The sequence below is a fragment of the Scyliorhinus torazame genome, chromosome 6 (assembly GCF_047496885.1).
Source record: "Scyliorhinus torazame isolate Kashiwa2021f chromosome 6, sScyTor2.1, whole genome shotgun sequence".
Lineage (NCBI taxonomy): Eukaryota > Metazoa > Chordata > Chondrichthyes > Carcharhiniformes > Scyliorhinidae > Scyliorhinus > Scyliorhinus torazame.
Genome location: NC_092712.1, coordinates 129,051,176 through 129,195,354, shown reverse-complemented (window position 1 = coordinate 129,195,354; position 144,179 = coordinate 129,051,176). Strand labels below are relative to the sequence as shown.

The window sequence follows — 144,179 nt, the reverse complement described above, 5'->3', positions numbered from 1 at the left end:
AACTGCCTTATCACAAGTAACACTCTCCAAAAATATAATTTAACAGTCCAATATATAATTATCTGTAGCAACGACCTATACATATTATACAGTATATATTAACAACCCTGAGAGTCCTTCTGGTTCCTCCTCCCCACCCCCCCCCCTCCCCCCTCCCCCCACCCCCGATCCTGGGCTGCTGCTGCTGCCTTCTTTTTTCCATTCCATCTATCTTTCTGCGCGGTATTCAACGAACGGTTGCCACCGCCTGGTGAACCCTTGAGCCGACCCCCTTAGAACGAACTTAATCCGCTCTAGCTTTATAAACCCTGCCATGTCATTTATCCAGGTCTCCACCCCCGGGGGCTTGGCTTCTTTCCACATTAACAATATCCTGCGCCGGGCTACTAGGGACGCAAAGGCCAAAACATCGGCCTCTCTCGCCTCCTGCACTCCCGGCTCTTGTGCAACCCCAAATATAGCCAACCCCCAGCTTGGTTCGACCCGGACCCCCACTACTTTTGAAAGCACCTTTGTCACCCCCATCCAAAACCCCTGTAGTGCCGGGCATGACCAAAACATATGGGTATGATTCGCTGGGCTTCTCGAGCACCTCGCACACCTCTCCTCCACCCCAAAAAATTTACTGAGCCGTGCTCCAGTCATATGCACCCTGTGTAATACCTTAAACTGAATCAGGCTTAGCCTGGCACACGAGGACGACGAGTTTACCCTGCTTAGGGCATCTGCCCACAGCCCCTCCTCGATCTCCTTCCCCAGCTCTTCTTCCCATTTCCCTTTTAGTTCATCTACCATAGTCTCCCCTTCGTCCCTCATTTCCCTATATATATCTGACACCTTACCATCCCCCACCCATGTCTTTGAGATCACTCTGTCCTGCACCTCTTGTGTCGGGAGCTGCGGGAATTCCCTCACCTGTTGCCTCGCAAAAGCCCTCAGTTGCATATACCTGAATGCATTCCCTTGGGGCAACCCATATTTCTCGGTCAGCGCTCCCAGACTCGCGAACTTCCCATCCACAAACAGATCTTTCAGTTGCGTTATTCCTGCTCTTTGCCAGATTCCATATCCCCCATCCATTCCCCCCGGGGCAAACCTATGGTTGTTTCTTATCGGGGACCCCCCCAAGGCTCCAGTCTTTCCCCTATGCCGTCTCCACTGTCCCCAAATCTTCAGTGTAGCCACCACCACCGGGCTTGTGGTGTAGTTCCTCGGTGAGAACGGCAATGGGGCTGTCACCATAGCCTGTAGGCTAGTCCCCCTACAGGACGCCCTCTCTAATCTCTTCCACGCCGCTCCCTCCTCCTCTCCCATCCACTTACTCACCATTGAAATATTAGCGGCCCAATAATACTCACTTAGGCTCGGTAGTGCCAGCCCCCCCCCTATCCCTGCTACGCTGTAAGAATCCCTTCCTCACTCTCATGGTCTTCCCGGCCCACACAAAACCCATGATGCTCTTTTCAATCCTTTTTAAAAAAGCCTTCGTGATCACTACCGGGAGGCACTGAAACACAAAGAGGAATCTCGGGAGGACCACCATCTTAACCGCCTGCACCCTCCCTGCCAGTGACAGGGATACCATATCCCATCTCTTGAAATCCTCCTCCATTTGTTCCACCAACCGCGTTAAATTTAACCTATGCAATGTGCCCCAATTCTTGGCTATCTGGATCCCCAGGTAACGAAAGTCCCTTGTTACCTTCCTCAACGGTAGGTCCTCTATTTCTCTACTCTGCTCCCCTGGATGCACCACAAACAACTCACTTTTCCCCATGTTCAATTTATACCCTGAAAAATCCCCAAACTCCCCAAGTATCCGCATTATTTCTGGCATCCCCTCCGCCGGGTCTGCCACGTATAGTAGCAAATCGTCCGCATACAAAGATACCCGGTGTTCTTCTCCTCCCCTAAGTATTCCCCTCCACTTCTTGGAACCCCTCAACGCTATCTCCAGGGGCTCAATCGCCAGTGCAAACAATAATGGGGACAGAGGGCATCCCTGCCTTGTCCCTCTATGGAGCCGAAGATATGCAGATCCCCGTCCATTCGTGACCACGCTCGCCATCGGGGCCCTATACAACAGCTGCACCCATCTAACATACCCCTCTCCAAAACCAAATCTCCTCAACACCTCCCACAAATAATCCCACTCCACTCTATCAAATGCTTTCTTGGCATCCATCGCCACTACTATCTCCGTTTCCCCCTCTGGTGGGGCCATCATCATTACCCCTAAGAGCCCCCGTATATTCGTGTTCAGCTGTCTCCCCTTCACAAACCCAGTTTGGTCCTCGTGGACCACCCCCGGGACACATTCCTCTATTCTCATTGCCATTACCTTGGCCAGGATCTTGGCATCTACATTTAGGAGGGAAATAGGTCTATAGGACCCGCATTGTAGCGGGTCCTTTTCCTTCTTTAAGAGAAGCAATATCGTTGCTTCAGACATAGTCGGTGGCAGTTGTCCCCTTTCCTTTGCCTCATTAAAGGTCCTCGTCAATACCGGGGCGAGCAAGTCCACATATTTTCTATAGAATTCGACTGGGAATCCATCCGGTCCCGGGGCCTTTCCCGCCTGCATGCTCCTAATTCCTTTCACCACTTCTTCTACCTCGATCTGTGCTCCCAGTCCCACCCTTTCCTGCTCTTCCACCTTGGGAAATTCCAGCCGATCCAAGAAGCCCATCATTCTCTCCCTCCCATCCGGGGGTTGAGCTTCATATAATTTTTTAATAAATGTCTTGAACACTCCATTCACTCTCTCCGCTCCCCGCTCCATCTCTCCTTCCTCATCCCTCACTCCCCCTATTTCCCTCGCTGCTCCCCTTTTCCTCAATTGGTGTGCCAGCAACCTGCTCGCCTTCTCCCCATATTCGTACTGTACACCCTGTGCCTTCCTCCATTGTGCCTCTGCAGTGCCCGTAGTCAGCAAGTCAAATTCTACATGTAGCCTTTGCCTTTCCCTGTACAGTCCCTCCTCCGGTGCTTCCGCATATTGTCTGTCCACCCTCAAAAGTTCTTGCAGCAACCGCTCCCATTCCTTACTCTCCTGCTTCCCTTTATGTGCCCTTATTGATATCAGCTCCCCTCTAACCACCGCCTTCAACGCCTCCCAGACCACTCCCACCTGAACCTCCCCATTATCATTGAGTTCCAAGTACTTTTCAATGCACCCCCTCACCCTTAGACACACCCCCTCATCTGCCATTAGTCCCATGTCCATTCTCCAGGGTGGGCGCCCTCCTGTTTCCTCCCCTATCTCCAAGTCTACCCAGTGTGGAGCGTGATCCGAAATGGCTATAGCCGTATACTCCGTTCCCCTCACCTTCGGGATCAACGCCCTTCCCAGCACAAAAAAGTCTATTCGCGAGTAGACTTTATGGACATAGGAGAAAAACGAGAACTCCTTACTCCTAGGTCTGCTAAATCTCCACGGGTCTACACCTCCCATAAAATCTTTAAGTACCTTGGCTGCTGCCGGCCTCCTTCCAGTCCTGGACTTCGACCTATCTAGCCCTGGTTCCAACACCGTATTAAAATCTCCCCCCATTATCAGCTTTCCCATCTCTAGGTCTGGAATGCGTCCTAGCATCCGCCTCATAAAATTGGCATCATCCCAGTTCGGGGCATATACGTTTACCAAAACCACCGTCTCCCCCTGTAGTTTGCCACTCACCATCACGTATCTGCCCCCGTTATCCGCCACTATAGTCTTTGCCTCGAACATTATCCGCTTCCCCACTAATATAGCCACCCCCCTGTTTTTCGCATCTAGCCCCGAATGGAACACCTGCCCCACCCATCCTTTGCGTAGCCTAACCTGGTCTATCAGTTTCAGGTGCGTTTCCTGTAACATAACTACACCTGCCTTAAGTTTCTTAAGGTGTGCGAGTACACGTGCCCTCTTTATCGGCCCGTTCAGCCCTCTCACGTTCCACGTGATCAGCCGGGTTGGGGGGCTTCCTACCCCCCCCCCTTGTCGATTAGCCATCCCCTTTTTCCAGCTCCTCACCCAGTTCCCACGCAGCTGTATCTCCCCCAGGCGGTGCCCCCCCGCCCATCCCCTCCCATACCAGCTCCCCCCTCTCCCCAGCAGCAGCAACCCAGTAATTCCCCCCTCCCACCCCCCCCCCCCTAGATCGCCCACTAGCGTAATTACTCCCCCCATGTTGCTCCCAGAAGTCAGCAAACTCTGGCCGACCTCGGCTTCCCCCCGTGACCTCGGCTCGCACCGTGCGATGCCCCCTCCTTCCTGCTTCTCTATTCCCGCCATGATTATCATAGCGCGGGAACCAAGCCCGCGCTGCTCCCTTGGCCCCGCCCCCAATGGCCAACGCCCCATCTCCTCCACCTCCCCTCCTCCCCCCATCACCACCTGTGGAAGAGAGAAAAGTTACCACATCGCAGGATTAGTACATAAAACTCCTCTTTCGCCCCTTTTTAACCCGCCTCTTCGCCCCCCACATTCGCCCCACCACTTTGTTCAATCGTTCTTTTTAATAACCCGCTCATTCCAGTTTTTCTTCCACAATAAAAGTCCACGCTTCATCCGCCGTCTCAAAGTAGTGGTGCCTCCCTCGAGATGTGACCCACAGTCTTGCCGGTTGCAGCATTCCAAATTTTATCTTCTTTTTATGAAGCACCGCCTTGGCCCGATTAAAGCTCGCCCTCCTTCTCGCCACCTCCGCACTCCAGTCTTGATAAACGCGGATCACCGCGTTCTCCCATTTACTGCTCCGAGTTTTCTTTGCCCATCTAAGGACCATTTCTCTATCCTTAAAACGGAGGAATCTCACCACTATGGCTCTGGGAATTTCTCCTGCTCTCGGTCCTTGCGCCATCACTCGGTATGCTCCCTCCACCTCCAACGGACCCGCCGGGGCCTCCGCTCCCATTAACGAGTGCAGCATCGTGCTCACATATGCCCCGACGTCCGCTCCCTCCGCACCTTCAGGAAGACCAAGAATCCTCAGGTTGTTCCTCCTTGCGTTGTTCTCCAGTGCCTCCAACCTTTCCACACATCGTTTCTGATGTGCCTCATGCGTCTCCGTCTTCACCACCAGGCCCTGTATGTCGTCCTCATTCTCGGCTGCCTTTGCCTTCACGACCCGAAGCTCCCGCTCCTCGGTCTTTTGTTCCTCCTTTAGCCCTTCGATCGCCTGTAGTATCGGGGCCAACAGCTCTTTCTTCATTTCCTTTTTGAGCTCTTCCACACAGCATTTCAAGAACTCTTGTTGTTCAGGGCCCCATGTTAAACTGCCACCTTCCGACGCCATCTTGGTTTTTGCTTGCCTTCCTTGCCGCTGTTCTAAAGGATCCACTGCAATCCGGCCACTTTCTCCTCCTTTTTTCATCCGTATCCAGGGGGGATTCCCTTCTGGTTTACCGCACAGTGTTTTTAGCCGTCAAAATTGCCGTTGGGGCTCCTATCAAGAGCCCAAAAGTCCGTTTCACCGGGAGCTGCCGAAACGTGCGACTCAGCTGGTCATCGCCGCACCCGGAAGTCGGTAGTCGCCTTTTCGAGCGTGGCGGAGATTCTGTGACTCACCCGGGCGTGGAGTAGGCGCAGCTTGCGTTGCCCCAGGATGGGAGTCACTGATGAGTCCAGGTAGGCCTCAAAGCATCGGAGCCGGTATTTAAAAATGTCTTTTGCCTCCGGTGTCCGTGCTTCCAGATTGAGCTTCTCTGGTTTTAGGCCTGCGTCCATCCTGATGTAGTTTAGCTTATTAAATTGTTGTACCCTCAATAACGACGCTTAGAGAGTAAAACGGTAAAGATGGCTTTAATAAGCTAAGACCAACAGACCACAATCAGTAAGAATGAACAACAACACCTCCTCCACAATAGTCCTCAACACCAGCGCCCCGCAAGGCTGCATACTTAGCCCCCTACTCTACTCCCTGTACACACACGACTGCGTGGCAAAACTTGGTTCCAACTCCATCTACAAGTTTGCTGACGATACGACCATAGTGGGCCGGATCTCGAATGACGATGAGTCCGAATACAGGAGGGAGATAGAGAACCTAGTGGAGTGGTGTAGCGACAACAATCTCTCCCTCAATGCCAGCAAAACTAAAGAGCTGGTCATTGACTTCAAGAAGCAAAGTACTGTACACACCCGTGTCAGCATCAACAGGGCCGAGGTGGAGATGGTTAGCAGTTTCAAATTCCTAGGCGTGCACATCTCCAAAAATCTGTCCTGGTCCACCCACGTCGACGCTACCACCAAGACAGCACAACCGCGCCTATACTTCCTCAGGAAACTAAGGAAATTCGGCATGTCCACATTGACTCTTACCAACTTTTACAGATGCACCATAGAAAGCATCCAATCAGGCTGCATCACAGCTTGGTATGGCAACTGCTCGGCCCAGGACCGCAAGAAACTTCAGAGAGTCGTGAACACCGCCCAGTCCATCACACAAAGCTGCCTCCCATCCATTGACTCCATCTACACCTCCCGCTGCCTGGGGAAAGCGGGCAGCATAATCAAAGATCCCTCCCACCCGGCTTACTCACTCTTCCAACTTCTTCCATCGGGCAGGAGATACAGAAGTCTGAGAACACGCACGAACAGACTCAAAAACAACTTCTTCCCCACTGTCACCAGACTCCTAAATGACCCTCTTATGGACTGATTTCATTAACACTACACCCTGTATGCTTCATCCGATGCCAGTGCTTATGTAGTTACATTGTATATGTTGTGTTGCCCTATTATGTATTTTCTTTTATTCCCTTTTCTTCTCATGTACTTAATGATCTGTTGAGCTGCTCGCAGAAAAATACTTTTCACTGTACCTCGGTACACGTGACAATAAACAAATCCAATCCAATCCAATCCAACTAGCCTGGTGCCGAGACAGGTGCTTACAGGGTGCCGCCCACAAGGCAACCCCTTATATACGGCTCCCAGGTGGGCGGAGTCAGAGGCGGAGTCCCCCAGGGTTCCAAGCCTGGTCTTAAAGGGGACATCACCTTACATGATGATAAAGGTACAGTAATATAGTAACAGTTCATCACAGACCCTGGAGCTGTGAAGCAACTGTGCTAACCACTGTGCTACCATGCTGCCCACAGCACTGATGGCAGTGCTCCAACTACGAGTTATTGACTGGGGTACTTGTGGAAAGATATTCCAGTCAGCAGTCACTTGGTTTTGGGTGGGAGATGCAGGCCTGGAAAAAAAGAGCGCAAAGTACTGCTGGAAACTAACTCTGTGCAGGAGGAGTATCTGCAGGAAATAAATTTAAAGATAATTGATTTTGTTCTTTTAAACTCTTCGGTTGTAGGTGCAGGTGCTGACCAACCTGCTGGTCATCTGCTTCAGAAACGAGAGCGGCTGCTGGAGGCTGCATCAGTGGTGGTGACTGTAAGAGTGACCCAGGGAGGCAGAAAGTCCACGGCACCGGTCTCTACATCAGCCTCATGTGGCCACACACTATACTGCAGCCAGAATTCACCCAGGGAGAAAATTGGAAACAAGGTCAGGCGATCCTCAGGGATCATTTCTGCAGACCTCTTGATGACCCATTTCACATCATCCCGTGACCCACCGGCAGGTCACGACCCCCACTTTGAAAAACACTGTCCTACCCTATCATCCAAACAGATCCCTAATCCTTTCATCCGCCACCCGCTTCCAAATCCTGTATGTTGCTTCTATCCCTGAGGGTGCAAATCTATGATTTTTGCAGATTGGCAACAGTACTGACATGCCCTCCATCTAAAATTTTGCCTTGAATGATTCCAGATTTTAAGAGATGCCGTCACTACTGGGTGTGTTGTGAATTTGGCTGGGGAAGACGGGAGTGGGGCAGACCAATGCCCTTGAACACGACCCTACACAGGAGGCCTCTTCCATTTGCCCTCACCCCAACCACTCCTCCTCCCACCACCATCACACCTTCTCAATGTTCGCCACCCAATAGTAGAACATTAAATTTAGTAACACCGGCCCTCTCGAACACCATCCCGTCTGCAGAAAGGCTCTCCGAATTCGGGGTGTCTTATCCGCCCGCACAAAGGCTGAGATTAACTTGACCACCCTAACGAGAAAAAAAAAGATTTGGGGAGGAAGATCGGGAGGGACTGGAACATAATAGGAATCTCGGCATGATGTTCATTTTGGTCACCTGCACTCTCCCCGCCAAGGAAAGCAGGAGGGCATCCCACCTCATCAAGTCCTCTTTCACCCTCTCCACCAGACTGGCCAAGTTCAATTTGTTCAGCAGGGCCAATCATGAGCCACCCGAATCCCTAGCTATCTAAATATGATATCACATACTCACATCCAAGCTACACTTTCCATTCTGTGTAGCTCCTCGGTGAACTCCAATTTTGAATTCCACTCCAATTTATAGCTTTAGTCATTTCTTATCTTCTTGATTACTGATGCTAACAAATTAGGTTGCTGAAGAAAGAAAGAAAATCTTACATATTTATTTAAAATTCCCTGAAAATCCTGTACACAGACGGTAATGAAATGAGCACCAATATATTTCGGAGTAACAAGCAACATAATTCATCTTGAAAGTCTTACAGCAAATTAAAAATGGACAACTTTCAATTAAGCAGGCTGTTAAAATTTCTGCAACCAAGATAGGAAGCCCATTGAATTGAATGTTTAGAAGGAGCTGAATTAAGTAATATCATCAACAAAACATGTTAAACAGCAGGGAGCACCATCAGTACTATTATAAATCTTATATTCATGATTATACCAGAAGCCAAATTCAGATTAAAAATTAAGCAAGGAAGGTTGCTAAGTATTGCATTGCTATTACAATTTTTAAAAACCATGGGGCGTCATTCTCCGACCCCCCAGAGGGTCGGAGAACTGGCCGTGAATCCCGCCCCCGCCCCCGCCGAAGTCTCCGAAGGGAGAAAAGTCGGCGGGGCGTTAATGGCGCCGCTGCCGCGGAGAATGTCACGGGTCTGCGCAAGGCAGCTGATTTTCGGCGAGCCGATATTCTCCCTTCCGGATGGGCCGAAGTCCCGTCGACGTGATGACCGTTCACGTCGACGTGAATCAAACCTCCTTTTCATTGGCGTGACCCGGTGCTCCAGGCTCACGCCGACCAGCGTGGAGGTGAGTGACGGCCTGGGTGGTTGGCTCTGGGCAGGCAATGGCGTGGCCGCAGTCTGAATGCGTGAGGAGAGGTGTGTCTCGGGGTGTGTGTGTGTGTGTGTGCGGCGGGGGGGGGGGGGGGGGTGGTTAGAGTAGGCTGGGCTCCGGGGGAGTGCCGGGAGGGGGTCCGTGCCGGGGTGGAGGTTGGGGGGGGGTCCGTGCCGGGGTGGAGGTTGGGGGTTGGGGGGGGGTCCATGCTGGGGTGGAGGTTGGTGGGGGGGTCCGTGCTGGGGTGGAAGTTGGGGGTTGGGGGGGGGGTCCGTGCTGGGGTGGGGGTTGGGGGGGGGGGTCCGTGCTGGGGTGGAGGTTGGGGGGGGTCCGTGCAGTGCCGGGGTGGAGGTTGGGGGTTGGGGGGGGGTCCATGCTGGGGTGGAGGTTGGGGGGGGGGTCCGTGCTGGGGTGGAGGTTGGGGGGGTTGTCCGTGCCGTGCCGGGGTGGAGGTTGGGGGGGGTCCGTGCCGTGCCGGGGTGGAGGTTGGGGGGGGGGTCCGTGCAGTGCCGGGGTGGAGGTTGGGGGGGGTCCATGCTGGGGTGGAGGTTGGGGGGGGTCCGTGCTGGGGTGGAGGTTGGGGGGGATCCGTGCCGTGCCGGGGTGGAGGTTGGGGGGGGTCCGTGCCGTGCCGGGGTGGAGGTTGGGGGGGGGGTCCGTGCTGGGGTGGAGGTTGGGGGGGGTCCGTGCCGTGCCGGGGTGGAGGTTGGGGGGGGGTCCGTGCCGTGCCGGAATGGAGGTTGGGGGGGCGTCCGTGCTGGGGTGGAGATTGGGGGGGGTCCGTGCCGGGGTGGAGGTTGGGGGGGGTCCGTGCTGGGGTGGAGGTTGGGGGGGGTCCGTGCTGGGGTGGAGGTTGGGGGTGGTCCGTGCCGAGGAGGGGGATGGGAGGGCAAGTGAGTTGGTCCTCCTGGCCAGGTGCCAGCCTCCAACAGTTGGACCCATGCGGTCCATGCCACCTGGCTGGATGGAGGAGGGGATATGGGCAATGATGACATGTCGTCGTTCCCCTCCCCCCCACCAGGCCGTCATGTTTTCAGATCATCCAGCGATGTTGGCCGCCGTGGTGGCAGCCGCTCATGTCTATGTTGCCCTGGATGAGGAGGAGGCGGAGGAGGAGGAGGAGGAGGAGCGTGCCAGAGAGGCGGCGCAGGCTGCCGCAGAGGTGCAGGTGGCAGCCGCCCAGGCTGGAGGGACACCTGACCGACAGGACGAGGAGGGGGAGGAGGACGTCGCGGCCCCACGGCAACGGAGGCACCCGAGGGCGCCCCGTGTGTACCGGCCCCGGCAGTCATACCAGGGCCTCACGGACCGGGAATGCAGGAGGAGACTCCGGATGAGCCGGGAAACCGTGGCACACATCTGCCACCTGCTGGCACACCTGTCACCGCGTGGCACTGGCGGGGAACACCCTCTCCCCGTGTCCGTCAAGGTTACGGTGGCCCTGAACTTTTATGCAACGGGGTCATTCCAGGCACCGAGTGGGGACCTGTCCGGCATATCGCAGACATCGGTGCACCGGTGCATCCGGGCAGTGACAGATGCCCTATATGCCATGGCGCACCGCTACATCCGCTTCCCCGTGGACCGGGCCAGCCAAGATGCCCGGGCCATGGGCTTCTCTGCCGTTGCCGGGTTCCCCATGGTCCAGGGCGCGATCGATGGGATGCACGTCGCTGTGTGGCCACCTGCAGATAACAGGGCCGTGTTCACTAATAGGAAGGGGACCTATTCGATGAACGTACAGGTGGTCTGCGACCACCGCATGATGATCCTGCACGTCTGCGCCCGTCACCCAGGCAGTGTACACGACTCATTCGTGTTGTCGCGGTCATCCATCCCCGGCATGTACAAGGGACGCCATCCCCGGCTGAGGGGCTGGTTGCTGGGCGACAGGGGCTACCCATTGCGATCGTGGCTGATGACGCCTATACGGAGGCCACGCAATGAGGCGGAGAACCGCTACAATGATGCCCATGTAGCGACAAGGGGAGTGATCGAGAGGTGCTTTGGTGTGCTGAAGATGCGTTTCAGGTGCCTGGACCTCTCTGGGGGCGCCCTCCAGTATCGGTCAGATAGGGTCGGCCGCATCATTGTGGTGTGCTGCGTCCTGCACAACATAGCCCAGCAGAGGGGCGATGTGCCGCAGGCAGAGGAGGGTGGAGTGGAGGAGCAGCAGGAAGAGGCCCAGTCCTCCCCAGATGAGGGGGATGGGGGCAATGGTCAAGGCAGACGGGGTAGACACAGGCGGGTGGCTGTCCACCGTTACCGGCTGGCTCAGCGGGCACGGGACAGATTGATAGACGCCCGCTTCACTGACTAAATGGGCGTGGGAAGCGGGTAGTATGGCCACAGACCGCACACCATGGCGACAGCCAACCACCCACACCCCCCACCCATCCACCCACCCAGCACCCTCACCCCCCTCCCCAACCCCACCCACCCCACCCGCATGCACACCACCCCCCCGCCCCCCCCATTGCCGATCCACCTGCGGCACAACGGGCCGGGCTCACACAGTTGCGGGTGGACGCGTGTCTATCGCAGGCCATGGAGGATGATGACAACCCGCCCTGCGATGAGCTCCTGGCTCTACATCGTTGGACTATGTCTGACCCATGGCCACAGTACCACCATCCACCCGGACCATCCCTGCATGCGGCTGTGACACTGCAGTGCACGGTCCCGTCCTCTGCCCGGGGGATGTTGATGGCGGCCCAGGGGGAAGGGGGCAGACTCACCTGGGGCTGAGGTAAGACCACCCCTCACACACACACTTGCGCTCAACGTACATGATACCCCCGCACACAAAGGCAGCTTCGGTAGGTGTAACATTGACTTTAATAACCAAAGGAGTTCATGCACGTGCCCTAGCCCCTAAAACTCATCTGTGCCCTGCACCCGTGCCAACTTACTCAGTGTCTAATTGTTTGGCCTTACTGGCCCTTTGACTACGTCTACGTGGTTCCCCAGACGGTACAGCAGAACTGGAGGTGGACTCCTGTGATTCCTGCCCTCTGACACTGGATCCCTTTGGCGGCCGTTTCCTGGGGCGTCCTGGCCTAGATGGGCCAGGCTGCGGCCCGGGCGACTGGGATGGCGAGCTGCCAGCCTGTCCTGCCCGTTGCCCACCCGATGCACCTGGGACGGAAGGGGGGGAGTCCGAGGTGTCGCGGTGTACCGGGACCTCCCCTACAGAGGGAGCCGGGACGGACCACACCACCTCCTCCTCCCTCGGGGTGCCCGATGGCCCCCAGGCCTCTACATGGGTGGGGGATGCGAACGGACTGGCCATCCGACGCGCCCCCGACATCTGGCGCTGCCAGTCCTGGAGGCCCGTGCTGGTATCGACAGGGGTTTGCAGCCATGGAGCCCAGGGGGTTGGCAAACCCTGTCTGTGACAGTGCGACGCCGGCTCGCACATGGCCACTGGCGCCGATGCCCTCAGCGATGGCCTGCAGAGACTGGGCCATGGCCTGCTGAGACTGGGCCATGGCCTGCAGAGACTGGGCTATGGCGTTGAGTGCCTCTGCCATCTGGCGCTGGCACTGGCTCATGGCCTCCTGTGAGAGGGCAGCCATGTCCTGGGCCACAGACGCCGCCTGCACGGAAGGCTCCAGGCCTCGCAAACCGTTCCCCATGTCTGACACCGTCGTACCCATTGCCTCCACCGCGGACGCCACCCGTGCGGTGTCAGCCTGGGTGGCACGCATGACCGGCACCACTCCCAGCTCCTGGACGCGGGTGGACTCCTCCACCTGCGACCGCAGCCGCCGCAAGCCGCCCGTCACCCTCTTCGCTCGTCTCCGGGTCGGTGGTTGCATCGGATCTATGTGTGGGTGTGGTCACTGCAGGAACCCGGGATCCATCTGGGCGGCAGATGTTCGCTTGGGCTGGGCTGCCCTCCGACCGCCCGGTCCCTCTGCTGCTCCTACCTCCACCTGCTGTACCGGGACGGCTGTGTTGTGCGCACCAGTGAGTGTACCAGGCGCCTCATCACTAAAGTGCCCAACCGTGGTGAGTGTTTCTGCGATGGTGGAGGGTGTTGGTAACAGCAGTGGCGTTGTGTCGTGCTCTTCGTCCCACTCTGAGTCCATGGTACTTTGGGGTGGGGGTTCGTCTCCACCCATCCACTCTGAGTCACTGTCCGGTATTTCGTCTTCCTGGGTAGTGCTGTCCCGGGTAGGGGTGTCCTGGGTAGTGGTGTCCTGGGTAGTGGTGTCCTGGGTAGTGGTGTACTGGGGGATATGGGGGAGGGGGGATATGGGGGGTATGGGGGAGGGGGGGATATGGGGATATGGGGGATATGGGGGATATGGGGGGATATGGGGGATATGGGGGAGGGGGGATATGGGGGGGGATATGGGGGAGGGGGGATATGGGGGAGGGGGGATATGGGGGAGGGGGGATATGGGGGAAGGGGGGATATAGGGAGGGGGGGATATGGGGGAGGGGGGAATATGGGGGATATGGGGGAGGGGGGATATGGGGGAGGGGGGGATATGGGGGATATGGGGAGGCTCACCCTGCCTGCTCTGACGAGGTCGTTCACCTTCTTGTGGCACTGGGTGCCTGTCCGTGGTGTCAGGGCCACAGCGGTGACGGCCTCTGCCACTTCCCTCCACAGACGCCGGCTGTGGCGTGGGGCAACTCTGCGGCCGTGCCCGGGATACAGGGCGTCCCTCCTCTGCTCCACCGCGTCCAGGAGCGCCTCCACATCGCGTGACTCGAACCTCGGGGCTGAGCGACGGCCAGCCATCCAGTCGGGTGTTGCGGTCGGGTGTTCCGGTCGGGTGGGGGGGAGCAGCGCGGCCTTATGAGCCGTCACGCCATGCAGCGCGTATGACGCTGCACGGCGTGAACCACTGCGCAAGCGCGGATCCCGTTACGTCGCTGCTAGCCCATTTCGGGCCGGAGACTATCGACCCATTTTTCCGACGTGACGCAAGTCAGATTTGCGCCGTTTTTTGTGCCGATCGGCGGAAAGGGAGAATTTCGCCCCATTTATTGAACACAGTAACCTTCAGGTTTGCTTCTCAGAATAATTTAAACTTTGTCTCCCATTGTCAGAATCAAGGTCAGGTTCTAATATCCAGCAGCTGCAGAATGGACACTCTCTCACTTCTTTATTCCGGCCAGTTTTCCTTCACCGGCCACTCTGGGAAAGGAACAAAGTAGTTGTAAATTTTGGGCAGATATGCAGCGTGGACCCCTGCTTATGTGAGATTCCCAATATCATTAATCAAGTGCAAAGATACAGCTTGCCCCGTGGGCTTAGCAATTACAGGCCGTGGTAAGACCCAGAGCCTAGAGGTGTGTAGGTGGTGGGGGTAGCCATGAGGGAAGGGAATGCCAACAGTGGACTAAGGTTTGTTTTGTGGGCCCAGCAGGAGCATTAATGCTTCTTCCGACTTCACACAAACAAAAAGACTGAACAAACATTTGAGGCAATTTTTGCACTGCCTCCATTGAGTCTCCTTAAAGATTACTGGAGATGCTTTTCAAGACCCAGAATTACCAGGCAGAGTTTGAATGTTGCAAACTCCAACTAGTGAATACAAAATTACAAACTCAGTTTGAAATCTGGCAAGGTTTCAACTCGGCATTGAAACAAGGCTGCTAGAGCCATTTTTATTTAAAGCCCCATAACAATCGTGCAGTGGCTGAAATGCATCACTGAATTGATTATTGCTGTGCCAGTTTCCGGTCCATAAAATGAGCACATTATTTTTTTTTTTTATAAATGTTTTTTATTGGGGTTTTGAACAGAGTATATTTATCGTTATGTACACAGAATAAAATATATATTTATACATAAAAGAGAAGGGAACACGCACAAAAAACAAAACAAAACAAAAAAGAAATTGGAATAAAATAACTGGTAGGGTATTATGCGCTAGCTCAACAACAGCAACTCTACAATTGGCAGTATTATTTTTAACACATAAGTAGGCATCTGTTTGTAGGGGGGGAAAACTGGGGAGGTACATATACATTTGGGTGCCAGAGAAACAATTACAGAACAATTACGGAGGGCAATACGCGAATGGATCTGGTGTTGGCGTTGCTTCTCCCGGACGGTTTTTGCTGCCATTGTCGTCTCGCGTTCACCTCCGCTTCAGCCGTTCGTCCCGTCTTTCGCCCGTATTTTCCTTGTTCTCTGCTCCTGTAGATGCTACGTTTGTTATCGTTTAATGCGCCCTCCTTCCGGCTGACATTCCCTTGCCTCCCCCCCACCTCTCTGGTTCCCTTCTATTGTTCCCTGTCTCTTCCCTCTTCCCCCCTCCCCCCTTCTGCCCCCTTCCCCCCCTCCCCTTCTCCTGTGGTTCGCCTTTCTTTTCTCTTAGGTTTAGCTGTTACACCCCCACCCCCCGGTCTATCCCTCCCTCCCCCGCCTTGGCTACTTTCTCCTGATTCTTGGCTACCTGGCTATTCTTCCGCTTGTTCGTTGGCCACAAACAGGTCCCGGAACAATTGTGTGAATGGCTCCCACATTCTGTGGAAGCCGTTGTCTGACCCTCGGATGGCGAATTTGATTTTCTCCATTTGGAGAGATTCCGAGAGGTCGGACAGCCAGTCTGCAGCTTTGGGTGGTGCTGCTGACCACCAGCCGAACAGGATTCCACGGCGGGCGATCAGGGAGACAAAGGCAAGGGCGTCCGCCCTCCTCCCCAGGAATAGATTTGGCTGGTCTGATACCCCGAAGATATCCACTTTCAGGCCTGGCTCCACCCTCATCCCCACCACTTTGGACATTGCCTCGAAGAAGGCTGTCCAGTACCCCGCAAGCCTTGGGCAAGACCAGAACATGTGGGCGTGTGTGGCCGGGCCTCCTTGGCACCGTTCACATCAAATGAGCACATTATTGATAAATGTAGGTGTCTACTATCCTATCAATCCACAGGGGGAGGGGAATCAGTGGGTGGTAGGATGCTAGGCGCCATGGGCGGGGGCTGCCAGGCTAGTTGGGCGGGCTAGTTCACGGAAACAAAATGGGGGGTGATCTGAAGATCGATGTGGGGGAGGGGGGTGGGGGGGAGGGCGGGGGGGGGGGTGTTGGGAGGGGGAGTGGGAGTGGAGGTGTTGGGCGGGGGGGATTAGACTGCTGATGGCACGGGGACTTTCAAAGTGGAGGAGGAGGAGGGTTGATGATGGTAGTGGCCTGAGGGCGGGCCAGGGGAGGTGCGAGACAAGGGCCGCAGACTGGTCTAGGAGAGATTATGGCAGGGTGCCCCCTCCAACCAGGCTTGTTGCATGGAATGTTCGGGGACTGAATGGGCCAGTCAAAAGGACATGTGAGTTCAAGCACTTGAGGCAACTGAAGGCGGACGTGGCCATGTTGCAGGAGACACATCTGAAGGTGGGGGATCAGATTCGATTATGAAGGGTTGGACAGGTGTTCCATTCGGGATTAGACTTTAAAACGAGGGAGGTGGCGATCTTGGTTAATAAGCGGGTGGCATTCGAGGTGGGGAGTATAGAAGAGGTCCCGGAGCTATTATGTTATGATTGGTGGGAAGTTGGAGGGGACGGCTGTGGTATTGGTAACTATATATTCCCTGAACTGGGACGATGTTGTTAAACGGGTACTGGGGAAGATCCCAGACCTAGATTCACATCGACTGATTATGGGGGGAGATTTCAATACGGTCCTGGAACCAAGGTTGGACCGGTCGAGTTCCAGGTCTGGGAAGGTATCAGCTATGGCAAAGGAGCTCCAGGGATTCATGGAGTGCATGGGGGGGATCCATGGAGATTTGGGAGGCCGACGAGTAAGGAGTTTTCATTCTACTCCCATGTGCATAAGGTGTATTCCCAGATAGACTTCTTTGTGATGGACAAAACGCTGCTGGCTGAGGTTGTAAATGTTGAATATTCAGCAATAGTGGTGCCAGAGCATGCCCCGCACTGGGTGGACTTTCAAGTTAGCAAGGGAAAGGCCCAGCACCCACAATGGAGGTTAGATGTGAGGCGGGTGAGGGAGGCCATTTGGGGATCAATGGCATCGGTGAGGTTTCGGCAGGGGTGGTTTGGGAGGCACTGAAGGGGATTATTAGGGAGGAATTCATCTCAATTCGGGCTGTAAGGAGAAGGCTGAGCGGGCAGAGTTGGACAGACTGGTAGGCGAAATTTTTCAGGTGGACAGGAGGTATGCGGAGTCTCCGGATGACGGGCTTTTGAAGGAGCATCAGAGACTGCAGCTGGAATTTGGGCTCCTGTCCACAGGTAAGGTGGAGAGACAACTGAGGAGGGTGAAGGGGGCGGTGTATTAATATGGGGAAAAAGTCAGCAGGATGCTGGCGCACCAGCTGAGGAACAGGAGGCGGTGAGAGAGAGATTGGAAAAGGTGATTCTGGAACTGGCGGGGGTGAATTATGTGTTTCGGGCGTTTTATAGTAAATTGTATAGATCGGAACCCCCAGCCGGGGAGGAGGGTATGAAGCGATTTCTGGGGGGGGCTGGAGTTCCCGAGGATAGACGAGGAGTTGGTGGAGGATTTGGGAGCCCCAATTGGGCTTGGGGAGGTTGTAGACGAGTTAGGGGGGATAAAATCGGGTAAAGCCCCAGGACCAATCGGATATCCAGTTGAGTTTTATAAAAGGTTTTCCGGGCTGTTGGGGCCGCTCGTGGTAAAGGCTTTTAATGAGTCAAAGAGCTGGGAGTGCTTACCCCAACGTTATCACAGGCATCGATTTCCCTTCTTTTGAAGCGGGATAAGGATCCGGAGAGCTATGGCTTGTATAGGCCAATCTCCCTGTTAAGTGTAGATGCGAAAAAATTGCTGGCAAAGATCTTGGCCACACGCATAGACGATTGTGTTCCGGGGGTAATAGGGGAGGACAAGACAGGATTTGTTAAGGGATGACACCTGACGTCCAACATTAGGCGGCTCCTAAATGTAATAATGATACCTGCGGAACGGCGCAAGGTCGAGGTGGTGGTGGCCATGGATGCAGAAAAGACCTTTGATCGAGTGGAGTAGAAGTACTTGTGGGATGTGCTGGGAATGTTTGGGTTTGGGCAGGGATTTGTGGATTGGGTCCGGGTGCTATATCTGGCACCGGTGGCGAATGTAAGGACAAACCGGGTTCGATCAGAATATTTTAGTCTGTGCCGGGGGACGAGACAGGGATGTCCACTCTCCCCATTACCGTTGGCCCTGGCCATACAGCCTTTGGCAATGGTGCTGAGAGCATCAAACATTTCGCGGGGGATAGTGAGGGGGGGTGGAACATAGGGTCTCGCTCTATGTGGATGATTTGCTCCTTTAAAAAACAGACCCATTGGTGGGAATTGCAGGAATTATGGGGATATTGGAGGAATTTGGTCGGTTGTCAGGTTACAAACTGAATATGGGCAAGAGTGAGGGTTCTGTGATCCAGGCAAGGGGGCAGGAGAGGAGACTGAGGGAGATGCCGTTCAAAGTGGTGGGAGGGAGTTTTAGGTGCCTGGCGATTCAAGTGGCAAGGGACTGGGGTCAGCTTCATAAACTATATTTGGGCAGGATGATTGAGCAAATGAAAGGGGTCTTCCATGGGTGGGACGTGCTCCCGCTGTCACTGGCGGGGTGTGTACAGACTGTGAAAATGACAGTCCTCCCGAGATTGCTGTTTGTGTTTCAGTGTCTTCCAACCTTCATCCCCAAGGCATTTTTTAGGAAGGTGAATGCAGCGATCTTGGGTTTTATACGGGCCGGGAAAGCCCCGAGGGTGAAGAAGGTCCTTCTTGAACGGGGGCACGGGGAGGGGGGCTTATCCTTTCCGAACTTTATTAATTACTACTGGGCGGCTAATATGTTGATGATTAGGAAACGGGTAGTGGGGGAGGGATCGGTGTGGGAGCAAGTGGAGGCGGCATCTTGCAAGGGCACGGGTCTGAAGGCTTTGTTAATGGCACTTCTGCCGTTCTCGCCGGCTTGGTACCCAACGAGCCCAGTGGTAGTGGCAGCCCTAAGAGTGTGGGGGCAATGGATCTGTGATAACCACTGGTTCGCTCCAGGGGGGGGGCGAGGGGGGGGGGGGGGGGGCGGCTGGAGGGGGGCTTCAGGAGGAGGCAGCGGGCAGGGACTGAGAGATTTGGGGACCTCTTCATTGAGGAGGGCTTCCCAAGCCTGCAAGAGCTCGAGGAGTAGTTTGAGTTAGTGGGTGGGAATGGGTTCTGTTACCTGCAGGTACTGGATATTGTCCGAAGGCAGTCCACTAAGGGGACTACAGGATAACGTGTTGTCTAAAACAGGGGTTGGGGCGGGGAGGGTCTCGGAAATATACAAGGAACTGATGGAGTGGGAAGGGGTCCCAATCGGGGAGGTGAAGAGGAAGTGGGAGGAAGAGTTGGGAGGGGAATTAGAAAGGTGTGGGCGGTGTGGGGGACATCCTGCGAATCATGTACATATGTTTTGGGCGTGCCCAAGGCTGTGGGGATTCTGGCAGGGATTTTCAGATGTCATGTCAGAGGTCCTGGAAGGGAGGGTAACTCCGAGCCCAGAGATGGCAATATTTGGGGTATCGGAAGATCCGGGAGCCCGGGGGGGGGGGGCGGGGGGGGGGGAAGAGGCCAACGTTTTGGGCTTTGTCTCCCTGGTGGCCCGGAGATGGATTTTGCTGGAATGGAGGGACTCAGAGCCTCCAAAGTCAGGGGTTTGAGTCAGTGACATGGCAGGGTTTCTTAAGCTAGGGAACATTAAGTTCGCCTTAAGGTTCGTTACAGGAGTTCGCTCTGAGGTGGCAGCCCTTCATCGACTTCTTCAAGGTAAATTGACTGTCAGAGGGTGGGGGGGAAGAGGCATGGAAGTGACGATTAAGGGCAGGGAATCTAATGTATGGGTAGTTAGGGTTAGAGCGGGGGACTCGGGTGTGTTATTGTGGGGTTTTTGCGTGTGTTGGATCTCTGTTGTATAAAATGTTAAAATGTTAAAATTATAAATGCCTCAATAAAATATTTTCTAAAAAAAATGTATACTCAATAATTTGCGTCTCTACCTGAGGCACATAATTTAAGAGTAGTTATGCTGGAACGAGTTAGACCATAGAGTACTGTGTACAGTTCTTGTCACTGCATGATATGACGGATGTGATCACAATAGAGAGGGTACAGATGGGATTTACGAGGATGTTGCCAAGAAAGAAGAATTTTAGCAATGAGGAAAGATTGAATAAGCTGGGGTTGTTTTCTCTGGAATAGAGGAGGCCGAGGGAAGATTCAATTCAGATGTTTTATGGGTCATAAACTGAAGAAGTTTACATTTTGTTGCAAACAAATGCACATTTCCTTCCAGCTACAGAGAATCCATAAATAAAGCCACAGTCTCTTAACCCAAGTCCCACACTAAACCTACTTGTGACAATAATAAAGATTATTATAGAATGCCTCGCCGGGGCTGCGCTTAGTTCAATTTCCTGCACTGATGCTCTGCTCTTCAGTGCAGGAAGAGATCGTGGCACCAATGTTAGATATCATGGCCCTCTAATGTGACCACGAGACCCCTCCAACTCACCTTTAAGGGGGTCATTGAGCCCCCCCACACACCACCTAATAAGGGGAGTGCACCTCCAAGTCCAATCCCTGGTGCTGGCAAAATGCCACTCGGGCACCTTGGCACTGCCAACCTGACACCCTGACAGTGCCCCTGCAAGTGCCACTTGGGAACCCTGGCAGTGCCAGGGTATCACCTCAGAAGCAACCCCCAGATATGTAAATGCACTGTGTGGTAACAAGTACTAGATTTTTTAAGATCTTAATGTCTAAAATGTTGTGGATCAATTTGGGGGAGTGTTAGGTCTGAAGGTAGTTAAGATTGTTTGGAACTGTTTAAAATAGTGATACTTTATAAAGGCATGTATTAGTTAAGTGTACTTCTGGTTTACTTCATTGTTTTTTTTCAATTCTTAATAAACATTTACTTTATTAAAATAATCACAAAGAGCTGTGGACACCATTTTCTGAATTTCAAATCTCTCCTCATACTACACATTGCAAAATACAGTTGAGGGTAGTTATTTCAAGTTTCACTTCTGAGATTTGAACAACTTGGCATTTACCATCAGCCGTGCCCTTAACACTAGATTTAAATCCCAGTCACAGATGAATGGAGCACGTGTTTATTTTTTAAATTAATGATCCTTATCATTATTTATTGCATATGTAATTACCTCATCACGAGAGTCCCCAAAAACATAAAAACATCCTCAATACTTTGTGCACGCTCATGCATGAACATAGAACATAGAACAATACAGCGCAGTACAGGCCCTTCGGCCCACGATGTTGCACCGAAACAAAAGCCATCTAACCTACACTATGCCATTATCATCCATATGTTTATCCAATAAACTTTTAAATGCCCTCAATGTTGGCGAGTTCACTACTGTAGCAGGTAGGGCATTCCACGGCCTCACTACTCTTTGCGTAAAGAACCTACCTCTGACCTCTGTCCAAATCTATTACCCCTCAGTTTAAAGTTATGTCCCCTCGTGCCAGCCATATCCATCCGCGGGAGAAGGCTCTCACTGTCCACCCTATCCAACCCCCTGATCATTTTGTATGCCTCTATTAAGTCTCCTCTTAACCTTCTTCTCTCCAACGAAAACAACCTCAAGTCCATCAGCCTTTCCTCATAAGATTTTCCCTCCATACCAGGCAACATCCTGGTAAATCTCCTCTGCACCCGCTCCAAAGCCTCCACGTCCTTCCTATAATGCGGTGACCAGAACTGTACGCAATACTCCAAATGCGGAGTATTTGTGGACTTGTGTCCTTCCCTGACAGCCTATGTTCCCAACTTATGCACTTCAATTTTTGTCTGACAACATCGTATTTACCCTTCCCCCAATTGTAAACCTTGCCCTGTTGCACGTACCTATCCCTCTCCATTACTAAAGTGAAAGTCACAGAATTGTGGTCACTATCTCCAAAATGCTCCCCCACTAACAAATCTATCACTTGCCCTGGTTCATTACCCAGTACTAAATCCAATATTGCCCCTCCTCTGGTCGGACAATCTACATACTGTGTTAGAAAAGCTTCCTGGACACACTGCACAAACACCACCCCATCCAAACTATTTGATCTAAAGAGTTTCCACTCAATATTTGGGAAGTTAAAGTCGCCCATGACTACTACCCTATGACTTCTGCACCTTTCCAAAATCTGTTTCCCAATCTGTTCCTCCACATCTCTGCTACTATTGGGGGGCCTATAGAAAACTCCTAACAAGGTGACTGCTCCTTTCCTATTTCTGACTTCAACCCATACTACCTCAATAGGGTGATACTCCTCGAACTGCCTTTCTGCAGCTGTTATACTATCTCTAATTAATAATGCCACGCCCCCACCTCTTTTACCACCCTCCCTAATCTTATTGAAACATCTATAACCAGGGACCTCCAACAACCATTTCTGCCCCTCTTCTATCCAAGTTTCCATGATGGCCACCACATCGTAGTCCCAAGTACCGATCCATGCCTTAAGTTCACCCACTGAGACTCCAGATCCACAGCAATGTGATCGACTCTTAACTGCCTGCTGAAATGCCCTGGCAAGCCACTCAGTTCAAGGGCAATTAGGGATTGGCAACAAATGCTGGCCTTGGCAGTGGTGCCCACACCCCATGAAATATGTTTTTTAAATCTCAGGCAATAGAACTGGAGACATTAATGGAGCAGCGTTGAAAAGGTTAATGAGAGCAGCAGAAGAAATGCTCCAGCTATTACGACAGATGAGGAAATCCATTTGTTTAGCATTGCTGTGCTTTGTTTTATACTGGTGTCTGTCGTGTTGGGTGTTCCGATACACAAACGAACCAACACGGTTGTAGATGGTACAACTCTGTTTTATTATTCTGTACAATAATAACTATTAACTTCTGGCCGTGGTTCGTACTTCACCAGCTAACCTGTAGACCCAGCCCTATCACTATCTTAGAGAGGCACTCAGCACATGGTCTATGTCTGAGTGGCACGCTGTGTGCTCTGTGCTCTGGGCTATCTCCTGGTAGAATGAGCGGGAACTGTGGTGTTCCCTGTTTTATAGTGCGTGTGCTCTCACTGGTGATTGGCTGCGATGTTGTGTGTGTGTTGGTTGGTCCAACTACCTGTCCATCAGTGTGTGTGTGTGATTGCACCATGATATGTTAATATGGATATCATGACAGTGTCAAGGCTGTTTTAATACTGGTGTCAATTCTGTTTTATTTCACAAACGTGATAATATGATCCATAAACCACAATGTCTTAAAGTGACTAATTGATGCTTAATTACTTCTTTGCAGTTGTATGTAAGGGAATGATTCAAAGTTTTTGAGTGGGTGAATGAATAAGGAAGTGGTTAGAAGATAAGAAGTATGCTGACTTTGGAAAATAAGTCAGTATGTGTTTGCAATGGATCATTACACTAAAGGATGAGACAGGCAGGTTTGGAAGTTAGAAGATTGCTATAGTTACCAGACCTATGTAGAGAAGAGCTAGATGATCAGAGAACAATTGATTGTAGGAAGAATATGCAGTGCAATTTGGCAACTTGTACATTACTGTTAGCTATAAACAAAGCCGGAGAGCTCTGTAAACATAGCTGATTGATCACAATGCCATTGAATTCCATGTTAAGTTTGAAAGTGACATATTCCAATCACAATCAAGCATTGTAAACTTAAACAAATCCAATTACATTGGTATTAGGGAATACCAATGGGAAACAGTGCCAGATTCGCCGGGTTCAGGATTGACACTCAGGAGGCTGACAAGCTGCAGCTGCATATACACACTTCACTCCCACACACACCATCCCAGCCAACAAGATGGCAGCAAGACGCATGACTCTGAGATTCACCGACCCAAAACTGGAGACCCTGCTGGATGCCGTGGAGGAGAGGCGGGTGACCCTGTACCCTGGAGTGGAAGGAGGCTGCCGGCTGCCACCATTCGCCAGGCCTAGATGCAGGTGACAGAGGTGGTCAGTGCTGTGGGCAACACTGTCCAGACCGGCCAGCAGTGCCAGAAAAAACTGCACAACCTCCTCAGGGAGGCCAGGTTGAGTAGGCAGCACTGTGCCCCTAACACCAAACCCCATCCTACACACCCTTGGCTCCAGCCCCCCGCCAGCTGGAGGGCAGCAGAATCCCAACCCTGTACCACATGCCAGCACCCATACCAGCCGCCATGGCCGGATGCCCTGGCCACCGAGGCTACCAACTACCCACCCCCTGGGCTGCATGCATTGGACTGTCTATCACTGTGCAATTTCTGTTTCCCCTCCCCCCAGGAGAAGGCCGCCACAACCGTCGGGAGCGGGAGAAGACTGGAGGGGGACCACCAGACCTGCGGCACCTCACCGGAGCAGAGCAGAGGGCCATGGATGTGGTCGGCGGGCACAAAGAAAAGGTAGTCGTCAGGGTGGAGGTTGGCATCGGGCGAGGAAGTGAGACAACGCTGAGTTGCGATTCCCCCCACCACCACCCCCACCACCACACCGCATCCCCACTGGCCTGCGATCATGCATCTTGTCTTGTGTCCTGCAGGAGCTGCTGGTGATGGGGCAGGCCCTTCTGGTGCCCCCGCCCCCAGCTACAGCCAGAATCCCGTGTGTTGACCAGCACAAGAACAAGACCGACACGGACGGGAGCCCTCGAGCTGCATCTGAGATACCCCGGAGCTCGAATCTGGGGATGACACTGACTTCCCGTCACAGCTGTCTCCAACATCCTCCACCATCCCAGAGAGACTAACCTCGGTTGGGCACTTTAGTGAAGAGGCTCCTGGTACACTATTTGGTGCACACCACATACATGAACCGTACAGCAGGTGTAGGTAGCAACTCCCAAAGGAGCAGACATTCGGAGGGCAGGCTGATCCCAGGGACTAGCTGCCGTCCAGATGGGTTTTGGAATGGATGGTTCCATCAATTGTGGAGATGCAGACGCAGAGCCAGGGACTGCATCAGGGATTGTCGATGAGCATCCAGCACCTGCAGGTGTAGTTGGAGGAATCCAACCGCGTGCGGGAGCAGGAGGTGGTGCCGACCATGCGTGTCACCCAGGCCAAAACCATACGGGTGCCGTCCACAGTGGAGGCCCTGGGCGCGAGGGTTTTGGCCATGGATCAGGATGTCCAAGGCTTGGGGCAATCGTGCAGGTTGTGGCCGAGGCCCAGGGCAGGGCTGCCCTCTCACAGGCAGCCATCTGCCAGAGCCACCTGGACATTGAGCATGTCCCACTCACAGTAGGCCATGGCTGAGAGCATCGGCAGCATTGCCCAGGAGCTGGCCGACATGGAACAGATGCAGAGGGCGGTGGCCCAGTCCCAGAGAGGGAGATAGCGCAAGTCACTAGCTGATGTGGCACAGCCCAGAAGGTGGTGGCACAGTCAAAGCGTGATGTGGCGTAGTCCCAGACCGAGGTGGTCCACTCTCTGTGCGCCATGGCTGCGAGCATGCAGACACTGGTCGAGGCCAGAGCAGGTCTCCAGGACCGGCAGCGCCTGGTAGTGGGGGACCTCAGGGGTTAGCTCCGCTCACACCCCTATCACATGGAGTAGCCCAGGGGCCACCGGGCACCCGAGGGAGGAGGAGGTGATGGGGCCCGTGCCGGTGACTCCCACAGGTGAGGTGCCGGAACATCGCAGCACCACAGATTCTCCCCCTCCTCTCCCTTCCGCATCTCATGGGCAGCAGGCAGAACAGGGCGGCACCATGCCACCTGGGACACCTGAGCAGCATCCGGGCCCAGTTATCACAGGAGACGGCCACCAAAGTGGACCCAGGTCACAGAGCGGCAATCGCAGCAAGCCGCCTCCACTCCTGATGCACCATCTGAGGATCCACTTAGGAGTAGCGTAGAGCCCGTAAGGCCAGAAAAGTAGACACTGGTTAATTTGGCACGGGTGCAGGGCCTAGCACAGGGCTAAATCGCTGGCTTTGAAAGCAGACCAAGGCAGGCCAGCAGCACGGTTCAATTCCCTGAACAGGCGCCGGAAAGTGGCGACTAGGGGCTTTTCACAGTAACTTCATTTGAAGCCTACTTGTGACAAGAAGAGATTTTCATTTCATTTTCATTTTCATTTCATGGTATAGCGTGAGGGGCGAGAGCACAAACCTGTACATATTTGTTCACATTAAACTCACCTGTGCACAATGTTACATCTGCCTCGGTGCTCTGTCAGAAGTGTGTGAGGAATGGGCTGGTCTGGGCTTGGCCTAGGGACCGCAGTTCAGCCAGCGCTCACCACTCTGGTGTCCCTCCCCCAACACCCCCACCCTCACAGTCCCCACCTCCGCCACCCCAGGGGTTCGATGGGACCGTATGATGGAATGGCCAGGTCGCATACTGGGATCACCCAAGTGGACGGTGGTAACTGATACTATGGGCAGGGGTCAGACATTGTCAAATGAGGTGGAACACCAGACCTCATCGCAGAGCGGGTTCTCATCGAAGAGGCCAGGAACTATCAAGCTTGCCAGGATGAAGGCGTTATTCACACTACCCAGGTATTGGCACAGATGTGCACCATGTGCATCTGATGGTCACACATCAGCTGCACGTTTATCGAATGGAACCCCTTTCGGTTTGTGATGATCAGCCTGTCAACAGCAGGTCGATCACCCCCTGGACTCGGGGCAGCTGAGCTTGTCAATGCAGGAAGTGAGGTAAGTGATGCCTCACCCCACTATAGAAGTCCAAAATGGGATTCCACTGGTCGGGGAATCTAAAACATGAGGGCACAGTCTCAGGATAAGGAGATAATCATTTAGGGCTGAGGTGAGAAGTTACTTCACTCAAAGGGCTGTGAATCTTTGGAATGCTCTAGTGGCTTGTGAGTGCGCCATCATTCAATATATTTAAGGCTTGGATAGATAGCTTTTTGGTCTCACAGGGAGGCATAGGGAGTGGGCAGGAAAATAAAGTTGAAGAACGCCTATGATCGTATGTAATGGTGGAGCAGACTCCTTCTCCTATTTCTAGTGTTCTTGAAATAAAGAGCTGAACGATAACTTTGAAAGTGGGTTGATTGGGATCAGTCAAAAGTTCAAATTCAAAAAATCTGAAACAGGATCGCAAGCTTTCTTGTATCTGTCCATTTCTGATCTTAAAAGACCCAAAACAAAGGGTGGATGATCAATTCCTTTGCCAGAAGTGGGATGGTCATTTATATATTATAATGAAGCTGTGTGCCTATATTTTGATAGGCATTCTATTTCAAACTCATATCAGCCAGGTTTCACAGACCCTGGGATGCCTGGCAAATGGAAGGAGGCAAGAGGGGCTGATTCCATGGGGTCAATGCCTTTACCGCACTGCTTGTGGGCCAAGAGGAGTAGGAGTGTTTCCTCCAAGCTCAACAAGCCACGGCATAATTTGCAATTGATCTATCCCGCTCCCCAACATTGGAACCCTCTGTGAATTGTTGGGCTGGACATTGTTTTGGTTTCTCGAAGAATCAAGGGATGTCGGGAGTCGGAGGGAAAGTGGTGCTGAAGTCTTTGATCACCGTGATCCTAATTGTGGTAAGTTGACAACAAATGGTAGAAGAATCATTAGGGGGCGATTCTCCCAAATGAAGCCCAAGTGTTCACGCCGTCGTGAACGCCATTGCGTTTCACGATGGCGCAAACCGGGCCCGGGTACGATCTATTCTGTCCCCCACAGGGGGCCAGCACGGCGTTGGAGCGGTTCACGCCACGCCAGCCTCCTTTCCCGGCGCCAAATGGGCGCCGCGCCAACCAGCGCATGCGCGGGGGATTTCTTTAGCGTGCCGGCCCCGACTCAACATGGCGTCGGTGTTCAGGGGCCGGCCGCGCAGGGAAGTAGGCCCGGGGACGGAGAGGCTGGCCCGCCGATTGGTGGGCCCTGATCGCGGGCCGACCCCATCGGAGGCCCCCCCCGGTGAAGGAGCCCCCCCCCTCACAGGTCACCCCCCGACCGTTCGCGCAGAGTCCCCGCAGGCAGCGACCAGGGGTGAACGGCGCCGGCGGGACTCTGTCGTATCCGCGCGGCTTCTCGGCCCATCTGGGCCGGAGAATCGGCGGCCCCACCGATTCCAGCGGCCCGTGGCCGGCACCACGGCAAACGTGCCGGCGCAAATGGCACCGATTCTCCGCACCTCGGAGAATCGCGCGCCGGCGTCGTGGCGCGGTTGCGGCGATTCTCCGGCCCGGCGCGGGGCTCGGAGAATCACCCCCTTAATCTTTTTTATTATTGTCACAATTAGGCTTACATTAACACTGCAATGTAGTTTCTGTGAAATTCCCCTAGTCACCACACTCCAGCGCCTGTTTGGGTACACTGAGGACAAATTCAGAATGTCCAAATTACCTAACAAGCACATCTTTCGGGATTTGTGTGAGGAAACCGGAGCACCCGGAGGAAACCAATGCAGACATGGGGAGAACGTGCAGGCTCCACAAAGATAGTTACCCAAGCTGAGAATCGAACCTGTGACACTGGTGCTGTGAAGCAACAGTGCTACCCACTGTGCTACCGTGAAGCGTGTTGTGAAAGTTATTCTTTAATATATAAAAATAATAAAGTTTACCATACAGTATGGACTCAAAAATGGGAGCAGCTATCTAAACATCAAAATAACAGTAACCAAATAGAATTAGAACTAATGGCAGTTAAATACGCATTTACACAGGTAATAACAACAACTAATGACATCACAGCACTTACTGGTGACTCAGCAATGTGTTTAAATAAGAAGATGCCGAATAATAACAATCTATAACAATATTGAATGGTAAGAAGTCTTGAGTGGTAGAATGGTCTACTGCTGCTTCTATTTCTCATGTTCTTATGACCACCATCACACTCCATCGCAGATCCAACCCTCCCATGATCGGAATGGTCTACATCGATCAGAACAACCTGCCCTCCATGATTGGAACAGCACCCCCCTCCCTCCCGCACTAGAACTCTCTGCTCTCAAATCAGCTCAGCTGTGGGTTGTGCTGTAGGAGTGTCCCGTGTGCACTGTCAGATCTCCACACTGTCAATCAGACTCCCTGGAAACTTTGCAGAAAATCTTCAAATGTGTTCTACAGTCAAAAAATCTACAGTACATTCAGGAATCCTAAAAACAACACCCCCTCCATGGAATATATCTCTGTGCTAAAATCCCAGCCAAGGTCACTTGCTGAGGATACGTTGCAGCAACTCAGCAGGTAAATTTGACAACACCCTTACCCTATTGAGTGGACACTAAAGGAAATGCCAAACAGGAACTACAGAAACTACTCAACATCTGGATTGGGATTTACAGTGAATTCTCCACTGAAGGAAAAGGTTGGCCCACTGCATTTACAGCATAATACTCAGTATCTGGTCAGTTCAGATTGCCTCGTAGCAGTATAGTGTGATAACGTCCTCCTGCTATGGTGCCTGTTACACGCTTTGCTGGTTTGTAGTGGAATGTATATAGCTGGTGAAATCTGTCATAAAATTTAATTGATTTTTAAAATACATATATGGAGTCTGAAAGTCTGAACCTAAATTATATTTAAAGGCATTGTGCGTGACTATCTAACAACACAGAACAAATGTTTCTTTTCCAGATCTGATGGGTGTACAGCAAGTTGGAGCATTGATATAGTACCTAGATAGGAAATTGGTTTGTACTCACAATTTCCCTGCTTGAGTCCCTGATCTCATCTCGCCTAATGGAAAGAAATATCTAATGGATTCTGAATACTATGATCGAGGACACAAAAAAACGTTAACGTTTCAGATTGATTATCTTTCATCAGAACTGGGAAAAGTTGGGTTTTAGCAAGTGAAATTAAATGTCAATAGGGTTGGTGGTGCAGAGTCAAAGGGAGTGGTAATGGATTCAAGCAGAAATAAAATGTGTTCAGAGGAGGGGTGAATTTTTTTTAATTGATTTATCGGACGTGAGTGTCACTGGTTCAGCCAGCATTTATTGCCCATCCCTAGTTGCCCTTCAGAAGGTGGTGGTGAGTTGCCTTCTTGAACCGCTGCAGTCCCTGAGGTGTAGGTACACGCACTGTGCTGTTAGGGAGAGAGTGACAGGATATTGCCGCAGCGATGGTGACATATTTCTAAGTAAGGGCGGTGAGTAACTTGGAGGAGAACCTCCAGGTGGTGGGGTTCCCAGGTATCTGCTGCTCTTGTCCTTCTAGATAATAGCGGTCATGGATTTGGAAGGTGTTGTAACAGGAACCTTGGTGAGTTACTGCAGTGCATCTTGCAGATGGTACACATGGCTGCCACTGTCAGAATGATGAGCAGCTGCTGTCCAAAAGCAAAATATAGAATAAAACTGAAACCTGCAAAGAAAAAGAAACGATATGGGGGCAGCTATTATGGTCTGAAAGTGTTGAAGTCAGTGGTAAGTCTGGCAGCCGGAAAAAATGGCTGATGAAAAGGTGAGTTGCTGTTCCTCAAGCTTGTGTTGGGCTTCATTGGAAAATTGCCGGAAGCATGAAACCCTTTGCCATTTAATCTCTTCTGTTTTCCATCTTGTCATAGGCCTTCACTTTTGTTCTTTATCCACTCCCTTTCACTCATTTAAAACCTATAAAGTTTCTTAATTTTTCCAGTTCTGATGAAAGGCCATCGACCTGAAACATCCACAGATGCTGCCAGACCGGCGGAGTTTTTCCAGCATACATTATCTTTTACATTAGACAACTGTATCTGCATTAGGTTAACAGCCTTTCACAGATTACTAGCTGCATAAGATATTTTTTAACTCAAGTATATGTATAGTCTACAGTAAAGACTTACTATATGCATCCAACGAAATGTAATGGACTTTCATAGCTTGATTCATTCATCTATGTCAAATATTTTGTGTGATTTGTTAGACAGATTTGCATCTTTGCCTTGAAGTGTGAAAATTGGCATATTTTAAGATGCATTCTACAATAGTGATTGTGGTGAATGAATTACTGCTACCATTCACCATTGTATGACATTACATTACATTGTATTATGTTGATGCCCTTGTGGGCTCCGCCTATGGCCCCGCCCCCTCCTCCTCGCCCACCGTCATCGAGGAACAGAAACTGAGTCTCCTCCACGCCCGGGTGAGCCACAGAATCTCCGTGCAGATCGAGGAAGTGACCACGTAAGCAGACGCGGTCGCGATCCTGAAAAGGCAGTACGTGATGCCGGTGAACGAAGTGTTCACGCAGCATCTCCTCACCACTCGTCGTCAACGCCCCGGGGAATCGCTGGAGGAATACCTATGCGACCTGAAGGTACTCTGCTGCCCTGCTATTTCTGCGGCCAGAACCAGCAACTCAGGCAGCGTTGCCCGGCTCGGAACGCGACCTGAGCGATTGCGGCAAGAAAGGACACTTTGGCAAAGTCTGCCTGGCCAGATCCAAATCTTCTAAATCACAGGTCCGACTTTCAAACTCACAGGCCCGCAGACCCCGAAGCTTGGCGGCGAGCCTGCCGGTACTGCCCCCTTCGGACGTGTATCAGCCTCATGCTGTCCGTAGGGGCAGCCATTTTTAACCCTACCCAACACGTGCGACTCATGGGGGCCGCCATCTTGGCCGCCATCTTCAACGGCGCCCGACACGTGTGGCCGACAGGGGCCACCATTTTGGCCGCTGTCTCCAATGCCGTCCAATAGGTGCGACCGACGGGGGCCCCCAACCACGCCGGCTACCCGCAGCTTGCCGCTATCACCCTCAACCAGTCACGGCCCAGGAACTCGATGGTGACCGTCCGGGTCAATGGGCACGAAACGCCCTGCCTGTTTGGCTCCGTGAGCACGGAGAGCTTTGTACATCCAGACACGGTAAGGCACTGTTCTCTCCAAATTTCCCCCGCTTTCCAAACAATCTCCCTCGCTTCCGGATCACATTCGGTGCAGATCCGAGGGTACTGTGTCGCGAACCTCGTGATACAGGGCGCCGAGTACGCCAGTTTTAAACTATATGTCCTCCCCGATCTCTGCGCTCCTCTCCTGCTGGGACTGGACTTCCAGTGCAACCTCAGGAGCCTGACCCTGAAGTTCAGCGGGCCCCTACCCCCTCTCACCGTATGTAGCCTCGCGACTCTTAAGGTCGCTCTTCGCTCGCTCTTCGCGAACCTCGCCACCGACTGTAAACCCGTCATCAGGAGCAGGCGGTACAGTATCCAGGACAGGACTTTTATCAAGTCCGCGGTCCAGCGGCTCTTGAGGGAGGGGGTCATCGAGGCTAGAAATAGCCCCTGGAGAGCTCAAGTGGTGGTCGTAAGGACCGGGGAAAAGGACCGGATGGTTGTAGACTACAGCCAAACAATAAACCGGTACACGCACCTCGATGCGTACCCCCTTCCCCGGTTAGTGGACATGGTGAATAAGATTGCACACTACCAGGTGTTCTCCACGGTAGATCTGAAGTCCGCATACAACCAGCTCCCAATCAGCCCGGAAGATCGCCACTACACAGCCTTTGATGCAGACGGCCGCCTCTACCACTTCCTCCGGGTCCCCTTCGGCATCACCAACGGGGTCTCGGTCTTCCGAAGAATGATGGACCGAATGGTGGACCAGTATGGGCTGCGAGCCACATTTCCGTACTTGGACAACGTCACCATCTGCGGCCATGATCAGCAGGACCACGACGCCAACCTGCAGAAGTTTCTCCAAACCACCCAAGCCCTCAATCTCACCTATAACAAGGAGAAATGCGTTTTCCGCACAACCCAACTGGCCATCCTCGGCTATGTCGTGGAAAACGGAGTCCTAGAGCCCGACCCCGACCACATGTGCCCCCTCCTGCAACTCCCCCTCCCCCACTGCCCGAAAGCCCTGAAAAGATGCCACGGGTTCTTTTCCTGTTACGCCCAGTGGCTCCCCAACTATGCGGACAAAGCCCGCCCACTTATCAAAGCCACCATTTTCCCCCTGACGACTGAGGCCGCCAGGCCTTCAGCCGCATCAGGGCAGATATTACCAAAGCCGCGATGCAAGCGGTGGACGAGTCCATCCCCTTCAAGGTGGAGAGTGACGCGTCAGAGGTCGCCCTCACCGCTACCCTTAACCAAGCAGGCAGGCCCGTAGCCTTTTTTTGCCGTACCCTCAACGCCTCCGAGATTCGACACTCCTCATCGAGAAAAAAGCTCAAGCCATTGTGGAAGCTGTGCGGCATTGGAGGCACTACCTGGCTGGTAGGAGATTCACCCTCGTCACCAACCAACGGTCGGTAGCCTTCATGTTCAACAATACACAGCGGGGCAAGATCAAGAATGATAAAATCTTGAGGTGGAAGGTCGAACACTCCATCTATAACGATGATATTGTATATCGTCCTGGGACTCAACGAGCCCCCAGATGCCCTGTCCCGCGGCACATGCGCCAGCGCGCAAGATGACCGACTCCAGGTATTCCACAATGACCTCTGTCACCCGGGGGTCACCCGGCTTCTCCACTTCATCAAGGCCCGCAACCTGCCCGACTCCACCGAGGAGGTCAGGGCCATGACCAGGGACTGCCAAATCTGCGCGGAGCGCAAGCCGCAATTCTATCGGCCAGACATACGTCCACAGTGACCGGGGCTCCTCGTTTATGAGCGATGAACTGCGTCACCTGGTGAAGGCAGCCCGGCTCTTTGAGCGCCTCAGCATCGATTTCAAAGGGCCCCTCCCCTCCACTGACCACAACGCGCATTTTCTTAACGTCGTTGATGAGTACTCCCGTTTCCCCTTTGCCATCCCATGCCCTGACATGACCGCGGCCACCGTCATTAAGGCCCTGCATAGTATCTTCACCCTGTTCGGTTTCCCCACTTACGTCCACAGTGACCGGGGCTCCTCGTTTATGAGCGATGAACTGCGTCAGTACCTGCTTCAGTTCCCCTGCGACCATCACCTACCCCCCCCCCACCGTACACCGAACACCGCCCCCGCCCCTACATGGCCTACATCACCCCCTCCCCCCATCGCCGATCTACAGGGATGAAGCTCCAGAAGACATGCTCCCGGAGTCAACACCCGTGCCCGCACGACGAGTTCAACACCCGTGCCCGCAGCGACGAGTTCAACACCCGTGCCCATAGCGACGAGTTCAACACCCGTGCCCGCAGCGAAACCAGGGCTCAGGCGATCGCAGCGAACAATCAAGGCACTGGACAGACTCAACCTGTGAGCCCACTTCACCCCCGCTGGACTTCAATTTTTAACAGGGGGTGAATGTGGTGAATGTATTACTGCTACCATTCACCATTGTATTACATTACATTACGTTGTATTATGTTGATGCCCTTGTGGGTTACACCTGTGACCCACCATTGCATTACATTACATTACATTGTATTATGTTGGTGCCCTTGTGGGCTCCGCCTATAGCTCCGCCCCTTGGGGGAGGTATATGAATCTGCAGCCTGTAGGCGGCACTCAGTACAAAGCAGTCGCAGGCAGGCACAGTTCTGGCTGATTAAAACCACTGTTCACTTCAACTCTCCGTCTCGTGTGAATTGATGGTCGCAAAAGCGATAGAAGAAGCAAGCAGTGACTTTTACCTCACTTGGAGGGAACCAGATAGTGATGGTGTTCTCATTACTCGCTGCTCTTGTCCTTCTCAGTGGTAAAGGTCCGAGGTTAGGGAGGTGGTGTCAAAGATACCCCGGTGAGTTGCTGCAATGTACCATGTTTATCAAGCATACTGCAGCACGGTGTGCCAGTAGTTGGAGTGCCAATCAAGTAGTTACTCTGACCTGGGTGGTGCTGATCTTTTTGAGTTTTGTTGGAGGTGCACCACAGAGGCAAGCAGTGAGTACTCCATCACTCTCCTGGGGGGATGAGGGGCAAATGCACTTATTGTAGAAAAGCTAGCATCTGTCCGTCTCTTGTAAGCAAGATGTTGATATGGCTGGACCAGCTGATCTTGTGGTGACTGTCAACCCCTAAGATGGTGATGGTGAGGAAATCAGCTATTGAAGAAATAAATGAGGTTGCATTTAAACAGCAATTTCAGATTTTATGACCTTCTTTCTTTGTGCCAAGTATGAATCCAGTCACTGAATGGTTTTCCTTGTGATCCCCATTAACCTCAATTTTACTTCAGTATTTTGTGCTATGCTTAGTCAAATACTGCCTTGGTGTCAGGGTAGCTTTTCTTATCTCTCCTGTATTTTAAAAGTAAAACTATGCTACTTTAAAGTGCTGTGACTATTGTTATATAAGCAAATGTGGAAGCAGTTCTGCACAGCAATGAGATGACTGATCAATGAATCTGTTTTCAATGGCATTAGCTGAGGGAAGAAGGGTTGCCAAGATCGTGGATAGTGAATAGCACCATCGCATGTTTAGATCTATAAATGTGAAATCTCATCTCTGTATATCAATAGTAAGATATCAGTTTGACAAATGGCTGTGCATTAGTTCATCCTCGTAACATATTTTTCAGCTTTTCCAATAGCAGTCATTTATTTTGCATACATTTTTTAAATAGTCTGCCAGATGGCTTTGTTCCTTGTAAAAGTGAAGACTCTGAGAACACATTTTATAACAGTCTAGCTTACGAAGCACAATGGACTTCTGGATAAATAAGAAGCCTTTTGGCTTCTTGACAAACAAAGGGCTCGTGATGATATTAGCGCTAACTCAATAAGGGAGACAGGTCAAGTTCAAATTCCTCATACAATTATTGTGATATCATGCACACTTTTGGAATTATGTTTTTTACATTAAATTTGTACTGCCTATTCTTTTAAATGATTGTTGTATGCAGCTAGTGCTCTTCTTGCTGTTCTTTTGATAGTATCCTTACATCATGGCTAGCACTACTTGAAAGTAGCCTGCACCTTTTAAGGATGTGATGCATTGTGGATTTCAGAAGCAGGGGGAGTTTTTTCCAAAAGTCAAACTTGTTTGTGATACATTTGAAGAATGGTTGAACATTCAGGAGAGAGACCACCAAACTTTCAGGCAATGCATTGGAGCTCTTGGGGGAAGAGGGGAAAGGAGGAGAGATATCTTACATCTGCAAGGGTGCAAGGTGCCACTTGGATAAATGCTCAGGAAGCAGTGGGAACAAGTGGTGGAAGAGGTCATTACCAGAAATACTGCTCAAAGATCAAGGATGCAGTGCAGGAAGAAGTTTAACCATCTGACATGAATTATCAAAGTGAGTGAGTTTATTTTAAATGCTACATCCTACCTACTATAAGTCTCATCCACTGCTTAATTCATTGCCCTCCTATCGTCCATCTACTAACAATTTCTATCAAACAGTAGTCAATGGGCAGCACGGTAGCACAGTGGTTAGCACTGTTGCTTCATAGTGCCAGGGTCCCAAGTTCGATTCCCGGCTTCGGTCACTGGCTGTGCGGAGTCTGCACGTTCTCCCTGTGTCTGGGTGGGTCTCCTCCAGGTGCTCCGGTTTCCTCCCACAAGCCCCGAAAGACGTGCAATTAAGTAATTTAGACATTCTGAATTCTCCCTCAGTGTACCCGAACAGGTACCAGAATGTGCCGACTAGGGGATTTTCACAGTAACTTCATTGCAGTGTTAATGTAAGCTTACTTGTGACAATAATAACGATTATTATTATTATCATAAAACTCATATGCTTTATCTCAGCTTCACATGCAAGCCCCACACTCACAGTTTATACACATTGAACTGAATTTAATTGTGGCAGTGGGGGCCCCGATAGTTGCCTGGAAAGCTTGGGACAACCCCGCTGCAGCCCTTTCCCAGAGCTCCAACCCAATTAAATAGCTATTAGGCAATTAACTGTCTGGCACCAGGGTTCCATCCTTTTCAGCCGAATCAGAGGGCCAGCAGTTCTTCAGTTCCAGCAGTGCCACCCAGAGTGGTGGCTACTGACGGTACTGCAGCCAGCCAAGATAAGCAAACATGCAGGAGGTCCAGATCTTAGGTAAGTGTGCTGGGCTTACTGGGGCTAGTCAAACAGGCCCCAGTGGGGTGGGATGATTGGGATGGGCAAGGGATGACTTTCTAAGATTTCGGCCCTTCCTAAAGGTGCAGTCCTCCATAAGACACAAGGTGCATGATCAAGAGGGTTTCCCTCCCTGAGCCCACAATCAGGGTATCAGATTTAGGGTGGCCTCCCCATGTGGCATAGGACCCCACTGCCACTAGTAGCTGCAGTGCCAGGATGGGGCCCTTAAATGCCCATTAGGGCCTCTGGGTGGCATCTGGGCTGGATAGTTGTCCTTGACCTTCCCCATCCTGGACCAAATCGCAGGGAGTTGGAAAGAAGATGCGCTCTCCACACAATCCTCCCCCAACCTCCGCAGCTGGTATATTCTCACCTCCCAGCCTGCTCCCAGGGGTCAGATTAAGTTCTGCCTATTAGCTATTTATGAACCAAGACAGTCATATCACTCAAGCATATTGCATGACAGTTTCTGACACGCTTTCTTCTGTCTGCCAAGAGAAAGTGACATATAACAGGAAGCAGCAGGCAGAACTGAAGGAGGACAAGTGTTTCTCTATGTTTTAACCAACTTAGTTTCTCCTCTTCCCTAGCTACAATCCAACCCTTGTCTATTTTTCATTTCAGATACCCAAGAACTGGAAGCTTTCCAGTTAGTGGAGGAAGAAGACAGTGAAGATAAAGATGCGTCACTTGATCTTGCACTTACAGCTAGCAGCTCAGACACTGACTCTGCATATATTTTAGAAGTTGGATAGAGGAGGGATCTGAACATGCTGAGACATGCTGAGGCGCTCACGAATGGCCTTACTTCCACTCCTATGTCTTATGGTCTTATCGAGGAATTAAGGGCTATGGAGAGAGAGCGGGTAAATGGAGTTGAAATCAGCCATGATTGAATGGTGGAGTTGACTCGATGGGCCGAATGGCCTTACTGCCACTCCTATGTCTTATGGTCTTATGGTCTAAAATGTCCAGGAAATAGGTTGGAAGCATCTGCCGTTTCCTTATAGATTTTCAAAATTTACTCCAACAGAAACTGGTAAAAAACAATGATTTTCAAGACAGATCTTGATTATGCAGAACCACTTGAAGTAGAAGCGATTGTGTTTCTTGGATGCTGGTGCTATGTAATCTGAAAGGAAAATAAAAAGAAAGACTTGCATTTAAAAAGCACGTTTCACGACCTCAGGACATTGCAAATTGTTTTACGGCAAATGAAATGTTTTTGACGTGTAGTCAGTTTTGTAACGTTGGGAAGAGGAGGTTGTTTAGGGCATATCATGGTCCCACAAACCAGCAATGTTGTCATGACCAGATAATGTATGGAGAGGTCCAATATTCAATGTACAACCTATCCATGTGACCTATGCTGCTGGCAGCAACTTCTTTGTTTGCTGCTCCAGTTCTGCTGCCACTCATAGTGTGGGTAACAGTTTCTCAAGATAGGTTATTCACACTGCTCCTGGCAGCATAGCCACATTATATTATATAACAGACTTGCTGCCAAAGATAGTACTGCTGCTAGTGTTGACACTGTAGGGTAAAGTTCTCTATAAATGATTTGCCACCTTCAAATAGGCATTAAATGAGGCACTGGATAACTCAAAATGTCACTGCAGACATACAGGCCGAGATATACATTTGAGAACTTGCTACATTTTTTTTATTTTTCATTCGTTCATGGGAAGAGGGCTTCGCCGGCTGGGCCAGCATTTATTGTCCGTCCCTAAATGCCCTTAATAATAATAATAATAATAATAACCTTTTATTGTCACAAGTATGAAGTTACTGTGAAAAGCCCCTAGTCGCCGCATTCCGGTGCCTGTTCACATAAGCTGGGAATTGAACCCGCGCTGCTGGCCTTGTTCAGCATCACAAACCAGCTGTCTAGCCCATTGAACTAAACCAGCCTGTATTGAGTGGGCAGTTAAGAGTCAGCCATATTGCTGTGCATCTGCAGTAACATGTAGGCCAGACCAGGTAGGGGCGGCAGATTTCCTTCCCAAAAGGACATTAGTGAACCAGATGGGTTTTTATGACAATCAACAATAGTTTCATGCTCATCATTTGACTTTTAATTCCAGAATTTAAAAAAATGTTTTTATTGGCATTTTCAATTTTACATAGTGAAACTTTTGTGTCCTATATTTACAATTTATACAGTTTCTTATGATTATATATCTTTCTTGAAATGTCTTCTCCCCCCCTTCCCCCTCCCTACGCCCTCCCCATTCCCTCCTTGGTATTCCCCTCTTCCGCTCTGGGTGTTCTCTTGCTGAGCTCCTGTTCTCCACTTTTTTCCCTCCTCTGTGTTTTTTGTTACAGGCCTTGTGCTGCTCCCTGTGGTTCCCCTGAGTTTCTTCCTCATTTCCTCCCTCCTTCCCCTTTTGTACCTCCTAGCGTTGAGTGTTCTTGTCCGCCATCCCCCGTCTCTCCCTCTTTCCCGAGCCACTGTTGGCCTCGAACAAGTCTTGGAACAGGCCAACAAATTTCTCACACGCTTTGTGGAAGCCTTCTTCCGACCCTCAGACAGTGTACTAAATCTCCAGGTGCAGAAATTCCGCCAGGTCTGCCAGCCAGTCTGCAGCTGTGGGTGGTGCTGCTGATTGCCAGCTGAGCAGGAATCTCCGGCACGCAATTAGGGAAGTGGAAGCAAGGGAATCAGCTCCCTTCCCATGTGTAGTTCTGTCTGGTCCGATACCGCAAAGATTGCCACTCTCAGGCACGGCTCCACCCTCACCTCCACAACCTTCGAAGAAGGCTGTCCAAAACCCAACAAGTCTGGGGCAAGCCCAGAACATGTGGGCATGGTTGGCCGGGCCTCTCTGGCATCATACACATTTATCTTCCACCTCCGGGAAGAACCTGTTCATTCGGGTCCTGGTTAGTTGTGCTCTGTGCATCACTTTAAACTGCATGAGGCTGAGCCTTGCGCAGGAGGAGGTGGAGTTGCGTCTGCTCAGTGCTTCGCTCCAGAGTCCTGGGCCACTTCCGTCCCCAGTTCGACCCCCATTTTCATCTGGCTTCATCCAGTGGTAGGCTTGCCCCTCCAGCAACTGTCCATAGAGGTTCCCGCAGTTCCCCCTTTCCTTACTGTCCGTGTTTATCAGGTCCGCAAATAGTGTGTTTCTCGAGGCCCTGGGGTACCCTACCGTGGGGCAGCACGGTAGCATTGTGGATAGCACAATTGCTTCACAGCTCCAGGGTCCCAGGTTCGATTCCGGCTTGGGTCACTGTCTGTGCGGAGTCTGCACAACCTCCCCGTGTTTGCGTGGGTTTCCTCCGGGTGTTCCGGTTTCCTCCCACAGTCCAAAGATGTGCAGGTTAGGTGGATTGGCCATGATAAATTGCCCTTAGTGTCCAAAATTGCCCTTAGTGTTGGGTGGGGTTACTGGGTTATGGGAATATGGTGGAGGTGTTGACCTTGGGTAGGGTGCTCTTTCCAAGAGCCGGTGCAGACTCGATGGGCCGAATGGCCTCCTTCTGCACTGTAAATTCTATGATGTCTATGATGCCTCCTTGCGGAGAATGTGCTTTGCCTAAAGGTGGGTGCCTAGTTCTGTCCTGTCGTTAGATCCAGGTCTTCCGTCAGCTCACTAAGTGTCGCTAGTCTGTCCCCCATTTTCATGTCCCTAACTGTTAGCATCCCCCTGTCATGTCTTCATTTAAAAAAATAAATTTAGAGTAGTCAATTATTTTTCTTTTCCAATAAAGGGACAATTTAGTGAGGCAAATCCACCTAACTAGCACATCTTTGGGTTGTGGGGGTGAAACCCATGCAGACATGGGGAGAATGTGCAAACTCCACACAGCCAATGACCCAGGGCCGGGATTCAAACCCGGGTCCTCAGCGCCGTAGTCCCAGCACCACATGCCGCCCCCTGTCTCCGTTTTTAAAAGTGATGTTAAGCATGGCTGGTGGGAATTTGTGGTTTCCGCAGATGGGGACCATGGGAGCCATCTTGGTCAGACCAAAATGGTGCCTCATTTGTTCCATGGGGGAGATTCTCCGACCCCGTGCCGGGTCGGAGAATCGCCGGGGGCTGGTGTGAATCCCGCCCCCGCCAGTTGCCGAATTCTCCGGCACCGGATATTCGGCGGGGGCGGGAATCGCGCCGTGCCGGTTGGCGGCCCCCCCCCCCCGGCGATTCTCCGGCCCGGATGGGCCGAAGTCCCGCTGCTGGAATGCCTGTCCCGCCGGCGTGGATTAAACCACCTCTCTTACCGGCGGGACAAGGCGTCGCGGGCGGGCTCCGGGGTCCTGGGGGGGGCGTGGGGCGATCTGGCCCCGGGGGGCGCCCCATGATGGCCTGGCCCGCGATCGGGGCCCACCGATCCGTGGGCGGGCCTGTGCCGTGGGGGCACTCTTTTCCTTCCGCCTTCGCCACGGTCTCCACCATGGCGGAGGCGGAAGAGACCCCCTCCACTGCGCATACGCGGGGATGCCGTGAGCAGCCGCTGACGCTCCCGCGCATGCGCCACACGGCAAAGTCAGTTTTGCGCCAGCTGGCGGGGAACCAAAGGCCTTTCCCGCCAGCTGGCGGGGCGGAAATCAGTCCGGCGCGGGCCTAGCCCCTCAAGGTTAGGGCTCGGCCGCTCAAGATGCGGAGGATTCCGCACCTTTGGGGCGGCGCGATGCCGGACTAATTTGCGCCGTTTTTGGCACCGGTCGGCGGACATCGCGGATTGCGGAGAATTCCGCCCCATGTCTTTAGTGTGACTACCACCACTGGGCACAATGTGTATTTAATAATAATCTTTAGTGACACAAGCAGGCGAACACTGCAATGAAGTTACTGTGAAACGTCCCTAATCGCCACATTCCGGCGCCTGTTCGGGTACACAGAGGGAGAATTCAGAATGTCCAATTCACCCAACAGCACGTCTTTCGTGACTTGTGGGAGGAAACCGGAGCACCTGGAGGAAACCCACACAGACACAGGGAGAACGTGCAGACAGTGACTCAAGCCGGGACTCGAACCTGGGACCCTGGAGCTGTGAAGTAACTATGCTAACCACTGTGCTACCGTGCCGTCTCTATTTTGTGTATTTTGTCGGGCGGGGGGTGGGGGGGGGGGGGGGGGGGAGCACTGCCCCGTGGCAAGGCCCAGAGAGTTATTCCCTTGCAGCAAGACTCCTCCATCCTCACCCGTATCCATCTCCTCACTCTCTCCACTGTAGTATTGTAGTTTCGGCAGTGCCAGACTGCCCATAACTTTCCTCCTTTGCAGTGTTGATTTGGGGATTCTTGGATTTGAACCCGGGTCCCCAGAACATTACCCTAGGTTTCTGGTTTACTAGTCCAGTGACAATACCACTACGCCACTGCCTCCCCTGTTTTTGCATAATTGAAAAAGGAATTTGTGCCTGCCTCAGAACTTACACCGGTATTTCCTGGGTTAATTCAATTGTAGTAGCCAGTGATTGGCACAAAAGCAGCATAAAATGGGAGCAGCCTGCTGGAATGCAATGGGAAGTTGTAAATCTGCCTTTAGCAAGCGTATTCTGGCTGAAGACTGCAGCAACCAACTGGGGAACAGCAGGTCAGTAAGGAACAGTACTTGGCTTAGAGACTTGGCTGGATGTCTCATGTTTTTGAGCAACTTTACAAGAATATCTTGTGCAATGCAGCAAAGACAGGCAAAGAAAGAGTCAAAGGCATGACACAGATACAGGGAAGAGATTGAATCCAATCTGCAAATTCTCCTTGATCAACTCAAAGAAAGTAAAAGCAGAGTGCTGGGTGACTTTGGCAGCACATTCTTCTCCCTCTAAAAGTGAAAACCGCACAAATGCAGATTGATTAAGGGGACGCTAGTTCAAAATCTCACAGTAAGGCTAACTATCTCCCCATACCAATTCTTTGCATGTACAACTGTAAAGCCCTTCCTCCATAGTAACAGGCTGATATTTTGCATAGTTCTCTTTTGGCACTTGGCACACACACCTCAACTGTTGGGTTTTGCCAAATGTATTTGTTATAGGAGAAAAAGGCACACAATACTTAAACGAGGCATGTCATTGGAGACAAGGCGAAGCCCACAGAGCTCATTCTGGTGGACATGGTGATTTCAGGTGAATATTCCTGAGCATCAAAAGTGTCACCAGAGAATCATATAGCCACAAGTTTCCATACCTTTCCTGGTCCCTTTAAGGAGGGAAGGTTTACCCATAAGGGGATCAGAGGTTATGGGGAGAAGGCAGGAGAATGGGGATGAGAAAAATATCAGCCATGATTGAATGGTGGAGCAGACTCAATGGGCTGAGTGGCCTAATTCTGCTTGAATGTCTTATAGTCTCATGGTCTTATTCTGAACTTGCACTTCATTATCTCATTCCTATAAATCCACCATGATAATGGAGGGCAAAGAATGAGAAATGTGAATAGGAGGATGACACGGACCAGGTGACGGGGAGTATCTATGCCAATGCTCTTCCCTTTATTCCTCTGTTCAATGTTCTTGATGTCACTCACTGGATGACTGCCTCTTCACTTCCACAGACTAGCCCAGATGCTTCCACCAGGAAGATAGATTGTGTTTGTGAGGATGAAGCACTGGGTTGTTCACAGAGCACAAATCTGTTGAAGGGGAGGAGATGGATTTATAACCTTCCCAATGGAGTGGAAGGAAACAGCCAATGACTTTGGAGCTGGAGGATCTACAACACATAGGTGTTCTTTAAAAAAGGAACATTGCAACTATATACAGTCTCTGAATTTCAGTATCTGAGGATGTGCACAAACTGGCAGTTGCAACTCTAGAGTCCACAACTTTCATTTGTGGCACCAATGCGGAAATTCTTTCTTCTAGGCATTAATGTAGCAGAGACTGCATATCTGGTGGCCACTAGGGAGAGAGTAGAAAATGCTCTGCACACCAGATCATATTCCATACCATGGCAGTCATGATGCATATTGTTGTTTGTCAGTGCACTAAAGATCTGATAAATGTTATTAAATCTGCCATCCACTGATCAGATACATACAGTTCAAGGGAAATGGTAATGGCTGGAGTTAACCTGCCTGATACTGCTGTACAGTATACAACAGTAGCACATATCATGTCTGCAGACTTCCTCCTCATAGCATCAATGCCAGGCTGCCCCAGGAACAAGCTCCAGAAATGGAGTTAACAATGACTCTCCATCAAGAACCACTCCCTGGAGAGAAGGCCATCTCAGTCCTGTGATGATATGCATGAGCAGTCATGTATAGAGTGATAGAGAAGGCTTCCAACCAGCAGCTGGCAGTAGAGAACAGCCACGTGATACTGTTACCTCAGAGAGTTTGACGATAGTCTTTGAAGTGGATAGTCACAATTTGTAGTAGCTCTTAGGTTATTTATAATAGTTAGTAGTTTTTGATAGTATTCTTATGGTTATCTAACCCACACTATTGTTGAACAATAAAACTTTAACTAGTGAAGAGCTAGACATTCTTTAGTGCATTTATTCCGACCGGCCAAGCACCAGAATGTAACAAGTGCCACCAACCTTTTGTAGAACATGGACATCCAATGCCACTCATGCCACATGGTACCAGGATTGAAGATCTAACAGAATACCAGGATTGATTTTAAAGATCTAAAAGACAAGGTAACCTGAGAAGAAAACAGAAAAAGAATAACCAAGTAGAGTGTCACAATGTCCACGCATGTATATAATGAATGGCAGACAGGCAGTGATTGACACACAGGATGACCAGTAAGCACACAACACAGTGCAGCCAATCACTAGACAGGCCACTACCACTATAAAGCCAGAGGGCACTAGGTTTCCCGCTCTCTCTGGACCCATCCACTGAGACAGTCAGAGTCCACGGGCTAGCCAGTGCAAACACCATGCGGTAGCTAGTAAGTCTGGTCAGGCTAGTACAAGGAGCGCGATTCTCCACTCCCACGCCGGTTGGGAGAATCGCCTGGGCCGCCGAAAATTCCGGGGACGCCGGTCCGACGCCCTCCCGCGATTCTCCCGAGCGGCGGGAACGGGCCAGTCGAGTTTCGCGGGCCGCAGAATCACCGGTAATACCCAAAATGGCAATTCTCCGGCACCCCCGCGATTCTGAGGCCCGGATGGGCCGAGCGGCCAGGCCAAAACGGCGGGTTCCGCCCAGCGCCGTCCACACCTGGTCGCTACAGTCGTGGGCGGTGCGCGAACACTGGGGGGGCGGCCTGTAGGGGGGATCCATCACCGGGCTTCACCTTGAATGTGGGGTGGCCCGCGATCGGTGCCCACCGATCGTCGGGCCGTCCTCTCTGAAGGACCTCCTTCCTTCCACGGCCCCGCAAGATCCGTCCCCCATCTTCTTGCATAGCGGATTTGGACAGGACGGCAACCACGCATGCGCGGATGACGTCCGTTATGTGGCGCCGGCCACGTCATCTATTCGGCGCCACTTTTACGCTGGCGACAAGCCTGGCGCGGGTAGATGACGCGGCCCCGATACTGGCCCATTGTCAGGGCCTGAATCGGTCGGGACCGGGGCCGTTCCGCGCCGTCGTGAACCTCGACGGCATTCACGACGGTGCGGCCACTTCAGCGTGGGAGTGGAGGATCGCGCCCTTGGTCTCCAGTCAGTTCAGTATAGTATAGACCCACAGTTGAATATGTATATTAGTTCTATCGTTCAATAAAACCATGTTGGATCTTCTACAGTGTTAGAGGTCTGTTTCTAGCATCACTGCATCAAGTGCAGTCCACACCGAATCAACCTGCCTAACACATCATAGAGTACTGACAAATGTTACTCAACGGCAAGGCATCAAAGTCCATGATGGGAGTCACTGGTAATGCAGATGCAAATTGGCACACTTTTAAACACTCTACGTAGCAGCTCTAGGTCTGCAGGCACAGCCTGATGAAAGGAGAATAGCATTGCTGCTCACTGTAGCAGGTCCACAAACGATAGAAATATTTAACACTTTTGCATTCGATAATGAAGCGGATTTTTAAAAATTCTGATGAAGTTGTGAAAAAATTTGATCGCTACTGCACCAAAGAAAAATGAGACATTTGAACAATATGTTTTTGCACGCGTACAAAGCAGGCTGGTGAATCGTTTGACGGACTTGAGGTTTATGGAGCAGACGTCTAATTTTACAACTCTACAAACGTTGATAATCCACAATCAAATCATGTTCAGAATTAGCAATGACAAGGTTCAGGAGAGATTGTTGACTGTCTCGCTCTAATATGCAGATTTGCCAAAACGTGATCCCACCCACAATGGGCAGGATTTACATTGTAATGTCTCGCGAAATTGCGTTTTATCTCAAGAGGCATTGCAGCCTTTAGTACAGCTGGATTGGAACTCCCTCACTAACAGCACGACAGATGTACCTACACTACAGGACTACAGTGGTATAAGAAGGCAGCTCATCACCATCTTCTCAAGGACAATTAGAGATGGACAATAAGTGCTGGCCCACTCAGTGATGCCCACATCCTGTAAATGAAAAAGAATGAAAAAGTACTTTCAGCAATTACATTAGTCCTTGGTGAGACCACACCTGTACCCGTGTAACGGGAATTCACTAAAGTATCAAGGATCTATCTCCCATGAGGAGTCATATTGGATTTGAAATGTTAACTCTCTGTTTCTCTCTCCATATTTGCCACCAGGCCTGTTGAGTTTTCCAATACTTTGGGCGCGATTCAACCAAACGTTTTCTAAGTGTGGTAGTGAGTGCTATAAAACGTTAATTGGTCCATTTAATGAGGCTTCACGGGCTTCTTGCCGCAAATCATGGTTCCACCGGCTGATTCGTCAGGACTGAGCTTGCCAGCCTCCTGCTACCAAGGGAGAGTAGCACCTAAACCGGTCCTGCACAGCCAACCCTACGCAGCTCGCAGCCGTGCCTTCGGGAAGACCAGCCCCACGATTCAGCGATGCCGACCTGGGCAGACTACTGCAAGTGGTAGAGGCCAGATAGGACGCCCTGTTCTCCGTTTTGAAGGGGGCTTGCATGGCCCCGGAGTACTCCACGCAGCTCCGGCAGCCGATACAGGGCCCTGCACTTCCGGCCGCGGGTCCGTGCTTGCATGTGGCAGCCGCCTCAGCGGCGGTACCGCGGAACATGGCAGACCCACACAGCAAGCCGGCTCCAACAACATAACCCCCTCCCCAGATCGCGCGCATCTGCCGATTGGTGGCCCCTGATTGCGAGCCTGGCCGTCCTGGAGGCCCCCCCCCCCCCAGTGACGGTTCCCCCCGCCCCCCACCAGGGAGACCGTGGACTGGATCCGCAGCCACCACTCCGAGCTCCGGCCAGGTGGTAGAATGAGTGAACCACACCGCGGCAACTCGGCCAGATGCCAGCTGAGAATCGCCGCCGGGGCCTCGTTCAATTGCCCCAACCAGAGCCGCGTCGATTGCGTGCCTGCAGGACCTGCAGCCAACAGTGCTGGACCATCCGGGTTGTTCCCCCCCCCCCCCCCCCCCTGCAAACCCCCCGCATCCCAGGAGAATATGTCGGAGGAGAACTCCGAGGATGCCACCTCGCGGCACAGCAGTTGTCCCCACCCTCCACCAGCGCAGACACACACCTCGGTGGGCGTCAGTAGTGGTCAGGCTTCTGGGGCCCATTCTGCTGAGTGCAGGAACGCCCAGGTGAGACAGGAGTCGGAGGTCTGCTGGATCCCAGGGCTCAGCTACATCCCAGTCAAATGCTGAGCTGTGGAACAGGTTTACACGGAGCTGCTGCAGACGATAGGGTATGGCCATCAAATTCAGAAGGGCATTTCAGCAACACTCCAGCTGGTCCATAGCGGATTAAAGGGGCCCCAGAGGCTACGGGTGCAGGAAATGGCGGCGGCAATGCATGGCACCGAGGCCAACACTGCAAGGATGGCGACCGCATTGGAGAGCCTGGTGCACGACCTCGGCAGCATGAGTGGAGGTGTCCAATGCATGGCTCAGTCAGTGATGGCCATGGCTGAGGGCCTTGGCAGTATGACCCAGAGGTGGGTGTCAATCCAGAGCCATCCTTCAGAGTAGCGATGGCGGCCACCAGCTTCACCAGGTTCCACCTCCCCCCGCCCCCCCGACAATGGCTTGTCTCACAATCAGCACCCGGTACAGTGCAGCACGGTGTGGCATGTGCCGCTGGCAATAGCGCCGGGCCCTCCGGTCGCAGAGCCCCCAGAGAACGCCCGCCAGGAGCACTGAAGGCCATGGGATGCGGTAATCAACAGGTCTGCCTCCACCTCTGATGCGCATCCTGGGGACAAAGCTGGACACAGCAGTAGAGGGCAGAAGGCTCAGCACATCGAGGTTCACTGGGAGGAGGAGAGGTTAGGGGGTAAGGGGGTGCGGAGCAAAGGGTGGGGGGAGGATCTGGGATGGGTGGAGAGAGTGAGGCGGCTCCTTCAGGAGAGTGCTCAAATGTTGATTAATTTCAAGGATAGATCAATAGGCTTTTGGATATTCAGTGAATTAAGGGATATGGGATGGGGGAACTGAGGTAGAAAATCAGCCATAATCACATGATGGCATGATGGTGGAGCTGGCCCAAAGGGCTGAATGGCCTGCTCCTGCAGCTATTTCTGACATTCTTATGCTCTTATTTACACACTGGAAGAAGAATTAGTGAATTGACCCTAGAGATTTTACTTCAATTAATTTACATCGATGAGAAAATGTATCAAAAAAAAGGTAGGCTGCTGGAGCTTTTCACCATGCACGCAACTGGCTAAATGCAAAAATGCAAAATTTCAAACATCACAAAGAACGCTGCAGGAGAAAATTGAGCTGAGTGATTGATAAGTCGACTCTGGTACGTTGGAAGTGTTGCAATGGAGAAAGCAATGCTCCCAGGTAATTTTAGAAAAGGCACAAGGTTTGAATATTCTCCTTTTGTTAGCAGATAAAAGTTCCGAGCATATGAATTATTGTTGCTTCTAGCAAATGTAATTGACCCACATTATGTGTTTGACTGATTATCATAAATTGATTGTTCGTGTAGCTATTAGTGCACTCAGGAATGTTCAGCAAGTGCTGCCCAATCACGGAACCACATTTAAGAGTCGGCGTTTTGTTTTGGCTTTTGCAAGCATGGGCTGGTTGAGTAAGGTTATACCCTGCTTTTACAATCAACCAAAGGAACATGGGCCGGGATTCACCGAGCCCGCGCCAGCTTGGAGAATCGCCGGTGATGTGGGAAATTCCCACTACGTTGCTCCGATGCCGGGACGTAATTCTCCGGCGACCGCACGGTCGACATGGCGCCGGTCAGGGGCCGCTGAAAGAGGCCCCCGTGGTGTTTTTCCGCAGTCGACCGGCCGAATTCCCGCCGAGTCCCACTGCCGTGGTTCCAACCTGGTACCACCCAGCGGGAATTCGGACCCGCGGCTGTGGTGGCAGCCCTGGTGGGGGAGGCGGGGGTTCACACTCCTGTGGGGCCTCCACAGCGTCCACGTCCGCGATCGGGGGCAACCGATCAGCGAGCGCCCGCGCTCTACCTCCTTCCGCATGGGCCCGCTGTAGGGCTGCGGCATGTTGCGCAGCACCGGCGTGGAGATGGCCACCACACGGCGCAGAGATGGCCACCACGCACATGCGCCGGCACATAGGCGGGCACCACGCACATGCGCGGCGCGGTGATGGCCATGCAGGGCTGCGTATCGGCGCCGAAGCAGTGCGCAGCACTCTGTCGCCATGCTGATCCCCTGAGATCTGCTGAATCACGGCGCCCGTTGATGCCGGCGTGCACCACTCCGGTGTTTACACGGCGTCCACACTTGGCCGGGATTTCGGAGAATCCCAGCCATGATGTTTGATTCAATCAGCCAATCGTTGAGACCCTATGTGATCCATTAGTTATTCGTAAAAGGCCTGCACTTGGAAAACCCCAATGAAGATACATATTGTTAGATGTTTCATTATTCCATAATTGGGCAGCACATGCTGAACAATCTTGAGTGTGCTGACAATTACACTAACAACCAAGTAAAGTAATAAGCCAAGCTCATAATGTAGCTCATTTACACTTGCTAGAACGAATATATATTCATATGCAGGGATCTATTTTCTGCAAGCAAAAACAATGGACCGGATTTACCGACCACCCCGTCGTGTGTTTTTTGGTGGCTGAGACAGCACGCCAGCGGGATCTACTGACCCCGCCGTTGTCAAAGGGATTTCCCAGTGACTGCACCCATCATCGCTGGGAAACCCACGCTCCAGCGTGGGACCGGAATTTCCCGTTGGCATGAACAGCTGGTAAATCCCATCCAATATGTTCATGCCTTGCAAATTTTTGGAATTACCTGGGCGCTTGGGAAACCTATAATTCCCTGTTGCTTTCTCTATGACTCAGCCAATCAGAGTCAACTTGTCAACCAATTGGTTCCCTTTTCTCTTGTGGTATAAATTGTTGGGATCATTTGAAATTTGGTTTGTTTGTTCTCATGAATGCAAGACAAAAAGCTTCAGTAACATGTTTTAAATTTGTTCATGGGATCTGGGCTTTGCTGGCTGGGTCAGCAGTTACTGCCCATCCCTGAGGACATTTTAAGAGTCAACCACATTAGCTGTCGGTCTGGAGTCACATGTAGGCCAGACCAGGTAAGGACGATTTCCATCTCTAAATTACATGAGTGAACCAGATAGGTTTTTACAACAATCGACAATGGTTTTATGGTCATCTTTTAGACTTTTAATTCCATATTTTTTAATAGAGTTCAAATTTCACCATCTGCCATGGCGGGATTCTAACCTGGGTCCCCAGAGCATTACTCTGGGCCTCTGGATTACTAATCCAGTGACAATACCACTGTGCCACTGCCTCAACTTGTTAGTCCAAGCCTAGTAAAATACAGTATAGTTAGTTAATAGTTATCTGTGTAAATTCTATAAAATATGTTACTGAGTTGTTTAAAAAATAATGTTCGGTCTAACTAATGCCAAAACTGATTTTGTTTGGTAGAAGACCAATCACAGCATGTGATGCTTTTTGTTGTAATGCATGTGAGAAAACACGATCAAGAACAAAGACCAACTTACATTTATATAGCATCTTTAACATTCAAAGACTTTTAAGACACTTCATGGAGGCATAATCAGACAAAAATGAATTCTGAGCCAAAGAATGAAGGATGACCAAATGTTTGGTCAAACAAGTGATCATAAGATCATTAGAAATATGAGCATAGTAAGTCATTCAGCCCATTGAGCCGGTTCTGCCTTTCAGTAATCATAAGTGCACTCAGAAGTGTTCAACAAGTGCTGCCCAATCACAGTATCAGATCTAAGAGATCTAAGAGTTTTGCAAGCCTGCGATGGTTGAGTATGGTCTAAAGAGTACAACCAAAAGAACACAATGTTTGATTAGATCAACCAATCGCTGGTCTGAATTCTGCCTTATGTCCACTTTCCTGTCTGTCCCCCATAACCCTCAACCCCTTAGTAGATCAAAAATCTGACTAACTCAGCAGTACATTTCAAGGAGGTTCAAAGGAAGATAGAGAAATTGGGCGGATTTAGGTAGGGATGATGGCATGGCTACCAGTGCTAGTGCAAAGGCAGGGGTGGAGGAGTCTTGGATGTGGACTTTCAGGTTAGGTTATAGGGCTGGACAATGCAGCAGAAATAGAAAAGGGCTAGGCCATGAACGATTTAGATATGCAGGTCCCGGCATACGTGACAATATCCAAAGAGTTTTGCCTTCAAAAGATGGCAAGAACAAAAGGCAGACCTCGTCATTTGTTGCAAAACATTGGCAACCAGCATGCAGCCAATAGAATCATCAAATGGTTACAACACAGAATGAGGACATTTGGCCCATCGTGTTTGTGTTGGCTCTCTGAAAGAGCAACTCAACTCCCCCACCTTCTTCCTATAGCCCTGAAAAGTTTTTCTCTTTAGATTATTGTCCAATTCCCCTTTTAAAGCCATGTCTGAATCTGCCTCCACCAAATTCTCAGGCAGATCATTCCAGATCCCAACCACTAGCTATGTATAAAAGGTTTTACATCATATTGCCTTTGGTTCTTTTGCCAATCACCTTAGCATAATGGCCTCAGGTTCTCAATCCTTCTGTCAACAGGAATAGGTTCTCCTCATCTACTCCTTCCAGAGCACTCAAGATTTTGAATATATTTATCAAATCTCCTCTCAACCTTCTCTTCTCAAGGGACAATAGTCCCAACTTCTCTAATTTATCCATATAACTGAAGCTCATTTCATTTCATTTCATCATCCCTAGAAACTCGAATGCCTTCTGCACCCTCTCCAAAGCATTCATACCCTTCCTAAACTGTAATGTCCAGCATTGGACACACGGCTTCAATTGAGGGTGAGCTGGCAATTTATAAAGATTAATCATGACTTACTTGCTTTCATACTCTTCTGGGGAAAATTTTGTGGAGGTAATGGGGGTTCCGATTCCTCTACTCAACTGCACCGATGCGGAGGATGCTGCCAGTACTCCACCCCCGAGGCCTCAGATCGAGGATGGGTCCAGGCAGAAGTGAATGTTGGCGGGAAGGGACTTGCAGGGATAGTGGTTCAGGGAGCTCGTCAGCAATGGCAGAAGCGCTGGGCATCACGATGGCTCAGTGGTTAGCCCTGCTGCCCCATGGCACCGATGTCCCATGTTCGATCCCGGCCCTGGGTCACTGTCCGTGTGGAGTTTGCACATTCTCCTTTGCGTGGGTTTCACCCCTACAGCCCAAAGATGTGCAGGGTAGGTGGATTGGGCCACACTAAATTACCGTTTTAAAAAAAATCAATGGCAGAAGCCTCCTTCAGCAGCCCATGCGACGGGCCGCCCCCTTTGAACAAGGAACCCCCATTGTGAGCCCACAAGCTAACACATCAGGGTGTGCTTGTCAACTGCCCACATGGCAAGAGTAACCCCCCCCCCAACACCCCCCCACAGTCACTTCCCTCCCGACTTCCCACCACCACCCACCCACCCAATCACTGGGTTAAAATCAGTGGTGACAGCATGAAGCAGCACGTTAGCACAAGTGGAAAGCACTGTGGCTTCACAGCGCCAGGGTCCCAGGTTCGATTCTCTGCTGGGTCATTGTCTGTGCGGAGTCTGCACGTTCTCCCCGTGTCCGTGTGGGTTTCCTCCTGGTGCTCCGGTTTCCTCCCACAGTCCAAAGACGTGCAGGTTAGGTGGATTGGCCATGATAAATTGCCCTGAGTGACCAAAAAGGTTAGGAGGGGTTATTGGGTTATGGGGATAGGGTGGAAGTGAGGGCTTAAGTGGGTTGGTGCAGACTCAATGGGCCGAATGGCCTCCTTCTGCACTGTATGTTCTATGTTCTAAATGGGCATTAAGCCCCTCAATTTGTGGTGGGTAGACAGCCTTCCTGCCACTTTTACCATCAAAGGTTGTGAGCTGCAGCACCAAACCTACCTCCAATTCCTTCCAGATGTGTTGTAATACTGTTCTTTTTGGACAGTATCCTGAAACAGAACAAGCACTACCATTCTCATAAGCGTCTACCTTTCAATTCAACAAACAGGGGTCAGCTACGGTAATTTAGTGTCCTTTCACATGCTTTCACCTCTGCACGTTACGTTTCCTGACACTTTATTTTATCTGTCACTACTCACAACTTTCCCCTTTTAAGATTGAAAACGCAGTCACAAAGTTGAAGGGCGGGATTTTCCATTGGCTGATGCTGGAATCGGGAAATGCGATTGTGCGGAGAATCGGTCCTGACTCTGAAATTGTGGCGGATGCGGGTTTCACGCCAAATCGCAATTCTCCGTTGCCTTGCCAGTGGTGTCAATGCGTTCCACTCCCCACATACAATATCGCTCTTTGGCATATCATTAGCGGGCCTGACCTGGTGTTCTCTGCGGCCTCTGTGATTCTCCGCCTCCACTTGGGAGGAATTCCCTACGGCGAGGTTCACTTGTGCTTTTAAAAATCATCATCAGGCTCTGTGACTGATGAGGGAGAGAGAGATGAGGGACAGGCTTAATCGTGGGCTGCCGATCCTGACACTTTCCAGGCTGGCTGGGGTGAGTGGGGGAGGGGGCCATGCCAGGTTCTGGGGAGCTGGAACGACCGTAGGGCTGACAAGACTCTCCACGAGACAGGGGCACAGACCATCATTGCCGCTGCCCACAAGGCAGCCATCTTGCTGCACACCCCACTGACCAACCACCTTGGCCCCTCGATCTGCAGCATTCAGCCAACCGTATGGGTGCCACACCCCACCATACCATCCTCCACACCATCACCCCTGCACCCCACCACTTGCTCCCGGTGCCCATCAAGGTGACGGTTGCCCTGAATGTTTACGTCACGGGGTCCTGCAGGGGGGTTCTGGAAGGTGCCGCGGAACATAACGCTGGCAAGGACAGCACTAGCTGACAGTATCCCTGGCAGCAGGGTTGGCTGCCAGAGCCAGAGGCCCCTGCAGTGCCATGCACCGATGGAGCCAGGGGTGTGGAGATGGGCGGGGGCGGGGGGGGGAGTTCTGGGTCCGCTGCGCCAACCGGGCCTCCATGTAACCCAGTGGACCTGGTTAGGCATGGGGGTATGCACCATGCTAACATGTCGGCCTTTCGCCCCCTGCAGACAACAGATATTGGAATTCAGCCAGCAATGGGGGCCTTCCTCCTAGTCACAATAGTCCTGGGGGATGCATTGCAGCTGTACGAACTGGAGCTGCTCGAGGAGGAGGAAGCTGCAGCAGTGGAGCTTGCCCCAGAGGAACAGGAGGCAGCCGCTGAGGATGGAGAGCCGGCTGTCCAACAGACCGAGGAGGAGGAGGAGGTGCAAAGGAGGTGCCGTATGAGACCTTGTGTATACCAACAGCACCTGTCATTCGAGGACCTGCTGGACCGGGCATGCTGTTGAAGACTCCGACTGAGCAGGGGGAGACTGCAACATATTTGTCAGATCATGGTGCACCTGGCACTGCGGGGTTATGAGGTAGAGCACCCGCTCCCTGTGGCCGTCAAGGTGACGGTCGCCCTGAACATTTATACCACTTCCAGGCGCTGAGTGGGGTCCTTTCCGGGATCTCACAGATCTCAGTGCACAGGGGCATCCGCGCTGTCATGGAGAACCTATACACCTAGTCGGCACAATACATCCATTTCAATGTGGACCGAGCCCACCAGGATGCCCAGGCAACAGTGTTCACCGCCATCGCCGAGATGCCCCGGGTCCAAGGGATGATTGATGGGGCGCATTCGCCCTACGGGAACTTGCAGATGACAGGCAAGTCATCTGTTACAAATAGAAAGGGGTTCCACTCGATGAATGTCAGCTGATATGTGCCCACGAGATGCACAACTGTGCCCGATACCTAGGCAGTGAGCATGTCGCCTTCATCCTGACATACTTGCCAATTCCCAGCCTCTTCGGGGCACTCCCCAGGGTGTGGGTGTGAGGATGAGGGTGGTGATGGGGGGGGGGGGGGGGGGGGGGCTGACATATGTGTCATGTGGAACCGCAACTCTGTGTGACCTCACTTCCTTTCCAACACTGATTTCCACCACGGTGACTGCCCATTCCTCCAGCCCGCAAGTCATGTCCAGGACCCGCTGCTCTGCTGTAGTGAGGGGCCTCAGGTCCGGGGGGCCCCCCTCCAGTCTTCTTCCGCTCCCAGCGGTTATGGACGGTCTTCTCCTTGGGTGGGGAAACAGAAAACAACAGTGTTAGGTAGCCTGATGCATGCAGCCAAGGGGTTAGGTAGCTGTTGGCTTCAGTGGCCAGGGCACCCAGCAGCCATTATGGGAGATGGCATGTGGTGCACGGTGTGGATTCAGCCGCCCTCCAGGTGGGGGGGATGGTTACAGGTGTGTAGTATGGGAGTTAGTGCCAGGGGCACAGTGCTGCCTACTCACCCTGGCCGCCCTGAGGAGGCAGTGTAGTTTCGTACGGCACTGCTGCCCGGTCTGGAGAGTGCTGCTCATGGCGCTACCAACCACTGCCACCTGCGCTCAGGCATGGCGAACAGCAGTGGCTGGCAGCCTCCTTCCCAGGCCGGGATACACCTCTCCTCCACGGCATCCAACAGGGTCTTGAGCTCGGCATCCGTGACACAGAGTGCCGCTCTCCTCACTGCCATCTTGGTGCCTGGGATTGTGTGTGTGGGGAGTGAAGTGTGTATATCCGGTTGCAGCTTGTCAGCCTCCTGACTGTCAATCGCGAATCCCGTACTGTTCCCATAGGAATTGATTGTGTTCACATTGTGCACGGCCACTCAAAGGTCGTTGAATTGGTCCAGGTGCGGTGCCCGTTTTGCTGTCATAGAACGCCACGAACACTGCCCCGGAGTCAACACTTAGTTTCAGGAATGGAGAATTCCACCAGAAATGTCTTTTGAGCCTTACGAAAAACTGTAAAACAATTGTTCTCCGATTATGTCTGTTCCGTTTAAATCCACATATCTTTAAATTTCACTTCAACTGCAAATGTCCAATTCCACCACTCAGTTTATTTTATTTAGCGAATGCAAAATTCCTAAACCACGCAGTTTATTCCGGTCCTGCTGTATTGAGTGTGGGTAGGCCTCCGCTGAGTCTGTGGATTGGACATTCTTCCATGATGCAGTGCATAGTTTCCTCTCTCACACAGACACATGTGGGCTGATACTAATGCCCCATCTGTGAAGGTTTACCAAGCAGGGGCCATGGCCGGTCCTGACCTGTTAAGGGTGGATCACTCTTTCCTTGGAATGTTGAATCCAGGCAGCTGTTGGTTTGAGTTTGAGATCAGGTACTAATTTGTCCTGTCCAATGATTCCGTTTCATTTATCCAGGTGGAATTGCATTGAAGTCCTGTGTAGGAAGGTTTTTCCAGATCGGCCATCTGGTTGGGAGTCGTACCTTGGATGGGCTGAATAGATCAATATTAAGTGGCAGGTTGGGGGCATTGCAAACTTTTTCTATTATTTTGTGGGTTGTTGCAAGTTAGCATGTATGTGGAGGAGAGGTGATTCCCAGGACAGGGAGTGTAATGCTCCAGTAATGATATGCATTGTAGCATTCAGCTGGGTGTTAATTTTGTATGTGTATTTGTGTGTTGTGTGTGTGTGTGTGTTGTGTGTGTGCGTGTGTGCGATGACCTTGACCAAACAGGGGTGCAGTACTCTGCTACTGATGAGAGTGCAAATGCTGAGGTTCAGAGGATGGTGGTAGCAACACCCCAAGTTGAGCCGGCTAGTTTGGCAATCAAGTTGCTTCTGGACTTACCTTGGTTGCAGTTGTTTTTAGATGTTCCGAGAAGGTCAGTATCCTATCTGAGGTCACTTCTAGGTATGTTGGAGTTGGGTGGTGCTTTAACTTGTAGCCGTTCATTTGGATGTTAAGCACTTGATTGACTTTTGCATTGTAAAGATGGAACAAGCTGGACACTGTTTTTGCAGTGCTTGGCTTGAATCACCGTGTGTTGCACTGTAGTTCAAGTCTTGACAAGTTCTCGTTTAGGATCGGGTCTAAAATGGCTTTAGTAATTTGAGGAAGCAGGCAAAAGTTGAACATTAATTTATTTTAACTATGTATAAAGTTTTGCTTAAAGCAGCATCTCGCTCCCAGTACAATCCTTTCTGGGAGGACAAATCTGTCTAGGCCTTGATTTGGGCCAGCTTTTTTATCAGTTTATAACGACCCCCAAGTGGGTGGCCTCCACCTCCTACCTGAGGATCTCGCACTCCACTTGGTACTGCCAAGTTGGGGGCTTGGGCTGCGAGGAGGATGTCGTCGGCATATATGAATTTTCGGGAGGCAGTTTTATAAGATTATTTGTGTACAGGTTGAACAGGAGCCAGTAATGAGTTATGGGGAAATCCATTGGTTTGTCTTTTCCACAAGCATTTTGCCCGTGCAAGGTGAACTCTAAGCCTTCGATTGTTCAACAGTGTTCTGATGCTTTTAGTCACCGACAAGGGGGGGGGGGGGGGAAATGGGGGGCGGGGGGGGCAGAGTCCAGGACAGCTTCAAGGGGAGGCCAGTGTGCGAAATGGTGTTGAAGGCAGCTGAGAGGCCAAGGAACACAGCACAAGTTTTCAAGTTTTGCCTGGGAAAGCTAATGATCCTACCAGCAGACTAAATTTCAAAGGAAGTTTCATGAGACGTTTCCACACATGGAATCCTAGACAAAGTCCCAAAGCCGAAAGGAACAATGAAAAATTGCCCCAATATTATATTGTAACAGGGCCTGCTCTCCGAATCTTCCAACTCAATAGTGAAGGCCTTTCAGCAGCCAAGCCAAGCCTCACCACTAAGTTACCTGAATGGTAATACAGTCCTGAATAATTACTATAATATGTTGAGCATGGAAAATTATGTGCAATCAGCTCACCATACTTCAGTTGATCTTTGCATTCATGTTTAACCATCTGTGATTAATTGCGTTTGCCAAAAAATCTTGGCTCTTCTCTGAAACGTGTTCTTTTACATTTTATTCTCAATGGGACAAGGGCACATTATGCTCATAATTATTATAGACATAATATATTAGGTTTGCATGTATATTAAGTTATGTAAATAAAATGTACTACTCCTTTGCTTAATAGACCAATAAGATTGTTTTAGAAACCTTGGGAAATATTTACTGCGTCAAAAATGATTAATTAAATGAATTAATAGTTCAATTCTGGGTTCTTTATCATCTTCAGTTGCAGCATCACATACTGTCAACTCTGCTTAAATTATTCAAAAGTTTAATTACATTCAGTCTTGTACACTACTGGGAGTATGCAACTAAAATTGTCAGAGGATTTCAAACCACATTTGTTGAAATTTGTTAAATCAATAGTACAGTTGGCAGAGTCAAAGATTGTTGAAGCAATCATGTCAATCAAATCAGGTGTCTTCCTTTGAAACAGACAAAGACATTTGGTAATCTAATTTTGTTTTATTAGAGACCGTCAAAGCCTAGTTAAAACTTATACCTAAGTGTGTGATGTCTCTCCTGCAGTGGTCTGCAGCAGAAGCTGTTAACTTTGAGCAACCAACAATGACACAGCAGTATTTCTCCATGTTACAATGTCCTGATGCAGGCAGTCTTGCTCTCTAAGTTTAAAGCCTGGGTAGTGGATTTCAAATCCAGCTTGATTAACTGGAATATTGCCTTCAATCTATGTCTCTTGGACATCAGCAAGTCTGAAAGTGATGCTTTCTAGGGCAATAAAATGAAGTCTTCATTCCTGATTAAGGTGAAAATTATTTGGACAACTCCACTGAAAAGTGCACAGATATCAGAGTCCAGGCAGGAAGGATTAATTCTTTGCTACTCTGCAAAGAGTGACTTTTAGTCTGATCAGAATCCCTCTCAAAGCTTCCCTCTGTACCTACAGGAGTTACAAACATATTTTGAGGATATTGTTTAAAATTTCTCTTCAATTTGATGTTGTACTAGTTTTAGATGGTATACTTTTGAGAATGGGAAAACAGGCAGTACCAAGTTATACTGATGCAGAACCCTCATTACTTAATTATATAATATTTTAAAAAGCAGTAGGGTATAAGAGTAAACAGTGACAATAACACAGAAAAAGATTACGATTTATGTTATGTATTATTTTTATGGTGGTATTCTTATACAGTAAGTCCCTATGAAAGTTATGGAAAATAATAAGATTATCTGACAATCATATGATCTTCTAGATGGCAAGATTTTTTTGGTTTGTAAATATTAATAAAGCACTGGCTTACAAGTTGTGAATTAGCAATCCTGAGTGAAGAGAAGGAGGGTCAGTCTTCCCGTGTCTTGGAAAATTATGGTAGAGAGATGTATTGAAATAGAATCAATAAAACAAAACAAATTATATTTCTATAATGCCTTTAACGTATTAAAACATCCCAACACACCTCATACAAGCATTATATACGGAGCTACCTAACAAATATTAGGTCAAATGACCAAAAATATGGTTAAGAGGTAGGTTGTCTGGAGTGTCTTAAAGGAAGCGGATGAGATAGGGTGGTGAAGAGATGTAGGGAGGGTGTTCCAGAGATTAGGGCCAAGGCAACTGAAAGGACAGCTATCATGGTGGAGTAATCAAAATTGAGTATGGCCTAGAGGTCTTAATTAGAGGACTGAAGTTACCTCAGAGGGTTGTGGAACTGAAGGAGATAGAGAGGGTGGAAGACATGAAGGAATTTGAAAATAAGATGAGGAATATAAAATTAAGAGATTGCTTGACTGGGAGTCAATGTCGTTCAGCGAGCACAGTGGTGATAAATGAATGGGACTTGGTGCAAGTTCAGACGCAGTCAGCAATTTTGGATGACCTCAGGTTTATGGAGTGTAAAACGTTGGGGACCAGCCAGGAGTGTGTTGGATCATTAAAAAAGGCTTGAATGAAGCTTTCAGCAGCAGATAAGCTGAGACAAAGACAAAGTCAAGCAATGTTATGTAGGTGGAAATAAGACAGTCTTAGTAATGGCATGAATATGAGGTCAGGATCTCATCTTGGATACATAGAAAGAAAGAATAATGTGTCCTCTATGTATCTGGAAAAGCTATAACATTGATTATGCATTGATCACTTATTTGAATAAGTAACATTTCACACTGCAATATTTATTTTGACTATCTTCAGAATGTTTAGTTCCTTAATGTGTATGTTTTTCTTTATTTGTCAGTTTATTAACTGAGAAGTCTTGATTTGTCTGCATTTATAAGCAAGCCAATTTTAGATCTGAAATCACACCATATTGTTCTCTGAGTGTCTTATATTAATTTCAAGATTAATTCAAGTTTTGATGTTGCACCTACTTGGAAATTTGGGAAGCAATAGTAAGACATGTAGAAGACATGGAGTAAGTGATTCTGTTATTTAGACCGTTAGCTGCACTTCAACTCAAAGAAAAAGCAAATACAGTCAGGTGCATAATTCAATACCCTCCCCACCTCTTTTCTTACCGTAATGCTTGTAAAGTAATCACAGTATAATAAGGAAAGCAACCTCTAACCATGACCAGAGGAACATAGCAACAGGAGCCTCTTGAGCCTGTTCCACCATTCAATTAGATCACGACTGACAGTGTTACTGTAGTTAATCTGATAATCAACAACAACATTTTATCAATCTGATTATGTATGTAGATAACATTCAAAGCATTGACAATCACAACATGCATAAGCACATAAGCAATATACTGCAGATGCTGGAAATCTGAAATAATAGCAGAAAATACTAGAAAAGCTCAGCAGGTTTGGCATGGCTATGCAGAGAAAACGCTAACATTACAGATTGATAATGATCTTTCATCAGGACTCATCATCAGTCATAAGGACATTTTGTCTTTAAACAGTGACTTGCAAAAATTATGGTTGGTATTAAGCTCATGGAAAGAAATCTGTAACATATTAGTTTCAGTTAGTTACTTGCATCAGCATCTCTGTGACGTCATCCCACCCCCAGTCTAAACTGGTCTGTTTGCAAGCTTGGTCTCATATTTGACCCTGAAATGTGCTTCTATTAACATAGTCATTTCATCAGCATACCATCATCTATTTCCACCTCTGTCTTGACTTCTCCCCTGTCTCATCTCCCTTGCTGCTGAAACCTCATTTATGCCTCCGTTACCTCTCGCTTTGATTATTCTAACACTGCTGGCTGGTCTTGCACATTCTACCCTCTGTAAAGTTGAGATCAGCCTAATCTCTGCTGCCCATATTTTAACTCTTGCCAAGTCCTGTTCACCTATAGCCTCTGTGCTCGCTGACCTACACTGGCTCCCAGTCAAGCAAGATCTTGATTTTTAAATTCTCATAATTTATTTCAAATCTCTCCATGGCCTCGCCACTCCCTAACTTTATAAAGTCCTCCAACTCCACAATCTTCCAAGATATCTGTCCTCATCTAAATCTGGCACCTCGAGTAGCTTCGATCCACCACTGGTATCTGTGTCTTCAGTTGACAAGGTAGCTGTAGAATTCCCCCTACACCACTACCATCTCACCAGCTTGCTTTCTTCCTCTCTTGTTAATTACCTCTTTTTGGTCATCTAGAATTGCTTATATGGCTCATATATTATTTTAAAAATATATTGTTCCTGACTAGCACTTGGGATGTATTATAAGGTTAAAAGCACTGTATGAACATAAGTTATTATTGTCGTAGACAAAAATGTTAATGTTGCTCAGGAAAATAAGATCAATGTTTCCTCAGAGTGAATTTCATGATGCAGTAGAGCACAAAACACTTAACCACCTCATATCCATTTATTCTAGCTGAGGAATTAGAATTTAGATGACTAAAATTATACCATTACATACCAGAGTCTCCCTCAAAGCATGTTATTATATAGAGTTCAACTTTCCTATCAACAAGACATTTTCTCAGTTCATGTGCTATCTAAGTGGCTTTACTCAAACAGTCAGTCACATTGAAAATCTATTTAGTGGTATAAGTCGAAAGACCCAAGAACAGGCCAGACCAATGCCAGAAGCAGGTTAACCTATGTTCATTCATATTATTACAGTGAACTAATGTATGAATGTACAATCAAACATTTGAACTGATTTTAGGGACTGAATCAAAATGAATTTACTCATTCTGATTTTATAATACTATAGGGTTCTTGGTTTAATGTGTCATGTGAGAGTACCTTTATGAAATGGGTGTTTCAGAAAGGTACCTTTAAGAAATGTTTGGCTGCTCATGTTACTGCAGTGATGTCAGAATGTGGGTGGAGCTGAGCTCTGGTTCTTCTTTTAGTTTCACTTTGAGAAAACTTGGGTGTGTCTGTCCTTTTGGTTTTCTTTTTCAGTGTGTTGCAGCTGAAGTCAGACAAAGCAGCTGTACTGCTGATCTCTGCCATGAAGGACTATCTCTTGATCATTTGGTGAATTCAGAATCATAAATGATTTCAGTATTGAATGGAAACTCTGATGTGCTTCTGTTTAAAGGTTTGTTAAGTCGTCTGGGTGTTAAAAGGACAGCATACAGATTACTTAGTGTTTTATTCTTTGGGGAGTGTATTTGATTAATGGTTGCTAAGATGTTCACTGTTTGTTTTAGAAAGGTTAACTTGAGTTCATAGAATAAACATTGTTTTGCTTTTAAAAATACTTTCCAATTTCTGCTGCACCATACCTGCAGAGTGGGCCATGTGCTCCCCATACCACAATCTATTCAAAGTTGTGGGTCAGGTGAACTCCATGATACACTTTGGGGTTCTCTAAACCCTGGCCCATAACAAATTGGGGCTCAACCGGGATAAAAGTCTACCTATTGGATTGGCTTAGTGAACTTAAAGACAGTGAGGGGTGAGCATATTGTGGTTGCTTTTCAGGTGTGGTATTTTAGTTTAAGTGGGGAGTGTGTTGTGGACAATGGCTCCTTCAGAGGCTCAGAGGTTTTTGGGGGTGGAGATGGTCACACGTAGTACCTTATGGACAGAGACTAAAAGCAGACTGTTAGATTTGGCAAAAACATTGCAGTTAACATTACCTGACAAAATGCGAAAAGATGAGGTAATTATGGCGGTGGTTAACTATTTAAAGTTGCCTGAGATACAATTTGACTCATTGGAAATGGCAAAAATTCAGTTAGAAATTAAACAAATGGAACATGAGAAAGAATTAAAGCAGCTTGAATACGAAAGAGAGGAAAAAGAAGAAAAAAGAGAGTTTGAACTTCAGAAAATGGCTATGAAACATAACAGTCAGTTAAAATTGGCAGACATAAAGGGAAACGTTCAGTTGGATAATAGTGATGAGGATAATGAGAAAGAGCGTCTTAGCTGAAGGCTTGGTGGGAATCTATTTAAATATATCCAAGCATTGCCAAGGTTTGACGAGAAGGAAGTGGAAGCCTTTTTCATTTCAAAGAACAAAGAAAATTACAGCGCAGGAACAGGCCCTTTATCTAAACCTGTCTTCTATTTTCCAAGGATCTGCTTTCCTCTGTTCCCCGCCCATTCATATATCTGTCTAGATGCATCTTAAATGATGCTATCATGCCCGCCTCTACGCCCTCCGCTGGCAAGGCGTTCCAGGCACCCACCACCCTCTGCGTAAAAACATTTCCACGCACATCTCCCTTAAACTTTCCCCCTCTCACCTTGAAATCATGACCCCTTGTAATTGACACCCCCACTCTTGGAAAAAGCTTGTTGTTATCCACCCTGTCCATACCTCTCATAATTTTGTAGACCTCAATCAGGTCCCCCCTCAACCTCCGTCTTTCCAACGAAAACAATCCTAATCTACTCAACCTTTTTTCATAGCTAGCACCCTCCATACCAGGCAACATCCTAGTGAACCTCCTCAGCACCCTCTCTAAAGCATCCACATCCTTCTGGTAATGTGGCCAACAGAACTGCACGCAGTATTCCAAATGTGGCCTAACCCAAGTCCTATACAACTGTAACATGACCTGCCAACTCTTGTACTCAATACCCCGTCCGATGAAGGCAAGCATGCTGTACGCCTTCTTGACCACTCTATCGACCTGCGTTGCCACCTTCAGGGTAAAATGGACCTGAACTCCCAGATCTCTCTGCACATCAATTTTCCCCAGGACTCTTCAATTGACCATATAGTCCGCTCTTGAATTAGATCTTCCAAAATGCATCACCTCGCATTTGCCTGGATTGAACTCCATCTGCCATTTCTCTGCCCAATTCTCCAATCTATCTATATTTTGCTGTATTCTCTGACAGTCCTCCTCGCTATCTGCAACTCCACCAATCTTAGTATCATCTGCAAACTTGCTAATCAGACCACCAGATCTTCGTCCAGATCATTTATGTATATCACAAACAACAGTGGTCCGAGCATGGATCCCTGTGGAACACCACTATTCACCTTTCTCCATTTTGAGACACTCCCTTCCACCACTACTCTCTGTCTCCTGTTGCCCAGCCAGTTCTTTATCCATCTAGCTAGTACACCCTGAACCCCATACGACTTCACTTTTTCCATCAACCTGCCATGGGAAACTTTATCAAACGCCTTACTGAAGTCCATGTATATGACATCTACAACCCTTCCCTCATCAATTAACTTTGTCACTTCCTCAAAGAATTCTATTAGGTTTGTAAGACATGACCTTCCCTGCACAAAACCATGCTGCCTATCACTGATAAGTCTATTTTTCCAAATGTGAATAGATCCTATCCCTCAGTATCTTCTCCAACAGTTTGCCTACCACTGACGTCAAGCTCACAGGTCTATAATTCCCTGGATTATCCCTGCTACCCTTCTTAAACAAAGGGACAACATTAGCAATTCTCCAGTCCTCCGGGACCTCACCCGTGCTCAAGGATGCTGCAAAGATATCTGTTAAGATCCCAGCTATTTTGTCCCTCGCTTCCCTCAGTAACCTGGGATAGATCCCATTCGGACCTGGGGACTTGTCCACCTTAATGCCTTTTAGAATACCCAAATCTTCCCCCTTCCGACTTGACCTAGAGTATTTAAACATCCATCCCTAGCCTCAACATCCGTCATGTCCCTCTCCTTGGTGAATACCGATGCAAAGTACTCATTAAGAATCTCACCCATTTCCTTTGACTCCACGCATAAATTCCCTCTTTTGTCTTTGAGTGGGCCAATCCTTTCTCTAGTTACCCTCTTGCTCCTTAGATACGAATAAAAGGTTTTGGGATTTTCCTTAACCCTGTTAGCCAAAGATATTTCATGACCCCTTTTAGCCCTCTTTATTGCGCGTTTGAGATTTGTCCTACTTTCCCGATATTCCTCCAAAGCTTCAGCAGTTTTAAGTCGCCTAGATCTTATGTATGCTTCCTTTTTCATCTTAGCTAGTCTCACAATTCCACCCGTCATCCATGGTTCCCTAATCTTGCCATTTCTATCCCTCATTTTCACAGGGTTATATCTGTCCTGCACTTTAATCAACCTTTCCTTAAAAGACTCCCACATTTCAAATGTGGATTTACCCTTAAACAGCTGCTCCCAATCCACATTCCCTAGCTCCTGCCGAATTTTGTTATACTTGGCCTTTCCCCAATTTAGCACTCTTCCTTTAGGACCACTCTCGTCTTTGTCCATGAGTATTCTAAAACTTACGGAATTGTGATCGCTATTCCCAAAGTAATCACCGACTGAAACTTCAACCACCTGGCCGGGATCATTCCCCAATACCAGGTCCAGTATGGCCCATTCCCGAGTTGGACTATTTACATACTGCTCTAAAAAACACCCCTTACAAATTCTACTCCATCTACGCCTCCAACACTACATGAGTCCCATTCAATGTTGGGGAAGTTAAAATCTCCCATCACGACCACCCTATTGCTCCTACATTTTTCTATAATCTGTCTACATATTTGTACCTCTACTTCACGCTCGCTTTTGGGAGGCCTGTAGTAAAGTCCCAACAATGTTACTGCACCCTTCCTATTTCTTAGCTCTACCCATATTGCCTCAGTGCTCGAATCCTCCATCGTACCCTCCTTAATCACAGCTGTGATATCATCTCTGACCAGTAATGCAACACCTCTACCCCATTTACCTCCCTCTCTATCCCTCCTGAAGCATCTATACCCTGGGATATTTAGTTGCCAGTTTGCCCTTCCCTCAACCAAGTCTCAGTAATACCAATAACATCATATTCCCAGGTACTAATCCAAGCCCTAAATTCATCTGCCTTACCTGCTACACTTCTCGCATTGAAACAAATACACCTCAGACCACCTGTTCTTTTGCGTTCATCATCTCTTCCCTGTCTACTCTTCCCCTTAGTCACACTGAGTTTATTATCTAGTACCTTACTGGCTTTAGTTGCCGCCTCTTTACTGACCTCTAACTTCCTAATCTGGTTCCCATCCGATGCCACATTATTTTAAAACCTCCCCTCAAGTGTTAGCAAAAACATCCCCTAGGACATTGGTTCCAGTCCTGCCCAGGTGTAGACTATCCAATTTGTAATGGTCCCACCGCCCCCAGAACCGGTTCCAATGTCCCAAAAATCTGAACCCCTCCCTCCTGCACTATCTCTCAAGCACGGTAGCATTGTGGATAGCACACTTGCTTCACAGCTCCAGGGACCCAGGTTCGATTCCGGCTTGGGTCACTGTCTGTGCGGAGTCTGCACATCCTCCCCGTGTGTGCGTGGGTTTCCTCTGGGTGCTCCGGTTTCCTCCCACAGTCCAAAGATGTACAGGTTAGGTGGATTGGCCATGATAAATTGCCCTTAGTGTTGGGTGGGGTTACTGGGTTATGGGGATAGGGTGGAGGTGTTGACCTTGGGTAGAGTGCTCTTTCCAAGAGTCGGTGCAGACTCGATGGGCCGAATGGCCTCCTTCTGCACTGTAAATTCTATGATAATCTATGATCTAAGCCACGTATTCATTCTGAATTTCTACTCTGACTGTCTCGTGGCACTGGTAGCAATCCTAAGATTATTACCTTTGAGGTCCTACTTTTTAACTTATCTCCTAACTCCCTAGATTCTGATTGTAGGACCTCATCCCGTTTTTTACCTATATCGTTGGCGCCTATATGCACCACAATAACTGGCTGTTCACCCTCCCCTTCAGCATGTCCTGCAGCCGATCTGAGACATCCCTGACCTGTGCACCCGGGAAGAAACATACCATTCGGGAGTCTCGTTTTCGACCACAGAAACACCTGTCTACTCCCCTTACAATTGAATCCCCTATGACTATAGCCCTGCCAGTCCTTTTCCCGCCCTTCTGTGCAGCAGAGCCAGCCAAGGTGCCATGAGCCTGGCTACTATTGCCTTCCCCTGGTGAGTCATCTCCCCCAACAGTATCCAAAACAGTATACCTGTTTTGGAGGGAGATGACCACAGGGGACATCTGCACTGCCTTCCTGCTCTTTCTCTGCCTTTTGGTCACCCATTCCCTGTCTTCCTTACCAATCCTAATCTGCGGTGTGACCAACTCACTGAACATGCTATCCACGACCTCCTCAGCATCGCGGATGCTCCAAAGTGAGTCCATCCGCAGCTCCAGAGCCGTCATGCGGTCTAACAGGAACTGCAACTGGACACACTTCCCACACATGAAGTTGTCTGGGGCATCGGCCGCATCCCTGAACTCCCACATTGAGCAAGAGGAGCAGAACACGCGTCTGGGATCTCCTGCCATTTCTACACTCCCAACATTAAGTTTAAAAAAAAAAATTACTCCCCTTCTCAGCAAGCACTCACTCAGCAACCACTGCACCCCACACGATAACACCTCAGGGAAAAGAGAAACTACTTACCAGTCACAGCCAATCACTTACCTGCAGGCTGTGACGTCACGGTTCAACTTCTTTCTACTTCTACCTGCCCTCGAGTCTCTCTCTTGATCTTTACTCAGCTGGGATCCTTACAGTGATTGTCTTTTTTTTGGGGTTATAGGAGGAGGTAGGGAGGGAAACACTGAAGAAATGTTTTGGGGTTTAACTGTCACTTGACAACAGCTCCTCCACAAACCACCTTTTGGATGCAGTGATCGCAATGCACGGATGCAAATTTTCCCTGCAACAGCCAATCAGCAGCTCTGCTCTACTGCCCTCTGCTGGATGCTTGCCTTGACATGAACACCTAGGGTGTCTTGCTCAGGTACACTTTCTGGATTCAGTGACCGCAATGCACGGATGCAAATTTTCTCCGCAACAGCCAATCAGCAGCTCCACTCTACGGCCCTCTGCTGAATGGTTGCCTTGACTTGAACACCTAGGGTGTCTTGCTCAGGTACACTTTCTGGATGCAGTGACCACAATGCACCGATGCAAATTTTCCCCACAACACCAATCAGCAGCTCCGCTCTACTGCCCTTTGCTCATTTGAGAAGGTAGCTAAACAAATGAAATGGCCATAGGACATGTGGGCATTACTGATTCAAACAAAGCTGATAGGTAGGGCTAGTGAAGTGTTTGCATCACTATCGGAGGAGGTATCTGAGACATATGAGGTGAAAAAATCCATCTTGGGTGCATATGAACTAGTGCCTGAGGCCTACAGACAGAGGTTTGGAAATTTAAGGAAAGAATTTGGTCAAACATATATGGAGTTTGAAAGGCTCAAACAGAATACTTTTGCTAGGTGGATAAGGGCTTTGAAAATAGACCAAACGAATGAAGCTGTCAGAGAAATTTTACTTTTGGAGGAGTTTAAAAATTCAATTCCTGATGTAGTGAGAACTCAATTGGAAGAACAGAGGGTTAAAACTGCGAGGTTAGCAGCAGAAATGGCAGATGATTATGAATTAGTTCATCAATCAAAGCTTGGTTTCCGACATCAGTTTCAGCCTGTGAGGGATAGAAACTGGGGATATGAGAAATACCCTAGTGGTTAAGGTAAAGGTGATCTGATGGGAGATAATAAGGAGAGTGTACCTCAGATTTTTTTTTAAATCCAGGAGGATGGAAAAGAAATGAAAAGATTCAAACTAGGCCATGTAAAGTCACAGTGTTAGTGGTTGAAAAAAAGCACTGGGAAGGCTGATGTGGTAAAACAGGATAAGACAGTGGGATTTGTTAAAGTGGTAAAGGAAAGCCCAAGTGAAGCGAAGGAGGTGCAAAAGATTGTACAGACTGTTCAAGAGGTGATTGATAAGAAGGTGTCAGATCTCTTTAAAGAATTTACTTGCATGGGTAAAGTTTACTCATGTGTATCAGGAGGAGCAGGTAAATAAGTCACAATTTTAAGAGATACGGGAGATAGTCAATCTTTAATGGTAAGAGATGAGAAGTTATGTAGTTTGGGAAGAATGTTGGCAAAAAAGGTGGTAATATGTGGAATTCAGGGTGAGAGGAGTAGTGTTCCATTATATAAGGTAAGGTTGGAAAGTCCAGTGAAGAGTCGTGAAGTGGTGGTAGGAGTAATAGAGAAACTATCTTGTCCAAGAATACAGTTTATCTTGGATAATGATATAGCTGGATCGCAGGTGGGAGTGATGCCTACTGTGGTTGATAAGCCAGTGGAAAATCAGACAACTGAAGTGTTGAAGGACGAATATCCTGGGATTTTTCCGGATTGTGTAGTAAATCAAAGAGTGAAGATGAAGTTGAAGTGCAATTATCAGAAACAATTTTTGATCAGATGATTGAAAAAGAACAAGAACAGGTGGAGGACGAGGCGGATATTTTTAGTTCAGGAAAATGGCGGAGTTACAACAAAAAGATATAGAAATAAAACGGATGTATCAGAAAGCATACACGGAAGAGGAATCGGCGTGTATACCAGAGTGTTATTACCGTAAAAGTGATGTCTTGATGAGAAAATGGAAACCTTTACATATGCAGGCGGATGAAAAGTGGGCAGAAGTTCATCAAGTAGGATTGCCGGTAGGGTATAGAAAGGAGGTGTTGCGGGTTGCACATGAGGTACCAGTGGGAGGTCATTTGGGGATAGGTAAAACTCAAGCTAAAACCCAGAAATATTTTTATTGGCCTGGACTACATAAAGATGTAGTCAAATTTTGTCAATCATGTCACACATGTCAAGTGATAGGGAAACCTCAAGCAGTGATAAAACCAGCGCCCTTAATACCCATTCCAGCATTTGTGGAACCTTTTACAAGGGTCCTAATTGATTGCGTAGGACCGCTTCCTAAAACAAAAAGTAGGAATCAATATCTTTTGACTATAATGGATGCGTCTACTAGGTTTCAGAGGCCAGTCCAGTACATAGTATTACAGCTAAAAAGATTGGGGAGGAATTACTGAAAATCTTTACAAGATATGGACTACCCACAGAAATACAATCGGATCAAGGATCAGATTTTACCTCGCGGTTATTCAAATAAATTATGGATAGTTTAGGAATTAAACAATTTAAATCAACTGCGTACCATCCAGAATCGCAGGGAGCGTTAGAAAGGTGGCATCAGACATTAAAGAAAATGTTGAGGGCTTGTTGTCACGATTATCCAGAGGATTGGGATAAAGGAATTCCATTCGTACTGTTTGCAATTAGGGATGCTCCTAATGAGTCAACCAAATGTAGTCCTTTTGAACTAATTTTTGGTCATGTGGTAAGAGGACCACTTAAATTGATTAAGGAAAAATTGGTGAGTGAGAAATCGGAAATTACATTATTTGAATACGTGTCAAATTTTAGGGAACAATTAAATAGAGCAGGTGAATTGGCTAGGCAACATTTAAAAGTTGCACAAAATGTGATGAAACAGGTAGCGGACAAGAAATCCAAAGTTCGTAGTTTTGCCAGTGGAGATAAAGTTTTAGTATTGTTACCAGTGGTAGGTGAACCTTTAAAAGCTAGGTTTTATGGACCTTATCAGATTGGAAGGAAATTAAGTGAGGTGAATTATGTGGTAAAAACACCAGATAGAAGGAAGACTCACCAAGTGTGTCATGTGAATATGCTTAAAAGATACTTTGAAAAGGAAGGAAAGAAAAAGGAGGAGGTTTTAATGATTCTAACCCAAAGTGACGAACCAAATCCAGATGACTGTGAATTTGACATACCTCAAATTAAATTGGAAAATGAGGATGTTCTTAAAAATTGGGACAAATTGTTGAGTTTCCTTCCAGAGGAAAAACGGACTGACCTGAAAGAGTTATTGATATCACATGGGCAAGTTTGTGGAGATAAATTGGGAAGTATTAAAATGGCTATACATGATGTAGATGGGAAATGCTGTTCCAATCAAACAACATCCATATAGACTTAATTTTTTAAGATAAAGATAGATAGTTTTTTGAAGAATAAAGGGATTAAGGGTTGTGGTGTTCGGGCCGGAAAGTGGAGCTGAGTCCACAAAAGATCAGCCATGATCTCATTGAATGGCGGAGCAGGCTCGAGGGGCCAGATGGCCTACTCCTGCTCCTAGTTCTTATGTTCTTATGTAATCCTTTAAAATTGGCACAGGTTAACAAAGAGATTGAGAGTATGCTTAAAAATGGCATAATTGAAGTGGGTTGCAGCCAATGGAGCTCACCCATAGTGATGGTACCGAAACCAGACGGTACCCAAAGGTTGTGTGTGGACTATAGAAAGGTTAATGCAGTTACAAGAATGGACTCTTATCCTATCCCACGTTTGGAGGATTGCATTGAGAAAGTGGGACAATCAGTTTTTATTTCCAAACTGGATTTACTTAAAAGTTACTAGCAGGTACCTTTATCCGAAAGGGCGAAGGAGATTTCAGCTTGTGTGACTCCAGATGGTATATACCAATTCAAAGTTATACCATTTGGCATGAAAAACGCCTCAGCCACATTTCAATGGTTAACTTACACAGTCATTTCAGGATTACCCAATTGTGCGGTATACATCGACGATCTGGTAATTTTCAGCCAGACATGGAAAGACCATTTAAAACATCTGATGGAGTTATTCGATCGACTTCAGGATGCGGTTTGGTGATAAACCTAGCCAAAAGTGAATTTGGAAAAGCCCAAGTCACTTTCCTTGGCCATACAATCGGACAGGGTCGAATGGTCACACGGGATGTGAAACCAACAGTTATTGAGGACTTTCCGATACCCTCAAGACAAAGGGAAATAATGCGATTTGTTGGCATGAGTGGATTTGATCGAACATTTGTGCAAAGGTTTTGTAGCGTGATTGCTCCCCTGATGGACTTGCTGGAGAAACGTCGAAGATTTCAATGGACAGCGGAGTTTCAACAGGCATTTGCCGGCCTGAAAGCTGTGATAACCAATGCTCCTGTGTTGGAGAATTGTAAGGGACTCTGTGATCAGATTGAACTAAAGTATCTGACTTTAAAGAGAAATGCCGAGGCGTAGAGAAATGGACGGATCGTGCAGAGACATTCTCGTTCAAAGAACCTGTCAATCGAGATGGATTTCAGTTGGAGGAAGAAGAACGGGGGAAAAAATGGACTATATTATTATACCTGTTTGCGTGGGTTTTTTTAAAAACGAAAAAGTATATTTACTGTGTGCATTTCTTAAAGAATGGAGAAAAGGTGAAAAATGAAACAATCTTGAAGTTGATGGGGTTTTTTTTCTTGAGGGGAGGTGTCATGTGAGAGTACCTTAAAGAAATGGGCGCTTAAGAAAGGCACTTTTAAGAACTGTTTGGCTGCTCATGTTACCGCAGTGATGTCAGAGTGTGGGTGGAGCTGAGCTCTGGTACTGCTTTTTAGTTTCACTTTGAGAAAAGCTTGGGTGTGTCTGTCTTTTTGGTTTTGTTTTTCAGTGTGTTGCAGCTGAAGTCAGACAAAGCAGCTGTACTGCTGTCCTCTGCCATGAAGGACTATCTCTTGATCATTTGGTGAATTCAGAATCATAAATGATTTCAGTATTGAATGTAAACTCTGATGTGCTTATATTTAAAGGTTTGTTAAGTCTTCTGGGTTTTAAAAGGATAGCATACAGATTACTTAGTGTTGTATTCTTTGGGGGGTGTATTTGATTTACTGGTTGCTAAGATGGTCACTGTTTGTTTTAGGAAGGTTAACTTGAATTCATAGAATAAACATTTTGCTTTAAAAAATACTTTTCCATTTCTGCTGTACCACACCTGTAGAGTGGGCCGTGTGCTCCCCATACCACAATCTATTAAAATTGTGGGTCAGGTGAACTCCATGATACACATTGGGGTTCTCTAAACCCTGGCCCATAACAAATGACAATCTAATAACATTACGATAACACCAGCAACTCTGCTGTTGATTCTGCTGCAGTCTAGCTGGTTAATTATTCAGCAAAAAAATCTAAGCAATAGCATTTCCTTAAATTATTTGGTAGCCCTAAAGACTGAACAGTTAAGTGGACAGCTGGTGTGAGATTGAGCAATGCATACCTCTATCATCTATAAGGTTAAGGGCAATGGATGAACAGGAAGGTCACCACCTACAAGTTTCCTCCAAGCCACACACCATCCTAACTTAGGAATATATTGTTGTTCTTTTACTGTCACAGGGTCAAAACCTTGGGCGGGTTCTCAGAGCTCCACTCCAAAATCGCGATCGGCACGGGGGCGGAGAATGTGCGTTGATGACAAAATCCGGCACGACGCCGCTCCTGCGATTCTCCAGTCCCTGGAGAATCACCCCGAATCGCACGCACGCGGACTATGTGGCGCGGGTAGGGGGCCATTGACAGAGGCCCCCACGCTGATTCTGCGAGGACAACTGGCTGAGTTCCTGCCTGCGTGGTTCTAACCACGTTTTGCCTGTCGGGAATGGCCGGCGGCGGCTCGGACTCAGTCCGCAGCAAACCTGGGGGATGGGATCCTTCACCGGGCGGGGGCTCACAGATGGGCAGGCAAGCGATTGGGCGGCACTGATCTGCAGGCACGCAAGATCTTGGGGGGGAGGCCTACATTCCTGGTGCCACTCCATGGGCTGAGCCTGCCATGTCGCACGGGGCAGCCGCTGCAGGCCGCCGCCTTGCACATGCGTGGACTCCCGACCGGAAGTGCAGGGGTCAGCCAGAGCTGCGAGAAACACTCTGGGGCCCTGCTAGCCCCCTTTAAGTTGGAAAATCACTCTGGACTTTCTTAAGGAAAGGAAAGTCCAGAGTGAAACGCCCGCGCTTTGACACTGGCGTGGGGACATAGCCCCATTATTGGAGAATTCCTCCCTTGTAACTCCCTTTCTAACAGCACCTAGCCAACGACACCCACAGCCTGTGAAAGGATAAACAGAAAAAATACATAAAATGGCAGTTTATTGCCTAGTATTGAGGTATAATACGATGATACTTCAGTTAACCTCGGTGCTAATGAGGTGGGGAAAATGTATCCAAGAATCTAGAAGCATAGCTGAATGTCTGCACATGTGGACCATATTTAAGTGCGGTTTCTGGTTCGGTTGTGATGGGTCCCACAGCCTATCATTTATAAGCGAAGTCGCAGAGTTGTGGCTGCCCTTGAAACATTGCCCTACTATAAATTACCCTTTTCAAAAGAGGAAGGAGAAGGAAGAAAATCAGAAAGAAAGTTAAAGGAGGAAAAAAACACAAAAAAGACTGCATTTAGATAAAATAAGATGTATTAAAAGTAAAATATTTAATTTATTACTCTAGCTAGAATTGAGAGTAATGCATTCAAAGTAAGAAAAGCACCATCTGTTCAGCTGAGTAGTGGCCCAGCGGTCTAACAATCTGTTTCTAAACGGCTTGATGATTCTCTATCTGGGGCTGGTTTAGCACACTGGGCTAAATCACTGGCTTTTAAAGATGACCAAGGCAGGCCAGCAACACGGTTCAATTCCTGTACCAGCTGTCCTGAACAGGTGCAGGAATGTGGCGACTAGGGGCTTTATCACAGTAACTTCATTGAAGCCTACTTGTGACAATAAGTGATTTTCATTTCATTTCTAAAGCTGCACAACCCCCTTTGCTTATTCGTCTGTATCACAACAATAAAGATACAAAAGTAATTTGTGGATATCCTTCCTGAATATCTCATACCTCGATTAGTTTTCTAAAACGGAACGATCTGTCATTGTGAAGTGATCTATAGGGTGCTTGATGTGAGATGAAATAGAAATGAAAGGCAGCAGTCGATACGGTTCCTGCGCGAGAAAGTGGACTGTGGTGTTTTGTTAGCATGAAAAAGAGCTGATTTTAATAGAAACCTGTTTTGAAGAGGCCAGCATATTAAAAAAATATATAGAAACAAATATATAGTTTTTAATAAAATCAAGAATGTGGCAAAATAATATATGTCGTTTTATGCAGGTTGTCTTAATGATCAAAAAAGCGTTGTCGACAAAATGCTGTGGTATATGTTGAGAAAATTAAACCCAATAGTCACTTAGTAGCTGTGGGAAACCATGCTGACTTGTGTATGCTGCATTGTATTTCGAAACGGAATCAACGCGCTGTATTCTTTTGATATAAAATAGCTCACCGACCCATGTGAGGGATGAAATAATTTGCCGCGGGCCAGCTCGCGTTTTGATTAAATAATTTTTTGAGGAAATAAGTGAACTTGTTTGGGGGGGGGGGGGGGGGGGTTACTGATTCAAAGGATAGGATTTATTGGCTTGCAAATTAATTGACCGGAGGTGAGTGTTTGCAACCTGGCTGTGTAGGAGGGGGGGAGTCTGACACTTAGCCAGGGTTTATGAATGGTGTGACAGGAACACATGAAAAAAGAGAGAGGGAGTGGCTGCTGATTTTGTATTGAATAGTGAGAGCAGACGGTGCACCGCTGCAGGAGCGCCTCCCCCCCCCCCCCCCCCAGCGGCAGTGAGTGTCCCAGGCGGCTGGGCGCCCGGCGCTGCCTGTCCTCGGGGGAGAGGGAGTGGGCGCGTGCCGAATCCGCTCGCGAGCCGAATCCGCTCGCGAGCCGCTGCCGGCCCTTTGTCCCTCACGGGGCCCCCGTAGCCCCGGGGTGTGATGGGAGAGACCATGTCGAAGCGGTTGAAATCGGAGCTGGAGATGGAGGAGCGCTCCTTCTGTAACCCGTACCCGGACAGCAGGGGCAACGGGGCCACCGCCGCCGCCAGCAGCAGCAGCACCGCCAGCAGCAGCACCGCCGGCGCCGAGCAGGAGGAGGCGACCGACTGCTTCGATCCGCAGGGCAAGGTAATTAATTGAGGCACAATCACAAACGACGGGGCAGCGGGAGGCTTCCTCGGCCCGGGTGAGCGGGAGGAGCTGTGACTGGAGACCAACCGACAGGAAAAAAGAGATGCATCGCCACTGACGCTCAGGAGCCCGCACCGTCTGGGGTTGGGAGTGTGGCCGATGTTCCCCCACCCCACTACCAGGGAGGGACAGGGGGCTCCTGTCTGTATTTCTTTTAAATCGGCCGCTGAAACTGGCGACTGACAATAATACAGGAAATACGATGTCACTGCAGCCAAAAAACATTTTAACCGGGAGGCACCCCGGGTGCGAATCATCCAATACTCTGGGGTTTTCTGGTGGTCTTATTGAACCCTTCCAGGGCTGCAATAGGATGTCTAACAACATTGAAAATATGTACACGGTTAAAGTCACAGTATTGAAACAGCTCTTCTCAAAGTCACACATGAAATCTTATGATTTGTGACAGGTAGACCATCGCTCCTGCTGGTGCATCTGTCTGCAGCCTTTGACACTTAGCCATGCCATCCTCCTCCAACACCTCTCCAATGTCATCATGAGCTGGGTGGGATTGCTCTTTACTATCTAATCGTAACCAGCATATTACTTCCAATGGCTTCTCTTCCTGCTCCTTCCTGCACCACTACCGCCGGTGTCTGCCAAGGATCTAGCCTTGGGCCCCTTCCTATTTCTCATCTACCTGCTGTGACATCCGAAAGCACAACATCACTGAGATCATAACACCTACACTGTTATGATCTCAGACCAATATCTTAAGTATTTACTAAAAGAATGGGGCCACAATGTTCATGGTTTAAATCAAAAATAATTTTATTACACAAAAATCAAAGGAATATAAATATTAGTAACCACACACACTAAAAATTTTAATAATACTATGTACTCTAAAGTACTTTCCTTCTTATAGAGTCAGAATTTTACAGCACAGGCCCTTGGCATCTGTGCTGAACATACAGTGCAGAAGGAGGCCATTTGGCCCATTGAGTCTGCACCGATCCACTTAAGCACTCACTTCCACCCTATCCCCCTAAGCCAATAACCCTTCCTAACTCTGTTTTGGACACTAAGGGCAATTTATCATGGCCAATCCACCTAATCTGCACGTCTTTGGACTAATCCCATTTTTTCCATGCTATTCTACACATTTGACTTGCACCCCCCCCCCCGTAACTCAAGTCATGTGCTCATCAGAAATTGGGAGATTAACCGCTTGGTCTGAGTACCATTTCAAAGTTCAACAGAATAAAATTCCTACAGTGCAGGAGGAGGCCAATTGGCCCATCGAGTCTGTACTGACCCTCTGAAAGAGCACCCCACCTAGGCCGACCTAACCTGTGCATCCTTTGACACGAATCGGCAATATAGCATAGGAAATCCGCCTAACCTGCACATCTTTGGGCCTTGGGAGAGAACCCACACAGACATTGGGAGAAAGTGCAGATAGTCACCCAAGGCCAGGATTGAACCCAGGTCTCTGATGCTGTGAGGCAGCAGTGCTAACCACTGTGCCACCGTGCTGCCTTCATAATGAGGATTGTGATTTCTTGGGCCTGTTGCTCACTTCCAGTAAAATTTTCCCTCTAGATCTCCTGCAACTGTCCCCAGGGAGTTGCCCGCATCGTGAGTGTAGTAACCTCTGGTCAGAACTATTTTGGTTCTAATATTCTTCAGCTTTGGAGTCTTGCATCTAAATCTCTCTCTCATGCTCCTCAACCTGGCTATCCCGAAAGTTCAACTCTCAAGAAGTAAAGTGCTTCAGTTACCAAGGTTTAAAAAAAAAAACATATGTAGCCAGCGTAAACACAATTTCCTCTGAACTCTGCTGGAAAGAGATGCATTCAGCTTGCCCAAACCTAACTAAATTCAAACAGCTTGCAAAACAAATCCACACTCAGGAACCTACACAACCCCATAATTAACTTTACCTTCTAGGCAATTTGATCACATGACCATTTAATGGAAGACAGTTACTTTAATAGAAATTCCATTTCCGTGACAATCTAATTCTTTAGAGACCATCACCTCAACCTAAAATAATAGGTTTTTCCCCAAAGCACATGGACCATTACAACTGATGACACGTGCCTCTGTCTTAACCATCACCCCTCTTGTCTCACTATTGCTAAATTCAGACTGCTTATCCAGCGTACAGTACTGGATGAGCAGACATTTGGGGAAAATGAAGCCATTATCTTTGCTCCTCTGTTCCTTGGGCACCAAATCCATCCTTCTCCCTGGCATCTGTCTGAAACTAAACAAGAAAGCTCACAACCATGGTGTTATATTTGATCCTGTAATTAGCTTGTGAACACATTTGTACCAAAACAGCCTATTTCCAACTCCAAAAATCTCCATAAACCCTCATTCATGCCGTTGTTATATCTAGACTTGACTAATCCAACACACTCCTGGCTAGCTTTAAACATTGTACCCTCCTGTAAAGTTGAGATCGTCCAAGTTTTACTGCCCATATCCTTACTTATCAAGTCACATTCATCTATTACCTCTGTCCATGCTGACCTGCATTGTCTCCTAGCGCACCTTTGATGGTCATGCCTTCAGCTACCCAGGCCCTAAGCCTTGGTCTTTCTTCCCTAAAAATTTCCATCTCCCTACCTCTCTTCTTTTAAGGAAATCCTTTAAAGACATACCTCTTGACCAACTTATGGTTTTCTGCCCTAATGTTGACTTGTGTCAACACAAGTTTTATAATGTTCAAGTGTCTTGGGACATTTAATTACACAAAATACACTATGAATGTTGTTAAAGGAAGCATCTTGTATACTTAAAAAAAATAAATCATGTTTATTTAATTTAGCAGAAGGGGAGAGAAAAGAAGGGGCTAAATTGGCTCAGAACAAGAATATTTACAGATGAGGAAGGTAATTTGGTACATCTAAATTCATCAATCCAGAACAACTGTAGACACACTTCCCATCATATTTAAACAATTTTGGGATCTTTCGCCATGGCCTTTGAAAGGTCTTTGGATGTGGTGCTGCTGGCATGGCCAGAATTTATTGCCGATCCCTAATTGCCTTTTGAGAAGGTGGTGGTGAGCTGCTTTCGTGAACCGCTGCAGTCCATGTGGTGTAGGTACACTCACCGCATTGTTAGGAAGGGCATTCCAGAATAAATATTGGTCGATCCTTTCATGAACCTCCTTTATGAGTATATAAGTCACGTTTTGGTGGCTTGAACCTCTATCTCTTCCACCTGTTATCTCTTCCTCTTTTAAATTTAAAGTAATGTTTTGGATTAATCTTTGCCATGCAATTTTTTATTTTGCAAAGCTTTATAAGATCACATCTCTATTGCTTTCTGTCCCAGGCTGAAAAGCCCAAGGATCTTAAGTCTTTCCTGATAAATCAGACATGTGAAACTAGTAAAATCTAAGGTATTGATTATAATTACGAAGCAATGGTGAATTGAAAATTGACCCTTGAGATGCCCAACCTATTCGGTTGTCTATGCTGAGATTAACCCATTATAATTTTCAACCTTTCGGACAGTTCTTTGTCCATGTCCAAGTTTTGTCCTGAATCTCAAAGCATTGTAATTTTATTAAATACCCTTTTGGATGTTAGAGCAATTTTCTATTATTTTAGCTGAGGTTAGTGTGGATACAAAACCCATGTTTTGCTAAACGCAGAGATTTTGATGCATTGTTTTGTGTGAATAGTAAATGTGTTAAACTGTTGCTAACATCAGTTATGTGACAGGCAGAACCTCAGTTTATTTATCCATTTTAATGATTTATGTATCTGGGTCTCCCAGTTTCTTTGGCTTACTACTGATTCTAGCTTTCGACCATTTTAAAAGTATCCTGTTCTATTCTTCTTCGGCCCAAGTGGGTAACCTCAGATTTGCCCATGTTGAAATCCACTTGCCACAATTGTGCTTATTCATTTAATCTATCATATCTCTTGATAATGTTACATTTCAATGGACACTGCCTATCTTTGTGTCCAATGCTGCTTGCTCCGAGCTACGCATTGTCCCTACTCTCCATCTACTGCAGCTTAGACAGTTTTCTAACTGGGTAAATAATTTGCCTTCAGTTCCCTGGGCTTCAATTTTTGCTCGCAATTCAATCATGAGGAACTTAATCATAGACATTCGTCGGTTCACTTTAGTCACCTCTTCAAAAAAACTCACACTGATTTGTCAGACATTATCTACTCGTTGCAAATCCATACTGACAATCTCTAAACAGCTGAAAATTTAAGGTGTTACGCTGCCCTATTATTAATTGTAGACTCTGGGAATTTCCAGCCAACAGGCGTTAGACTAACTAGTCTGATTTTCTGATTTGTCCCTCTTGCCTTTTGTTATTAAATAGTGGTGAGATGTCTAAAGTTCCAATCTAAAAGAATGATCACCCAATCAAAAAAAACTTGATGATTACATTTAGGGCATCTACAATGTTCTCACCCACTTGCTTCAAAGTCTACGATGGAAATCTAGTCCTGGGGATTTGTCATTCTCTGGTATCTTTATTGTTTTCATTACTATCACTTGCATTAATTTGGGCAAGACCTTGGAATTATTTAGGGACCAACTGTAAACTACAATGGTGAAACTTCAGAATTCATGAACAAGATTCCTAATTATCTTGTGAATATTTGGGAAACCAAGAAAAGGCCCCTTAAAGCAGCTAGCTACAAACCAATCTCTCTCCTGTCGGTCCCATCCAAAATCCTTGAACGCCTCATCCTTCAGCTTGTATCCCCAAACGTAGAAGAGGTTCTTGGCATTGACCAAGCAGGTTTCTGTAAGGACCACAGCACAGGGGAGCAGGTACTGGCCCTTACCACCTACATCGAATACGGCTTTCAGAAAAACTTGTAGACCGTGCTGTGTTCCTTGACCTCACAGCCACTTCCGGCACAGTTTGCCATACTGGCCTCCGGAAGCTGTCACGCCGCCCCCTCCCCTCCGGCTTTGGCATAAACTGAGGAGCATCAGCACTTGCCACACAGCGAATTACTATTCACTCTCCTCTGCCTTGTATATTGACTCGCTTACAGTGCCAGCACAGGCTTATCACCCTGGGATGATGTTACACAGATGCTGGGAGGATGGAACAGGGTAGTTGGGGCGGGGGGGTAGGGATGGATGAGGGGGTGAGCTGATGGACAAAGCCCCATCCTATGAGATGCGGTTGAGGATGAGGGCCTCCCTAGTCTTCTGGGCAGGCTGGACCCTTACCGCTGCCTGTTCTCCATTATCCGGCTCCTGCAAGTTCCTTCCCGGGCTCGTCCACCATTCACACTGTATATACTGTGCATTTTAATTCTTGGTGTTGTTATACTGATGAGACAAAAGCAGTTCAGATGAAAGGTCGTAAACCTGAAACAGTAACTCTAATTCTCTCGCCACAGATGTTGCCTGCCCTGAGTATTTCCAGCATTTTCTGTTTTTTAATTTGAGATAAAAAGCAGAGTGTGCTTAAGTTTTTTGTCATTGACTGCTTTACTTCCTTGGTTACTGATTAATGATAGATGTAAATTTAGACATGTGCAATACATTTTCCTGGTTTGTGTGAAGTAGGTATGGCAATTTCTACTAACATTAGCCCTTATGGTTAAAATGGTGCTGCACAACCACAATTGTGGCTAGTTAGAAATTTTGACTAGGCAGTACTAGATACTTCCTGAGGCTAGCAAAAAAACTTTGTGGAGATTGTAGTAATGAGTGGTAGCAAAATAAAAATTCCTTGCCCATTTTCTTCTGCTCAGCTGCCTGTCTGTCCTCATCATAATTCTCCTGAAGGAGGAAAAAATGGAAACATTCACTAAAGCCCCAGATAGTATATTAAATCTGACTTTCACGAATCCTCCTTGGCTCAAATAAATAACTTGTGTATGATGATTTGTTGGAATAAAGATGATCAAAAACTGCACTGAAAGCAGTTGCAATTTCAACCAGTTTTATATACATCACTGCTTTTTAACCTGATTTGACTTGCCACTTTTAATTTCTAACTCTGATGAATCATAGAACATAACTGAAAAGATGTGTTATCATCTTTAAATTATCTACAAATAAACAGCTATATGCTAGAAATGTCTTTCAAGAAATTTGCTCTTTCATCCAGGAGGTGCGATCGCAGGGAATTGGGGGTATGGTATTAGACTGGGTTGAGGATTGGCTGACTGACAGAAAGCAGAGTGTTGGGATAAATGGGTCCTTTTTCGCTGGCGAATTATAACTAGTGAGGTGGGTCCAACTATTTACAATCTATATAAATGATCTGCAAGCAGGGACAGAGTGTAACGTAACAGAATTTGCAGATGATACTAAAATAGGTGGGAAAGCAGGCAGTGAAGAGAACATAAAGATTTTACACACAGATATAGATAAGCTAGGAGATCGGGGTAAAATATGACGGATGGAGTTTAATGTCGATAAGTGTGATGTCATTTATTTTGGCCATAAAATAGCAAGGCAAATTATTATCTGAATGGAAAGCAGATTCGAAATATGTCTGGGCAGCGGGATTTGGGTGTCTTTGTTCACGAATCGCAGAAAGTCATATGCAGGTACAGCATGCAATTAAAAAGGCAAATGAATGTTTGCGTTTATTGCAAAAGAGCTGGAATATAAAAGTAGAGAAGTGTGGTTGCAATTGTTTAGTGTGTTGGTGAGACCACATCTGGAATAGTGTATCCAGTTTTGGTCTCCTTATTTGAGGAAGGATGTGATGGCATTGGAGGTAGTTCAGAGGAGATCACCAGATTGATTCCAGGGATGAAAGGGTTGACATATGAGGAGATTTCAAACAGTTTTGGCTTGTACTCGCTGGAGTTTAGAAGGATGAGAGGATCTGACCGATACTAAACGGGATTGATAAAGTAAACATAGACCAAATGTTCCCCCTTGTAGGGCAATCTAGAACGAGAGACCACAGATATAGGTTGAGAGGCGGTAGATTTAGAACTGAGATGAGGAGGAACTAGTTCTCGCAGAGGGTGGTGAATTTGTGGAACTTGTTGCCCTATTGTGCGGTGGAACCGGAGTAATTAAATGGACCTTTCCTTGGACCTTGAGTTTTACATTCCTCGGGTTCCTGAGTGAAGAGGCTTGATCAAGTGGAGACTCCAAGTATGATGGGCTGTGTGGTCTACCCCTATTTCTTACGTAATCTAATCTCTCAATTGGGGATTGAACCCACAACCATCTGTTGCACAGCCAAGTGTGATTACTGCACTTAACCTGAGACTTTTGGCCTACTGCAGAACCTTTTCCAATAATATCTTATCTTGAAGTGGGGGACCAAATATTGCAGTGTTCCAGATGAGTAATCTTGTGTACAATTTTAAATTGCCGCCTTCAATCTATTTATTATTTTCTTTGCAACCTAGTGTTTGTGCCCAGTCCACCATTTTGACATATCTTTACATTGGGTATATATATCCATTGTACTGGTTACCTTTTTTCTTTGGAATGTGGAAGGGAAATTTACAATTTACGACCACTATCATCTCGAAGGACAAGAGCGGCAGATACCTGGGAACCCCACCACCTGGAGGTCTCCTCCAAGTAACTCACCACCTTGACTTGGAAATATATTGCTGTTCTTTCACTGTTGCTGGGGCATAGTCTTGGAACCCCCTCCCTAACAGCACAGTGGGCATACCTACACCCCAAGGACTGCAGTGGCTCAAGAAGGCAACTCACCACCACATTCTGAAGGGCAACTACGGATGGGCAATAAATGCTGGCCTAACCAGTGACGCCCACGTATCATAAATGAATTTTAAAAATATTAAAAGTTGCCATTGTATTAAATCAACTGCAATTGTAATATTAAAGAAATGCATGAAAATTCAAGATAAAAATTTCTTTGCAGATCAATCCGTCATTCATAAAGCGGATTAAACATAAAATCAAGGACCTCCTAATACAGATGGAAGAGGGTCTGAAGACTGCAGATCCTCATGACTGTTGTGCTTATACAGGTTGGACGGGTAAGAACATTGCATTATCTTTATAGTAACTTTATGTTTTATGGGTTCAAATAAATTCACAAACTTACTGCACATGGGAAATATTAGGATTGCTAATCCTTGCTTCTGTGACCAAGAATCAATTTTGCCATTCACAATTGTCTCTGGTAGTTTCTAACCATTAATGTTAATCGGACTGGCCTGAAGTTACCAGTTTCATCCGTCTCCCATTTCTAAAAAAAAAGGGTTGTAACAATTGCAACCTTAGTGCTATGGTACCACTCCCATATTCATGGGGTATTGAAACATTGTGGTCCCAGCTGTGTCTTCTTCCCAGTTTTCCTCAAGAATTGAAGATGCATCCCATCAGGACCAGGTGTGCTTGTTAATTTTGAGTGCAAAACAATAATGGGCGTTGTGCAGGGCCTGTTTTAGTACCCTAACTGGGCACTACCATCCCGTGGGGTTCCTGGACTCCTTATTCGGCGTTTCCCCTGAATATTGCAATTTCCACGACTCTGAAGATCTAAATGAGCCTCAGCTAGTAGTTTTCTTTGCGTGGTGTATCACGGAGCCCACATGCTAACCATTGACATAATGCTTGTCGCCACTATTAGATCCAAGGTAATCAGTCGCGCATAAACGGTAATTTAGAAAAGCACAAAGAGGTTTATTACTAGTTACAGTCAAACACCACCACCACTCCCCAGAGGGTCTCCTTCCCTGACCTGCACTTGGGTCAGGGTTTTTCTACTAGAGGGGCTACTCCTGTTGAGGGGAAGCCCCGCCCCCATTACCAGGGATGTTCGTCTTCTCTGGAGGGCATGTGAAACCTGATGGTTCCTATCCCGTGACCTCCACTGAGGTTATAGCATCTCCAATTGGCCCCGTCATCATTTTAACTGTTTCCACTTTTTATCTATTCATAAAAGATTTTTAAATTCCCCTTATATTACCAGTTATCTTTTCCTCATATAAGCTCTTTGCCATCCTTGTTTCCTTTTTCAATTCTCTCTACACTCAGTCTGGACTTTTGTCACAAACCTTTTCTGTAAATCTGATTTATTTAAATCTCTGCCATCCAAGAAATTGTAACTTTCCTCTTTACGGTAATAGGCCTGTAAAATCTCTGCCTTGAAAACTTTCTACATTACAGACCATCTCTCTTGAGTAACCACTGCAGTCAACAGGCTCACATGAAGGCAAACATTGAAGTTTGGTTCAGCATGTTTAGTCCTCAAGGACTGCAGCACTTCAAGAAGGCAACTCAACACCACCTTCTGAAGGAGAGCTAGGGCAATAAATGCTGGCCTAAGCAGTGACGTCCACACCCAAAAATGAATTAAAAAAAAAAATTCCTTCATCCTTGGTGAATTATTGCCAAACCTTGGGTCATCTCTTAAATCATGTAACATTGTCTGCCTTGGGGGATATTTCATTTTTCAATGTCCTACTTGACTCATAATTTACTACACTTCCTATATTAGTTATCTCTGTAAATTCTTTATTTCCATAATATTACAAATGTATATAAGGAAGCGAGGAGCAGAAGTAGGCAATTCAGCCTTCAAGCCTGCTCCGAAATTCAATCAGATCATAGTTGATCTCTGCGAGAAGTAGTTCCTCCTCATCTCTACCTCCTCTCAACCTATATCTGTGGCCTCTCGTTCTAGATTGCCCTACAAGGGGGAACATTTGGTCTATGTTTACTTATCAGTCCCGTTCAGTATCGATCAGATCCTCTCTCATCCTTCTAAACTCCAGCGAGTATAAGCCCAAACTGTTTAATTTCTCCTCGTACTTCAACCCTTTCATCCCTGGAATCAATTCTGGTGATCTCTGAACTAACTCCAATGCCATCACATCCTTCCTCAAATAAGGAGACCAAAACTGGATACACTACCCCAGATGTGGTCTCACCAACACACTATACAACTGCAACAACACTTCTCTACTTTTATGTTCCAGTCCTTTTGCAATAAACGCAAACATTCCATTTGCCTTTTTAATTGCATGCTGTACCTGCATACCGATGGCCCCAGGTGTACAGGTGCCGCTGGTCTTTTGAACAAATGACGACCTCAACAAGGAGATGGTGCGGCACCTGTGCCATATCCTCATGGACTTGGCACCACGTGAAGGAGGAGGACACCCGGTCCCAGTGCAGCCAGGGTCACTGCAGCCCTGAACATTTACAAATAGGGATCATTCCAGGGCTTGAGTAGGGACCCGTCTGGCATCTCGCAGGCCACAACCCACGGGTGCATCCGACACATCACACATGCACTATATGCTCGGGTGGAAGACTATATTGTGTTTGACATGGACCAAGCCCAGCAAGATGCCCGGGCAGCAGGCTTCTCTGCCATTGCCGGGATGTCCCAGGTCCAGGGGGTCATAGATGCCACGGATGTTGCCTTGCGCTCACTGGGCCTTTTGGGGGTGCCCTATATCAACCGAAAGCAGTACCACTCCCTCAACATGAAGATAATGCACGTGTGTGCATGCATCCTGGGGAGCGTCTGTAACTGCTACATCTTGGAGCAGTCGGTCATCCCTGCCCTCTTTGAGGAGCACCCCAGGATAGGCGGCTGGCCCTTGGGGGATAAGGGGTACCCGCTGAGCCCCTGGCTCATCACGCCAGTACGGAGGCCGGAGACCGAAGCGGAGACCCGGTACAACGAGGCCCATGCGGCCACCCGTGCTATCATTGAGTAGTGCATCGGACTCTTCCGGAGGTGCCCTTCAGTACACTGCCCGGAGGGTTGCCCGCTTTGTTGTGGTCTGCTGTATCCTCCACAACCTCGCACAGCAGCGGAATGACGTCCTGGAGGTTGGTGACGAGGAACATGTGGCCACATCCGAGCGGGATGGGGATGAGGAGGAGGTGCTGGAGGACGAGGCCGGGGCCCAACCTGAGGCCCAGCCAGAGGCAGTAGGACAGGCGGCTGCGTTGAGGGTCCGGCAAGCCTGGGTGGCCAGGGATGCCCCCGTACTGGCCCAATTCACCTAGGACGTGGCCTAGTCCATCTTCTCATCCTTGCCCACCCACCCTCCCAGGGTATGTCACATCACTCCAGGGTGCTGGGACTGTGTCGGCACTGTCAACAGGTCACTGTCAAGGGCAGGGGGGGTGTGATAACCCGCAGAAAGCTGGGTGCTGGTTCTCCTCGATCTATGCCATAGTCTAATCCCTGCCTGTCTCCTGGGTGCTTGCTCACCCCCATCACCTGCACGCGGTGATGCTTTGCAGAAGAAAGTGCCGAACACTTCCTACTGGTTGTGCACAAAGGTGTTTATTGTTCAATATATGACTCCACTCTCACGATGGTGCAACCTCTACCTACCCTGGCCCCCCCCTCCCCCGGTGCCCTGAGTGATCCTCAATGTGCTTGGTCCTCCTAGCTCTATCACTGCGTTTAGGTCTTCCCAGCTTGCACGTCTGAGGTGGAGGCAATCAGCTGCTTATCCCGTCCCATGGCCTTCGATGCCCCTGGCAGCCGCCCTCTGGGGCTGGAGGGCCCCGGCACAATCTGTCGATGGCACATCTGCCCTGTCCCGTGTGCTGACCTGAGATGCGGCCTTGTCAGAGGGGTGGAACTCGGGAGAGCTGGTGGCCACCATTGTCGCCCCATGGGACGGGCCTGGGTTGACACTCCACGCCCCCGCCTCCCGGTTGGTGCCCATGGAGCCCTGAGGGCCGGCTTGGGATGGAGGGGCAGCTGGTGCGAGCCCTGGCTGTCCCTCCAACATCTGACTCTGCCAGCCCTGGCGGCTCCCCGACTATTGTGTCGACGCCCTTGCCGGTGCTCCTCAGTGACTGGGACACATCCCTCCGTTACCGGGCCACGCTCTGCAGTGCCTCGCAATGTTCATCTGCGACTGGGACAAGCTCCATAGCCCATCGGCCATTCCCATCTGAGAATGGGCGATGTCCAGCAGAACCTCATCAAGATCGACCCGGTACTGGGTGACATCACACCCAGCGACGCAGATATACTGCCGAGACCCTCAGCCATGGCCATCACTGTCTGCGCGACACCTTCACTAATGATGCCAATGGCATGCACCTGACTCTCCACTGCAGTTGCCACCCTAGCAGTGTTGGCTCGGTGCCACTCATTGCTGGTGCCATCTCCTGCGTCCTCAGTCTCTGGGGCTCCTCCTAGCTGCTATGGATCTGCTGGAGTGACGCTGACATCTCCCTCTGAATGTCCCGGCCGCTCCCTAAAGTATCCCTCAGTTCTGGGTAAACCTGTTCCAGAGGCTCAGCTTCAGGCTGGGACCCGCTGGGATCCAGCAGACCTCCGACTGCTGTCTTGCCTGGGGGGATCCTGCCTCCACCAGCTGTACGTCATCAACAATGTGTTGCTCACCAGTTTGTGCCCCAGAAGTCTGACCACCAACATGTCCCACCGAGATGTGTGTATCTGCGCTGGCGGAGGGTGAGGATGACAGAGGTGCCGCGACTATAGCAGTTGCGTCCTCGGAGTTCTCCTCTGAGGTGTTCTCCTCTGGGTCAGGAGAGGATAATGCCTGGGATGGTCCGATGCCATTGGCTGGAGGACCTGTGGGAGTATGGACATGTGGTCAGTGGAAGGTATGGGTCTGGCAGCAAGGCATCAAGTCCTCACGTTTGACAGGTCCTCTGGGTGGAGATGGTTCTTCATATCTGTGGCCTTCGCGTGGGTGAATGCCCTGTCCTCGGCCACCCCGGTCAACTCCAGGGCCCACTCCTCGAAGGAGGTGAGGATTCCCGAGTCCGGCACCCCACAGCCAGTCTGGGCCCTCTCCCGCCGATCTTGTTTGTTGCTGGGCATGGTTGGATTCCATGGCTCCATACCCCCTCCTTGCTTTGTCATGACTACCCTCTCCTGTTCTTTGGCTTATTGGCTGTTGGCCACAAAATAGGTCTTGGAACAACCGAGTGAATGACTCCCACATTTTATGGAAACCGTCCTTCGATCCTCGGATGGTGAGTTTAATTTTCTCCGTTTGGAGAAATTCCGCTAGGCCGGACAGCCAGTCTGCAGCTTTGGGTGGTGCTGCTGACCACCAGCCGAGCAGGATTCGCGAGCGAGCGATTGGGGAGGCAAATACACGGGCATCGGCCCTTCTCCCCATGAATGGATCTGGCTGTTCAGAGACTCCAAAAACTGCCACTCTCGGGCATTGCTCCATCCTCATCACCACCACCTTGGACATTGCCTCAAAGAAGGCTGCCCCAAACCCAGCAAGTCTGGGCCAAGACCAGAACATGTGAGTGTGGTTGGCCAGGCCTCCTTGGCACTGTTCGCATTGTCCTCCACCTCCGGAAAAACCTGCTCATTCGGATTCTGGTAAGTGGACTCTGTGTATCAATTTTAGCTGCATTAGTTTTAGCCTTGCACATGTGGAGGTGGAGTTGACCCTGTGCAGTGCTTCACTCCAGAGTCCCCATCCTATTTCAAACCCCAAGTCGTCCTCTCACTTTTCACTCGTCTCATCCAGTTGGGTGTTAGCCCCCCTTAGTAGTCACCCATACATGTCACCACCATCCCTTGGATGTCCACATCCAGTGGGTCCTCTAGCAGTGATTGTTATGGTGATCGTGGATACGTCCTTGCTTCGCTTTGTTGGAAGTTTTTGATCTGCAAGTACCTTAGTTCATTTCCCTCTCCTCCTACCCCTGAACATTTATCAGTTACAGCAAAGGCAAATGAGCCTATTTAGCTGGATATTCTAGATTTTAAATGTTTATATGATGCATAGAAATGAAACCGAAAACCCTAGAAGAGAGCAATAGGCCTACTTGCATTCATTAAAATTAAAATAAGCTTTTGTCTGGGTGTAAAAATGAAATAATTAGGTTTCTTCTATATTAGCTCCAGACCTGGAGATTAAAAAGTCTGTTGCTAATTTTGAAAGACATTGCCAATAGATTGATGTGTCTATTTGAGACATTTTACATGGTTTCGTATTTGATATAGTAAGAAGTCTCACAACATCAGGTCAGTTTATTTGAAATCACAAGCTTTCAGAGTGCTGCTTCATCAGGTTCAGCACTGGCATCTCCACATAGTAGTTGGGAAATCAGTGTGTTATTTTTAAATTGAAGATTTTGAATTGACTACAAAAGGTAACATACTTTTTTTTTTAACAAAGATAACACTTTTTTTTTGTCTAGGGATTGCCCTTCTTTACCTGCAGTGTTTCCGTGTAACACAGGAGATAGCACATCTCCAGCGATCTTTGTATTACGTGAAGAGAACTCTACGTAATCTGAATGGTCGAAGAGTCACATTTCTGTGTGGTGATGCAGGACCCTTGGCTGTTGGTGCTGTTGTACACCACAAGTTGAAGAATGAAATTGAATCACAGGAGTGTGTCACAAAGTAAGGATATAGATATTAATCTTTGGCAAGTTCACCATTTAACTTAATTCAAAAATAGTAGTCCAGTTATCTGAAATTTAAAAAAGTTTGCCATTTCAGTAGGTTAATGTAATTCATTCTTCAATGTAATTTTCAGTTGCGATTTAAAATGCACTTGGAGACAATGGCACACTAGATAGTTTAGCACTATTGAGTAACAGTATTTATCACGGAGGATGTAAACATGAATATTCTATTTTGTTAAAGATACTTTAAAGTTGGCTGAACAGTAGTTTGAACTTTTTCTTTTAAATGACACGTCGTACTTTTTAACTAATCCTGATTGAAGTTTTAAATCCACATTGGTGGTGGCAGCCTTCCATCTTGTGATATGATGGCTTGGGTTGTGGTGCTCAACTCTATATTAAACATTGCCTGGTGTGACTCAAGTCTCTGCCACGTTTTCTGCAGAGGAAAACAGTGGACTGAGAAGATGCACAATTTGCTGACCTCTCTTTTCTCTGGGACCTCTTCTGCCAGCTGAGCTTTTCCCTTCTAAACAGTCAGCTTCTGGAAGGGAGCCAATGGCCTAGTGGTCTTGTCGTTGGTCTACCAATCCAGATACCCTGGGTAATGTTCTAGGTACCAGGGTTCAAATCCCACCACGGAATTGTTGAGATTTGAACTCAATAAAAACCTGGAATTAAAAGTCTAATGATGATCATGAAACCATTATTGTTGTAAAAATCCCACCTGCTTCACTAATGTGATGCACTCCCTAATTAACAGTGCCATTCTCCCTCCTCTTTTACCTCCCTCCCTATTCTTCTTAAAACAGCTAAACCCCGGAACATCTAACAACCATTCCTGACCCTGTGAAATCCATGTCTCTGTAATGGCCACAACATCGTAGTTCCAAGTACTGATCCATGGCTCTAAGTTCATCTCCCTTATTCCTGACACTCCTTGCATTGAAACAGACACATTTTAACCCATCACACTGAGTGCAACTTTGCCCTATCAACTGTCTATCCTTCCTCACAGGATCCTCCCTGCTGCATACTAATTCTGCCTGTTCAAAGGCTACCTCTGGTTCCCATCCCCCTGCCAAACTAGATTAAACCCTCCAGCCCAGGATATTGGTGCCCCTCCAGTTTAGGTGCAACCCATCCTTCACGTACAGGTCCCACCTTCCCCAGAAGGTATCCCAATGATCTACATATCTGAAGCCTTCCCTCCTGCATCAGCCCTGTAGCCACGTGTTCAGGTGCACTCGCTCTCTGTTCCTTGCGTCACTTGCACGTGGCACCGGTAGCAATCCTGAGATTACAATTCTGCTCATCCTGCTCTTTAGTTTCCAACCTAATTCCCTAAAATCACTTTTTAGACCCTCATCCCTTTTCTTAGTTATGTCGTTAGTGCCTATGTGCACCACGACTTCTGGTTGCTTCCCCTCCCCCTTAAGAATCCTGTAGACCCGATCCGAGACATCCCTAACCCTGGCACCCGGGAATCAACATATCTTCCGAGAGTCTCGTTCGCAACCACAGAATCTCCTATCCGTTCCCTTAACCATTGAGTCTCCTATCACTATCGCATTTCTATTCTCCTCCCTTCCCTTCTGAGCCAGGCTTAGTGCCAGAGACCTGGCCGCTATGGCCTTCCCCTGGTACGTCCCCCTCGTCCCCCAACAGCATCCAAAACAGTATACTTGTTTTGAAGGGGAACGGCCACTGGGGATCCCTGCACTATCTGCTCGTTCCCTTTCCTTCCCCTGAATGTGACCCAGCTACTCTTGTCCTGAACCTTGGGTGTGGCTACCTCCTTGTAACCTCTCTCTATCACACCCAAACCAGCCAGCGATGCCCTCATCTGTTGAACAGATTTTTTAAAAAGTGACAACTGTCACGACTGTCTCCTAATTGTTAGTGTCAACCATCTTGTATCTCGCTTGAATACCTCTGAGAAGAGGTATAGATGCTCAGGACGTTGGGGGCATGTCACCATATAGAAGGCCTTTGGGTATACAGCCATCATCCATCAATTGAATGTGGCCAAACTAGCACAAATGTTAGCTTAGTAATGGTGTATACTGATGCAGATGCTGAGGATATATCTGAGACAGCAAGTGGAAACCGTTAATGTTGCAAAAGCTGTGACAATTGAGTGCATGCCAAGAGCAGCTGATATTACTTGGGAGAAAGTTAGAACATGCACAAGAACCAGTTTTCATCTCTGTGGGAGGAAACTGTGGAAGGAAAAAGGAGTCTAACTTCTGTTGTATGGAGTTCTGTGATTAAAGCTGTGTTGAAGACAGACTGGCTCCAGCTTCTTTCTTCCTTTGCCAGATAGATGATCACTGAACTAACAAACTCTTAATTAGCATATGTTGTCCAAGTCTCACCACTGTTGAAGAGTGCACTGAGGAAGCAGGCTAGATCGAGTCAGTTTGGTGTTCTGAGTCGGGTTTGCTGCTATTCCACATTCTCTCTCTCACTGAGCTTGGACATAACAGCTGAAGTTTTGCAATGCATGTGTTGATTTCAGCATCAAGTGACCGATTACTGTTGATTGTGAAGCTTAGATATGTGAAGCTATCAACAACCTCCAGATGGATGACAGTATTGCACCAGCCTTGACCATGAAATTTGTCTTCCTGATGTTGATGGTCAAACCAAACTCTTCACAGGTGTGCGAGTGTCTGTTCATTTTCCACTGAACATGTGTCTGTGGCATCATCATCATGGAGTAATTCTCTGCTGAGGACCCGGTGCACCTTTGTCTTGGATCTCATGTGAACTAGGATGAATAGCTTTCCATCAGTTCTGTATGTTGACACCCTCTGTAGATGACCTGAAGGCATATAACAGCAGGAAAGAGAGGAAAATGCCGAAGAGAACCCGTACCAGGACACAACCCTGTTTGACTCCACTGTGGATCTCAAAGGGTTCTGATGTTGCCCTGCCATAACTGTCTTACCCATCATGTCGTCATAGGAGATCACATTGAGCATATTTGCCAAGTAGCCAATTTCCTCCAGCAGCTTAAATAGACCGTCTCTGCTCATATGGCCAAAGGCCTTTGATGAAGGCATTATATAGTGTCTCCTTTGTTCATGGCATTTCTCTTACAGTTGCTGGATGGACTAAGAAAATCATTCATGTTGTAGATCTTTCATTTCTGAAACAGACTTGGATTTGAGGTAGATGTGTTCAGCCAGGACCTGGAGCTTGATGAGGGTAACATCATGGGGAAATACTTTACCAGTGATGTTCAGCAGGGTGATACCTCGATAGTTGTTTCAGTCATTGTTGTTACCTTTGTTCTTGTACAAGGTCACAATCATTGCATCATATTGGGGCACTGCCCCCTCCTTCCAGTAAAGATTAAGAAGTTTGTGCAGATGATGTAGGAATGCTAGTTCCCCATGCTTGATGAGTTCAGGCGATATAACATTAGTATCCAAAATTTTGCCCATCGCAAGCGAGAGCTTTACTGAGCTCCTCCATTATGGCGTGATATCCAGCTCTGCCATGACGGGCAAGATTTCTATAGTGTCAATTTTCTTTGGTCACTGTGTTTTCCCTGGAGCACAACTCAAGGTAGTGTTTCACCCATTTATCCAAATCTTTATTACAGTTGCTGATGGTTACCCCTGCCTTTGTTTTCGATGGAGCCGTATGCTTTGTTGGGTCTGTTGCATTTTTGGTCCCTTCATTCATGTCCCTAGCATTTCCTATGTTGAAGAACATCTGGATATTCTGGGAAAGTTGTAACCAGCCGTCATTGGCGCACAGCCTGATGGTCTATTAAACTTTACTTCAAGGAACTCTTAGTGCATTCAGAGTCTTCACGATACGATCTCGTAATTAACGAGAGTGGACCATTTGACCTCATGGCCCATGCCCATTCTTGCGTTGAAATCCCTCGATAGTCAAAGATGTTCTGATTTAGGAATTCTGCTGAGAGTCTGGGTACTCTTAAATTATGTAAAATTACCATTGGTGTAGGGTATTTTTCTGTCAAGGCTGATTTTATTTTATCACAACCCTTCAGGCACTTATTCAAATGCATGTGATTACTCTTTCTTGATCATTATTTTCCTTGCACTATTAGATTGTTACAACTGCAGAGAAATGTTGTTTGTTTGGATTCTGATATCCCAGATGAGCTACTATATGGCCGAGCTGGATATTTATATGCTTTACTATATGTGAATACAGAGATTGGGCAAGATACTGTTCCTTTTTCTGTTATACAGGAGGTAAGAAAACTACTTTTTTGTTTTAAGGGTTTCATTTTTAAATTCATTAACTGCAACTTTGTTTTTGCACATGTTTATATTTCTTACACATTTCAGTTTTTCTCCGTTCATAATGTTCAGAGTTCAAGCGTCACTTAGGCACTTGAGCATAAACTTAAGCTGATATTTAAGTAATAGACTAAGGTAGTGCTGCATTGTTGGAAAGGCATATATTTTAGATGAGATGCAATCCTGTTTGCTTGTTAAGTTGCATGCTGAAGATCTTGCAGCACGATTTGAAGAGAAGCAGAGTTCCTCCAGGATTCTGGCCAGCATGTTTCCTCATGCATGCCTCCAAGACTACAGTGACTGCTTGAATTGCTCTTTGTGAGATCTTAATAATGCGATGTTGGCTATCGTGTTTTCTTTTGTAACAGTAACTACAAAGCTATTCCACTCCCTGGGATTCTTATAAAGGTGTTGCAGTAAATTACTTTCCTGTTAAAATACATTTTAATGGAAGAAAATTGTTGTCGACACCCGATGCTCTGCTTCCTTGCGGACAGACCAGAATGAAGGCATGTGACACCCATTTGTAGTTGGGCAGTAGTGCCATCATGTTTATATTAAAGCTGTTTGATACTGGACTTCTGGGACAATGCTTCAATGTTAGTACAACATTGTCACTTGGTATTAATGTGCTGCTAGAAAGTCACTTTTTGTGAAAGAAAAGATCCTAAATATGAACCTTTTTTGTACTGATTCACTCCTGTGCTCTGCAAATAATTCATTGATGAGGACAATGATCTCAACCTTGCATGTTTTTCAGTCCTTAATTTATTGTAAGATACTTGTGCACGAGAAAGACCATTTGCTCATAATAATTGTCTTGTGGTATCTGTTTTCCAAATTTTTCTTTTCCATTTTCTTAACTAACTTAAAATTTATTAAGATTACTTTCAAGCCTCTCCTCCTTTCTAGACTCTTCAGCCTTTCTTCATAAATTGATCCTTTGATCTGTTATTGTGACTTCTTTGTGCACTTAAATATCCATTTCTGAATCTTAGCAGCTGGTATTGAATACAGTACTCCCAAGGTGTGACCTTATCAGAGCATTGTAGCCTGTTTTGTCTGTGTAACTTCAAGGTTATATTGAAGTTATTAATTGCTATCCTGCATTGTTTCTACATGTTTAATATCAAGTTTACAAAGTCTCTATCTCACTTCATGGATTATGTCTCAAAATTTAAATATACTACATCTGTCTACGTTAAATTTCATCTCCCATTCTACATATTTTGTTTAACTCATTCTGAAATTTCTGAGCTGCTATCTCCTTCATTTCTTACTGCTCCTCTGGTTTGAAGCTATCTGAAAATTGTTCATAAATACCATGAGTTTCTGAATCTAAGTCATTGATGTAAATTAAGTGGTTTCTTGTATGTAATAAACATTGTGATCGATATAATTACAGTTTCCTAGGCGTTTGGCAACCATTGGTTTATAGGAATAGATGACTGAAGCATATGATGCTTGTATTTTTTATTTTTTAAATTCAAATTAATGTTTTAGTTGATAGGGTGCATTACAAATGGTTTATTATGACAATAGTGTTCAATACTCATTTTTGCACTAGTTTAGACTTTTTAACCACAAGTTCTTTTTCTATTTTCCACCTTCCGTTCCCCTTTACCCCCCCCAACCTACTTTTGGCATCAGGTGGTTAATGCCATAATCCAATCTGGCAAAAATCTTTCCAAGGAAGAACGCAAAGCTGAACGCTGTCCTCTTCTCTACCAATGGCACAAAAAACAATATGTTGGAGCAGCCCATGGTTTAGCAGGAATCTACTATATGCTAATGCAGGTTGGTTTCAAGAAAACCTTGGATTGACTTCATTTACCCCCAAAAACCTAAGTGGATGAACTCTAATACCTTGTAGCATTTATGCCTTATTTATCTTCATAGAATTCAATAATCCAATGGACAAGTGCACAATAATAATTGATTGAGAGTGCAAATGAGGTATTGTTGAGAGAAATTGAAAAAAGTACATAACATTGTGGCCAGCTGCCTGAATGCATGGAAAGTCAAAGCAGCCCTATCTTCATGATGCAGCAAATAGAACATAGAAAAATATAGCACAGAACAGGCCCTTCGGCCCACGATGTTGTGCCGAACCTTTGTCCCAGATTAATCATAGATTATCATAGAATTTACAGTGCAGAAGGAAGCCACTCGGCCCATCGAGTAGGCACCGGCTCCTGGAAAGAGCACCCCACCCAAGGTCAACACCTCCAACCTGTCCCCATAACCCAGTAATCCCATCCAACACTAAGGGCAATTTTGGACACCAAGGGCAATCTACCATGGCCAATCCACCCAACCTGCACATCTTTGGACCGTGGGAGGAAACCAGAGCACCCGGAGGAAACCCACGCACACACTGGGAGGACGTGCAGACTCCGCTCAGACAGCGACCCAAGCCGGAATTGAACCCGGGTCCCCGGAGCCGTGAAGCAATTGTGCCGCCCTCAAGGACAAATTAATCTACACTATATCATTCTACCGTGATCCATGTACCTATCCAATAGCTGCTTGAAGGTCCCTAATGTTTCCGATCCAACTACTTCCATAGGCAGTGCATTCCATGCCCCCACTACTGTCTGGGTAAAGAACCTACCTCTTACATCCCCCCCTATATCTTCCACCATTCACCTTAAACTTATGTCCCCTTGTAATGGTTTGTTCAACCCGGGGGAAAAGTCTCTGACTGTCTACTCTATCTATTCCCCTGATCATCTTCTAAACCTCTATCAAGTCGCCCCTCATCCTTCTCCGTTCTAATGAGAAAAGGCCTAGCACCCTCAACTTTTCCTCGTAAGACCTACTCTCCATTCCAGGCAACATCCTGGTAAATCTCCTTTGCACCTTTTCCAAATCTTCCACATCCTTCCTAAAATGAGGCGACCAGAACTGTACCCAGTACTCCAAATGTGGCCTTACCAAGGTTTTGTACAGCTGCATCATCACTTCATGGCTCTTAAATTGTTAATGAACGCTAGCACACCATAGGCCTTCTTCTCAGCTCTACTTGAGTGGCAACTTTCAAAGAGGTATGAACATAAACCCCTAGATCTCTCTGCTCCTCCACATTGCCAAGAACCCTACCGTTAACCCTGTATTCCGCATCCATATTTGTCCTTCTAAAATAGACAAACTCCTGCTGAATCCCAAATTTCTTTATCCGTCAGTCTGGCCTCAATAAAAGTCAAGATGGATTTGCAAGTATAACATTAGTTATTTTATTCAGCTTGCAAGCTAAACTTAGTCCACAGTGATACAGATAACATGTTGCTCTCTGCAGCTCCGGGACTAAGTGAATGTCCCAGACAAAGATCAGTACTGATACATTCAAATGGCATCAAGTTTCACATACTCGACACCCATAGGTCATCCTATGTCCCTCCTGACTTGTTTGATCTATTCTGATTGGCTCACTTCCAATCCCTTTCTCCGGCCCCTATCAATTCAGCATCACTCTCATAGACACACCTCTTCCTGCTATTTTCCATGTGGTCTAAGATCCTTTGTCTCTACTTGCCAGAATCAAAGTGGCTTATTTCTACATTACATTAACTAATATCTCTAAAGTAACTATTTTATATCACATTCGTCATTCCCTCCTTTTATCATTCCATGATAATCGGACTATCCAATCCATAGCTACGGTTCCCCATCTAAAAAGATCCGTCGCTGCATTTCCAATTCCTGTCTTAGCCCCCCTTCATCTGCTTCACCCTCATGGATTTTAACAGTTAAAACAGTTAAATTTTTTGGGGCGGTGATCGGATCCAGTGCACCCCGCATTCTACCCATCACACATTTAAGGATGGCCAGGCCCACAAAGATGCAGCCGATAGCTACCACTAGATACATGGCCATATTTATCAACCAGTCCTTCCAACCTCAGTCCCCAGTTACCCCAAGAGCCAGGATCCTGCATCCCATCCAAGTGATCCCGTATGCGATCCATAAATTTAGTGATGTTAGCGGTCAAGTCTTGAACTCCCATGATACACTTGCCCTGCACTATGGCGCATACCCCACCCTCACGGGCCAGAAGATAGTCAAGAGCATACCGGTTCTGCATTGCAAACAACCGTAGCTGAGACAACTCCTTGGTTATTGCCCCGAGGGCTCCCAAGGTTTACTACCCGGGTTTTCCTCAGTTTGGCCTTTAATTAACTTAAGTGTATCTCCCGGTAACCTACGTTCTAGCTGTACTTCCCTTCTCATACGCACCATCCTCTCTAGTCCCTTTCACTTTCTCATAGCCTCTTCCTACGCTCTTCTGACAGCCTGATTTTACCTTTATTGCACCACACTTAACACATCCAAAATCGAATTTACATGTATTCCAAAAACAAGGCAATGTCCATATACTGTTCCCTTCCCATCGCCGGGACCGGTGCAACTACTTCATGACTCCTGCATTCTCCTTAACTTTGATGACCTTCCATGAGTCAATACCATGTCCTCGTATATGGGGGCAGCGAAGAACATCACCTTTGCAGAGGTGATGTATCCTTGTAGATTGGTTGGGGCTACACAGATACATAATATTCCCCTTTTCCATGTCCATCGCCAATAACACGCCAAGTGGAGTGAGGCCAAATATCATACAGACGATGCGTAGCCACTCCATCATGCTCCACACCTGTAAAATAGCACTGGAGAAGGGAGGCAGGTTAGTATCCGACCTTTTTACAGTAGTGGAGATGGACTCAATTTACAGTGATGTAGGTGGACCCAAGCACTTCGCCCCTCCACTTTAACTGCTGTGGGGGTGGTAAGGAGAACTTGGAAGGGCCCGTCCCATCGCGGCTCCGACCCCTTCCTAGTCCAATTTTTGACCATGACATAACTACCGGGCTGGACTGAAAGTGAGCTAGGTACTGGGGGCGATGGCTGGTGAGCCGCGCGGACCTGGCCATGGAACTCCTTGAGCACTTGCGTGAGGGCTAGAACATAGGTGGTCATCTCTTCAGTCATCTGATGAAACTGAACCAGTCTGGGAACCTGCAGGCTCCAGGGAGTTCTAAGAGGCCTGCCATAAAGAATCTCAGTGGGAGAGAGCCGGGCCGGTCCCGCAGGTGTAACCCGCAGCTGGAAGAGGGCAACGGGGAGCAACTTAAGCCATGTCAGTCCCGTGTCTGCTCTTAATTTAGCCAATTTAGTTTTGAGGGTCTGATTGTGTCTTTCAACCAACCCGGCCGCCTGCGGTCTGTAAGCACAGTGTAACTGCTGGCGTATGCCCAACTGGGAGCAAAACTTGTTAATTTGTCCAATAAAATGAGGCCCATTATCAGAACTTAACTGAGCTGGTATACCGTACCAGGGAATGATTTCCCTCATCAAGACTTTAACCACAGTAGCAGCTTTATTATCGATAGTCGGATACGCCTCGACCCATCTGCTGAACACATCCACAATGACCAAAACATATTTATAACATTGACAACTTTCCAACTCCATGTAATCCATTTGGAGCGTCTCAAAGGGACCACTGAGCAACGGGGTTTGCCCCATCCCACAAGGGATACCTTTTCCGGTGTTATATTGCTGACAAATCAAACACCGATTACTGATACTTTGGGCCAACCCCTGCATTTTAGGGTGCCACCAAGTGTCCAGCAACAAATCACTAGTCCCTCGAGCCCCACAATGAGTTGCAAAGTGTACACATTCAATGACCCATAAAGCCAGCACATCAGACATACAAGTCTGATGTGCAGGCGTGGTCCATAAAGAGGAAACAGAATCATATGTACAACCTAACCGTTTCCACATTTGTTTATCACTCTCAGGAGCGTCCTCCTGTAACCTTTTGACGTCTTGGATGGTTGGCATTGACTTGTCAGAAGCAGACATATTTATAGTAGATCGTTTAGTCTGACTTAACATCTTAGGCACCATCACTTGCTGAATTTGCGCGGCTGTTCGCGCTGCACAATCTGCTCGTTCATTACCAACGTCAACTGGGGTTGTACCATTCGTGTGGGCAGCGCATTTAATAACGGAAATCTGCGCGGGCATAAGGAGGGCCTGCAGTAGGTCATTAACTAAACCCCGGTGGGATATTTGACCACACATAATCATGTCCGGTTGTTCTGACGAAATGTCACTCAAATCGCCCCTTATTGTGGTAGTTTCCTGAATCAAGGCTAAACAGTCGTGGCCAGTTGCGTCTTCATGGACAGGGGGACCACTAAGAAAACAGGCTGGATTGATAGTGGTACAGTGGTTAAAAGTCAGACGTGGATTGTTCAAAAGGTATATCTCATACCTATTCTGACGAGCTGCGGTATGATGCTGAGTCTGCAGTTGCCTCAGTAGTGCGATGACCGAGTGGGAGCTATATACCGTAATATCCTGTTGGAGGGTGAGAGCATGTAACGGCTATGCGATGGCATTGATTGAACGTAAATCCGGTACTGGTCTGGTTTGGCTGGTTTAGGCACAGCAAGTATGGGGGTGTTACATTCTGATTGGCAAGGGACCAAAATACCCTGTTTCAACAGCTCTTGAATTAATTTATCTATTGATGGAGCAGCTTGAGATTTCAGGGGGTATTGTCGAATGGAAGGTAGCTTTACATGATCCTTAATCATCACCTTAATAGGTGTAACATTTGTCTTTCCCACTTGTGATGGGTATTCCGCCCAGACCTGTGGATTGACATATTCCAACACATCATGTCCCCTGTGATGCTGCAGTCGAGTGTTAATTGTTTCAGGGACCTCAATTTTTTATGGTAGTGCCGTCCGGCATGACTTGAAGTGCGTACTCTGTTGGATCCGAATGATCCACTGCCCCTTACCATAGGCCCCAGATCCCTGGCATGGTACTGGTCATGGACCTGACGTGTAATATGAGGGTTTACCGAAGCTGACTGTGGCCATAAATGTGGTGATATTGTAACAAAATCGGCTGTACCTTCTTTTCCCGTGACTGTGGCTGTAACCTTGACTGGCCATTCGGTCTCAAGTAATGGCCGGTATTTGTCCTCCAACTCCCTGTTTCGTCCAGTTCTGTCATAGGCCAGGGTAACGTGATGCAGTGACTGTTCAACGTCTAACGTCCACCACTGGGGGGTGATAGAAATATAGCACTGTTGTCTCATCCTCCATGATGTAACCGTTACCCCCTCATCTCCGCATTCTAGCTGTAGCTGGAAGATACACAGTAAATCTCGGGCCAATAAGTTACAGTCCAATCCAGTAGTCACTACAAACTGATGCTCTGCAGACTTATTCTCGTAAGTGACTGTCACAGGTTCAGAAATAGGATACTCACACACCTGTCCTTGGAACCCTGACAATTGCTGCGTGTGGTCGGATAATGGTAATTTAAGTGCTGATTGCACAGAAGACATGGCTGCCCCGGTGTCGATTACAAATGAGTGATGTTGATCTCCTATCTGCAGAGAGATAATAGGTTCCCTGTCCGATTGGAGAGTCCTTATGGCTAAATTAGCTAGTCAATCCTGTGTTGGGAAAGGGTTTTCCTGGGAGAAGTCAGTGTATCTCGTCTGTCCTCCCCTTGGTGGGTACCCTCTCCTTTGGGTCGGATAATCTCCTTCTACTGCCTGTCTTTTAAAGGGGCATTCCTGTTGCCAGTGATCTACACGGCCGCAATTAAAACATGCATTGCTCCCTTTATTTCTGCCCCGTCCTCTTCTTCCAGTAGACCAATGGCCCCTCAGAGAGGGCTGCGGTTGTAGAGCTGTTGATTTGTTCGGTGGGCCATAAAAAGGGGGTGAGGGTCCCTTTGGGTGGGTTTGGTATCCTCCTCGCTGATCCACCCACCCAAAGTCACAATATTGGGGCTCCTGCTGATAACCTACCATTTCTGCCGCTTGTTGGGATCGCCAATCATCCTTTTTCATTACATACTCAGTCTTAACCTTTGTAACGGAGCCTCCTTCTTGGCCTACACCCTCCTTCCAATAAAATCTGACTGCCCTTGCCATCTGGGAAGGGTTGTTCTCTGTCCAATTCATGTTATTACATTTCACAGCAGTAACCACAGAAGGTGGTAGGCAATGCATTAACATAGCACAACATTGAGGGGAATTCTGACCATTTTGATACAGCAAATCGCCTGACTGCCCCCGGTAGATTTCATTAAAACGCTCCAGAAATTCCTCTGGCTCTTCAGTCTTCTTAGGTTTTAGGTCTAAGATAACAGAAAGATTTATGGGCCTTTGAAATGTGCTATTCAACGCATTCAAGATCTGTGTCCTTCTATCGTCGTCTAACGCATAAGCCTGCTGAAGTGCGGCATGACTTGCATAATTCAGGTGGTTAAGATAATTGCGGTACTCTGCTGGGGTTAAAATCTGCTGGACTAGGGCCCAGAGGTCCCTTAAATCAGCTTGATAAATTGAGATGGTAGTCCTCAAGGAATCCATGAAGGCAGCAGGAGATTTTTTTCTATCTGGGATTGTAGACATAATAGCCATCATCTCACTGGGTGTCCATGGGACGTAAACATCTATCGTGGGGTTCGCTCCCGCAGTCACTGCATCAGGGTTTCGCATCTTCCTAATCGGTAACTGTCTCCGAATGTTACCAGGGGGCACTCTAGCTATTTCCCCTGGTTGTTCCAAGACTTCAACGTCTCTCCCTGTCACTAGGGGGAGTTCTTTCTCTTCAAAATAAGTTGTTTCAGCTTCCTTTGTTCCCGAATCTTGTGGTTTCTCCTTAGTTTGGAGAGACTTAGGTGATATGCTTAATTGTTTCTGGTGAGGGTCAAGCCCCTCTCTCGCTGTCCGAGATCTTGTCCTAGAGCTAACTGGGCTTGTGGGACAGAGTTCCTTTTGCTCTTCTGGTCGTGAAGTTGGTAAATCCGGACCCACACTATCATCCAAAAGGGCTTGAGTTTCTGGCATATTTGGAATCTGGGGAGCAATGACTGGGTATATATTATTGTACTCTGGTGGTTCTGGAATGAGCGCAGACCATGCTATGGGTGCAGACGGAACTTTTACTGACTTTTCCAAATTATTGAATTTTTCTTTTTCTGTCAATTCAAGGCCAGCCATTGAACTACGTAGCTCATCTTTTGTTTGACCCGCGTCTTTCCTGTCTCTACTTGCGCTTTTTTAAAAAAAAACTTTAAAATGTTTGAAAATTCAAATTGAATTACTGCAACTTGCAAGCTTAGCTCTGATCTCAACTCAGAACCAAATTTACAATTTGCTTAACACAAACTTGTATAACATTTACAACTTAATTATTTCTTTATCTTAACAATTTTTCTTTTAACAAGTTTTTTTTCCTTTTACATTCACATAAGTGTTGGCAAAATCAACTATCATCTCCAGATTTACACTTTTTTTTTTAAAATGCTGTCCATGACCTTTAAGTTTCTACTAATCTCCTGATAAAATGAGATAAACCTTATTTCAAGTAAGTAAAACTTAAGATTCTGGCAATTTCAATCAATTGCTTTCGAAAATAATAACTTTTATCAAAGAGGTGGAGAAACCCACTGGTTTCCTTTAATTAATTCAAAACGTAACTTTGCTGGTGTTCACTGACTCAAAGGAAAGGTATCCGATTACACTACAGGCTGCTGCTGTTATCTCAAAGCCTGAGTGAGAAGCACTGTCTGTCTTTTGATTTTGCCTGCTGCTGTTAACCCTTTGAGAGACTTCTGCTTCAACCAATATGCAGCATTCCCCACAATCTCAACTAGTCCTCGGAACTGCGTTTTTCGCCAATACAGTCCAAGGAGACAATTTTAGCTTAATCAACTATATATTTAAAACACTCACACATAGAGTTGAACCATCTTCCGATTTAAAAACAGTTATACTGGACTGAACCTACACTACTGAAGTCCCATCAGCCTCTGAACCCTTATACTTGGAATTGAATCATCATTTGAGATGTCACATCAACCCAACACCCTAACCCAAGCCGAATCAACAATATGAAATCCCCTCAATTAAATTGCTAATCCCCAGACTGACCTGTGATTTCGTCGAGGCGGTCTTCCTGTGCCAACCGCGAGTGACCAGACTAATCAGACGATAAGAAGAGGGGAACAATCAATGCGCGGTCATTTTCCAGTTCTACATTGAGGGCCCCTTGTTCCCCATCCTCCTGTTCATAATCAGTCTAATTCTGATTTCGCAGTTGGACCAGGATCGCCCTGAGAAATCCCGGGTTTCGGCACCAAATATTGAATCCCAAATTTCTTTATCCGTCAGTCTGGCCTCAATAAAAGTCGAGATGGATTTGCAAGTATAACATTAGTTATTTTATTCAGCTTGCAAGCTAAACTTAGTCCACAGTGATACAGATAACATGTTGCTCTCTGCAGCTCCGGGACTAAGTGAATGTCCCAGACAAAGAGATCAGTACTGATACATTCAAATGGCATCAAGTTTCACATACTCGACACCCATAGGTCATCCTATGTCCCTCCTGACTTGTTTGATCTATTCTGATTGGCTCACTTCCAATCCCTTTCTCCGGCCCCTATCAATTCAGCGTCACTCTCATAGACACACCTCTTCCTGCTTTTTTCCATGCGGTCTAAGATCCTTTGTCTCTACTTGCCAGAATCAAAGTGGCTTATTTCTACATTACATTAACTAATATCTCTAAAGTAACTATTTTATATCACATTCGTCACTCACACCTTTCAGGATTAAACTCCATCTGCCACTTCTCAGCCCAGCTCTGCATCCTATCCATGTCTCTTTGCGGCCGACAACAGCCCTCCTCCCTATCCACAACTCCACCAATCTTTGTATCGTCTGCAAATTTACTGACCCACTTCAACTCCCTCATCCAAGTCATTAATGAAAATCACAAACAGCAGAGGACCCAGAACTGATCCCTGCGGTACGCCACTGGTAACTGGGATCCAGGCTGAATATTTGCCATCCACCACCACTCTCTGACTTCTATCGGTTAGCCAGTTTGTTATCCAACTGGCTAAATTTCCCACTATCCCATGCCTCCTTACTTTCTGCATAAGCCTACCATGGGGAACCTTATCAAGTGCCTTACTAAAATCCATGTACACTACATCCACTGCTTTACCTTCATCCACATGCTTGGTCACCTCCTCAAAGAATTCAATAAGACTTGTAAGGCAAGACCTACCCCTCACAAATCCGTGCTGACTATCCCTAATCAAGCAGTGCCTTTCCAGATGCTCAGAAATCCTATCCCTCAGTACCCTTTCCATTACTTTGCCTACCACCGAAGTAAGACTAACTGGCCTGTAATTCCCAGGGTTATCCCTATTCCCTTTTTTGAACAGGGGCCAACATTCGCCACTCTCCAATCCCCTTGTACCACCCCTGTTGACAGTGAGGACGAAAAGATCATTGCCAACGGCTCTGCAATTTCATCTCTTGCTTCCCATAGAATCCTTGGATATATCCCGTCAGGCCCGGGGGACTTGTCTATCCTCAAGTTTTTCAAAATGCCCAACACATCTTCCTTCCTAACAAGTATTTCCTCGAGCTTACCAGTCTGTTTCACACTGTCCTCTCCAACAATATGGCAACTCAAATTTGTAAAGACTGAAGAAACGTACTCATTCAAGACCTCTCCTATCTCTTCAGACTCTATACCTAATCTCAATCTCTCGCTACTGTCCTTGATCGGACCTACCCTCGCTCTAGTCATTCTCATATTTCTCACATGTGTAAAAGGCCTTGGGGGTTTTCCTTGATCCTACCTGCCAAAGATTATTTATGCCCTCTCTTAGCTCTCCTAATCCCTTTCTTCAGTTCCCTCCTGGCTATCTTGTATCCTTCCAGCGCCCTGTCTGAACCTTGTTTCCTCAACCTTACATAGGTCTCCTTCTTCCTCTTAACAAGACATTCAACCTCTCTCGTCAACCATGGTTCTGTTACTCGACCATCTCTTCCCTGCCTTACAGGGATATACATATCAAGGACACGTAGTACCTGTTCCTTGAACAAGTTCCACATTTCACTTGTGTCCTTCCCTGACAGCCTATGTTCCCAACTTATGCACTTCAATTCTTGTCTGACAACATCATATTTACCCTTCCCCCAATTGTAAACCTTGCCCTGTTGTGCACACTTATCCCTCTCCATTACTAAAGTGAAAGTCACAGAATTGTGGTCACTATCTCCAAAATGCTCCCCCACCAACAAATCTATCACTTGCCCTGGTTCATTACCAAATCCAATATGGCCTCCCCTCTGGTCGGCCAATCGACATACTGCGTTAGAAAAGCTTCCTGGACACACTGCACAAACACCACCCCATCCAAACTATTTGATCTAAAGAGTTTCCACTCAATGTTTGGGAAGTTGAAGTCACCCATGACTACTACCCTGTGACTTCTGCACCTTTCCAAAATCTGTTTCCCAATCTGTTCCTCCACATCTCTGCTACTATTGGGGAGCCTATAGAAAACTCCCAACAAGGTGACTGCTCCTTTCCTATTTCTAACTTCAACCCATACTACCTCAGTAGGCAGATCCTCCTTGAACTGCCTTTCTGCAACTGTTATACTATCTCTAATTAACAATGCCATCCCCCACCTCTTTTATCACCCTCCCTAATCTTATTGAAACATCTATAACCAGGGATCTCCAACAGCCATTTCTGCCCCTCTTCTTTCCAAGTTTCCGTGATGGCCACACATCGTAGTCCCAAGTACCGATCCATGCCTTAAGTTCACCCACCTTATTCCTGATGCTTCTTGCGTTGAAGTATACACACTTCAACCCATCTCCGTGCCTGCAAGAACTCTCCTTTGTCACTGTTCCCTTCCCCACTGCCTCACTGCATGCTTTGGCGTCCTGAATATCGGCTACCTTAGTTGCTGGACTACAAATCCGGTTCCCATTCCCCTGCTAAATTAGTTTAAACCCTCCCGAAGAGTACTAGAAAACCTCCCTCCCAGGATATTGGTGCCCCTCTGGTTCAGATGCAACCCGTCCTGCTTGTACAGGTCCCACATTGGTATGCTTGTTTTGAAGGGAAACGGCCACGAGGGATCCCTGCACTGTCTGCCTGCTTGTTTTCTTTCACCTGACTAACCCAGCTACTCTTGTCCTGTACCTTGGGTGTGGTTACCTCCCTGTAACTCTTCTCTATAACCCCCTCTGCCTCCCGGATGATCCGAAGTTCATCCACACCAGCTCCGGTTCCCTAACACGGTCTCTGAGGAGCTGGTGTTGGGTGCACTTCCCGCAGGTATAGTCAGCGGGGACACCGATGGTACCCCTCACCACCCACATCCTACAGGAGGAGCATGCAAATGGCCTAGCCTCCATCCCCTCTTACCTTACAGAATATAGCTGCCCTGTGGACCAACTGGACCTCCGCCCTCCAACTCTGCTCCCAAATATATTGGTTTGGATTTGGCAGTACAAATAATGATGGGCAATCGATTCCCGGCTTGGGTGTCTGTCTCTGCGGAGTCTGCACGTTCTCCCCGTGTCTGCGTGGGTTTCGGCCGAGTTCTCCGGTTTCCTCCCACAAGTCCCGAAAGGTGAATTGGACATTCTGAATTCTCCCTCGATGTACCCGAACAGGCGCCATAGTGTAGCGACTAGGAAGTCTACTTGTGAAACCAATAAAGATTATTATTATTACTTGCCATTATTAAGTAATTAATCAGTGAGTTAATTCCGACACCAGACATGCGCAGTTTAACATGGCAGTCTGGGGGTTGCTATCTGAATTGTCCTGCTTCCCCACAAGCTTCATAGATATACATAGATACATAGAAGATAGGAGCAGGAGGAGGCCTTTTGGCCCTTTGAGCCTGCTCCGCCATTCATCACGATTATGGCTGACCATCCAACTCAATAGCCTAATCCTGCTTTCTCCCCACAGCCTTTGATCCCATTCTCCCCAAGTGCTATATCCAACCGCCTCTTGAATATATTCAAAGTTTTAGCATCAAATACATCCTGTGGTAATGAATTCCACAGGCTCACCACTCTGTGTGAAGAAATGTCTCCTTATCTCTGTCTGAAATGGTTTACCCTGAATCCTCAGGCTGTGACCCCGGGTTCTGGACACACCCATCATTGGTAATATCTTCCCTGCATCTACCCTGTCTAGTCCTGTTAGAATTTTATAAGTCTCTATGAGATCCCCCCCCCTTATTCTTCTGAACTCCAGCGAGAACAATCCCAACCTAGTCAATCTCTCCTCGTATGACAGTCCCGCCATCCCTGGAATCAGTCTGGTAAACCATCGCTGCACTCCCTCGAGAGCAAGAACATCCTTCCTCAGAGAAGGAGACCAAAACTGCACACAATACTCAAGTGTGGCCTCACCAAGGCCCTGTACAATTGCAGCAACACATCCCTGCTTCTATACTCTAAACCTCTTGCAATGAAGGCCAACATACCATTAGCCTTCTTTACCGCCTACTGCACCTGCATGCTTACCTTCAGCGAATGGTGCACAAGAACACCCAGGTCCCGCTGCACACTCCCCTCTCCCAATTTACAACCATTCAGGTAGTAATCTGCCTTCCTGTTTTTGCTTCCAAAATGAATAACCTCACACTTATCCAAATTATACTGCATCTGCCATTGGTTTGCCCACTTGTCCAATCTGTCCAGATCTTGCTGTAGGATCCCTGCATCCTCGTCACAATTCACCCTCCCACCCAATTTGGTATCATCTGCAAACTTTGAGATGTCACATTTTGTTCCCTCATCCAAATCATTGATATATATTGTGAATAGCTGGGGTCCCAGCACAGATCCCTGTGGTACCCCACTGGTTACTGCCTGCCAATTTGAAAAGGACCCATGAATCCCTACTCTTTGTTTCCTCTCTGCCAACCAGTTTTCTATCCACCTCAATACATTTCCCCAATCCCATGCGCTTTAATTTTGCACAATAATCTCTTCTACGGGACTTTGGCAAACACCTTCTGAAAGTCCAAATATACCACATCGACTGGCTCCCCCTTGTCGACTGTACTGGTTACCTCTTCAAAGAATTCCAACAGATTTGTCAAGCATGATTTTCCCTTCATAAATCCATGCTGATTCTGACTGATCCTGCCACTGCTTTCTAAATGTTCCGCGATAAAGTCCTTGAAAATGGATTCAAGTGTTTTCCCCACTACTGATGTTAGGCCTACTGGTCTATAATTCCCTGCTTTCTCTCTACCTCCCTTTTTGAATATCGGAGTGATGTGAGCTACCCTCCAATCTGCAGGGACAGTTCCAGAGTCTATAGAATCCTGGAAGATGACCACCAATGCATCCATTTACCATTTAATTCACTCTTTAACAGACAGTAGCTTGCTGAGGGTCAACATTGAAAGGGTGTGAAGTTATGGTATTTACCTCCCCACCAAGTATACACTAAACTTCCAGAAAAATTTGGGTTTTATCCAATCCAATCTAGTGTAAGTGATTTTTTTCTTAACGCTGTTACAAGTCTTAATTACTGCCAAACAGTGTCTCTAGCATTGAAAACTTATTCTTGAAAGTGTGGTGTCTCACATAATCAAAGTTTAAGTATGATTGGAAATTTACAGTTGTGTCTTTCATTTCCTTTCTGTCAGTCCCAATTTTCTTTCCTCCTTTCACTTTCTATGCATGATTTTACTTTTAATCAAATATTCTAACTTGCACTTCCTGGTTTGTCCCCTGTTTGCCTCAGTAGGATTCTTCAATCTGATTGGTAAAGAAAACACATGTTGGTTGCCCTTCTCTCACAGGTCCCAGATCACCTGTAGAGGGTGACGAGCTATTTTGATTTTCTATAATTGAATACCACTTTGCAAAAACCCACAGACTTTCTGTGGGCAAGTGTAACAAACAGTGCCATTTGTTTGCCACTGGCCATAAAATTCGGGTCAATCTACCTTCTAATCATCGAGGCACTTAACTTCAATCAAAACAACATAACCTATTCAATCAATATGGTGTCATTTATTTTAATCATTTAAGCATAATTGAATATAGAGGAACAAAGAATTGATTCTCCTAAGAAGTATTACAAGTCTACTAAGACTCAGCAGATACGACGTATTCTTTGTTTACACTGTAGAAATTTCAAAATTCCAAATGTCGGAAATATTCAGCCGGTCCATCAGTAACTGTTAAAGTGACATGTAGCTTAATATTTTGGTGTCAAACCTATAACGAAACTCGATGGTTAATTTATTTTCATTTGTCATGCTTTTCTCTTTTCAAATTTAAATATTGAGGACTTACCAATAGGACAAAGGATCTGCTAAGATTTCTGTAGTTAAATTAGAAAATGTTGCAAAACATTCAGGTTGACCAGCACTTGTGGCAAGAGCAGTATTCTACACCTGAAATATTAACCCATCTACAATATCCATAGATGTGGGCTGATCTGTTTACTGTTTCCACAGCATTTGAATTTTTGGAATTCGTCTTTATTATCTAAACAAAGTTAATTGTCATCTCTATTGAAAGCATTGGGCATTACACTTGGCTTCACATACTAACTTGAAATCCATCTCATCATGCTTGTGCTGACACTGCCCTGCATTCCCCTAAAGCCCTCTATCTTGCTGTATTTCATTTTCTCACCACCACCTCTTAAACAAGCTTTCAGGATGCATGCTGCACACTTGCTCCTTAGTATTATGAATGTGCAGCTAGTTTAATCTAATTTCTTTAGTGCTCTAAAATTGAGTGGCATTTACTGGATTTTTAAAAACGTATTCCTGTTTCAGCCAGGCTCCAAGCTGGATCAAGAGACTTTGATGGAACTCGTAAAACCCAGTGTAGACTACGTGCGACATAAAAAGTTCAGGTCTGGAAATTACCCTTCCTCGTTGAGCAATGAAACTGACAGACTGGTCCATTGGTGCCATGGTGCTCCTGGTGTTATACACATGTTGATACAGTCATACAAGGTTCGTATTTGATGGTTGAATGGAAAGTTTACTTTTTAAAAATTTTATTTGTTACCCAAAGACACCTTTGCACCATAACTGTATTTTTTTCCCCTCATGGCTCACAAACATTAACATAAGAGGAAGCTAATTACACTTGTTTTCTAGAGCAAGCTAAACATTCATTGAATGTTATTTGGGAGTCATCCTAGAATTTACAGTGCAGAAGGAGGCCACTTGGCCCATCGAGTCTGCACCGGCCCTTACAGAGAGCACCCCACTCAAGCCCACGTATCCACCCTATCCCAATAACCCAGTAATCCCCACTTTACCTTTTTTGGACACTAAGGGCAATTTAGCATAGCCAATCCACCTAACCCGCACACCTTGACTATGGGAAGAAACCGGAGCACTCGGAGGAAACCCACGCAGACACTGGGAGAACATGCAGACTCCGCACAGACAGTGACCCAAGCCGGGAATCGAACCTGGGACCCTGGAGCTGTGAAGCAACTGTGCTAACCACTATGCTACTATGCTGCCCATGTAGATTAGCTTATGTAGAGTCCCATAGATTAGCGCAATATTATTTGCAATTTGATGTAATTCAAATTCTTCCCCATCCATCCTCTAAAGGAGATGGTTGAACTATCCTGAGCGCGCACAATTATGCTGCTTTTGTAGGTGTTCTGTATTGCAGTATGCAGTATGCACTTTCTTTCGCTCCCAGTATTACACATTTCTTCAGCCAGTGCTGTACAATGCACAAGGTATAGAATTGATTTGTGGTGAGCATGTATTTGTAACTGATGTCTGGTGCCTTCACCCACAGATTTTCTGCAGTCTCGGAAACAGTAATATTCTAATGAATATGGTGTCCAGCATCATTCTAAGTGCAGTACAAGATGTGAAAATTCAGGTTAATATAAAGTGCAAGCCTTCAAAAGCAAAGTTTTTTTTTTAATTGAAAATATCCTGAGGGCATGCATTGCATGGCGAGTGAAAACAGAAATGGGTCCTTCCAACAGAAACCTGAAGTACGAAGCTGCTTTCAAGCTAAAGCTGTAACGTTTGCAAAGTTCTCAAATGCGCTGGAGTGAGGGAATTCGGTAGAACTGAAAAGTGGTGCAAGAAGGAAGAAAAAGGATTCCTCCCATGAAGATGCCCAAGACCAAATTTGCCATCGGGTCAGGGACCAACCACTAGACTAATCTTGAAAAGCATGTATCCGAATCATGAAAATTGTCGGAATGACTACATTATCATCAGAAATGCAATGCGGAAATATGCTCTTAAGTGAACTAGATCAAACCCTAGTCAAGCAAAGGTAGCTGGTGTAGCCGCTTTATGGAACAAAACATTCTAGTGTTGCAACAGAAGACGAAAATTGTTCAGAGACCCACCAAGGAACTGCAATGTCAAAGTTACCAGTTTCCAATGGTTCATCAGACAGCGGCAACAAGTACCTATAATGCTTCATCGGCAACATGGATGAGGAGGAGCCCATGAATTCTGATATGCCTAGCAGCAAAAATGTGCAGCGGATAGGTTCAAAAACAGTTCCAGCGACAACAGCAGTACATTGTTAGCTTGCATTAGCTATAAGGAACGGTTGAATAAACTCTGTTCTCACTGGAACAACGGAGGTTGAGGGGTGACCTGATAGAGGTCTACAAAACTATGAGGGGCATAGACAGAGTGGATAGTCAGAGGCTTTTTCCCAGGGTAGAGGGTTCAATTACTAGAGGGCATAGGTTTAAGGTGCAAGATTTAGAGGAGATGTACGAGGCAGGTTTTTTTACAAGAGGGTAGTAGGTGCCTGGAACTCGCTGCCGGAGGAGGTGGTGGAAGCAGGGACGATAGTGACATTTAAGGGGCATCTTGACAAATACATGAATAGGATGGGAATAGAGGGATACGGACCCAGGAAGTGTAGAAGATTTTAGTTTAGACGGGCAGCATGGTCGGCGCAGGCGTGGAGGGCCGAAGGGCCTGTTCCTGTGCTGTACTTTTCTTTTTTTCTATCAGAAGACGCGATGCACAGTGGTAAAAGCCTCCATGGCCAACTGAACAAAAGTAAAGCCTATGCTAATTTTCAAACATAAAGACATGCTAAAACATCAAGTTCCCTGCAGGGGTTTTTGGGCATGTGCATAACAACAGTTGGATGGCCGCAGTTATGGATCGATAATATGGCCTGGCGGCCTACGTAAAATATCAATGCAACTTATGATTGTGGGACATGTTCAGATTCCATTCAACCGATGCCTGCAAAGAAATAACATCCATGTTGCTGTTATACCAGGAGGTCTAACGTCCATGGTTCAAACTTTGGATGAAGTGTCAACAAGCCATTTAAGATTCATATCATGCCAAATGGAATGGTTGATGGAGAAAATTCCTTCACAAAAGACTGGAAATATGCGTGTTGGCCTCCTTCATGTTTGTGGTTTTGTTATCAAATTGCGGATGCCATTAGTGCCAGAAAGTGTAATTGGATCATTCAAAAATACAGAATATCCAATTCAGTGCATGTCGAGGAAGATAATTTGTTTTGGAGGAATGATTGAAAGTGAAAGCATTAAATCTGATCCGACAGTGAAAGCATTAAATCTGATCCGATCCAGAGTGGGAGCCTCATGATGACGGAATAACCTACTCATGACAATAAGCTATTATTATTATGATGTAATAGCCAAAGTGATTCAGAGTAAATTCGATGAACTCTTTGCATCGAATGCCAAAGACCATGAAATTGACTCTTAAAATGCTTTGATTCTGGTTTACGGTATCTTTGTACAATTAATTAATGCAATATACTGTGCCACATTAATTTAATTCCTGATTATTTTTTTTCCACATTGCAAAATGGTGATTACCCATATCAGTGGTAACATTGTGTAATGGTGTAAAAGTTGACTCCTGTTTTTGGAAGGATTTTTGGAGGCTTCAAAGGTCATGCTGCCATCTACCACATTTGTCATTCACTACATGAGAGATTTTTTTTAAGTTTAAACGGTTTCTCTTCTTTTTGTAAACAGAATTTTAAGGAAGAAAAGTACTTGAAGGATGCAGTGGAGTGTAGTGATGTTATCTGGCAGCGAGGGCTGCTGCGGAAGGGTTATGGAATCTGCCATGGAACTTCAGGAAATGGGTATTCTTTCCTCTCTCTATACAAGTTAACTGGGGACAAAAAGTATCTCTACAGAGCCTGTAAGGTAAGATGAGAAATTCTTATTATCCTTCATAACATTAGATTCTTGATTAATGAATGTGACATTAACTTGGAATACTTTGCAAGTCATTTATCTCTCTGCCTCTCCACCTCAGTCAGTACAGGGATTGAACCCATGTTGTTGGTGTTATTCTGCACCACACTCTAGCTATCCAGCCAACTAAGCTAACCAGCCCTTGCAAGGCAATTCATAGATTGGAATTCCTACAGGGTCAAAGGAGGCCATTCGGCCCATTCAGTCTACGCCAGCCCTTGGAAAGAGCAGCCTACTTAAGCTTAAGCCCACACCTCCACCTACCCTTTTTGGACACTTGAGGGGCAATTTAGCAGGGCCAATCCACCTAACCTGCACATTTTCGGACTGCGGGAGGAAACCGGTGCATCTGGAGGAAACCCACGCAGACACTGGGAGAACTTTTTAGAGTACCCAATTTGTTTCTTTAACAATTAAGGGGCAATTTAGCATGGCCAATCCACCTACCCTGCACATCTTTTTGGATTGTGGGGGTGAGACCCATGCAGACTCGGGAGAGAATGTGCAAACTCCGCACGGACAGTGGGCTGGGATCGAACCCGGGTCTTCGGCAGACACGGGGAGAACATACAAACTCCATGCAGTCATGTGAGGCCGGAATTGAACCTGGGTCCCTGGAGTTGAGAGGCAGCAGTGCTAACCACTGTGCTACCGTGCCACCCCTTCAGTGGTAGTGGACGAATTTGATGCTTCGGCAAGGGAGGAGGGATTAGAATGGGGTAACCAAATGTTTCATCGTAGAGGTGATGTTCAGAGGGCCTTAAAGGGGAAAGAGTGAGGTGTTGAGGCGAAGAAATATAGATCGCGAATTCCAGTCTGTTGCTCCTAGACAGCTGAAAACATGGGTGCCAAAGCTGGGGTGACAGCTGAAGGAACAGATAATTCCGGGGGCGAATATAGGTGAATTAGAAGGCTGTTGGAAATTACAAGATAGAGGTGCAAGGCCATGATTGAAACATGGGAATAAGAATATTAAGTTGGCAACATTGGGTAATAGGGAGTCAACATGGGTCAGATGTGATGGATGAGCAGGATCGGAAATGAGGACCTGATGGTTACAGCGCATGAAGGACAGAATTTGACTAGGAGTCATTGGAATAATTAAGTTTGGAGGTAATAGCAGTATGGATATAGGTTTCAACAGCAGGTGAAGCAGTGGAGGAGTCTTGGAAAGAACATGGTGTCAGAAGCTCAGCTTGCGGTCACATGGAACTTTCAACAACTTGCATTTATAGTGCCTTTTAGTGGAATGAAATGTCCTAAAGCACTTCACAGGAACATTATAAAACACAAAATGGCACCAAACTACATAAGATGATATAAGACCAGATGACCAGGAACTTGCTTAAAACTGGGGCGAAATTCTCCTACCCGCCACGCCACATTTCTGCGCCGACCGGCCGGCGGGAGTCTCCGTAACACCGGCCGGTCAATGGGGTTTCCCATTGTGGGGCAGCCCCACGCCGTCGGGAAACCCCGGGCGCCTTCAAAACGGAGACTCCCGCCGACGGAGAATGACGCCCCTGATCTCTTTAATCAGTGTATTGGAGCAGGGAAGTGGGGTAGGGAGGCAATTACACAGCTTGAAGCCAAGGCAATAGAAGACATGGCCACCGATGGTGGAGCAACTGAAATTGACTATGCATGAGTTCAGACGTTCATCTGTGAATCAAATATGACACCAGTGTTATGAACCAACTGGATTAATGTCAGGCTGTTGCTAGGGAGAGGGATGTTGTAGTAACAGATAATCTGGTTTATGCTGAGACAGTGAGCAGAGAGGGGATTGGATTCAGTGAAGATGGCAGGGTATTTTTATCAGGGGCCAAAGAATCTCCTAATGTAACCAGATTTAACAGTAGGGAGCCTTGTCTGCCATTCGTTTGGCGTTCGAGATCACCAACAAAACGGTAAAAGTGCTTGGTGACATGACATGAGGCATGGAGGTGGCCCTTTCGAGACAGTGACCAAGGTGGCCCCTCTGGAAGCGGAGATGTCTCTGATAAGTGCTGAAGGCCAAAGTGAATTATTTGGAAAATCGTTCCAAGAGGCAAAATATCTGATGGAATGCCCAACTCCCACAGAGTATTTTGTGAAGATGGTAGGGGAGCGTAGACTCACATCCCCTTCCTAGCAGGACTGAGCCCATCGACAAAAGCCCGTCCCAACACCGCGGGCAGTAATCGTGAAGTTTCACAGATTCCAAGAAAAAGAGCAGATCCTGAGGTGGGCAAAGGAGCATCGCCACTACAAATAGGAAGGCCATACCATCAGGTTTTATCAGGATGTGGGAGCGGAGCTGGCAAAGAAGCGGGTGGCATTCAACAAAGCCAAAGCCGTCCAATGTAAAAGAGTAGTCCAGTTTGAGGTGGTTTACCCGGCACGGCTAGAAGTGACTTTTGAGAGAAAATACTTTTTTTGATTCACCGGAGGAGGCATATTCCTTTGCAAAGAAGCATGGGCTGGGCGTGGGTTGATTGAGGTTTTTGGATATGAGGGATGGGCATGTTGATATGTGGAATTGTTGGTGTCCCTTGTTCATGTTTGCATTTTTCTGGTCTTGTTTGGGTTGAATGTTTTGCAAGTTGGACTGTTATACCAAAGTTCAGGAAATTGAGACTCATTGTTGGATGGTGGACCAGCAGTCTGACAGCACAAAGTGGTTAATAAAGCTCTTTAATAAGCTGCCATCAAAATTCACCGTTTAGTACTTGGTAACGCTATCATGATTCCATCAGATTGCTGGAACCTGAAACATTCTTTAAGGCCACAATAGAAATTTAATCGGTATTGGCACTCCCTTACTGCTAAATAAATTAATTGTCCAAAGATGCTGCAACATGGAAATGAGCCCTTTGGTCAAATCAGTTTTTATCTTCCATATGAGCAACTGGTTCCAATCCGATTTATCTACCTTTCTCCATATCCCTTCAACTTCAGTTCCTGCATCCACCAATCCGATCTAACAGTGAATGCTACCATCATTTGTGCCTCCACAGCTAATCCTAGAGGTGAACTTCACAGCCTACTCTAAAAGTGTAGATGTTTCTGCTACCCACTACTCACAATTCGATCCCGGGTCCCCAGAGCATTATCCTGGGTTTCTGGATTACTTGTCCAGTAATAATATTACACTTCCTCTCCATAATTTGTGTTGCTCCTCCTCTGAAATCTCACTATTATCCTTGTAGTGTAGAACCCAATTCTGCACATATTATTCTACCCGAGGTCCTATGATTTTATACAGGCTCATCATTGCCCTTTCATTGTCTCCTAATCATATTCCTCAGTAATAGACTATTTTCAATCTCTCTCTCTCTCTCTCTCTCTCTCTCTTCCCCCCCCCCCCCCATCCTGTCTTTGAGCACAGTGTATTATGTCAGGGGGGGTGTATTATGTTTTAGGAGTCAGTTAGCTCAGTTGACTAGACAGCTGGTTCATGATGTGGCGTGACAACAGCAGCGTGGGTTCCGTTCTCTTGCCCCTCACCTGAGGTGCAGTGACCCTCTGGTTAAATCATCATCATTCAGCTCTCTCTCAAAAGGGGAGAGCAGCTTATGGTCCTTGGGGAATATTGTCACAAACTGACAACTTGTAGTGATATGCATCACTGTATATACACAAGGGGTTAATGTAAATACACTACAACTAAGTAACCACTAAAGGGAGCACCAGAGATGTATATAATAGACAAACAGGAAGTCAAGGGGCACTCTTCACAGGAACGGCAGCGAGTGAGTAGGACACAGGCAGACAGCTCTCATGTAACATCTAGTATAAGCTCTGGAGAGAGAAAACGAACTTCCACGATAAAGCATCTACTTCAACTGTAAGACTACGAGCTTTATTCAGACACGAGGCATAATACACTTGTTATATCAGATCTCCGGTGATCTGTGGCAACCGTCCTAAGTCCGTCAGTATCTTTGCTTTTTTTAAACGTCCGTTTAAATCAGTTCCATATATATTTGACCAATTGATGAAACTAAAGATTGATATCACACATGCATACATCACGTCATCATGATGTCTTGTAAAAGGAGAATTTAATTGGACTTGTCCATTATCAATTACTTTAGTCAATAAATTAGTTTCTTTTCACCTGATGAAGGAGCTGCGCTCCAAAAGCTAGTGATTCAAAACAAACCTGTTGAACTCTGGTGTTGTAAGACTTCTTACAATATAAAGAAACGTATGGCGAACCATTTAAATTGATCAAACACTGAATTTAAATGGTTGCTAGGATACATCAAATCAGCAAGGACCAACATACCAATGGTCACATCAGTGGAATAGATTAGGTACAAGAACCTGTGCCCAGAAATTGGTAAACATTGAGTCTGTTTTGTGCCCAAAAAGTACAAGAAAAACAGGTGTCATTTTTTACCCCAGTACGTCCAAGTAACTTATTACTAAATGTAGCCAAATCAAAAGCCAGGATGTCAAGAGTTTTTCCCCATTTGTCCATTAATGTAAACAAAAATCAATAGCAATATCGCATTGGTAGATTTCAGAAAAGCTGATTAATACTTATACCACCTTGTCATCAAAGTTGCAGAAGGCAGACCACAGAATGAGTTGTTTTACTCTGTGCTTGCATGAAAATCAAACTATCTGGCTTCTGGGTAGCACGGTGGTGCAGTGGTTAGCACTGGGACTACGGCGCTGAGGACCCGGGCTCGAATCTCAGCCCTGGGTCACTGTCCGTGAGGAATTTGCACATTCTCCTCGTGTCTATGTGGGTCTCGCTTGTCACAACACAAAATATGTGCAGGATAGGTGGATGGCCACAGTAAATTGCCCCTTAATTGGAAAGCTTTAAAAAGAAAAGGATTCGAACTTCCAGTTGATAGGTGAATTGATGTCACAATTTCATGTTTTAAAACTTTTTCTGTAACGGTCAGATTAAAGACACTATTGCTTAACTTTATTTTTGTGGGAAACTTGTACTTAAAACTACACAACAGAATTTTCTTCTTTCACTTTTAACACAACTGAAAAACCTCACTTCACTTTTCATTGCCCCTTAAATAGTTATTCAATTTTCTTCCAGATTCAGAAAGTGATTCTGTGCTCCCGAGGATTTACTTCCTTTCCTTTCCCAATCTAGTAACTTTTAACCCCTGCTTGTCTTTTATGGTGAGTATTGTTCCTGCACACTCTTCCTCCAATGCCAGCTAGATGAAACTTCCAACCTCAAATCCTAATGAATTTTGTCTTTTCTATACAAGTGTGAGCTCCCACCTGCATTCCTGTATATGAATCAGGGTATATGAACCCTTGAACTAACTGCTTCCTCCTGCATCCCGGTAGACTTCCCACATCTGAGAGCTTTCCAGGATATTTTAGAAACCTTTCCTTGTTCGAAGCCCGTCTCCATGACAACCTGTATCACATAGGCCTTGTAACCAACTAGAAATGCTGATTAGCTATCCCTGCAACCTGAACTCTCTTTTATCTTGGAAGCAAATAAACAGTTTAATGCATAACTGTTTACAACTTGACATACTCAACACCTTCCTGGGACTTTGTTGACCAGCTGTTTAACCACAATAAGCACCTACGGCTGCCATTGTTCTCCCAAGTGTGAACACCTTACACCTTCTTCCCAGCAAAACAGTCTGGGCCTTCCTTTAATCTATAACAGCCACGCCATTCAGGCCTGTTGTCAAATGGATGTAATGGGTCATGTGACACCCTTCAAAGTAAAGACGCTACAACGATTAATTTTTAAAAAGAAATCAAACTTCCAGTTCTTAACTGAGAATTACATCACAAGATTTTACATTTTAAACTAACTCTAAGTAGAAATTTTTAATAATTTAAACCCAAAAATTTCAACGAAATACTTCTCACTATATTTTTATTTCCACCCAAGAGCTCCCCTATAATTTATAGGACCTTGAGGCTTCCTTCACTTTTCTCCTGAAACCAAATCGGGTGTGCCACAATTTTCAGGAATTCTATCTGATTTTCCTCGGTGTCTCGCTCTTTTCTGAGGTATGAGATTTCTTGGGGTCCTTCTTCTAGCTAGACATCGTTCCAACTTTCCTTCAACACCTCACGATTGTGGACTCTCCACCTCAAGCATGGGCTTCACTGCATTCTTGATTAGTGACTTCAACACTGAAAAACACCCTTGGTTTCTGATAGCCCTTTACTGTTTTACAGTCCCTGGCAGATTATTTGTTTGTCTCTTAATCTGTGCTGGATATAGACTTCAACTGCCTGTTTCTGTAAGAAATCACAAATTTATCTGATAGATGGAAACCCAAAACCAGAAAAAACCTTCATTCTATCCTCTATCTAACATGCCACCTCTCGGATGTTTCAGATAGAGATTTAAACGCATTCCCTATCCCTAAACCTACCCTTTGTTTTGGGAAATCTGATGAATAATTTAAACCCCCTTATTGACACAACTGTAGACTTCCTGTTTCCACCAAGAAGCTTAGAGTGGCATTACCCACTCTTGAGTTTAATGTTTTCCTCCTTCCAGCTCAGACCTTATTAAATAAGCATAGACCACCCTTTGAATTACACTTCGTCGAGCTCAGTTTACTACTAAACACAGCCATACACTGCCCTCCTGCATCAACAATGAGAATCCCAAGTCTCTGTCCCATGTTCACCATTTGTCTGTCAGTTTTTCTCTTTCACCGCTTAACACATTATAATGTGCCCAGTTTTACTGGGTTGCTGCTGCTCCGACCTTCAGGAGATGCTGGACCCAGTGCCACCCCAGTCCATTCATCCAATCCCTTTGTAATTCTTAGTTTCACTTTCTCTGTCCAACACCCAAACTCACTGACTACATTGGCACAGTGATGGCTCAGAATTTAAAATTCCCATACTTGTGTTCAACACCTACCATGGCCTTTCCCCTTCCAATCTTTTGCAACTTCTTCCAGACTTACAACTGTGCTGGCTGGTAAATAGCCACACGTGCGCAGTTGGTGCATTTACTTGGTTCCAGGCCAGTAAACAGCCAACGCACAGGAGCAGTTTGTTTCTTTTTACTTTTTTAGATTGGAAGCCAGCTCTGCACCCATGCAGAAGAAGAAAAGAAAAGATAAGCGAAACAGAATGAAAAACGTCAGCTGGCCTAGAAGAGAATGGCTTTCTACAGAAATTGTCAGCAGAAGCAAGACTGGAGCTGCGGGGATCAGGTCCCATAGAAAGGAAGACACTCCCAAAAATCAGGGAGTGGGACAGAAAGGGGTACCAGGAAAACAGTCGAGGAACAAGAACAGGAATCGGAAACTGGTCCTGTTCAGTGGAATAGAAAGTAAGGAGCAGAGGGAAAGGTTCCAAAGTAAAGAGTCAGAGCTGCAGGGACGAGACTTGAAACAAAGTGGGATTGCTAGAAGCAAGAAGATCTGAGGAGATGCCCATTATCTTCTCAATGAGGTTGGAGATACCCACCCATTATCTTATCAAGAAGATCAGTGACTCCTGTCTCTGGATCTTTTGGAGCTGTGCTGTTCTGCTTGGTACAGCCAAATATATGAGATGTGCATGGAAGATGCAGCTTGAATGCATATAGAGATCCAGGGGAAAGAAACCATGGAAATAGAGGTTGAAACATTTTGGGTGGATCCTTGTTGGAGGCGACCAAGTGGAAGCGTTGTTTGGGAGAGAATTTCAAGGCGAGTTCTTCAAACAGTGAAATTGGAAGCCTTCGGGAGGAAACACATGGTTTCAGTGAGAGCAGTTAGCACATGGTGTGGCAAGCGTCTGGGGAAGTTGATGAGAAATCCATAGAAACTTGGTTTTGAAGTGTGGTGTGTCTAACCACAGTTCGCCTATTAATTTACATGGACTGTATACTTTGTTGGATTTTGTAACTTTTATTATGTTGTAGTTTGGATGATATATTTCATCTTTTTTCAGTTGAATAAATGTTTAATTATTTTGACAAATGTTCATAAGCAGGCTCCTGTGACTCTGTTTAGTAGCGACCCGCCACGTTTTTAAATAAAAATCTATAAAAGTTAGTCTGTCAAGCCAGGTTCCACCCTGGGATCTGATTTGTCCAGTAGTAACATCAGCTGGGATCATAACACCACACTCTTGGGTAGTGCATTCCAGACCTTAACTACCCACTACTTGAAAATGTTTTGCTCCATGCCATTTTTAACTTATTTTGCTAATTACTGTAAATCTGTGCCGCCTTGTTAAAGTCAGAGTGAAATAATTTGTAATTCCGAATTCTATGACTTTGGTCATGCCAGTATTGCTTTATTTAATTGATGGAGATTACGTAACTACTGGCTGGGCTGGCTCCTGATTCAATATTGTGCTCACTGCAGCATACTTAAATTATGTTTCTAAGAAATTTGGAGCAAATTGAAGATTGGGGCAACCATTATAAAAATGCAAGTTGAAGATTGGGGCAACCATTATAAAAGTGCAAGTCACAATGTGCCATTCAGGAAATGTTGGCCTTGCTGTTTGTTCTACTGTTGCTATAGTCTGCTTAGTCTGCTTCGGGAAGCTGATTTATTAGCTAATCTGGTTCATGACTTTAGATGTCAGTGGCTCTGTTGCAGCAGGGAGCAATCATACTCCACTGCAGAAGTGAAATTTAAAGGCACTAGGTGCTTTCCTCCAGCTACAATGATAGCCACCATCTCATTGATAATAGGATAGTTGAAGGTAAACTCTGGGTAAGATCTATCAATGTGATCGTTACAGTAGTAATCTGAAGCAGGCAGTCTCAAACCAGTGATGTGGTCCACCATTAGCCTTTCTGAGCTCTAATTCTGTGCAGCACTTCTATCTTAAGCATGAAATTGCTGAAATGATTCTACACACACACCAAGAAGCAGAACAATAGCTGACACACTGTGACTCCCCATTTACTGATTTTTACATTATTTGTTATTTAGATGATACTCTTTTAACATTAAAAGTGGCATGAAAATCTATAATACTGCTTGCTTTTACAGTTTGCTGAATGGTGCTTGGACTATGGGACACATGGATGCCGTATCCCTGACAGACCATATTCCTTGTTCGAAGGTAATGCACTAAGCAATATATTGGGCTTTTTAACGAATGGTTTAAAATGGACTAACCAAATCATAGTTTGATTTGCCATTGCAATGATATGTTTAGCTGCTGTTTTATTTAGGGCATAGGTAAATCCTAATTTAAAAACTACTTTCTCAATATTATGCTTGGTTTAGCGTTCTAATGCAAAATTATTTTTAGGAAAAATGCTTTGACTTCTAAATTGGAGCCTTCCTCCAAAATAACTTGGACTGCGTGTTAGCATTAATTGCTTGTAACTCCAGACAGACTAAGTGTTACCAATGTAGTACTGCAGCAAGAACTTCTGATGACAGTACAAGAAGGAACCTTGTGCAATTTCAGTCTTCTGCATTTCAGACCCATCTGTAGTATGTGGGGGGAGATATACATCACAGTTAAAAATGGCACATTTCAAAAGTGTATGTAACACTTGCATGATTGAGGGGACAGCCAAATTAAGAAAAGCTGCCAGTTACAAACCGTCGACACAAACATAGCTAATTGCTTTTTTTTTCTCAAAACCTGCAATTGGCAGTCAACATTTAGTAGAAACCAAGGAAAGCAATTAAAAACGCTTCAAATGTTACACACGGTTGCTGTTTTTATTATTTTTTTCAAATTCGTAAATAGACTAAAAATAACATTTCAAATTAGCAAAGTAGTAAATAATGATGAGGATAGCTATCGGCTTCAAGATGGCATAGACATGATGGTGAAATGAGCCGAAAAATAGCAGATGGACTGAGATGCAGAAGAGAGTGAGGTGATGCAATTGGAAGGATGCGGACAAATAGCGCACCATAAACTGCATAGTTTTGAAAAGTGTAGACAAGCAGAGAGACTTTGGTGTCTTTATAATGTATATGAATTATTTGGGTTTATAGATCGAGGAATCTAATATAATGCAAAAAGATCCATTAGAACTTTTATAAGTCACTGCATTTTAGCTGGAGTATTATGGACAATGAAATGGACATCATCAGGCAAGATGTAAAGGCCTTAGAAATGGTATGGAGAAGGTTTAGCAGGAATAAGAGATCTTGATTTAAGAAGAGTGGTTGGACAATTTGAGACTGTTCTCCTTGGAACAGAGAAGGTTAAGAGAGAATTTACTTTTTAAGATGGAGTAGATAGAGAAAACTGTTCTCCATGGATACTTGGTCAGTAACTAGCAGTAATAAATTTTAAAATCTTTGGCGATGATCTAGAAGGGAGATAGATGAGGAATTTTCTGAGCTGGTGAGATGTGGAACAAGCTATCTGAAAAGAGTTTGGGGGCTGATTTTATGGATAATTTTAAAAGGGAGTTGGACAGGCTTACCAACAAAAAAGGTAAATGTTGGGACTAAGCATGACTGCTCTTTCGATGAGCCAGAATAGGCACCACAGGCCAAGTGGCCTCCTTCAGTGCTGCAAGTTTCTATGATGCCATGTAAAGGACACCAAAATAAATTTTACAATTTGGAAAAATGTTGAATGATATAATGTTGGAAGCAACATGGAAGAGGTTTTCCCACACAGTCTTTGCTCTTTATGCGGCTGGTTCTTTTGCTGATTCAGTCCCAGAGTTCTTTATGCGGCTGGTTCTTTTTCTGATTCAGTCCCTGAGTTGAAGGTTTCACCTAAATCCTTGCTGCTTAGAGTTCTAGTTTGCATAGCCAAATTCTATGCATGAGTGCTTTCTGTGCTAAATTTGAAGCCGAACAGTACTAAACAAATTAATGAATTAACTAAGTAAAGATGGTTGGGTAGGTGATGTGCTATAGCTGCATGATGTGGGAGCTGGCAGATCCCATTGCGAGCTGCAGTGACCACATCGGCAGCAAATGTTGGTCGCTCGAGGAACATCGACTCCGTGTTAATGAGCTGGAATTTGAGCTTCAAACACCGCGGCACATCCGGGAAGGTCAAACACTGTGACACATCCGGGAGGGTGAGAGTTACCTGGAAGCTTTGTTTCAGGAGGTGGTCACACCCCTGAGCCAAAATATCTCAAATTCGGTCAGTGGTCATGAACAGCAGCGTGTGACTCCAAATGAGGCACGTACAGGGATCCTGAATTCGGGAATGGAGGAATCTCCGCTCTTGACCTTGTCCAACAGATATGAGGTACTTGCTCCCTGTGTGGATGTGGAAAAGGGCTGTAGGGAGAATGAGCTAGCCGACCACTGCACTATGGTACAAGAGGCCATTCAAGCAGGGGGAGCAAAAAGACAAGTGGTAGTTTTAGGAGATTCTATAATTAGGGGGGATAGATGAACAGGATCAAGAGTCCCGCATGGTATGTTGCCTGTCTGGTGCCAGGGTGAGGGACATCTCTGACTGTCTGGGAGGAGGAGGATCCAGTTTTGTGATCCATGTTTGGACAAACAACATAGGCAAGACTAGGATAGGGGATCTGTTGGGGGATTATCAGGCACTAGGAACTAAAATTTTTTTTAAAAACAGGATCTCAAGGGTCATAATCTCTGGATTCCTACCCAAGCCACGTGTGAATTGGCATAGGGATGAGAAAATTAGGGAAGTAAACACGTGGCTAAAGGAGTGATGCGGGAAGGAGAGGTTTCATTTCATGGGGCATTGGCATCACATCAGTATTGGAACAGGAGGGATCTGTACCGTTGGAACGGTCTCCACCTGAACCGATCTGGAACCAGTGTTCTGGAGGAAAGGATAAATAGGGTGGTCTCAAGGACTTTAAACTAGCAAATGGGGCGGGGGGGGGGGGTGTTGTTGGGAAGGGAAGGGTAACACTATGGGAAGAAAAATGGTTAATGGGAAACAAAGCAGCAGGTTATCACGTGGGAAGGTAGGTTCAACTACATCGGAAGTTATGAAAAAAGATAAAGGGAAGAAGAACTCAGGAGATGTTAATTAATCAAGGTGTTGGGATTCGGAGGTTATGATCAAGATAAAGGGAAGAAGAACCCGGGACATGTTATTAATGGAGGTATTAGGATCAGGAAGTTATGAAAAAAGATAAAGGGAAGAAGAACTCAGGAGATGTAATTAATGGAGGTGTTAAGATTCAAAAAGAAGGTATTAAAACTAGCTTAAAGGCACTTTACCTGAATGGCCATAGAATTTGAAACAAGATTGAGTTGACGGTACAAATCATCGCAAATGAGTATGATTTAGTGGCCATTACAGAGATATGGTTGCAGGATGGTCACAACTAGGAGTTAAATATCCAGGGGTATCAGACTATTCGGAAGGACAGACAGGAAGGTAAGGGAAAGTGATGTAGCACTGTAGCCACCTGGGTTGGCCACTTCCCGACTTAAAATGGAGAACTGCAAAGGCTGAAGGGAAATTCAGCCAACACAGGCAAAGACTAGCAAATACAGAAATCATGTGTATTGAAACCTGTAAGAAACCAGACAGCACTGAAACCAGCAGCCATCTGCATATTAATGAGCAATTCCAAGGCACAATTGCAACAGTTAATGTGAATAAAGCCAAGCCAGACTCCTCGGCGCCAGCAGGAGCCAAGACAAAGGAAGGCCAACGGACATTTAGGGACCGCCCAGCGATCAGGGAACAACTCCAGTATTGAAGAAATCGATCCAAGTGATCGGAACGCAGTCCAATCATTTGGAACCAGGTACGGAGTCTGCCCCGAAGGGCGGGAAGCCCCTGGGGACTATAAAGTAAAGTCCCCAAGTTCAAATCGTCCTTCTTGACCGGGTCACTCAGCAATGCGAAGCAACCCCTGAGAGTGAACTGTCCCACGGCCGCCAACCAAGTAAGTCCCAAGTCAACGCTCGCTACGAGATGGGCGCTCCTAGCTACCAGTCCACACCAGCTTTTGAATCCTGCAGACTCAGGACCTGAACGAAAGGCTATTTGTTCCCCTGACCTGGTGGGCCAATTCCGAAGCTAAGTATAGGCCTTTTAGTGATAGGAATAGTCTAGAAAGTAGAGTTTATGCATGAGTAGTGATTTACTGTGTATAATAAATGTGTTTTGATTTTAATCTTACTAATTGGTGTGTTGAGTTATTGATCATTTCTTGAACTTGAACCTCGTGGCGGTATCATAAAGATACCTGGCGACTCTAGAGCAAAAGTTAAACAAACAGAGCAAATTACGAATTAAGAGCCAACCAAAAGTTAGCAACAGCACTGATACTTAAGGATGACATCAGGGCTGTAATGAGATGATATCGGTTCTATGGAGAAAAAGGTTGAATCCATTTGGGTGGAAATTAGAAATAGTAAGGGGAAAAGGTCAATCACGGTGGGACTGGCACTAAACAAAGAAATAACTGATGCATGTAAAAATGGTCCGGCAATTATCATAGGGGATTTTAATCTACATTTCGATTGATCAAACCAGGTCGGTCAGGGCAGCCTTGAGGAGGAATTCATAGATAGTTTCCTTGAACAGTATGTAATGAAACCTACGAGGGAGCAAACTATCCTAAATTTGGTCCTTTGTAATGAGACAGGAATAATTAATGATCTCATAGTTGGAGATCCTCTCTGAAGGAGCGATCATAGTATGGTTGAATTGAAAATACAGATGGATTGTGAGAATGTAAAATCCAATACCAGTGTCTTGTGCTTATACAAAGGAGACTATAGTGGGATGAGGGAGGAGTTGGCTAGGCTAGACTGGGAGCAAAGACTTTGGTGGGACAATTGAGGAACAATGGAGGACTTTCAAAGAGATTTTTCAAGTGCTCAGAAAAAGTATATACCAATGAAAAGGAAGGACTGTCGGAAAAGGGATAACCAGCCATGGATATCTAAGGAAATAACGGAGGGTATAAAATTGAAAGAAAATGCATACAAAGTGGCAACAATTAGTGGGAAACTAGAGGATTGGGAAATCTTTAAAGGTCAACAGAAAGCCACGAAAACAGCTATAAAGAAAAGTAAGATAGATATTGAGAGTAAACTAGCTCAGAATATAAAAACAGATATTCTATAAATATATAAAACAAAAAAAGAGTAGCTACGGTAAACATTGGTCCTTTAGAGAATGAGAAGGGGGATTTAATAATGGGAAATGAGGAAATGGCTGAGGCATTGAACAGGTATTTTGTGTCGGTCTTCACAGTGGAAGACACAAATAACATGCCAATAATTGTTAACAAGGACGATATGGCAGATGACCTAGAAACAATCATCATCACTAAGGATATAGTGTTGGGCAAGCTAATGGGGCTCAAGAGAGTCAAGTCTCCTGGCCCTGATGGAATGCATCCCAGGGTACTAAAAGAGGTGGTGGGGAAATAGCAAATGTGTTTGTGGTAATTTACCAAAATTCGCTGGACTCTGGGACGATTCTGGCAGATTGGAAAACAGCAAATGGTTCTAACCTCTGAAAATTTGTAATGGCTCAAACGTTTGAGCAAACGGTGGAACACTCCATCACTATTACTTTATTATATCCTGTGTGATCTTGAAGATCTCAACCACCTCCATTCTGATGCAAGTAGCCTAACTTCTCTTTACAGGAATGTAACCTTTCCTCTCTGGTAATAGAGTGAATCCAAGGTGCAGCTTTTCAAGTTTTTTATTTTTTTATTTTTAAAATCCTACTTTTCACAATAATAGACATCCTGGAGCCGAATATTTGGCGGAATTCTCAATGCCAGAAACTAAGTGCTGATGCCATGACAGAATCGGTGAAGTTCTACGACAGTAAAATTGGCGCCGTGCCCAGATCAATCCACCGACCATATGAGGCTAGCACCAGCACCACGTGGAACATGACCAATTCCAATGAAAAATGGTGTCTGATCCATTGGATTTGGGATTGCACAGGGCCACCTGGACATTGCAATGGTGCTCCTGAGTGTGGTTCAGTCACAGCGGGCCGTGGCTAAGGATGTCGGCATCGTGCCCATGCACTGGCTGACATGGCACAGACCCAAATGGAGGTGGTGCAGTCACTGGCCGATGTTATAGAACAATACAGCGCAGTACAGGCCCTTCGGCCCACGATGTTGCACCGAAACAAAAGCCATCTAACCTACACTATGCCATTATCATCCATATGTTTATCCAATAAACTTTTAAATGCCTTCAATGTTGGCGAGTTCACTACTGTAGCAGGTAGGGCATTCCACGGCCTCACTCTTTGCGTAAAGAACCTACCTCTGACCTCTGTCCTATATCTATCTCCCCTCAGTTTAAAGTTATGTCCCCTCGTGCCAGCCATCTCCATCCGCGGGAGAAGGCTCTCACTGTCCACCCTATCCAACCCCCTGATCATTTTGTATGCCTCTATTAAGTCTCCTCTTAACCTTCTTCTCTCCAACGAAAACAACCTCAAGTCCATCAGCCTTTCCTCATAAGATTTTCCCTCCATACCAGGCAACATCCTGGTAAATCTCCTCTGCACCCGCTCCAAAGCCTCCACGTCCTTCCTATAATGCGGTGACCAGAACTGTACGCAATACTCCAAATGCGGCCGTACCAGAGTTCTGTACAGCTGCAACATGACCTCCTGACTCCGGAACTCAATCCCTCTACCAATAAAGGCCAACACTCCATAGGCCTTCTTCACAACCCTATCAACCTGGGTGGCAACTTTCAGGGATCTATGTACATGGACACCTAGATCCCTCTGCTCATTCACACTTTCAAGAACTTTACCATTAGCCAAATATTCCGCATTCCTGTTATTCCTTCCAAAGTGAATCACCTCACACTTCTCTACATTAAACTCCATTTGCCACCTCTCAGCCCAGCTCTGCAGCTTATCTATATCGCTCTGTAACCTGCTACATCCTTCCACACTATCGACAACACCACCGACTTTAGTATCGTCTGCAAATTTACTCACCCACCCTTCTGCGCCTTCCTCTAGGTCATTGATAAAAATGACAAACAGCAACGGCCCCAGAACAGATCCTTGTGGTACTCCACTTGTGACTGTACTCCATTCTGAACATTTCCCATCAACCACCACCCTCTGTCTTCTTTCAGCTAGCCAATTTCTGATCCACATCTCTAAATCACCCTCAATCCCCAGCCTCCGTATTTTCTGCAATAGCCTACCGTGGGGAACCTTATCAAACGCTTTGCTGAAATCCATATACACCACATCAACTGCTCTACCCTCATCTACCTGTTCAGTCACCTTCTCAAAGAACTCAATAAGGTTTGTGAGGCATGACCTACCCTTCACAAAGCCATGCTGACTATCCCTGATCATATTATTCCTATCTAGATGATTATAAATCTTGTCTCTTATAATCCCCTCCAAGACTTTACCCACTACAGACGTGAGGCTCACCGGTCTATAGTTGCCGGGGTTGTCTCTGCTCCCCTTTTTGAACAAAGGGACCACATTTGCTGTCCTCCTGTCCTCTGGCACTATTCCTGTAGCCAATGATGACATAAAAATCAAAGCCAAAGGTCCAGCAATCTCTTCCCTGGCCTCCCAGAGAATCCTAGGATAAATCCCATTAGGTCCCGGGGACTTATCTATTTTCAGCCTGTCCAGAATTGCCAACACCTCTTCCCTACTTACCTCAATGTCATCTATTCTATTAGCCTGGGGCTCAGCATTCTCTTCCACAACATTATCTTTTTCCTGAGTGAATACTGACGAAAAATATTCATTTAGTATCTCGCCTATCTCTTCAGACTCCACACACAATTTCCCATCCCTGTCCTTGACTGGTCCTACTCTTTCCCTAGTCATTCGCTTATTCCTGACATACCTATAAAAAGCTTTTGGGTTTTCCTTGATCCTTCCTGCCAAATACTTCTCATGTCCCCTCCTTGCTCGTCTTAGCTCTCTCTTTAGATCTTTCCTCGCTACCTTGTAACTATCCATCGCCCCAACTGAAACTTCACACCTCATCTTCACATAGGCCTCCTTCTTCCTCTTAACAAGAGATTCCACTTCCTTGGTAAACCACGGTTCCCTCGCTCGACGCCTTCCTCCCTGCCTGACCGGTACATACTTATCAAGAACACGCAGTAGCTGATCCTTGAACAAGCCCCACTTATCCAGTGTGCCCAACACTTGCAGCCTACTTCTCCACCTTATCCCCCCCAAGTCACGTCTAATGGCATCATAATTGCCCTTCCCCCAGCTATAACTCTTGCCCTGCGGTGTATACTTATCCCTTTCCATCATTAACGTAAACGTCACCGAATTGTGGTCACTGTCCCCAAAGTGCTCTCCTACCTCCAAATCCAACACCTGGCCTGGTTCATTACCCAAGACCAAATCCAACGTGGCCTCGCCTCTTGTTGGCCTGTCAACATATTGTTTCAGGAAACCCTCCTGCACACACTGTACAAAAAATGACCCATCTATTGTACTCGAACTATATATTTTCCAGTCAATGTACAGACTCCGAAGGTGCTGGCTCAGTCACAGAGTAATGTGGTGCAGTCCCAGAGGGAAATGGTCCACTCCTGTGTTCCATGGCCGCGAGCATAGTGACCCTGATTGGGGCAGGCGTGGGCCTCCAGAACTAGCAGCACAAGGTGGCGGGAGAGCCTCTGGTTCGCTCTGCTCACACCCCCAACCCGTAGAGTAGCCCGGGGCCAGCACGCACCCCGGGGAAGAAGAGCCAGTGACTCCTGCAGAGGACATGCCAGAACAGCACATCGCCTCGGATTGCTCCCCCCCCCCCCCCCCACTCCTTGGTGTAAATGGTGGGCAGAACAGGATGGCACCACACCCCCTGGGACACCCGAACAGCAGCCGGGCCCATCCAGGCCCAGTCACCCCAGAAGACAGCCGCCAAAGGGGACCCGGGTCACAGGGCAGGAAGCGCAGCAGGCCGCCTCCACTCGAGGAACAAAAGTACAGCACAGGAACAGGCCCTTCGGCCCTCCAAGCCTGCGCCGACCATGCTGCCCATCTAAACTAAAATCTTCTACACTTCCGGGGTCTTTATTCCTCTTCCCATCCTATTCATGTATTTGTCAAGATGCCCCTTAAACATCACTATCGTCCCTGCTTCCACTACCTCCTCCGGCAGCGGGTTCCATGCACCCACTACCCTCTTGTGTTTATAAAAAAAAAACTTGCCTCGTACATCTCTAAACCTTGCCCCTCGCACCTTAAACCTATGCCCCCTAGTAATTGACCCCTCTACCCTGGGAAAAAGTCTCTGACTATCCACTCTGTCTATGCCCCTCATAATTTTGTCGACCTCTATCAGGTCACCCCTCAACCTCCGTTGTTCCATGAGAACAAACCAAGCTTTATTCAACCTCTTGTCATGGCTAATGCTCACCATACCAGGCAACTGGTAAATCTCTCCTGCACCCTCTCTAAAGCCTCCACATCCTTCTGGTAGTGTGGCGACCAGAATTGAACACTATACTCCCAAGTGTGGTCTAACTAAGGTTCGAGACAGCTGCAACATGACTTGCCAATTTTTATACTCAATCCCCCGGCCTATGAAGGCAAGCATGCCGTATGCCTTCTTGACTACCTTCTTCACCAGTGTTGCCCCTTTCATTAACCTGTGGACCTGTACACTTAGATCTCTCTGACTGTCAATACTCTTGAGTGTTCTGCCATTCACTGTATATTCCCTACCTGTATTAGACCTTCCAAAAGGCATTACCTCACATTTGTCCGGATTAAACTCCATCTGCCATCTCTCTGCCCAAGTCTCCAAACGATCTAAATCCTGCTGTATCCTCTGACTGTCCTCATCGCTATCCGCAATTCCAGCAACCTTTGTGTCGTCCACAAACTTACTAATCAGACCAGTTACATTTTCCTCCAAATCATTTATATATATATATATATACTACGAACAGCAAATGTCCCAGCACTGAACCCTGCGGAACACCACTAGTCACAGCCCTCGAATCAGAAAAGCACCCTTCCATTGCTACTCCTGCCTTCTATGACCTAGCCAGTTCTGTATCCATCTGATCCCGTGTGACTTCACCTTTTTGTCTGCCATGAGGGACCTTGTCAAAGGCCCTACTGAAGTCCATATAGACAACATCCACTGCCTTACCTGCATCAACCATCTTTGTGACCTCCTCAAAAAACTCTTATCAAGTTAGTGAGACCTCCCCTTCACAAAACCGTGCTGCCTCTCGCTAAAACGTCCACTTGCTTCCAAATGGGAGTAGATCCTGTCTCGAAGAATTCTCTCCAGTAATTTCCCTACCACTGATATAAGGCTCACCGGTCTGTAGTTCCCTGGTTTATCCTTGCTACCCTTCTTAAACAAAGGAACAACATTGGCTATTCACCAGTCCTCTGGGACATCACTTGAAGACTGAGGATCCAAAGATTTCTGTCAAGGCCTCAGCAATTTCCTCTCTTGCCTCCTTCAGTATTCTGGGGTGGATCCCATCAGGCCCTGGGGACTCATCACACCCTTGGGTGTATTTTTCAAGACACCCAACACCTCGTCTTTTTGGATCTCAATGTGACCCAAGCTATCTACACACCCTTCTCCAGATTCAACATCCACCAATTCCTTCTCTTTGGTGAATACTGATGCAAAGTATTCATTTAGTACCTTGCCCATTTCCTCTGGCTGCACACATAGATTCCCTCACCTGCCCTTCAGTGGGCCAACCCTTTCCCTGGCTACCCTTTTGCTTTTTATGTACGTGTAAAAAGCCTTGAGGTTTTTCATAACCCTATTTGCCAATGACTTTTCATGACCCCTTTTAGCCCTCTTGACTCCTTGCTTAAGTTCCTTCTTACTTTCCTTATATTCCACACAGGCTTCGTCTGTTCCCAGCCTTCTAGCCCTGACAAATGCCTCCCTTTTTCTTTTTGACGAGACCTACAATATCTCTCATTATCCAAGGTTCCTGAAATTTGCCATATTTATCTTTCTTCCTCACAGGAACATGCCGGTCCTGAATTCCTTTCAACTGACATTTGAAAGCCTCCCACATGTCAGATGTTGATTTACCCTCAAACATCCACCCCCAATCTAGGTCCTTCAGTTCCCGCCTAATATTGTTATAATTAGCCTTCTCCCAATTTAGCACATTCACCCTAGGACCACTCTTATCCTTGTCCACCAGCACTTTAAAACTTACTGAATTGTGGTCACTGTTCCCGAAATGCTCCCCTACTGATGGTGTTGTCTCAGAACACGGTTTTGTGAAGGGGAGGTCTCACTAACTTGATAAGAGTTTTTCGAGGAAGTCACAAAGATGGTTGATTCAGGTCGGGCGGTGGCCAACATTTCACGCCAATTGAAAATTTCAAAACTGAGATTGATAGATTTTTATTAAAGCACCAAGGTGGGTAGGTGGAAATGGGGTAGAGAGTGGCCATTGTCTAACCGAATGGTGGAACAGACTTGAGGGGCCGACTGGTCTACTCCCATTCATATTTATCAAACAGCCTAGCTATTTAGAATCTAGCAGGTTTATTGTATTTTGGCTTCATCAATTCCAGCAATCCCTTTATGTTCATTTGGCCCTGAAATCTTGGCTATCACCTAAGCTTTCCTGATTTGCATCAGGTTGAGTGCCTTCCTATGGAAAGAGAATACAGGACAAATACAAACCTGTATCTCTGGATTTCTCTGTAACTTGGTTTGGTGACTCTTTAAAATATATATATATATAATATATCAGACTCAAAAACAGCTTCTTCCCTGCTCTTACCAAACTCCTAAATTACCTTCTTATTGTCTGACCTCATTACCACTTCAGCCCTGTATGCTTCACCCGATGCCGGTGTTATGTTGTTGCATTGTGTTGCCCTATTATGTATTTTCTTTCATTTCCTTTTCTTTTCATGTACTTGATGATCTGTTGAGCTGCTCGCAGAAAAATACTTTTCACTGTACCTTGGTACACGTGACAATAAACAAAATCCAAATCCAATCCTGGATTGTGCTGATGCTAACTGCCAGTTCAAGCTATTTATTACAGTCCCATTTCCAGCTTTGTTCTTTTTTTAATACGTTGGATGAATTAATCTACGTGAATTTCTCAAGAATTTTGTTTGGAGCTTCTCAAATTTTGTTTAGTTTTTGAGCATGTCACTTGGCAGATCAATAATAAGCTATTAAAATGAGTTAGATGATAACCTGGCTATATATGAAAGGAACAATTCTAGAATATAGGTGATTAAGGAACTGTTTAGAAACTGGTATTGGTCCAGATGGGAATGGTGTGTTTGAATACTATGAATTGCATTAGATCAATGTCCTGTAGTTTTTTGCTCAATTGTACTTGCTTTTTCTGGATTTGATATTTAATTACCTTGTCAAGTGTAGAGGTGCTACAGAAACCACAATTTATTAAAGCAGGCAGCATTTTTATTTCTACACATTCAGAAAAAGGATGTTTAATATTTTGCTAATTTTTCAAATCTATATTTTCTGTTCTATTTTAAGAGTGAAAATAAAATATTAATTATGCATTGTATTATTTTTCCTGCCTTGTCCTCTGCAGGGATGGCTGGAGCTATTCATTTCTTGTCGGACATGCTGAATCCAGAGACATCTCGATTTCCAGCCTTGGAACTCTGAATACACCAATGTTATGTTAAAGAAAGATCGAAGGATTTTGTATCTGATTTAGGAGGACTTCTTTTCAGTGGAGAGCAGAACATATTAGTGCCTCCTTTATGAATACATAGGCCAAAACCACCACTATCTCAAGAACCAAGACATATGAGCAAAAGCTCTGAATAACATTTTTGTCTTAAAATTGGTGTGGCATATCAGTTTAATACAAGTCCTTCAGGGTTTGATTGTATGCACGCTTAAAATCTGGTGTCAGTGGCTGTCTTTGTCCTTGTTTCTATGGAATTCATCTTGTTTGCAAAGTTTCCATTATAATGGTTATGTCCTTTTGTGCATGTGAAGAAGCTCATAACTGGTGATCATTGATTTCCTGGTACCAATTACTTTTGATTTGTGCTTGGATGTATCTATTAAACTTGGCTCATAAAATTGTTCAATTAGTCAGGGTTGTTGGTCACATTGCAGACTTGCAAAAAAAATCTCAGCATCGAGACTAGATTAAGCATAGATTTAGCAAACTAGCAATTGATTTATATTGAGGAAAAATAATCCTACATACTAGCTTTGTAAAATAGTAACTTTTATCTCTCACTCATTTTCTCTGTATCATTCTTTCTCCCTTGCTTTCTTTAATCTGAATTACAATAGGTGTTACATGATTATAACAATCGGTTTTTGGTTCGAAACTTGTTATCAGGATTGGAAAAGGGCAAATATTACAGAAATATGAGGAAGGATTTTTTGGATGAGAAGTATGCTTTTGTACTACCAGAATTGCAAGCTTTTCTTTGTTAAATAAGTACAGTAAACTAAGCTTGTTTATCTATAGCAATTGTTTTGGTAGAGGAGGAAAATCTCACACTGAAATTTATTGATGTCAATTAATTTATTGATGTTGTAGAAAAGTTTTGTTTTCCTAAGGTAAAATATAAGACAGCCAACCTTTGAAATATCAGTGCCAATTCTGTTTATTTAACAAATTTCAGTTTAGCTATTTCCTTCACCATAAAATGCCAAATGTGTAAAGTAATGTTGTGAAATAGAGGTTTAGATTTTCAATCTTTTTGATGTGATCTCTTCAAAATGGTGACATACGAACTGATCAGCTCAGTTATTGTTGAGCAATATTGTAGGTTGAGTCATTGCTACTGTTACTGTAAACCAAAGCTGAGCCTTCCATTATGTTTCTGCAGTTTGCTGTCATTTAATTATTTTTATGGCAGTGTTGATTTTTACATGCAGGTTTTTTATTGCATAAACATATTTGTTTATTTTTCCCTCCACTGTACCAATACTGCTTCATTGCAGTTGACTATTGTGCAGTACCCAAGATGAAAGATTATATTGGTTGACAGACTTGTTGTGATCTGGCGACTGTCAAAACTGTATTGTCTCCTTGCAGACTCTTAATGTTCACATTTCCCTCAATCCATGCCTTTGTAATAGGCAAAAGTGGAAGAGGGTGCTTTTTGAGACATTTCTGACAAGAGGTCTGCTCAGTTGCTGACTGGCTTGTGCTTTTGCAGCATTTTCTGTTTTTGCATATTTTTCATCTGTATTGACTATCCCCATGTTATCAGTCGGTTCTTAAATCTTTCAGAGAAAGCAATAAAAAGTGTAGAAAAAGTAACCATCAGAGGGTAATGGGTGAGTACTTTTCTGGAAAAAAAAATGTTAGGGAAGTTGCAGCTTTCAAGGGGTGAAAAGTTGTGAAGTAATTTTGTTCAATGTATCTTTTTACATTGAAAAACATGCATCCTTGATATTTCATCAAAAATAAATAATCACCCAGGTTAAAAGAACCCTTGCTGCTGGCCCTTCGTATTTCTGATGGAGTTGTGGCCATGCCCTACCAGCCCTGATTTATTTTCCTTAAAGTTGGAAAGGGAAATAAGGATGAATAGTGGTTTGTAGATCTTTGATTTGAATGCAGTTTATTTGGAGAGTATCATTACAACTGAAATGCAAGGCAGTAGTGCACTGGTACTGGTTACTGAAGCCCTGGTTAATGTACCCAAAGGCTATGTCCCACAAAGTAAATACCTTCCATTTTTAACATACAAGAGAATGTTTGTTCTGACTTTCAATGTACAGGTACTGCCAATTTAAATATAAACTATTAAAAATGAATTGCTTCTTAATCAGCTGAAACAACGGGCCTTACTTCTCCCACTTTCCTTTCTCAGTATGCAGGATTGGCTGTTTGAACTAAAATATAGGAAGTAAGTAAAAGCTACCTTTTTAAGGAACCTGATTGATTCTAAAAAATGTAAAACTGCTTTCTATCATCAGGCAATGTCAGCAATCTGAGGGAAATCACTAACTGATGTGATTTTGTGATTCACATTAGATGACACTGTTAAATTACTGTCCCTCTCTACTTTGAAATTTGCATCATTAACCCCTCCTCAGAAAACCAAACCTTAACCCCACCATTCTTGTAAACTCCTACCCCAACTTCAGTTTCCTCTCTGAAGCTCTTGAACATGTTGATGCCTCCCAAACCTCTGCCCATCTTTTCTGGTAGTCCGTGGATTGGATTTTGTGGGGTGTCATATTTTCAGCCCCCAAATTGATAAGTCATATGCCTGCCCACCCAAAAGCAAGTTGCTCTGTTGCCATTTTATACTGGGAGTGACCATAATTAGCTTTGGGTGAAACTTCTACCCCCATCTAGGAAGAAATCCTACCTTTCAGAGGAGCCGGCCAATCTGATTGACTGGTGGCTCTGTTGGTCTTGGCAGCTTCAGGTTTGAGTGGTGGTCCCTGCTGGGATGACACAGTCCCAAAGCAGTGATGAAACCTAGAGCTCAAGGTAAATCATGATTTTTGGATGGGCCTAGCTTGTAGACCCCATTGAGGATGCTGGCATGGACTTTCAAGTCCAGAGAGGAGGATTAAAGGAGGGAATGTCTTTTTTTTTTGGAAGGGGGGGTGAGGGAGGTGTGCCTCTAAATAGGTTCAGCTGCTCCCAAAAGAAGGTTTCCCCACTTTGTTGACTGGCAGCAGCCCAGATATTGAAAACAGCAGCAAAGGCGGAACGAGGCCTTCAGTGACCACTTCAGGACCTCGATAGGCCCAAGGGCAAGCTGACTGCCTGGCTCCAACCTGCCCACTGGAGACAGGTCGTGATTGGGCAGCAAGGTGGCAGGAAGCCCATACGTTTTGTTTTATGTGCCTCACCCATCTTCAAGTACACCAGACAGGAGAGTAAAATCCAGCTCCATGCCTGAATTCCTCCAAACGGGTCTAATCCAATCTCCTGCTCTAGTATCAAATGACAGCCTATGTAACTGTAACAGGGGTGGATATTCCCTTCTCATCCTTCTCTACCTGTCTGCAGCCTTTGGCACAGTTGACCACTCATCCTTTTCTAATGCCTCTCCATTATCAACCAGTTGGGTGGAACTATATTCACCGAGTTCCATTTTTGACTATCTTATTCTGCAATTGCCTCTCTCCCAACTTTGACGCTGCTTTGATGTCCCCCAAGAATCTAATCTTGGGCTTTCTCCTATTTCTCAGGGATCCACTATCCTCAACAATGTAATCAAGAAACACATCATTAGTTTTCATGTATGCTGACGACACCCAGTTCTACCTCACCTTTTCTTGACTGCCAGAGATGACCAGAAATTTCCTCTAGTTAAACATTTGGAAGACTGAAGCTATTGTCTTTGATCTCTGCAACAAACGTTCTTCCCTAGCTACAGGTGCTATAGCTCTCCATGGTTAACTGTCTGAGACTGAATGGATTTACAGCCTTGGTGTTATATTTGACCCAGAAAAGAACATTTGATCACATTTTATGCCATCACAAAGACTGCCAATTTTCACCCCATACAACCACTTTCCAACCTTGCCTCAGCTCATTTTAAACCTCTATCCATGATGGTTTCCACATCCTAACCCTCAATATACTTGAGATCATCCAAACTTTGTGCCATGTTCTTTCCCTGCCAAATGCAGTTCATCAATCACTCTTATGCTCACTGACCTATATTGGTCCCTAGTCCAGCAACAGTTTTTAAACATCATCCTTGTTTTCAAGTCCATAGCTTCACTCTTCCCCATCTCTAATCTCCTCCAGCCCCACAGATATCTGTGTGCAACTAATTCTGATCCCTTGAGTATTTTAAGTGTTGCACCATTGGTGACCATGCCTTCAGATATCTAGGCCCTAAACCATCCTCCCTAAACCTCCCTGGATCTCTATCTTGCTCTTCTCCTCTTAGTACACTCCTTAAAAACCTACTTGTTTGAACAATCTTTTGTCCTCCTGCCCTAATATCACCTTTTTATGGTTTGGTGTGAACTCTTGATTTTACAGTTCTCAAGTTATTGCCTTGGGTTGTTTCATTATATTATGGGTGCTGTATAAATAAATGCAACACTATCAATTGAGTGTCAATGTAGTTTAATTTTAAATACCAAAAACAGTATTTGCTGCGTTTAATTTGAATATATAAATATCTGGAACTAAAAAGAAATCTTTGATCCACCAGATTGTATATATTTACTGCCTTATGCTGACAAACATCTCCAAGTCCCTTCCTATCAATTAATCTTGAAGTTCAGATAATGTTATGTAGGCAATCGCAGCAGGGAATTTGCAGACAACCTGTATTCGATGTAGCAATAAGATAAATGACTGTTGCTTGAGAAATGAATGCTTGGTGCAGCGGTGGGAGATCGCTGTGCTCTTTGATTCGTCCCTTGGGACCTTTTACATTCTTTTGAGCATGTAGTGAAGGCTTTGGTTCTAATTATGCCTACAAAACAGCATGTTTAATCATATATTAATCCTTTAAAATTGAAGTATGTAATTAAATTAACAAGTGAAGTGTTGGATTGAAGCTCAGATTATGCACTTAAATCTTGGGAGTTTGACTCTTCTAACTCAAGGTGAGTTTGCTCATTATAAATCACTCGTGTTTTATAGTAACAGTACCAAAATTCTTGGCAATTATTCAATGGATAAAGCAAGACCATTTTAATCTACTGTTCACATTTGCTGTAAATTCTCATCCAACAATTTACATGAGCTCATTTTCTTTTGAGCAAAATAGTATTTTTCAATCAAGTGCAGTGGTGATGGTACTGGTCTTGCAGTTCAAATTCCATTGATTCAAAAGCAAAATAACACGGATGCTGGAACTCTGAAATTAAAACAGAAAATGCTGGACATATTTATCAGTTCTGACCAGAAATATTAACTCTGTTTCTCTCTCTTCACAGATGCTGCCTGAACTACTGAAATGATCCAGCATTTTCTGTTTTTAGTTCAAGCAAGATAGCATGATAGCAATTTATTTGTAAGATTGAGTTCAGTAAATGTTGGAATCTAGTGCATTGGAAACACAATTTTCTTTGGATAAACTGTTCAATTGCACTTTAAAAAAAACTAATTGGTTGAGTAATATCCTTGAGGGAAGGGAACCTATTATCACTGTCTTGCAAATAATTCCAATTTACAACTCTGTGGCTGACTCTTAATGTTATCTTAAAGGGCTTAGCAAACCATTGCAAGTTGTGAGCACAATTGCCACACAGCCCTAGTTTGCACCATTATCATGGATTCAAGGAATAGGTCTGTCATCAACTCAGGCTGCCTATTGATGAGTACTTAATGTAATCTTGTCAGTATCACCAACATCCTGAAAACAATATATTTTTTTAAATATACAGGCCTAGAAATTTGATCTTGCCTGTTGCAGAGAAAAGTACAGCTATTCAACTATACAGCTATTTGGCTATAGAGTACTTCACTCTCCGGCTCATGCGAAAGGAGACAAAAGACTCTTGGGGTTAGAAACAAGGCCTTTATTGTGCACTATAGCACAGGCTGCTGACGTTCCAGAGAGGGACATCAGAGTCTCGATTCAAGGATTACACGCTTATACTGCAGATATGATTACAAGAAATTGGCGCATACCAATCAGTTATTACTAGATATGTCCAATCACAAACTATCGATTAGGTTTACATCATGCATAGTTGATCTGATCTTGGTCTCAACTCCACCTTCCTGTCTGCCACATGTAACCCTGGACTCGCATAAAGTTTAAGAGTCTGTCTATTTCCGCCTTGAATATATTCAATGATCGGCCTCCACCGCTTTTTGGATAGAGAATTCACGCTCTGAAAGAAGAAATTACTCTTTATCTCCATCTTAAATGTGTGACCCCTTTATAGGGCAATCCCCTATTTTGAGATTGCCCACTCTCACCACAACTGAAACAATGCTATAGGATGTTTTGCAACTCCTGAGAGGGCTAACGGGGCCGCGGCTTCACTTTTCATCCAAAAGATACCACCTCTGACGATGCAGTACTTCCTCAGTGCTGCACTGGGAGTATCAGTCAAGATTTTTGTTCAAGATCTCGGGTGGGACTGGAATCCACAACCTTGTGACTCGGGTAAGAGAATTTTGCTACCTATGGGTTTTCATTAGCTGCATGCCTGACTCCATCAAAAGTCCAAGATATTTTTAAAACCTTTGTACCCAATTTTGTGTTTTGTTTTAAAGCTCAGTATGCACAGAAAGATATTCCAGGTGGATCACTTGGGATATGGTAGCATCATAGTTATGTTACTGCACAAGTAAAGCAGAGGCCTTGATTTAATAATCTGGAGGTATGAGTTCGAATTCCACCATGGCAGCTGGGAAAATTAAATGCAGTCAGATAATTAAATAAAGCTGGAATTTAAAAAAAAAAAAAAAACTAATATCGTGACAATTAAACTACTGGATTGTCACAAATAAGCCATCTTGACTTCGATCCTAGCTCTGTACTTCAGACACGATAATTATGAGTATTAATGAGACAGTTTAAGTCCAAATTGAACACTAATGTGTTTTTAGAGCGTTAGAAATGCTAGTTAACAATGCAGTGCACCGTAAGTCATGCATGTGTTAGAATATGATATACATACAATCGCTCACAGTGTGGTGACTTCACATTGATCACACATTTCAGCAAATAATTTGCTCAACTGCAGCACTAAATCATCCTTTACAATGATGTTCATACTTTTCAAGATGGGGTTGGATAATCCATTTACAGGGCTATACTGTCCTATCAAATTCCACTTAGGTGGCATGGTGGCACAGTGGTTAGCACTGCTACCTCAGGGACCCGGGTTTGATTCTAGCCTTGGGTGACTGTGTGGAGTTTGCATGTTCTTCCTTTGTCTACGTGGGTTTCCTACAGGTGCTCCAGTTTCCTCCCACAGTCCAAAGATGTGCCAGTTAGGTGTGGGTACAGGATAGGGTGTGGCGTGGGCCTAGGTAGGGTGCTTTTTCAGAGGGTAGATGCAGACTTGATGGGCTGAGTGGCCTCCTGCACTGTAGGGATTCTGTGGAAGCTATAATGCCCATTGATTGATTGTTTTCTTTGTTTAAACCGTGGGATTAAATCCTGCTTTGATATGTTCCATTTTTTAAAACTTCTTTCTCAGTAAAGCTTAATTCTGGCATTGGCTGCTGTGCAATGCATGAGAAGAGAAACTTTGGCATCACCAATGTCAGCTTGTCATCTTCTTGCAGCCTTCAAATTTTGCAGGACTTGAATTTAGCAGG

The 144,179-nt window shown here is 46.5% G+C and overlaps 1 protein-coding gene across 1 annotated transcript; it reads left to right on the top strand.

Annotated features, from left to right (window-relative positions):
• The first annotated feature begins 76,013 nt into the window (after positions 1-76,013).
• On the top strand, positions 76,014-138,738 carry lancl2 (LanC lantibiotic synthetase component C-like 2 (bacterial)). The gene is made up of 9 exons (XM_072508800.1): positions 76,014-76,352; positions 84,232-84,349; positions 90,495-90,702; positions 94,798-94,945; positions 96,644-96,790; positions 111,680-111,862; positions 114,883-115,059; positions 124,062-124,134; positions 136,524-138,738. The coding sequence occupies exons 1-9, from the start codon at positions 76,164-76,166 to the stop codon at positions 136,598-136,600; spliced, it is 1,320 nt and encodes a 439-aa protein (XP_072364901.1). The 5' UTR covers positions 76,014-76,163; the 3' UTR covers positions 136,601-138,738.
• Positions 138,739-144,179: the final 5,441 nt, after the last annotated feature.

Excerpts from the sequence above, each read along its gene's own strand:
- lancl2 (XM_072508800.1), top strand. The coding sequence starts at position 76,164 with ATGGGAGAGACCATGTCGAAGCGGTTGAAATCGGAGCTGGAGATGGAG. Across the intron at positions 84,350-90,494 it reads TGCTTATACAGGTTGGACGG|GGATTGCCCTTCTTTACCTG; the intron begins GTAAGAACATTG and ends TTTTTTGTCTAG. Across the intron at positions 90,703-94,797 it reads TCACAGGAGTGTGTCACAAA|ATTGTTACAACTGCAGAGAA; the intron begins GTAAGGATATAG and ends TTGCACTATTAG.